We start from the raw sequence: 139865 nt of genomic DNA, 5'->3' as shown, positions 1-139865 counted from the left end.
ATGAACTTGGTTCAAATCTCTGCTCTGGGAGACTTTAGGCAAATTAATCTCTCTGCACCTCCATTTTCCCAGTGGTAAAATGGGGCTAATAATAGTATCCAACACAGAGGGATTTTGTGAGCATTAAATGAGTTAAATGATGGAGGGGATTAGAAGAATGCCTAGCATACAGGAGGCCCTATTTGTGTTTTTCCTTCTTTCCTTTATTTTTGCATGGGGGCGGGGGGACACTCTGCCTGTGGGATCTTAGTTTCCTCACCAGGGATTGAACCCAGGCCCTCGGCAGTGAAAGCACAGAGTCCTAACCACTAGACCGCCAGGGAATTCCCCTGTGCTTTATCATTCTTTATCAAACATATCCCAAATCTCCTTCTCTCTATCTCTGTTGTGATAACACTGGTCCAAGATACCGTCATTGCCCACTGGGAGTCCTATTTTCACTCCTGTTTCTAACCCACTCACACACAGCAGCCAGGGTGATACTTCAAAACAGCACATCAATCTGTGTTACTCCTCTGCTTAAAATGTACCTCTGACTGCTCACCCATGGCATTTAGAATGAAGTCCCAGATCATTATTCCTGGATTACTAAGTCCCTCACCATCTGGTCTTCCTCTCTACCTCATTTCCTCATCTACTACGTCCCAGAGTCATGGACCTTTCCCTTCCTTAACATGCCAAGCACACTCCTGTGTTGGGTCTTTGCCCAGCTGTTTCCTCTGCCCAGGTGATTGTTTCTCCCAGTCTGTGCACGGCTAGATTCTTCTCGTCCCTGAGTTCTCATCTGAGGCCTCCCACATCCCCAGTGTCACGAGGCCTTTGCTCACGAATTTCGTTCATGCCAATTTCAGTTCTCTGAGCATCCTCACTACCCTGTTTGCTTTGTTTGCATCTGTTCTACTCTGCATTCCCCCCCGCCCCCCCCCCCCCCCCCCCGGACAGAGACTGAGACTAGGATTTGGGTGCTGATGGCTTATTTGGAAGATGTGGCCAAAAAGCAGCAGTGAAAACGCAGGGACAGTGAGACAGGGAGGATGCAAGGTCAGTGTATGTTTACAGCCTCACTACCAGGGAATTCGATCCCTGGTGGGAAACTAAGGTCCCACAAGCAGGGTGGCAAAAAAAAAAAAAAAGAAGAAGAAGAAGAAATATAGGAAAGAAAGAAAAGAATGGAAAGTACAGATAGGGCCTTCTGGATGCTAGGCATTATCCTAACCTCCTCCAGGATAAGTTGACTTGCTTAATGTTCACAAAATCCCTCTGTGTTGGATACTATTATTAGCCCCATTTTAAGCACAGAGAACACCTCATAGGGTTGTCTGTCCTGCTATATATAGGGGCTACGAATTCAACTGCTGGCTCTGATGGCTGTTTCACCGAAGGCTGCCTCTGAGGCTTTAATTCCCTGACTTCTAGGCTCTGCTTGCTTTTGGGCCAAGCTAGTTTCAGCTGCAAGGCTGTATTGGAGAAGGCGCTGGGCTTCCCTGGTAGCTCAAATGGTAAAGAATCTGCACGCAATTAGGAGACCCGGGTTTGATCCCCGGGTTGGGAAGATTCCCTGGATGAAGGGGATGGGAATCCACTTCAGTATTCTTGCCTAGAGAATCCCATGGACAGAGGAGCCTGGTGGGCTACCATCCAGAGGGTTGCAAAGAGTCGGACACGATTAAGCAACTGACATCAGAGGCAAGTCAGCACAGGTCTATCTAAACTCAAAGTGAGGCTGAAAGCCTTCACTATAGGCTCAGGTGTCTGCTGCCTGACTTGTCTCCCCACTAGAGTGTAAACTTCTAGTGAGAAAAGACTGTTCTTTCTGCTCACTGCTATTTTCCGAGAGCCCAGCATGGTGCCTGGCAGATAGCAGGTATCAATAAATACTAGTTGAAGGAATTTAATCCCTTCATCAATCCAAGCATATGTGTTGCTGTTATCCTCATTTTTCAATGAGAAAATTAAAACTCAGTCTTGCTTACTTGTGGTTGCAGCTGTGGTACAACTGGAATTATCAATCCAAGCACTCTGACTTTAGACCCCAAAGCTGAGAACTACAAGAACTTCCTTCATCAGCAGCTACAATTACTGAGAAAGATCATTAGACTTGGTCATCACATTTAGTTTCGGCAGTATAAAGGTTTTAGGTACTTTTTAGAGATTGTCTTGCTTCTATGGCATAACGGCTTTCATGTGGTATTAGGGTGTGATTTAGAGAATGAATAAGAATAAAAAATGCAAATGATTCAAAGGCCTTGGAGAGCAAGATAAATACTTGGAGTTGGCCTGGTTTGATATAAGAACAACTGGGGAAGATCTCCCACAAACTGGAGGGCACGTGCTCCATTTAGAGGAAGCTCCAGTGGTGGCCCACAGCTGGTGTCTAATAGCAGGGGTCAGTGAACCTTTTTTGCAAAGGGCCTGGTAGTAAATAGGTTTAGGGAGCCGTATAATCTCTGTGGCAGTTACTCATCTCTGCTTTGTAGCAAGAAAGTAGCCACTGATTATTTGTAAGCAAATGGGTGTGGCTGTATTCCAATAAGACAACATCCTTTACAAAAACAGATGATGGGTGATGGGCGGTAGTCTACTGACCCCTGCCTTAAAGGAATGTAGTCCAAATCTGATTTTCCAACAGAAGATGGAAATTGTGACTTTATGTGAAATTTCCCAGTTCTGAAAATATCATATAGACTGCCAGTTTGCACTCACCACATACAGTGGCTTCTCATATTTTCTGTTCAGGAAGTAAGGCATAAATATCAATAGCCATAATGCAAGTGGCCTGTGAAAGACACTGTCGTTCAAAGAGAAAATTCTCTCTGAACTGGGAAGCAGTTACTAAAGCCTTTATGAGAAGGCGGTGCATAGCTGGAGTTAAAAGTTAGGTAATATTTTTCCACGTAAAATTTACAGTGTGGGAGCACTGTAAAGGCAAAGGTAACGGTATGAACAGAAATATTTGGGGAACCACAAATATTCATTTTGACAGAGAGCAGAGGTCGATAAGGCTGGGAGAACAGGAAAGGAGATCAAAGGCTTGCTTGGAGTCTGGTAACGAACCTTGAGCAGGGTGTTCAGAGCTTCCGAAGGTCCCTGTTGATAGCGATGCCACTTAAAGACCGCACCATGAGGGGACTTCCCCGGCGGTTCAGTGGTTAGGAATCCTCTTTGCAATGCAGGGCATGTGGGTTCAACCCCTGGTTGGGGAACAAAGATACCACATGCCACAGGGCGACTAAGTCCTCACACTGCAACTACTGAGCCCATCACCACAACGAAAGAGTCCGCATGCTGCAAGTAAGACCCAAAACAGCTATAAATAAACAAATAAAAGATCAGACCATGGAGGGGTCGCAAGTGGGGTTGAATGTTTGTATACCCCACCCTCAATTCATACATTGAATTTCTAATCCCCAATGTGATGTTTGTAGGTAGGGCCTTTGGAAAGCAATGGGGTTTAAATAATGTCAGAGAGGTGGAGCCCTTACGATGGGATTGGTGCCCTTATGGGGGACCAGAGCTTTCTCTCTCTGCCATGTGAGGATACAGCAAGAAAGAGGCCATCTGTAACTAGACATAGGCTTCTCCCCAAGAACCAGACCACGCTGGCACCCTGATCCTGGACTTCCAGACTCCAAAACTGTGAGAAGTAAATGTCTGTTGTCTAAGTCACCCAGGCTATGGTAATTTGTCATAGCAGCCTGGGGTAAGACAGAGAGTATTGTAATTGGCAATGACAGCTTCTTGAAACGTGAGCTCAGAGGCCAATTTCCAGTTCTAGAACTAGAATCAGAGAATGCCAGAGCTGGGAGGAAGCTCCGAGGTCTAATCAGGTCTGCCCCCCACTGCCAGGCAGAGACTCTGTGATCTGACAGATGCCACAGGCTTGCAGGCGGCAGGAAGGGCCTGCACTCTGGCTTCCCAGGTGCGGTTGGAAGAATATACTCTCAGGAAGGAAAGACAGGTTTGACTATATGTATCATAAAAATCTAACATAAAATTTAAGACAGCAGGAAAAACATTTGCCACAAATTTAACAGTCTTGCTAGTTTTAATATATAACTAGCAGGCTCCCGTACTCTTGCCTGGAAAATCCCATGGACAGAGGAGCCTGGAAGGCTGCAGTCCATGGGGTCACTAAGAGTCGGGGACAACTGAGCAACTTCACTTTCACTTTTCACTTTGATGCACTGGAGAAGGAAATGGCAACCCACTCCAGTGTTCTTGCCTGGAGAATCCCAGGGGCTTCGGAGCTGGCTGCCGTCTGTGGGGTCGCACAGAGTTGGACACAACTCAAGCGACTAGGTGGTGGCGGCAGCACTTCCTTTAGCTAAACTATAACATGCCAACACAAAGATGGATAAAGGACAGTTTGTAGAAGAAACACAAATAATCACATTTTAAAACTCCAGTCTCACTGGAGAGCAAAGAAATGTGAACTGAAACACTATATTCAAATTCATAGTCAGTTTGGAGAAAATTTTAACATACTTTCTCTTAAAAAAATTTTTTTTTAAATGATAATTTAGTCTTGGTGGGTCCAGGGAAGTAGGTACTTTCTAACATTGTATTGAAAACAGAAATGTGTTTTGGTAGAACGTTGCTAGAGGCCCATTTATAATCTTTAGAAGGCATAAAACTGTCATACTCTTTATCACAGCAATCTCACTTCTAGAAGTAAATCCTCAAGATAGAATTGGAAAAGCATGAAGACAGTATGTCTTTAGGATTTTATTTATATTGTACACACACACACACACACACACACACACACGAAAAAAAAAAACCAACCCCTACAGTGTGTTACCAATACTCTTAGTCATATTTTAAATTATCCAAAAATAAAAAACTAATTAAATAAATCATTTGGCGATATGCTAGAATATTATGCAGCCATTACTATTTTATTTTTGGCTGTGCTAGGCAGCTTGCAGAGTCTTAGTTCCCCAACAATGGACTGAACCTGAGCCACGGCAGTGAAAGCTCAAAATCTTAAACCTCTGCCACCAAAGAAGCCCCTGAAAATATTTTTGAAAGATATTTTTAAGATATCTCATAAAAATACTCATGAGATAATTTGGGGCTTAGAAGTAGCAGGATGCAAAACTGCATTCAGGTGATTACAACTTCATCAGTTCAGTTCAGTTCAGTCACTCAGTCGCGTCAGACTCTTTGCTACCCCATGAATCGCAACACGCCAGGCCTGCCTGTCCATCACCAACTCCTGGAGTTCACTCAGATTCACGTCCATGGAGTCAGTGATGCCATCCAGCCATCTCATCCTCGGTCATCCCCTTCTCCTCCTGCCCCCAATCCCTCCCAGCATCAAAGTCTTCTCCAATGAGTCAACTCTTCTCATGAGGTGGCCAAAGTACTGGAGCTTCAGCTTTAGCATCATTCCTTCCAAAGAAATCCCAGGGCTGATCTCCTTCAGAATGGACTGGTTGGATCTTCTTGCAGTCCAAGGGACTCTCAAGAGTCTTCTCCAACACCACAGTTCAAAAGCAGCAATTCTTCAGCGCTCAGCCTTCTTCACAGTCCAACTCTCACATCCATACATGACTACTGGAAAAACCATAGCCTTGACTAGACGGACCTTAGTCGGCAAAGTAATGTCTCTGCTTTTGAATATGCTATCTAGGTTGGTCATAACTTTTCTTCCAAGGAGTAAGCGTCTTTTAATTTCATGGCTGCAGTCACAATCTGCAGTGATTTTGGAGCCCAAAAAAATAATGCCTGACACTGTTTCCACTGTTTCCCCATCTATTTCCCATGAAGTGATGGGACCAGATGCCATGATCTTCGTTTTCTGAATGTTGAGCTTTAAGCCAACTTTTTCACTCTTCTCTTTCACTTTCATCAAGAGGCTTTTTAGTTCCTCCTCACTTTCTGCCATAAGGGTGGTGTCATCTGCATATCTGAGGTGATTGATATTTCTCCTGGCAATCTTGATTCCAGCTTGTGTTTCTTCCAGTCCAGCGTTTCTCATGATGTCCTCTGCATAGAAGTTAAACAAGCAGGGTGACAATATACAGCCTTGACGTACTCCTTTTCCTATTTGGAACCAGTCTGTTGTTCCATGTCCAGTTCTAACTGTTGCTTCCTGACCTGCATACAGATTTCTCAAGAGGCAGGTCAGGTGGTCTGGTATTCCCATCTCTTTCAGTATTTTCCACAGTTTATTGTGATCCACACAGTCAAAGGCTTTGGCATAGTCAATAAAGCAGAAATAGATGTTTTTCTGGAACTCTCTTGCTTTTTCAATGATCCAGCGGATGTTGACAATTTGATCTCTGGTTCTTCTGCCTTTTCTAAAACCAGTTTGAACATCAGGAAGTTCATGGTTTCATGTATTGCTAAAGCCTGGCTTGGAGAATTTTGAGCATTACTTTACTAGAGTGTGAGATGAGTGCAATTGTGCAGTAGTTTGAGTATTCTTTGGCATTGCCTTTCTTTGGGATTGGAATGAAAACTGACCTTTCCAGTCCTGTGGCCAACTGCTGAGTTTTCCAAATTTGCTGGCATATTGAGTGCAGCACTTTCACAGCATGGTTCACACTTAGTGCCATCTACATACCAGGCATATAACTCTATAAAGGAAGTATTCCTTATTATCCCATTCTACAAATGAGGAATCTGGGGTTAAGTAGCTTGCCTCAGATCATCAGCTAGAAAGAAGCAAGGTCAGGACAGTAGCACTGACATATACACTGCTGCTGCTGCTGCTGCTAAGTCACTTCAGTCGTGACCGACTCTGTGCGACCCCATTGACGGCAGCCCACCAGGCTCCCCCGTCCCTGGGATTCTCCAGGCAAGAACGCTGCAGTGGGTTGCCATTTCCTTCTCCAATGCATGAAAGTGAAAAGTGAAAGTGAAGTCGCTCAGTCGTGTCTGACTCTTAGCGACCCCATGGACTGCAGCCCACCAGGTTCCTCCGTCCACAGGATTCTCCAGGCAAGAGGACTGGAGTGGGGTGCCATTGCCGTCTCCAACATATACACTACCATGTGTAAAATAAGTAGCTAGTGGGAAGCTGCTAAATAGCACAGGGAGCTTATCTCCACGCCCTGTGATGACTTAGAGGCTGGGATGCGGGAGGAGTGGGAAGGAGGCCCAACAGGGAGGGAATATATGTATGTATATTTACAGCTGATTCAGATGGTTATACAGCAGAAACCGATACAACATTGTAAAGCAATTATCCTCCAATTAAAATTTTAAAAATTAATTAATTTTTTAAAAAAGATTGCAGTCTGGGCAGTCTCACTCAGGACTCTGAATCATGGAGCTTGCAGGAGGCAGAGAGGCCAGGGTAGGGGAGGGCAAGACGTCAAAAATATCCTGGGTGATGGGATTAACGTCTCAGGAAATGAGAACTTCCACCTTCAGACACTCAGAACTAAAACCTTGATTTCATCTTCATTCCCCTCTTTCACACCCCACATCTGGTCCATCAGCAGATCCTATCAGCTCTAACTTCCAAACATGCCCAGAGTCTGGCTCCTTCTCACCTCTCCCATCGCCTCCACCCTGAGCCTCGGACCTGGTTGCTCTTACCCCCACCATCTATGTCCGCAGCCCAGGACACCATCACACTGATATCATACAGTCGCCTAGTGGTAGTGGGGCCGTGGGGTTGTTCAGGATCTTAAACATATTTTAAACATGCTTTAATACTGTTTCAAGCAGAGTGATACCTGTGTAACTTAAAAATGTCAAAACAGAAGATTGCCCAGCACTTTCCCCCACCCTTGGCCTCAGGGTCCCCAGCTGAGCAACTGCCGCCCTAATTCTTGGCTCTTTGAGCCTGGGTCTCTGAGCACTTGCAAGCTTCGGGAGCCCCTCAGGGAAGGAGACCTCGTGGTGTCCTGCGGCCCAAGGAAGGCAGTGCCGGCCGCTTGCGGTCAGGACTCTCTCCGCTTGAGGGTGCCAGGGGCAGGCCCCAGCAGGCTTGTCTGGTTGCTTTTACTGTCCAGTCTCAGTTTCCTTCCTGTTCATTGTCTGGCAGAGGAGGGGTGTCTGGCAGGCTCAGGGGCTTTTAAGTTAATGACGGCTTTAATTTCCTCCTGGAGTCTGGTCAGTTCTTAGGGTCTTGTTCCATTGTTCCCCAAAGACTCCTAGTCAGGCTGGAATGCTCCTTATCACACACCTAGTCCAGAGTTCACAAACTGGGGCTGATTGTGAGTGCGGCCTCAAGCATTAAAAAAAACAAAAAAAGGAGAAAAGGTAGATATGCACATCATTTAAAAATGGATGTTTAAGTTCGAAATACGTGGGAATTTGTTTAAAGTGTCGCAAATATTAATTTCTCACTTAAATGCTTTCTTCTCTGCAATCGCCCTCTGTGTTTTTTTTTTTTTTCAGTCTGACTTTACTGAGCATTTTGATGGCTAAGTTGAAGATTTCTCTTGGTAAATGTCACATTGCACTTGAAAATATATTTGGGTTATTTTCAAATATTTTTGATATTGATTTCTAACATAATTCCACAGTGATAAGAGCATGGACTCCGTATGATTTCAATAACTTTAGACCATGAAATTTTTGCACTTTGTTTTATGTCCCTGGATATGTTCCAGTGTCTCCTAGTTTACAGTCTGTGGGAACTTGAGTGTAGAATTTGTATCCTACTGTTGTCTGAGAAGTGTATAAATCTTAATTATGCTGAATTGATTCACAGTGCTTTTCAGGCTTACTATATCCTTCTACTTCTCTGTGTATTCATTCTGATAATTTTTGAATGTTTGATATTGAAACTCCAACTACAAATCTTAATTTATCTGCCTAAAAGAATAATTATAATATATAGTGGACGTACATGTAGTTCTGTATTTTCCAAGTCTCCTGTAAATGTGTTGTCATACTTTCATAATCTAAAAAAACAAGAAAGGAAAGGAAAAAAAGCTCGTATTTTAAGTCAGAAGATGTCTTGGTTTCTTTGAAAAATCTAGCCACTGGCGATAATGGAGCTGGAGCAATCAGAGCAGCACAGAGGGGCCTCACTCCGGATGTGCCGTCAGCGGTCTGACTCACCTCAGTCCTCAGCACCCTGGTTGTCCCTGGTGGCATGGCTGTTGACCTTCAAACTTGGGCTGCTGTTTTCCTCACAGAGAAGAATACTTCTCCACCCCTCCATCTCTTTCAGAATGAGGAGTCAGGGTGGGGGAGTTACACAGGAGGGCTGGGAGCTTTCTTCCACCCGACAAGATTCTCTCATGTTGATCCCCTTGGGTTTGTGCCCCCCTAGCCCCTGCCAGGATCTAATCCCATCCTCTCCTTTGATTGCCCTCCTTTGACAGAAGGAGAAACTGAGCCCTGTGGAAGAAGTGTTGCTTATCAAGTCCCTACAGTGAGCTTGCACAGCGCTTGCTTCAGGCTCTAAAGTGCAGTGCCCTAGGAAGGCTCTGGCATGTTTTGTTATGAGTGACGCCGTTAGAGAGCACTTTGTACTTCCACTCACCTTTCTTTTTTCTTTTTTTTTTAATTGTCTTTAAAAATTCATTCATTTGACTGTGCCAGGTCTTAGCTGCAGCATGCAAGATCTTCAGATGCGGCATCCAAACTCAGTTGCGGCATCCAAACTCTTATTTGCTGCATGTGAGGACTATTTCCCTGACCAGGGATTGAACCTGGGACCCCTGCATTGGAAGGGTGGAGTCTTAGCCATTGGACCACCAGAGAAGTCCCTCACCCCCCTCCTTTTCATCATCACAACAGTCTTTTAAGGAAACAGAGTTCCTCCATTCTAAAACCAAAGAGCGTAAGTGTCTGGAGTCACACAACTTTCTGAGTCTCATTTAAAAACTGGGGGTAATGACTCACCAAGCTGAAGTCTGAGCCAGGTGATTCCTTCAGACCCTATTAGCTCTGCTAGCTACATGCCCCTCATTTATCTGTTAGTTCAGGGAACCTGTATTGACCCCCTCCTTTACATAAGGCACTGTGCTTTTCCTCAAGGAGCCTAAATGGTGTAAGGGTAAATACTGAGGGTGAGAAGAAGGGGAAATTTTTGCCCCAACAATTGCCTATAGAGGGGGATGGGTGAGTTCAGTTTAAGCATTGTAAGGTCTAAGACTATCTTTGGAAGGAGCATAAATGGGTGTCTTACTCCGCTTAGGCTACTATGACAAAATACCACAGACTGGGTCACTTATGAACAACAGGAGGGCTCACCTGGTGGTCCAGTGGTTGAGACTCTGCACTCCCAATGCAGCAGCCCAGGGCTCCATCCCTGGTCCCAGAACTTGGTCCCACACAGTGCAACTAAATACCCTGCATTCCACAACAAAGATCGAAGTTTCTGTGTGCAGCCGTTAAGACCCAGTGCAGTCAAACAAACAAATAAACAACAGGAATTTATTTCTCAGAAGTTCAGGAGGCTGGGAACACAAAGACCAACATGCCAGCATGGCCATGTTCTGGGGCAAGCCCTCCTCCTGGCTCACTGCCAGCACTCTCTCATCGTGTCTTCCACGCAGTTGAAGGGGCCATGGATCTCTCTGGGGTCTCTTTCATAACACACTACCCTCAAGACCTACATGTATCCCAAAGGCTCCAGCTCCTAACAGCATCGCCTTGGAATGTTAGGATTTCAACATATGAGTTTGGGAGGTGGGGGGAGGGGTGGACACATACATTTAGACCATAGCAGTGGGTTTCCCCTTAGGTAGAGGTCAGAGGACCAGAGTTGGGGAACTAAGATGCCCGAACGCTACCTGGCAGACCAAAAATTTTTTAAAGAAAAAAATTAATTTAAATATTACTGTGAGTTTTATCATGTATCTTTATATTGTGCATTGTCACTTTTGCTGCAAAAATGAGAATTTAACTAATATGCAGGATCCCTGAAATTACACAATTCATATTTCACAGTTTGTATGTACATATGTATTTAGCTTACATAATAGCTGTGGAAATGGTGCACATGAATAACACCAACTTTTTTTTTCAGATGCCAGCAGGTTTAATAGTGGCCCCCAAAGGTATGCCCAAGTTGTAACCCCTAGAACCTGCAAAGATGGCCTTATTTGGAAAAACAATCTTTGTACATGTAATTGTGGGTTTTGAGATGAGATCAACCTGGATTAAGGTGAGCCCTTGTTTGTTTGTGCTCATCTGCTCAGTTGTGTCTGGTTCTTTGCGACCCCATGGACTGTAGCCTGCCACACTCCTCTGTCCATAGACTTTTCCAGGCAACAGTACTGGAGTGGGTTGCCATTTCCTACTCCATAACACCAACTTTTTACGTCACTTCTATTTTGTTTTTGTTTCAATAATCTACCAGTTTTTATGAACAAAAAATACTGATGCATATTAAAAGGTATTTTTGTCTGTCACTTAAATGTCCCCACTTTCTGGATGGGAAGTTGTCTTCTCCACGGATTTGACTGCCTGTTTCTCCCTGGGGCCCCAGCTATCAGGGTGAACGTGCTCTGTCAGAACAGGGCAGGAGCTGCCTGTGAGCAGGAAACCCTTGTGGCCCCCATCTGCAGCTCTCATCAGCGTTTTCACAGAGTAGAAATTGCTTTTGTCCTCTGCCTGAGAAGGCCACCAGTGAGATTAAAATATCTGCAGCAAAGTAGATGTCAATGCAGGCTCCTTACATGAGGAAGGCTAATCTTCATCTTGGAGCCCAACACTCTGCCTATAGTTCTCCGTTTAGGACAGAGTTGTTCTCGGATTCACTTTCTGGCCTTTAAGGACCCAGCTCTCCAGCGGTGCAGGTCTGCACCTGGGCAGTGTGACGCGGGAAGGACAGAGAAAGGAGACAGCTCTAGGGGAGTGTATGGAGGTGGGGCCTCAGGCCATCCACAGTCAGAGGAGGAAGGAAGGGAGCTGGTGAGCTCAGGGCCTTCCACGTCCTGCCTCTGAGGCCAGGTGAAGTACTGGGCCCGCAGGGGCCAGCTGAGGGCGCTCACTCTCGTGCCAGGGCCAGGGCGAGTTCAGCGCGTGCGGCTGAGTAGGGTTACCAACCACCGCCCCAAAAGTTGGGCGGGCCACAAGCAACGCCCAGCACCAGGCCCTTCCCCTACAAAGAGAACCACCAGCTGGCCAACAAGACTGTAGTGGGCTGACCCAAGCCTTCAACAGTGGGCACGAGATTTCCCTAAAATAAATATTAGTTCCAGCTCATCAGCCGTTGGCTATCTGTGCAGGGCATGAGTTGGGGGAGCTCAAACTCGTTAAGCAGCCCCCTTCAGACAGCCAGACCCAGCTCAGAGCCTCAAGGCAAAGGGGTCTAGAGCCACTCCAGACGCTTCCAGAGTTGCTGCTGGTAGGAAGGGAGGCCCAGGAGAGTCCTGGGCCTGAGGGCACCTGTGTGGCCACGACTGTGACTGCTGGCCACACGTCGAATCCCCAGCTGAGGGCAGGCGGGCCCTCGTGGAGGCAGAGCCTTGTCCGCTCCTGGGCCGGGGGCCGGTGGACACCAAGGAGCTCTATCTGGTACCATCTCAGGAGGTCAGGGCTCGTTCTCTTTCTACCCTGCCCTGGTCGCCCACCCTCTGCTGCGCCTCCGCTCGGCCACTTTGTTTCTTACCACCCTCACCCCCACACAGGGCTGCCTGGAGGTGAGGAACCGGTGACTGAAGGACTTTTGCTTTTTAATGAAAACTATATAATTTAAAGCGTACAACATGTGTTTTGATATACACATACATCGAACCTAGGTCTCATGCATTGCAGGTAGATTCCTTACCCTCTGATCTACCAGGGAAGCCTTACCTATACACAGTGAAATGATTACTACAGCTGAGCTAATTAACGTATCCATCACCCCCATCAGAATATATAGTTACCTAAGGTTTTGTTTTTGTTTGTTTTGGTGGTGAAAGCACCTGAGATCCCCTCTCTTAGCAAATTTCCAGTATACAGTGCGGTTTTTGTTTGTTTGTTTTTGGACATGCCTTATGTGGGATCCTAGTTCCCTGATGAGGGATGGAACCCACACCCTCTGCCTTGGAAGGATGGATTCTGGTCTACTGGACCACCTGGGAAATTCCTACAATGCAATTTTATTGACGATAGCCACTGTGCTGTACATTAGATCCTCATAACTTATCCGTCTTACAGAACTGTAACTTTATACCCTTTGAACAATAGCTTCCCAATTTCCTTAGCTCCCACTCCTGGTAACCACTGTTCTATTGCTTCTATGAATTCAGTCTTTTTAGCTTCCATGTGTAAGTGATACAGCACTTGTCTTTCTGTGTTTGGCTTATTTCACTTAGCATAATGCCTTCCAGGTTCATCCATATTGTTAAACATGACAAGATTCCCTTCAGTTTTGTGGTTGAATAATATGCCATTGTGTAAATATACTACAATTTCTTTATCCATTCGTCCATCAGTGGGCACTTAGTTTGTTTCCATGCTTTGCTGTTGTGAATACTGCTGCAGTGGACTTCTTGAGATGTGCACATCTTATCAACACTCTCTACCTCTGGCTCACTCACGAGTAGGGAAGCTGCTGCTGCTGCTAGGTCGCTTCAGTTGTGTCCGACTCTGTGTGACCGCATAGAAGGCAGCCCAGCAGGCTCCCCTGTCCCTAGGATTCTCCAGGCAAGAACACTGGAGTGGGTTGCCATTTCCTTCTCCGATGCATGAAAGTGAAAAGTGAAAGTGAAGTTGCCCAGTCGTGTCTAACTCTTAGTGACCCCATGGACTGTAGCCTACCAGGCTCCTCCGACCACGGGATTTTCCAGGCAAGAGTACTAGAGTGGGGTGTCATTGCCTTCTCTGAAGTAGGGAAGAGAGGAAAGGAAAAGGAATGATGGGTTGCGCCATTTTTTCCTTTCCTTCTTTGTCATAATATGTAGTTGCTTAATACAAGTAAGCAACACCAGTAAGAAACACTGGGATAGGCTTCTCTGGTTGTTCATATTTCTCAGAACGCTACTGCCTTCTGTTGTGGGCTGAATTGTGCCCCCACCAAAGTATGTTACTTTTTATTTGGACATAGGGTTGTTCTAGTTATAGTTAGTTAAGATGAGATCACAGTAGTGGGGTGAGCCCTTAATCTAGTTGAATGACTAGTGTTCTATAAGAACGCTATGAAGGTGAAGGCAGATGAAGAAGCAGCAGCTGGAAGCCACGTCACCATGGGCTGACAGCCACCACCAGAAACTGGAAGAGGCAAGGAAGTATTCTACCCAGAGCCTCCAACGGAGCATAGCCCCATTGATACCTTGATTTCAGACTTCTGTTGTTGTTCAGTTGTTCCGTTGTGTCAGACTCTGCAACACCGTGGCAACTTCTAGGCTCCAGAATTGTGAGAGAGTACAGGTCTGTTGTTTTAAACCACACGGTTTGTGGTATTTTGTTAATAGCAGCCTTTGGGAAGCTGTCACACCTTCTTTTTGCATTTAAAGCAAGTCTAGTTCAAGTGGAAAGTATAGCGTCTCAGGGTGGTCAGTTCTTCCCGCGCTGTGACTTGCAGGTATAGATGTAACACATCTACCTTCTACTTCTTTGGATTTCACTGAACTCCTGTGCCTTGTCGGTCCGCTGGAATTCCATGCTCCCAAGGCAGCAAGGAATAGCAGACACCTATGGCACAAAGTTCCTTTGTTCACATACGTGCTCCTCTGTCCTGGACTTCGTTTACAAGACACAGGTTCAAAGATAAAACTCGCTAAGAATTTCAAGGTGTGACAGTAGAACATAAAAAGCACAAGGCCCTTCTGAGCTTCAGCCTGTGCAGCTGCATAAGCCACACACCCAGGAATTGACCCAATGAGAGGGAAATTTACTTTTTCTTATCTTTTGTGCCTTCTAGATGCCATGCTACCTTTTTAATTGAAAAGAGTAGTATGGGCCTGCTTTATAAATATCCTCGATTTTCAAGTTTTGTTCGCAAAATGGTCCTTTTAAAAATTCATCCTGCTGGGGTCTCAGACCTAATCTGTAGAGTTTTAAGTCAAGAATTTCTAATCGAGGATCATAAAGGATTTGGTCAATGTTCTTTTGACTCTGTAGAGCACAGAACTAGAGAGATTTTAAAGGGTTGGACCGGTTTTTGGTTAAAGACCAAAGTGGTAAACAAGGCTTATGTCTCAAAGTTTATAGCCCAGATGTCTTCCTTCTGTCCCTATAAACTGAGCCAGGCTTCGTGCTTTTGGTCCTAAATGGAGCAATGCAAACCATTAAGACACTAAGGAAATAAGGGGCGGGGGGAGGGGGGTGGATAAATTTGGAGATTGGGATTTACATACACACATTATTATGTATAAAATAGATAACTAATAAGAATTTACTGTAAAGCATAGGAAACTCTACTCACTACTCTGTAATGGCCTATATGGGAAAAGAATCTAAAAAAAGAATGTATATGTATAACTAATTCACTTTGGTATATGCCTGAAACTAACACAACATTGTAAATCAACTATACTCCAATAAAAATTTTAGAACAAACAAACAAACAGACAAAGGCTCTATGGAAATACTACTCAAAGTCTAGCCTCAGCTTAGGACCTGCAAAGCTGTGTGCCTGAAGAATTTGTATCATGGACCCCCCTGCCACCCAGGATATTTACTGTAATGTGATTATGGCAGCAAGACTGGAGACAATGTAAGTGTCCAGCAGAAGAAGAGTGGGTCCATATATCATGGTGGATGGATCTATACTATGCGACTATGGGGTAACCGTGGAGCTTCCCTGATGGCTCAGTGGTAAAGAATTCTCCTGCAATGCAGGAGATGGGGGTTCGATCCCTGGGTTGGAAAGATCTCATGGAGAAAGAAATGACAACCCCCGCTAGTATCCTTGCCTGAAGAATTCCATGGACAGAGGAGCCTGGTTCAGTACAAAGCGTCACAAAGAGCCAGACATGACTGATCTACTGAGTACACAGGCTAACTGTGCAGCTCTATGGGCACTGCCACGGGACAACCAAGAGGGAAAAACAAGATGCAGAACGGTGTGTTCCATACGCTGCCATTCATGTAAAGGGGAAAGGCATGGGTATTCATGTTGGTAAGTGTGTGGATGACTTCTGGAAGGAAACATCAGGCGCTGCTTATCCTTGGGGAGGAGATCAAAGCCTGGGAGCAGGATGAGAACACATCCTTTTCACCATAAATATTTATTTATAATGTGAGAGCTTGTATCCTATGAGGGGGAAAAAGACAAAGGAAAGTTAAAGTGACCAGCTGAAAATAAAAAGTGAAAAGTTGATAATATTAGATTGATTTGTCCTCTGAGGAAGATTGAAAAGATCAGAGAAAAAAAAATTATTTTCTCATTTTATACATGGGAAAGTTTTAGATAGGTAGGATGGTCTTGCTCTAAATCTTTGGTTCCCATCCTGTGAGTTTCAGAGATTGGAAGTGGAAAGGCAGTAATTGGTTCATAGTTCATATTTAATAAAATTGTAGGTTTTGAATGAATGAATGAATACTCCTTGGCTTATTTACTTCTCATAATGCAGTGAGTGGGAGAAATAACTCCAGTTGCATTTTTCCTCTGTCATCTACCATAGGAAGCCTCTTCTGCTAAGGGCACCGACATCATTTCTACCTGTGGACAGGACTCACTACCAAAACCATGAGTGCAACATGTTTTTATCTTTCAGAGACACAGGGAAAATGAGAGACTCCTGAGAATTATATACAAAAGACTGAAGAATATGAATGATGTTTAGTATCCTCTTAAAATAGCCCTGGAAGAAAAGATCAAAGTCTCTGCATCTCGCTCACCTATTGGGACTCTGGATAACTGAGAACCTGAAGTTAGGAAGAGAGAACTCCAAATCAATGAACAATAAAGACCTGACCTCCTTTGGTGTACCCTGAGAAAGAAATAATACTGCTATGAAAAAGATAAAACCAAATCAGAAACAAAACAACCCTGTGAATTGTTATTCAATGGAAGGCCACTCTGTAAATATATCAAGTGATTTTTTAAAAATAGCATTCATTATTTTCTTCTGATTGTGAAAGTAATGCATGTTTCTTAAAGAAAATTTAGAAAACTCAGATGTACTAGAATAAAAACTAAATTAAAATTTCCCATAATATTACCACTCTGATTACACAGGATAATGTTTTAAAAATGCTTGTTCCTTGGAAGAAAAGCTATGACCAACCTAGGCAGCATATTAAAAAGCAAAGACATTACTTTGCCGATAAAGGTTCCTCTAGTCAAGGCTATGATTTTTCCAGTAGTCATGTATGGATGTGAGAGTTGGACTATAAAGAAAGCTGAGCACATAAGAATTGATGCTTTTGAACTGTGGTGTTAGAGAAGACTCTTGAGAGTCCCTTGGACAGCAAGGAGATCCAACCAGTCCATCCTAAAGGAAATCAACCCTGAACATTCATTGGAAGGACTGATGCTGAAGCTGAAACTCCAATACTTTTGCCATCTGATATAAAGTACTGACTCATTGGAAAAGACTCAGATGCTGGGAAAGGTTGAAGGCAGGAGGAGAAGGGGACAACAGAGGATGAGATGGTTGGATGTCATCGCCTACTCCATGGATATGAGTTTGAGTAAGCTCTGGGAGTTGGTGATGGACAGGGAAGCCTGGCGTGCTACAGTCCTTGGGGTCACAAAGAGTCGGACATGACTGAGCGACTGAACTGAACTGACTGAATGTTTTTATGGACATTTTTTTTTTTGAATGTGTGTATGTGAGCATAATGTATAATTGGGATCATAATCTAATCTGCTTTTTCACTTAATATCTTGTGAACATTTCCTCAGATAATTATTTATTCTCTTAAAAAATGTTGAGCCAAATTAATATTTAACCAGTTCCTGTTCACTATAATGGAAAAGATTTGTGATGAAACTCCCTGTAAAGAAATCTTTGTACTCATATGCTTATTTTTTAGAGTGAATTTCCAGAAGTGGAATAGTTGGATCCGGTGATACTTTTTTAAGGCGGTTTGTTTTTTTTTAGTTTGAGGAAGTTTATTGTTATATTTTTACAATAATAGATGAGGCACAACTGTCTCCTGCTTTTCCAGCATCTCAATATAAAAGACAATAATCGAGTGTATCAGTGAAAGTAAAAAAAAAAAAAACAAAAAAAAACGCAAAGCCTAAGGTTTTGGAGAGAAAAGTGACAACAATCTATGTGCAGAAAGGGTGTAAATGGTTTTACCTGAGCCTTGCAAATATCGATCTTTGTCTCTGATGAAGACTTGAGGGCCGGGCACCTTCCAGGAATAAGATGCCCGCTCAGCTCACCACGAAGTGGAGGAAGCCCTGCCGCAGGGGAGAATGTGGGTCAGTTTTGTGGGCCATGCAGGGCTCAGGCCCTTGGGCTGTGTCCTCGGCTTCCCAGTCAGCTTAGAACTTCGTCTGAATACAATTATATTGTCTATCAGAAGACGGTGTTAATTTTCATTCCCACCAACACTGTATTTGTCAATCCTGTATATTGTGCTTTAAAAAATTCTTGTCAGAGATACACCCCGTTTCTAACGTCTTGGCTAGTGAGTATGAGCATTTAAAAAAAGCTTTTTAAAAAATGATAATTGTCCATCTGAATTTCCTCTTTCATGCATGCCTGTTCATCCATTCCTGCATCTCAGGTGCTAGTGTTTTACATAGTGATTTACAAGAGGTCTATATGGTAAGATCAACCATGTCACATTTGTTACCAACATTCTCTCCGGTTTACCATTTGCCTTTTTGGTGATATTTGATGGCTGAGTGCTGAGTGCTAAGCCACTTCAGTGTGTCCATCTGTGTGATCCCATGGACGCAGGCTCCTCTGTCCTTGGGATTCTTTGGGTTTATTTACTCAAATCTATATATACTCATCCTGGCCTTTTGTTTCTTCCTGTGCCTTAACCTCTAGACCTTCTCGTCTGAAATAAATCACCTACGTTTTCTTTCTTAATTTCTTAGTGGTCTGGCCTACGTCACACATTTAAACCTAAGTCAGCCAGCCCACACTGACTGGAAACATCTCACTGTCTAGGGAACCTAAGTACAGCAATCAGTCCTCCAGGTGAGCTAAAGCTGGCTCACCCTACCCTAAAAAATAGGACCTCGTCAATCATGCCCTGTTTCCTCCTTCTTCTAACACTCTACATAACTATCTCTTTTAAAATTTCTAATTAGAGGATAATTACTTTACAATATTGTAATGGTTTTTGGTATATATCAATATGAATCGGCCATGGGTATATACATATGTCCCCTCCCTCTTGAACTCCCCTCCCACCTCCTTCCCCATCCCTCCCCTCTAGGTTATCACAGAGCACCAGCTTTGGGTTCGCTGCCAATCACCTCAAGGTGTTTGAGTCAGACACCAAAATCCCACCGGCTATCTACTTTATATATGGTAATATATATGTTTCAATGCTATCCTCTCAAATTTTCCATCTGGTGCTCTCCATCCCCCTCTGTGTCTGTTCTTTTGTCTGTGTCTCCTTCGCTGCCCAGCAAGTAGGATCATTAGCATTAACTTTTTAGATTCCATTATTATGCATATAAAATTCACTTTTGCCCAAAATTCCTTGGGAAGAATGTTCCACTGTTTCTAAGGCACTGTACTCTCCCAATCCATGAATTATTTTCCCTTAAATAAATAACATCAAACCATCACTAAATTGTTTTAATTTTATCATTTTTGACAGGTTCTTATTTTTAGTTTGATAATGGTTTAAATAAATCCCTAATTTACTTTTTTCCCTCAAATTAACTAATTTCCCCTGGCCAGTTTATTGAAGAATTTATCCTTTTCCCCTTAAAAGTGAAATGCCACATTTATCATAGTTAGTTTCTAAGTATGTGGAATATATTTCTAAACTTTCGATTAATCCACTGACACCTACCCATTCTTGTGTCAACACCACACTGTTTGAATCATAGATCTGCGATATGTTTTAAGATTTGGCAATATATAGCTCTATCCCTCATTTTTAAAAGATAAAAATCTTAGCTTTACTCATTGATATTCTTCCATTTAAGTGTTAGAAAAAGAAGTGTTGTCATCCCTCCCCCACCCCCCATCTACCCACAATTGTTAGAATTTTATTTAAAAAGTTAATTTGTGCAAAGTTGGTATTTTCACCTTTTTCTATTTCCTCAAACTTTTCTTATTCTGCTCAACCTTTATAATTTCTTTATTAAGAGCCTGTATTTATTAACGCTTATTCATTGTTATTTTTCACTTTTACAAGGTGGTTTTTTTTTTAACATTAAAACTTCTCTTTAAGCACCTATTGAAGCTTATCAAAGCTGATTTAAAAATTTCTTTCCAGCTGGGTACCTGCCTGTAGGAAACTAGTCAGAAACCAAAGCCTCCTTTGTAGCAGCTAGTTATTGAGTGTTTGTTTTATACTTGGCATGGGGATTATCCCTTTATACGAATTATCTTATTTAACGATGCAGTATCTCCAGCAGATTGGTGTAGTTTTTATTCCCAATTTTCACATGAGGGTGGGTTCCCAGAGAGTCTGAGGAACATGGCAAAAGTCATCCAGTCGGTAGCTGGAATTGAAACGGGTGACTCTCCAAAAGTATCACAAAAAGCAATCAATTTGTTGTTCCATCAGAGGGGCTGGTTCAAGGGAGTGTCTTTCCGAAAACAAATTAAAACTAAATTAAAAAGACAGTGCTTCCATCCACCTGACCCTCCAGAAACACTGGTTTTCTCCCAATGTAACGAGTAGATCTATACTTTGCAGGAGCACAAAACAAAATCCGTTGATTTACTGAGCCTCCTTCAGAAACAAGGACTCTTGGATAATCAAGAGCGGGTTTGGGGGGCTTCCGTGGGAATTTTACATTTAGACAGCCATCTCCGCATTTCAGGACTAGTTAAAAAGAAAAAACAGGTGGAACCGACTAAAGGTAGGTAAGAACAGCGCACGCGAGAGACAGAACTTTCTGGGGGCATCCTGCCCGCGTCCTTCACGAGCGGCGCGCGCAGGTGGCGCCGCGGTCCCAGCGCTACCCGCGTGAGCACACGGGTGTCCAGGAGACCACCGGGAGTCCCCGCGAAGGTGAGAGGAAGCTTTCCACCCAGGCGGGGGTGGAGTGCGGACTGGAAAAACAGCCAGCTCTGGCGAAAGAAAGACTCCAATTCCCAGCCCCCAGCCCCGCGGGGTGCGGGGGCCGGCGGCGCATGCGCGAGGCCCGGCCCCCAATTCCCCCAGCGAAGGAGGGAGGCCCCCGGCGGCCCGGAGGCTGCGAGCCGCGGCGGGACCCGAGCGCAAGCAGGGGCGCGGCGGCGGCACGGGCGAGCAGGGCTAAGGAGGCGGCCGTCGAGAGCTTGGAGCGCCCCGCGCCAAGGCCCCCTTTGCTTGCAGGCACCCGAGGGCACAGCCGGCTCGGCCCTGGGAAGAGCCCGGCGCCCGCAGCCCCCCACCTCCGGAGAGGGATGCGTGAGTTTCGCCCCGGCTGGAGGGCAGGATATGGGAGCAGGACAAAGGCTGGGCGGCGGGGGAGGAGTTGGGGACGACGAGCCGGTGGCGGCTGCCGGAGCCCCGGCCTCTGGAAAGCTAGCGGAGTCTGCAACTTTCTGTGCAACTTTTGCAAAAAGGAAGATAAAATTTCTGCAAGTTGTTGCAGAGCTTCAGGTCGCCTCAGGTCCCACGAGTAAAGGGGAGGGGACGGTGCAGCCTTCTTGGGATAGGAGGCGACCGTCCTCCGCTGAGTGGTGCAGAAGGGGGCGCCCGGCAGAGGCCCGAGCCGAGGACAAGAGAGGATGGGGATGCCGGGGTAGGAGCTGGGGGGCGCGCTTCGGGCTCTGAAGTTGCCTGTGTCCATTCAGGGTGTGCCCTCAAAACCCGGTAGCCTCGGAGAGCGGCGCTGCAGACGCGATGATGGATGAGCCGTGGTGGGAAGGGCGCGTCGCCTCGGACGTCCACTGCACCCTGCGCGAGAAGGTCAGTCCCTCCCCGTCCTTGTCACTCGCAGGACTGGGTATGTAAAGTCCCTTTCGCTCTTGACTCCATATCCTCGGGTCGCCCTGCGTCGGAGCTAGGAACTCCCGGTGCCTTTCTTTCCTTCTGCCCTTAGCCTCCTCCGGGGACAGTCGCGGGAAGAAGGGGAATGAGAAACGGGACTGGAGAGCTTAAATTGGTTTTTCTGCATAGGAGCCCAGAGTTCTTAGACAACTAAACTGTACTGCTTAAGGTGGTATTTCCCATAGTATTGTCACCCGAGATTATTTTAAAGGATACATGAACGGACTTAAAAAAAAAAAAGTTATCGTGTATTGACTGTGCAATTTAAAAACATGTATCTAGCAAGCTCTGTGTAGAATAAATGATGCTGATTTTCCATTTATTGTAACGATATAGCAGTTCCTTTAAATATGTTTCTTTAAGTAAAAGTAGTAACATGATATAAAGAACAGTTAGGTTAATACTAGACTAAGACATATGTAGTTATGCCCCACCCCCAAAATATCTAGGATGGAACTGAATAAGATTTTAGAAACACTAGTCTAAAGGAGAGGCTACAGAACTAGGAGAATGGGGAGAAAACCAGCGCTCCCCTGCCAGTGTGCCTCCACTGGCAGAAGATGGGGACAGCTGAAATATGATCTCTGCTCTCCCCCACCCCTTAAAGGGAGAAGTGCTGATAGGCTCTGGGAAGGTGGCGGACTGCAGGTGGGTTAGAGGTATGGCCTGTGTGTCTTGTCTCCTGCCCCTGAGCTGAGACTGGGAAGGGTGGTTTGGGGAACAGATGTGTAATGAAAGGTGTGTATGGAGAAGGCAATGGCACCTCACTCCAAAACTCTTGCCCGGAAAATCCCATGGATGGAGGAGCCTGGTAGGCTGCAGTCCATGGGGTCGCAAAGAGTCGGACATGACTGAGCGACTTCACTTTCACTTTTCACTTTCATGCATTGGAGAAGGAGGTGGCAACCCACTCCAGTGTTCTTGCCTAGAGAATCCCAGGGACAGAGGAGCCTGGTAGGAGGCCGTCTACGGGGCTGCACAGAGTTGGATGTGACTGAAGCGACTTAGCAGCAGCAGCAGCATTGGTTTCCTAGGGCTGCTGGACAAGCTACCACAAACCTGGGGCCTTAATAAAAATGTGCTCTCTGACAGTTCTGGAGGCTGGAAGTCCGCAATTAAGGTGTTAGCAGGGCCACATTGCTCCTTGGCTTTCCTTGGCTGGTAGACGCATCGCTCTGCCTCTGCCTCTTGTCACATGGTGTTCTGTCGGTATGTCTGTCTGTGCCTCTGTTTTCTCACCTTATAAGGACACCAGTCGTTGGAATGGGGGCTGCTTGACCTCATCTTAATTTAATTAATTACATCAGAAAAGACCCTATTTCCAAATAAAGCCATTCTGAGGTTCTGGGTAGACATGAATTTTGGGGGGACGCTATCCAACCCAGTACAGCGAGGGGGAGGTCTCCTTAGTGAGTCCCTGGGTCCCTGCATAGACAGGTCTCACATCCAGTGCATTTGCACCCAATGTCTGTGGAGTTCTGCCTAAAAAGTCATTAGCTATTCAGAGTTTTTTCCTCATGAGGGGGTAGCTGTATTCCAGTCCAATTATCTTATCTTTTTTCCTGTACCTAGTAGTCCATCTCTGTTTTGCATTGCTTGTCAGGCTGCGGCTTTCCTCTGCTTCCCTTGGTTTTTCTCCCCAGAACAGTACGGCCCAAGGTGCAAGCATAGCAAGGCATATGGAAAAGAAATCCAGATCTTGGTGGTTCAGGTAACATGCAGGCAGTGGGAGTGGTAGACCAGGTAATAAGGTCTTGGTCCTTTTCTGGAGGTGGTGGCTAGATGAATTAGTGAGGCCTGCCGTAAAAACGGGGCTTGCTTGTTCTTTGCAGGTGCCAGTGGTTGTCAGCTCTGCTGGTAGCTTAGGGGAATGGCTTTGACCTCATTGGTTCCTTTCTGGCAGGAAGGATTTCTGAGAGCAGTATAAACTCAACCAGCTCAGTTACCTGAGAATCCTCGACCTTTTGTATATAAATAAGAATGTTCTCATCGCTCCTTCAGCCACTCAAAGGAGCAGGGCAGGCAGTTCCCCATTAATTGTACCTCACCCATGTCATGTTAGTTCACTGTTGGCCTGCCTGCCTTGAGGGAGGATGGGTTTGTCCAGGTCTTACGTGTTAGAGGTTGAAAACTCACTTGAGTTAGTGCTCAGAGCCACCTGTGACTTGAAACTGGTCTTATTAGTTCCTTTTTCTTTTTAATTGACATATAGGTAATTTACGATGTTGTGTCAATTTCTAGTGTACAGCAAACTGATTCAGCTATGCATATATATATACACACACACACACACACATATTGTTTCATATTCTTTTCCATTATAAGATATTAAATATAGTTTCCTGTGCTATAAACAGTGGGACTTTACTGTTTATCCATTCTCTATATAATAGTTTGCATATGCTAATCCCAAACTGTTGGTTTATCCCTCTCCTCCCCCTTCTCCCTTTAGTAACCATAACTTTGTTTTCCAAGTTTGTGAGTCTATTTCTGTTTTGTAAGTAAATTCACCTGTATCATATTTTGGATTCCACATGTAAGTGATATCATATGGTGTTTGTCTTTTCCTTTCTGATGTAACTTCACTTGATATGGTAATCTCTAGATTCATCCGTGTTGCTGCAAATGGCATTATTTGATTCTTTTTACGGCTGAGTGGTATTCCATTGTATATATATCACATCTTCATTCATTTGTTGATGGACATTTAGGTTGCTTCTGTGTCTTGGCTATTGTAAATAGTGTTGCTATAAACATTGGGTTGTGAATGGCGTTTCAAATTTGTGTTTTTTTTCTGGGTATAAACCCAGGAGTGGGATTGCTGGATCATATGGCGCCTCAATTTTTGTTTTTTTGAGGAATTTCCATACTGTTTTCCATAGTAGCTGTACCGATTTATATTCCTACCAACTGTTAAGGAGGATTCCCTCTTCTCTACACTATTTCCAGGATTTTTATTGTTTGTAGACATTTTAATGATGGCCATTCTGAGTAGTATGAGGTGATACCTCAATGTAGTTTTGACTTTCAGTTCTCTAAAAATCACTGATATTGAGCATTTTTTCATGTAACTAATGGTCATCTGTCTGTTTTCTTTGGAGAAATGTCTGTTTAGGTCTTCTGCCCAATTTTTGATTGGGTTGTTTGTTTTTTTGTTATTGAGTTGTATAAGCTGTTTGTATATTTTGGAAATTGAGCCCTGTAGGTCACATCATCTGTGAATATTAAAGTACTCTTTTAGCATCCTACCTGGCCCTTCTGCTTCTGTTGAAGCAGACTTAGAGCTCCTCCTCATTTAACTACTTTTCTGGTGGGGCCTCCTCCCCCCAGTACAAGGGAGTCAGGATTCTTCCCCATCACACCTGTGGCCTTGAACTTCTTCACTGAACATGAGAGAGGAGCAGATCATCCCCACCAGGCTGGTGGTGACAGTGAGGCTGTTGGTGATGTTTTTCAGGCATATGGCCCAGGAATCTTCGGATTAGACTGACTCCCACTTTTTTTTCTTTTTTTTTTGCCAAAAGATGCATCCAGCCATTTTAAATGAGCAGGTTCTGGGTACATATGATGGAATTAGGGCAGGGGATGGCTCTCAGCTTGAGGCCCAACTTCATGGTCCTTCAAGCCTCTCTCCCCTCCCCAAAGTGTCCTGGCCCCAACTTCATGCTTCCCTCATGGTCCTGTTACCTGTGTCCTTCTCACCAGACTGTGAGCCTCTCACAGGCGTGCAGCGTGCTGTGTGATATCTCAGCTTTACCAGACCAGCGTGCGGTATGGAGGGAAGACAAGGGGTGTCCGCTGCTTCACCTGTTGCAGGCACAGCCATCGGGGAGCACAGAGGCGAAGGACCAGGCTCAGGTGGACTTCCTGGGGCACTCGAACGGTGGTGCAGGAGTGCTTCCCAGGAGCCCTCTGTCGGGTCTCCCTGGCCTGGCGGGGCCTGTCCACGTGAGTGGCTGCAGTGCTGGCCGTGGTGCCAGGGACAGGATCAGGTGAAGGCCGCCTCCTGGCCTCCTATAGCCTAGACAGTAGATAGTCTCCTTCTCTTCTGGGATGATGTGGGGGTGGGAGTGGGAAGGAGAGGAATAGAGGAGGGAGTAGGAAAAGAACTCCCCACAACGACAGACCTACTGCCCTGGACCAAAGTCCTGCATTGGGATTGTAGGAAAAGAGCTACAGGTTTAGCCCGAATAATAGAAACCTAGATCATTCCTCCCAAACTTCTGCTGGGAGGTTCCATTTTCCTCCCTGAATTTTGTTTTTGGACGAGCAGTACAGTAGATAGAACTCACTCTGGTCTCCTTTTGACTTACGTCCATTTTACACATAATCATCATTCCAGATAGCAGGAAGTGCTTATGTTAGTAAAACAGAATGTTTAAGAGCTCTCATCACTGTGATTTAAGGCTTCTTGGGTATGTGGAAGACTTTCTGAATATGGGGATTTCAGAGGATTACTTGGGGAAGAAGTACCCCCACCCTCCCGAAGCCACGTCGACAGCGCTGGTAGCTTTCTCTTCCAGGACTCTAGGAGCCTGTGTGCCAGAGGCCTACTCCTCCTCCAGCCCCTTCTTCCTCCATCAGGCATTCACCTTCTCCCAGGATCAGAGTCACGTGGTACCGTTGGGGTCTTCTCCATAACCCCAGATTTGAGATCTTCAGAGCAAGCAGCCATGGAATGTATATTCCCTAAAACAGCCAGTTTTCTCTTCCCAGCCAGTTTTCCTGAAGCTGGCTTTCTTGTACACTTAAAGGCCTTTAACTGTGTGAGACTGTGTTCTTTGAACCAGTGGAGTGTTAAAGGACATTTTTACTGATCTGTGACTAAATTTACACAGAGAAATTCTGAAACACCAACAGAAATGATGTTTAGTGATGATAATGTTAATGGCTACTGTTTCTTGAGCACTTCCTATGTTTCAGACAGTGTGCCAAGCGCGCCCCTGTATATTATCTCACTTACACCTCATATTTGCCCCGGTTCTGGGACTGACCCTGTAGATGGAAACTATAAGACAGAGTGTGTCAGTAACTGTCGTGAGATCAAAACCCTGCTTGTATCACAGCCTGAACATTAATTTGTTTGGGAGAAAACCACCCATTTCAACCAAAAATAGAAGTACAGCACCAGGAATAATCAAGGCTCTGCCCTCCATGACACTGTAGACTCTGTATCTTAGTTTGTGGTCCGATGGCTCTCCAAGGGCTAGGTTCTCCCTAAACCATCCTGAAAAACCTGGGCATTGGGAATTGCTGACTCCCAGGGCAGGGCCTCGCTTATCTGGTCCTGGTGGGTCCCCTGCCACACTTGTGCATGGGGCTTCTCACCTTGAAGTGATCTGGCTTCCGCTGTTGCCTGCCCCCGGGGTGCACCTGGGGGGCTGCTCCTATTTCTCCCGGCCCAGAAAAGGATGAGATGCCTCGGGATCTTCCTCTTCCTGGAACTCTGACAGCTGCATGTGGTAGGGTCTCACCCCAGCTCTGTTCTTCACCTGGATTAAAACCACACTGTCTTCTAGTGACCCCTAAAGTGGGTACATTCTTTTATTTTTCTTTTCCAACATCAGTAGTCCCTCTTCTCACTCTTTCCCTTACATTCCTTGAATGTCCCCACTGCAGAGCTGAACATCTGTCTCCTTATAGAAGGTGTTGACCCAGGTTACCTCTTACTTGGTTTTTCTATTCTCTTCCCCTCGTTTTTGGGTTTCTGCACCCCCAGGGAGCAGTTCTTCCTAAATCATGAGGCACACCCAGGTCCACCCATGAGAAAATGTTCCACATACTGGGATGTGTCTGGCCAGCTTAGTTCCAGGAATGTGTCACCCAGGCCTTTCAACCCCAAATGCTGGCTGGGACAAGCCCTTGGGGACTGACAGGGGCGCCTTGTGGCAGTGGTCTTCAAGTGGGAGGACAGCCAGCCCAGAGGTAAGGGTGAAGCTTTTAGCGGAAGTGGAAGTCTCTGGCGTGCATCCTCCAGAGCTGCTGCAGGCTGCCCTGGAGGTGTGTGCAAACAGAGGATGGAAGGTGGATTTAGAAGTGGCGTTCAGAGGCAGGAGGAGATGGCCTTCAAAGTGGCATCTGGCTTGCAGACTCACTGACTCCTCTGCCTTACCTGTATTCTCTAGGAAGCTGGGAACAAAACTGAACCAGAACTTGGCATTTTCTCCCTAGTCCTGGCAGCCTTAGACTGTGGAAGCCCCCAGTGTGCCCTCAACACTCAGCTGAGACTAGATCTTTGCACGTTATCCATAATCTGTGGAAGAAGCAGATTATCTCGAAGGCTCCGTTTCATCTGTAAACCAGGAGAGTGATTCCTGCTCCCTGCCTCCCAGGTATCCTGGGAGAAAATGGGTATGGGTATCCTCCTTCCGTCTCCCGGGCCTCTGGGTTGTGGAGTGGGGAAGGGTCTTGGCAGGCATCCTAGTTGGCTGGGGAGGTCTGTGCTCCCTAAGTGAAGGGAGGACAGTTAAGACTTTGGGTTGGCTCTGTGCCCTTGCCCTTGACTTGTTCTTTGTCTTCCTAAACCACACAGCCCCTTGGGTAAAGGGAGTGCAGCCAGCAATTCTCTCTGAGAGAACGTGCCAGAAAGAGGTGACATTGTTGGTCTGCTATTTCTTTCTTTTCTTTCTTTCTTTTCTTTTGGCCATGCTACGAAACTTGCAGGATCTTAGTTCCCTGACCAGGGATTGAACCCATGCTCCTGCAGTGGAAGCACTGGGTCCTCACCACTGGGTGGCCAGGGATTTCCCTTCATTTAAAAAAAAAAAATTATTGAACACACAAAGTACGTTTTTTGTTTCTCTAGGAAACTACGAAAATAAATACAAGCAAACAGAAGAAAGTAATACTCCCCCCACAATCCCACTCCTCGGAGAAATCTGTTGACATTTTAGTGTCGGTCCTTCTGTCCTTGTGTGTGTGTGTCATCGCATTTTTATAGAGCTTTTACTTAGTGAAGATGGAAAATACCTTTTCTTAAAACACTGTTGATTTCATAATATATCATGCACACACATTTCCATATCATTCTTCTTCACCCAATCCTGATTATTGGACTTTTGCAAGAAATTTGAAACAATTCCTTGTGTTTATTTAGAATAGACAATATAAGAACATGAAAGAAAGGAAAAAACACATATGAAAGGTTGGATGGTGAAGAGGCTCTAGTTCCTTCCCTGAAAGGTATCACTGACTCCAGTTTCTCCTGAATCTTTCCAGAGTTACCCTGTGTGTGAACAAGCCATGTGTGTGTGTTCTGACCCAAGTGGTAGTAGAATTTATACACTTCCCTGTACCATTTGATTTTTTAGATGTTTACATTTTAATAATTTAAATATCTTTATGAAACCACCACCAACAGAAGCTCCATGACCAGAAGGGAATTTTTTTGGTCTTTTCTGCTCACTGTAAGAATAAAGGTATAGTGTAGATACTCAATATATTTGTGTTGAATGAAATGTTTCTTTTTGGCCATTTTTTATCCAAATGTATACATTTATTTTATATGAATGTTGTCATAGTGTATTACAGTATGTTATAGTTTCATAACAGTTTTTTTGTTAGCTGTATATACTAAATAACTTTATAAGTTAACTATTGGTGAACAGGTATCATGCATAGTGTTTTATGGTATGGATATACCATGATTGGATTAACTCGTTTCTTTGTTGAATACGTAAATGGAGCTGCTTATTCATTTTTTTAAGCTGAAGTTAATTTATATATGATACAACACACAGATCTTTAAGTGGTTATGCACTTTTGAGTATACAGCAAGTTTTGACAAATGTGTATACATGTAGCAACCACCATTGTCAAGAGATGAAACATTGCCATCAACCTAGAAAGTTCCCAGGTTCCTTTTCTCAGTCACTCACCCCATCTTGCTCCCAGCACCAGGCAGTCACTGAGCTGTTTTTTGTCTGTGTGGATTAGTTTATCTTTTCCAGAGTGGAAATGGAGTTACATGTGTATGCTCTTTTCTGTCTGTCTTTTTAAACTTAGTTTTTTAACACTTTTGAGATTCACCTGTGTTGTGTCTATTAGGAGTTTGTTTCTTTTTTATTGCTGAGTAATATTCCACTGCATGTATATTAGATAATTTGTCCATCCCCCTCTTGATGGCCTTTTGGGTCATTTCTCTTGTTCCATTTGATTTTATACAACACTGCAGTGCTGATCCCATTCTGCTGTCTATGAGTGTGCTCATGAGAATAAATGCCTAGAATGGAATTGCTTGTCACAGGGTATGATTTTAAGAACTTTGTATTTCATCAGTTAATAAATTCTCAAAAGTTGCACCAGCTTTCACTCGAACCAGTGGTGTGGGAGGGTGTCTGCTTCCCAGTAACTTTGCCAACCCTGGTATTAGCCTTTTCTAGAAGTCCAGTGACTTCCCTGGTGGTCCAGTAGTTAAGAATCTGCCTTGCAATGCAGGGGATGTGGGTTCAATCCCTGGTTGGGGAATTAAGATCCTACATACCTGGAGTAACAAACCCACACACCAGAACTACTGAGCCTGCGAGCCAAACTTCAGCGAAGAGCCCACATGCTGCAACTAAGACAAATAAAATAAATGGTAAAAAAAGAAAAAGTCTGTTCTGTTTTAATAGGTCAAAATGGTGTCTCTTGTCTGTGTTTAAAAAGAATCAGGAACTCTGAATAGGAAAAGTACTACAAGCTACAAAGGAAGGGGTAGAGAACTCTAAACACTTTCCAGGATCCGGGGAGGCCCATCTGCAGCAGAGAACCATCCTGAGACTCACGTCATGCTGGGGGAGGCCTGCTCACCTGGAACTCAGGCCACAGAACTCTCCAACACTCCCTGAGCCCCGCCACCGCAGTGTGTACTTCCCTCCATCCTCACATGGCAGTTACTTGGAAACTGAATCCTGAGGCTGAATTTGAATTGTCCTGAGGCACTGGCCCCTTTGTAGGTCACTGGAGCAGATGGTACCAGAGCCTGGACGTTCTCTTGGTAGGGACATCCCTGCTGGTAGCACCAGCTACTTACTGAGTCGACAAGTGATCATCTGGTGACTTGAGTGGCTGGGGTGGGATGACAGGGAAGGGTAGGGAGGATCGTAAGAACAGCAAGAAGCATCAGGAATTGGATTGATTGAATTATTGTAAGGAAAAGTTGTAGAAAGCCTCAGTGCCATCAGAGAGGAATTGCTTTCACTCTGGTTCATCCTTGCACTAAAATAGGTGGACTTATTAGATGTGACGAGGTACATAACTTTATACTTAATAACAATTGATTTTTCTGATCATTGTAAAAGTGATCGAATGACTTAATAGGTCTGACTCTGGAGTGAACTTGTCCTTAATTTTTTATTATAGAAATTTTAAAAGATACACAAAAGTAGAGAGAATAGTGGAGTGAATCCCCGTGTACTCTCCACCTAGCTTCAGTACCTGCTGCTGCTTCTCCAGACAGCATGTCATTTCACCCATAAATATCTACTGAGAGATAAAGGCCATTTTAAAAAAACTTAATAACTATGCCAGTCTTACAAAACTCACTATCATTTATTAATAGTCTTCTATGGCTCAGTTCCATGCATTGGAGAAGGAAATGGCAACCCACTCCAGCATTCTTGCCTGGAGGATCCCAGGGACAGAGGAGCCTGGTAGGCTGCAGTCCATGGAGTCGCTAAGAGTTGGACACAACTGAGCGACTTCACTTTCACTTTTTACTTTCATGCATTGGAGAAGGAAATGGCAACCCACTCCAGTGTTCTTGCCTGGAGAATCCCAGGGACGGGGGAGCCTGGTGGGCTGCCGTCTGTGAGGTCGCACAGAGTCGGACACGACTGAAGTGACTCAGTAGCAGCAGCAGCATGTCTCAGTTCATGTTCAGTTCTCCCAGCTGTCTCATAAATGGCTTTTATAGTTGTTTTGTTCCAATTATGATCTAGATAAGGTCCATGCATTACATTTTTCTTAATTGGATGACAGGTTCTTTAAATTCTGTAGTGCTATAAAAGTTTCAGAAGTTTCACATACCTGATTTAATATAATCCTGAAATAACACTTTAAAAAAATACGCCTTCTCCTATATTGTCCCTCCTCTTTTCCTCTCTCCGTTGGTAACCAGTAGTTTGTTGTTTATATCTGTGAGTCTGCTTCTTTTTGGTTACATTCACTAGTTACATTTTTTAGATTCCACAGATAAGTGATATCATACAATATTTGCCTTTCTCTGACTTAATTTCACTTAGCATCTGTCAATGTTGCTGCAAATGGCAAAATTTCCTTTTTAGGGCTGAGTAGTATTCCGTTGTATATATGTACACACCACATCTTCTTTATCCATTTAGCTTTTGAAGGACAGTTAGGTTGCTTCCATACTTTGGTAGTTGTAAATAATGTGGCTTTGAACACTGGAGTATGTGTATCTTTTCGAATCTGTGTCTCTGGTTTTTTCGGCTATCTGCCCAGGAGTGGAATTGCTTGGTCATATGGTAGTTCCATTTTAATATTTTGGAAAATCTCTATACTGTTTTCCACAGTGTCTGTACCAGTTTGCATTCCCACAAGTAGTGTAGGAGGGTTCTCTTGCCAACATTTGTTATTTGTATTCTTTTTTTTTCCCCCTTTTGGTTGTGCTGGGTCTTTGTTCTTGCGAATGGGCTTTCTCTAGTTGCGGCAATCGGGGGGGCTATTTTTCGTCGCAGTGGCTTCTATTGTTTTGAAGCACCAGCTTTAGGCAATCAGGTACTAGGGCTCACAGGCTTCAGTAGTTGCAGCACGTGGTTTTGTTAGCTGTGGTTCTCAGGGCTTTAGAGGAGGGGCTCAGTAGTTTGGAACGCTGGCTTAGTTGCTCTGTGGCACGTGGAATCTTCCCAAACCAGGGATCAAACCCTTGTCTCCTGCATTGGCAGGTGGATTCTTATCCACTGTACCCCCAAGGAAGTCCATTACTTGTGTTCTTTTTGATGATGGCCATTCTATAGATGTCAGGTGATATCTCGTGGTTTTCATTTGCATTTCCCTGATGATTATTGATGTTGAGCATCTTTTCATATGCCTGTTGGCCATCTGCATTCCCTTTTAGAAAAATATTTGTTTAGTTCTACCCGTTTTAAAATCCAGTTGTTTGTTTTTTTGATTTGTATTTGATCTGTTGAATTGTATCAGTCATATCATTGCAGATAACTTCTACTATTCGGTAGGTTTTTAAAAATTATTCTTAAGCCTTTCATTCTATAATGGTCTCCTTGCCTCCCATTGCCTTAAAAAATTATTTTTCATGCCATTGAATTTTGGCTAAAGCAGGTCATATGTCCTGAAGGACACCCCATATTCTTGATTTGACCTATTACTTCCTCCTGGTGTCCTTAATTTCACTGTTAAGTTTGGCTTGTATACTTCCCTATTCTGTGGGACTAGGACATGCTGTAACCTTCTTGTTCTCTAGCTGTCAATCAAACATCACTTCCTCAGAAGAACCTTCCCTAGCTGCCATACAAGGTCAGTGTGGGCTGCTGCTGTGTTCTTAGACAACCCTTGATTATTCCTTCAGCACTCAGCACAATTTGTAATTGTATACTTATTAATGGAATTACTCCGTTTGGATCTCCCTGGATGGCAGGCTGGGACTGTAACTCCCCAGTTCTGAGCAGAGCAGCTGCTGCATATGAGCAGCTCCCCGCCCCCCATTGCTATGTGCTCATCACGGACGCCTGGTCTGGGGTCTGTGCCTTATAGTCCACACCTCACCTTCCTGGACCTCACTGCCTAGTGGGGTAGGTAGCATGGCTGCCAGTAACTCCGTCTGCTGGGAGAGTAACAGCCTCCAAGGACTTCAGCACTTGGCCATTAAGTGGAAGAGCTGGGACCTTAAAACCTCGAGATCTGCTGTCCGGAATCTGACTTTCAACAAGCAGAGTTGCATGCAGCCTTGAAGGCAGTGATGTGTAACAGGAACTTCCCCTGGCGGCGGGGCAACACCCGGGCACCCACACAGGGAGGTGAGAAGACGGAGGCTAGTGGTACAGAGCTGTTGGCTCTGAGTGGAAATCTCTCATGGGTCTCTTGTGTTAACTTTCTGTTTTGAAATAATTTCAAACTTAGCAGAGTTGCCAGCACAGTACATGGTTGTAAACACTTTAACACATTTGCCTTATCATCACCTTTTTCTTTCTTTAGGCATTTTTTTCCTCTCCTGGATCAAGATGCAGACCAAGATGCAGATGCAATGCCCTGTTATCCCCTTAACATTTCAGGGTTTCTTTTGCATGGTTACTTTTTAAAAAAAAAATTTATTTGGCTGCGCTGGGTCATAGTTTCACCCTGCAGGATCTTTAGTTGTGGCATGTGGGATCTGGTTCCCCGATCAGGGTCAAACCTTGGCTCTCAGCATTGGGAGCTTGGAGTCTTAGCTATTAAACACCCATAGAAGTCCTTACAATGGTTTCTTTTAATATGGGCCATAAATTCTGGGGGAATTTTGGTCAAACCACTAGCAGCACCTTCCCAGCTAGGAATCCTCTCTGGAAGCCTGTTTTGGGTGAAAGGGATACAGCAGTCAGATCAGGAGGAAGGGTGGCCTGGCTCTGAGTCTGGGAAGGCAAATTTTGGCTCATTTCCTTGGACTGTCCCATGCCTTGTTGGCCAACCACTTCTTCATCAGGCAGTGCAGTGGTTTTTCCAGTAGTCATGTATGGATGTGAGAGCTGGACCATAAAGAAGGCTGAGCACCGAGGAATTGATGCTTTTGAACTGTGGTGTTGGAGAAGACTCTTGAGAGTTCCTTGGACTGCAAGGAAATCAAACCAGTCCATCCTAAAGGAAATCAACCCTCAGTGTTTATTGGAAGGACTGATGCTGAAGCTGAAACTCTAGTACTTTGGCCACGTGATGTGAAGAACTGATTCATTTGAAAAGACCCTGATGCTGGGAAAGATTGAAGGCAGGAGGAGAAGGGGACAACAGAGGATGAGATTGTTGGATGGCATCACTGATTCAGTGGGCATGAATTTGAGGAAGCTCTGGGAGATGGTGATGGACAGGAAAGCCTGGTGTGTTTCAGTCCATGGGGTCACAAAACCTCGTGTGTCACCTGCAGACACCGAGAAGCTGTACAGAAGATATCACAGCCCCTGGCCTCACTCCTGGGGGGTTATTCTTAGTACAACTGAGGATAATCATCTCAGACCACTCTGGCCATTGTATTTGTCAAAGTTAGCTAAACTCTTCCCCATTAATGGGTGCTTGTTGTGTGCCTGACTTATGTTACCTCCCATTATCTAAATCCTCTGCTCTTGCTGCTAAGTCACTTCAGTCATGTCTAACTCTTTGTGATCCCATGGACAGAGGAACCTGGTGGACAGTGTCCATTCTCTAGGCAAGAATACTGGAGTGGGTTGCCATGCCCCCCTCCAGGAGATCTTCCCGATCCAGGGATTGAACCTGCGTCTCTTAAGTCTCCTGCATTGGCAGGCAGATTCTTTATTGCTAGTGCCATCTGGGAATCCCCTAAGTCCTCTAGTAGGTACTAAATTATCTTCATTTTACCCCCACTTTACAGATGAGACAGATGCTAAAGTTTACAGAGTTAAATAACTTATCCAAGGTCATGCATCAGGTAGATGAAAGAGCCAAAATTTGAACCCAGGCAGACTGGCTCCAAAGTGCACACTCTTAACCACTATACCCATGATGACATCCCATTGCCTAGGGAAATATGAAAAGCTTCCAAAAGGTGAGACATAGAGGAATGTCATCTACTAGGGCCCAGGGCTGCAGCATATGGTAATCATGCATTGGTGGTCTGCCTGGGGCAGTCTGATGAGTAGGGGGCGGGCAGGTGAACCAGGAGTATCGGCTCTGGGATATGGGTCTCAGTAGACATTTACACTTATCCTGAGACATAGAAAACTCTGAGGAATGGGGGCTGGATCACTGGAAAATATCCTTGGCCTTGAAGACCTAGGTGTTGGCAGTGTTCTAAAGAGATGGCCTCTGAACCAGGGCAGGAAGTGGGAAGACTTGAGAGTATTAGGCAATAGGATCATAGGAACCAGTTAACAAACAGAGTGAAAGACTTAATGTTTCTTACTTGTTGGAACAAAGTGATTTTCCATTGCTGAGGAATTGGCCTTTTTCATGGTGAAGATTGTTGTTGGAATGCTCCTTCCAGCAATTGCTAGTTTCTGTGTAATTTTTCAAGACTCCCACTGCCCTCTAAATTAAGGGAGTAGGTGTTTATCGGGTACCACATGCCAGACATTGTTGAATGTTTGATGCACATTATCTCATTTAATTGTTAATGTTGCTTAATTTGGGAAAGGAGTACTTCAAGGCTGTATATTGTCACTCTGCTGATTTAACTTATACGCAGTGTACAGCATGCGAAATTCTGGGCTGGATGAAGCACAAGCTGGAATCAAGATCGCTGGGAGAAATATCAGTAATCTCAGACATGCAGATGACACCACTCTTAGGGCAGAAAGTGAAGAAGTAAAGAGCCTTTTGATGAAAGTGAAAGAGGAGAGTGAAAAAGCTGGCTTATAAATCAGCATTCAGAAAACTAAGATCATGGCATCCAGTCCCATCACTTCATGGCAAATAGATGGGGAAACAATGGAAACAGTGACAGACTTTACTTTTGGGGGCTCCAAAATCACTGCAGGTGGTGACTGCAGCCATGAAATTAAAAGACGCTTGCTCCTTGGAATAAAAGCTATGACCAACCTAGACAGCATATTAAAAAGCAGAGACATTACTTTGCCAACAAAGGTCCATCTAGTCAAAGCTATGGTTTTTCCAGTTGTCATGTATGGATGTGAGAGTTGGACTATAAAGAAAGTTGATCACCAAAGAATTGATGCTTTTGAACTGTGGTGTTGGAGAACACTCTTGAGAGTCTCTTGGACTGTGAAGAGATCAAACCAGTCAATCCTAAAGGAAATTAACCCTGAATATTCATTGGAAGGACTGATGGTGAATCTGAAACTCCAGTACTTTGGCCACCTGATGTGAAGAACTGTCTCATTTGAAAAGACCCTGATGCTGGGAAAGATTGAAGGCAGGAGGAGAAGCGGGCAACAGAGGATGAGATGGTTGAATGGCATCACCGACTCGATGAACGTGAGTTTGAGTGAACTCCAGGAGTTGGTGATGGACAGGGAAGCCTGGTGTGCTGCAGTCCAAGAGGTCGCAAAGAGTCGGACACAGCTGAGTGACTGAAAAGAACTGAAATGCCCTGACCAAGTGGAGTTAGTTGTTGCATGCTGGTCCACCTTCATTCTTTCATTCAGCACATGTCTTTTAGCAGCTGATCACATGCCAGCACTGCTAGCCACTGGGGATATAAGTGGTGAGCAAATAAAATTCTCCACCTTCATGGAGCTTACAGCTGAGCATCAGGCTCACATGAAGTGCCTGTAAAGTGCAGAGAGATGCCCAGCTCCATCCCAGGAGGACTGAGTCAGCAAGACAGGAAATGGGGAGTATAGTAGATTCCTAGGGCTGCCTCAAACTGGGTGGCTTACAATAGCAGAAGTGTATTCCCTTGTAGTTCTGGAGGCCAGAAGTCTTGAAATCAGGGTGTTTACAGCATGGTGCTCCCTCCAGAGGCTTGAAGGGAGGATCTCCAACATATGGTGGTTGCTGGCCATGCTTGACATTCCTTGGCGTGTAGCTTTATCAGTCTGGTCTCTGCCTCCATCCTCACCCGGCCCTCTTCCTGTGTTTGTCTTTGCTTGGTCTTCCCTCTGTGTGTCTGTGTGTCTCTAGTCTTCCCTTTGTGTGTCTGCGTGTCTCTGTTTTCTCTTCCTATAAGGACACCAGTCATTGGATTAGGGCCCACTCTAATCCACTATGACCTCATTTTATCTTGATTGCCTCTGTAAAGACACTATTTCCAAATAAGGTCACGTTCTAGGGTTCTGGCGGATGTGAGTCTGGCGGAGATGCCATCCAACTCAGTACCAGGGGGCAGCCTCCATGTTTCAGTAGATCCCCAGATTCCAGTGCCTGTGATCAACTGGCCACAGGTGCAGGAGCCCAGGTCAGCAGGGGACTGGAATCCCAGCTGGAGCAGCTGGGGCTTAGTGGTGGTGGTTACCACTACCACTACCGACCCATTTCTGGCTGCACAGTAGGGTCAGGATGCCCAGGAGAATGCATCAAGAGGAATCTGGAAATGAGGGCAGGTAGCTGAAAGTGTGGAGTGAAAGCCGCAGCTTAGGAGTGGTGACCCAGGGGAGAAGGACAAGAGTTGTGAGGGTTGGGCCTATTGCAAGGAACCAGCGTGGAAGGGGGCACACCATGACCCATGTCCCTAGGTGGCAGAGGGTGTGGAAGAATGAGGGGCACCTCCAGTACAGAAGGTGTGGGACAGGGTCGTATCAGGAAGCTGTTAAGAACTCAGGGGGGTGCTGGCATTTTATGGGGGGGCGGGGAGGCGGTGTAAGGGTGTCACCTGTGATTGGAAGCCGGGGTGGTGGGTGCTCAGACTTGCCTTTGTGCCCTGAAGGGCAGTAGCTCTGTCTCCTGGGAATGAGGAAGTGTGTTTGGAGCTAGCCCTCCTATGATTTGCAGAGTTCAGGGGGTCCCCACAAGAGGTGGGGTGGCTCAGGGTGACCTCTCTTTGCTGGAAGGAAGCTGCAGGCCAGACATCAGCAGGAGAGGATGTGACCAGCCTTGTTGGCTTCATGTACTGCAGGCCACCCTCTCGAGGATGTTGAAATAATGTTCCCGCAGAGAAGTTGATTCTTTACGGAAAATGCCTCCTCGGGCTCTATGAAGCAATCGGCTTGCGAGGGGAGGGAAGGGGTGGGTGATCCTCCGGCTTTGCAGGGCCTCCCAGGTCTGTGGCCTGTCCTCCTGAGGCCTCTGAAGAATCAGCCCACCCCTCCCCTTTCTTTCTCCCTTTCCATTTGCAAGTCTCTACTTCCTGTTGGTCACCTTGGTTACCCATGGTGTTTCTTCACCGTCTTGCTGCTCTTTGTTCTCAGGCGGACTCAAGCCCTGGAGCTGTTTCCCAAGCAGCTGGCCCGGTGCCTGGAGGCCCAGCCTCCCTAGAGAGGCAGCAGTTGGCAGCAGGGAGTAAGAGCTTGGTGGGAGGCACATGGGAGGAGACCCCGAGTGGGTTTCTTTCAGTGGCTGGTGTGGGAGGGCAGCTCGGCCCTGCTCTGCACCTTGGCCTGTTTATGCAGCAGTTGTCACACTCAAAGCTGTGTCCCACCCCAGGCCCAGCCAGCTCCTCTGATGTCCACGCCAGGATTTGCCACTGACCTGCAGTGTGGCCTGGGCCATTGCACTTCTGAGCCTCAGTCTCCTGGGTTCTGCTAGTGTTAGTGGCAGTTCCCCTGCCTGGGCCCACCTCAAGACAGGGAGTGTTGAGAGAGCCTGAATTGGGTTAAGTTGTTGGGGGGCATCTCTGTGTAGAGAAGCAATGTCAGAAGGGCATGTAACGAGACTTGTATGGACTCACAGTTATCTCCCAGTGCGGGATCACTGGTAATTTAATGTTCTTAGTACTTATCATATTTTCTAAAATTTGTATAGTGGTGCTGCTGCTGCTAAGTTGCTTCAGTAGTGTCCAACTCTTAGCAACCCCATGGACTGCAGCCCACCAGGCTCCTCCGTCCATGAGATTTTCCAGGCAAGAGTACTGGAGTGGGGTGCCATTGCCTTTATTTTATGAACGATTTCGTATAACATTATTTTGGAAGGAAAACACAAGCCTAAATTATCCCATGGAGGCCCCAAAACATAGTGTTAAGCACACAGAGTCAGAAAGCCCAGACTCAGATATGTCCTTCATTACCTCGATGTCCTTCAGCAGGTTACTTAGCTTCTCTGAGCCATCCTGGGCTGGAACACGAGGACACCAATGATCCCCATCTCGTGGGCCTGTTGGAGGATAAGAGGACAAAATGCATGAGATTTAGTGTCTGGCTAATGACATATAAGCTTTCAAATTATGTGATATATGATATATATATATATGATATATATATATATGAAATGCGAGGTTATATAAAACTATTCATCATAAGGAGCAAGTCCAGATTCTCATGGAGACCAGAGGGGAGATGTAATCCAGGAGAGAGAGAAAGCTCTGTCCTTGCCTTGGGGTAGTATGTACCTCAGTCTATCCAGTAACAACAGAGAATCAAGGAGGAACCCAGGTCTGTGTTTATGGAGGACAGGATGCTGCCAGTTATATATATAAATATATTTGTGTGAGATGGGCTTCCCTGGTGGCTCAGCAGTAACGAATGTGCCTGCAATGCAGGAGTTGTGGGAGACACAGGTTTGATCCCTGGGTTGGGAAGACCCCCTGGAGGAGGGCATGGCAACCCACTCCAGTATTCTTGCCTGGAGAATCCCCCCCATAGACAGTGATCTACAGTTCATAGGGTTGCAAAGAGTCGGACACAACTGAGGTGACTGAGCACGCGTTCACAGCACAGGCGTGAGATGGGCCAGGGTGGGCGCGGGTTAATCTGGGGCCCAGTCCCTGGACCCCTCAAGGCAGGGCACCCAGCACCTGGCTGCCTGGGGCTTCTGTGGCCGGCGTCTTTGACCTCTTGTGCCCGTTCCTAGGCTCCTTAATACCACTGCCATGTGGAAGTTCTTAGCAGGGGCCATTCTGCAGGTGGAAGCTGTGGTTTTCCATCTCGGCAAACTTTTCAGTTAGTCTCTAAATTTAGAGTTATCAGATTACTAGGCAGTGTGCCAGGGATTTTCACCAGAGTCTTGCATTGCAGATGTGCTGGGGTCTCAGCTGCCAGCACCATAAATCACCGAAAAGGCTGGGTGGGGGTGATAGTGGTCAATGGGTAAATTTAACTCAGAATTTCACAAAACTGTGAGTTTTTTCTGAACACATATTTCTGGGCCTCTAATGGGCTAATATATGATGCTTTTTAGGAAGGAACAATGTAGTCCTGGGCTTCCCTGGTGGCTCAGAGGTAAGACTCTGTCTGTAGTGCAGGAGACTTTCAGGAAGACACCACTTTGATCCCTGGGTCAGGAAGATCCCCTGGTGTAGGAAATGGCAACCCACTCCAGTATTCTTGCCTGAAGAATCCCATAGACAGAGGAGCCTGCGGGGGTGGGGGGGGGGTGGTACACGACAGTGCATGGTATCACAAAGAGTTGGACACAACTGAGTGCCTGAGCGTGTACACAGAATGTGGTATGCAGTGTTCCCCAAACTAGTGGCCCACAGAATCCTCTTCAGGGGCTGGGTTGTCATGGGACACATGTCAGCAAGCAGTATCTTTGGAATGACCAAGTATGGAGGGTATGATTTAGGTTCTTAAAGCTTCCAGTCCTCTGTAAACACTGACCTCCTTCCTCCTTGGTTACCCTACCCTCTTTGCTGTTGGGTAGACTGAGGGACATGCCACTGAGAGGCAAGGACAACATTCCCTTTCCCCTGGAATTCAGCATCATCCCCAACCCCCACCCCTACACTGCCAGGCTTTGAGTAGTTTGAATTGCCCAGCTAGATGAATAGTTTTATTCAACATAAATCAGGAGCAACTCGTTTTTTCCTGCCTTTTCATTTCAAGTATTTACCGTTCCCAAAATATGGAGATTAGAAGAATTGAGTATCTCTTTTGTGTCAGGCATTGGTGTCCTGGAGCTGAACAAGACAAACCCAGCCCCTGTCCTCATTATGTCTGCTGTCAGGGATGAAGAAGGACAGTGGATTGATGGATGGAGAGATGGATAGAAAGTCCTGGATGCCCCTGAGTTCTGACAGGGGCATTCCCTGGGGACACTCTCTTCAGAAGTGACCTTTAAGTTGAGATCGGCAGGAAGAGTGGGTTAAGAGGCAATTAGAAAGTAACACAGCGCAAGACACCATGGGGTCAAATGAAGACTTCCTTTCCTCCCATCGTGAGAAACCAGGGTGACTGGCTGAACTTTCACAGTGCATGTGACCTTCAGAGCCCTCTGAGGTTAGCCTCAAAATGTGAGCAGAGCCTGTGTATGAGGAGCACACTCTGAATTTCCTGCCCATCTGTCCTGCAGCAGTGACAGGCTGGGGTCCCCACCCAGCTCTCCTGGCTGTGGGCTCCAGGTCTATCAGCCTGCCCTTGGAGCTGGCCTTGCTCCTGTTCCCAGTCACATCTGAGCACAGTGCAGGTAGGCAGGGTTTGCACCTCTGCCAAGGTCAGTGCCTCTGTGCTGGGGGTGAGGGAGAGGTCTGGACGCCTGCACTCCAGGCGGCCTTGCCTTCTCTGTGTGTAACTTGGTTTGGGGCTTCATGTAGGTCATGATTCACTTGTCCCTGGTCTTTCGTGGAGCCCTGCCCCTCTCAGGCAGTCCTCTTTCTGCTTTGTAAGCCTCTGGAAGAGCCTCTGGGCAGGAGGAGAGTGTTTCTAAAGGACTCCAGCCTGTCTTGACACCCATCACCTTCCTCTCCTCCAGGATGGCACTTCTGGAGCTTCTCACCCTGGGACTGTCCCCCAACCATCTTGGTTACCCCCAGGGAAGGGTACAGGACAAGGTAAGGGAGATCTGGGAGAGGAGGGCAGAGAAGGCTCCAGGTGGAGGGAAGTTCCCCCAGTTGGTGTTGATTGGGTTGTACCTGTGTTCATCACAGAACACTCCATTCATCCATGAATACATTCACCCCCTCATTCACCAGATGTTCATTTGCCCTTAGCTGTACCAGATCCAGATCAGTCCCTGGCTCGGGAAGATCCCCTGGAGGAGAGCATGGCAACCATTCCACTATTCTTGCCTGCGAAATTCCATGGACAGAGGAGCCTCGTGGGCTACAGTCCATGGGGTCGCAAAAGAATCGGACACGACTTAGCGACTAAACAATAACAACTGACATAGCAAAAGCAGTTTTTTTGTGTTTTTTTTAAAGGTGGAGTCCCACCTGCCCACCCTCCCCAACCCCATCACAACCATCTGTCTTTGTGCCCCCACCTGCTCAAACTGGGCAATCAACCTTCTGGGAGGGCAAATAAAAAGCTCTCCCGTCTGGCTCAGGTGATAAAGGTCTAGGAAGGGAGAGTTTCAGGAAGCCTCTGCCCCGCCCCTTCTCAGTGTGGCTTTTGTGCTGGCCACACTGATGCTGCCCCTGGCCCCGTCATGAGCAGGGTCACCCTGCCTGGCCAGTTCCTGCCCCGTTTTCGCCCTTGCCAGCAGCTGCCTGCCTGCCTGCCAAGTGCCTGCCTAATCCAGGAGCGCTTTCTGAGCCGCCCCTCGCTGGCTGCTCTTTTGTTCCTGGAATTCAGGCGGCTCAGCAGAGGGGCTGGCTTCGTGCACCCAGCTGCTTCGAGCTGCCTTAGGTCAAGAGTGCTCTGGGAGGAATGCGATCCTTAGAGCAAAGCCCTTGTAATGGATGCCTTCCCCACCCCCCACCCCAACCCTCCCTGGCGCCCCTCCACCCCCCACTCACAATTGGGTTAGGGGAATAATTGGCCAGACTCTCAACTAAACAGGGTAGGCATGCTGGCGTCCTGGTTTGTTGTTCATTTCCCAAAGAATCGCCCTGCTCTGAGGTGCTGAGCAGAAGTGAAGGCTCAGAGTGCTAATTTCCTTTGGCTCTCAGTCTCTGCAGAGCATGTGGAGGCAGGCAGCTTTCTCTGCACCGCCACCCCCCTCTCCCGACCCCAGCCCAGCTATAAACCCTCAGGTGGAATGCCTTCTTCAGCAGTACAAATCAGGATCCTTTGAGAGCCCGACCGAGGCAAATAAGCTCAACTTATCTGAAGGTTGATTGCCCAGTTTGAGGGAAAGGCAGGCCTAAGTGCTGTTAAGTGCCACACGCTTTGCATTATGACAGTGTGACCTCCTTTTCAGGTGAGGACACCAGGGTTCAGAATTCACATGTCCAGGGTTAGTAAACAGTAGAGGTGAGATTCCACCCCAGAACTGCCTAATGTTGCACTCCGTGCCAGGCTGTTCCCCTAAATGTGGAGGAGGGTATTTGGAACAGGGAGGGATGTCCTTGTGTTCATTCTTATTTTTTAACTGACTTTGTGTTTTCAGGCAGTTTTAGGTTCAGAGCATATTGAACAGGAGGTACAGAGATTTCCCGTGTACCCTGCCTCCCCTCCATATCCACAGCCTCCTCCACTAGCAACAACCCCCACCAGAAGGGTCCATTTGTTAACAAGTCAGTGAACCTACAAATCCTCACCTGAATTCCAGAAACGAAAGGAGCAGCCAGTGAGGGGCGGCTCAGGAAGCGCTCCTGTAGTGGACCTACATAAACACATTACTTCGAGACCACAGTTTACACTGGGGTTCACTCTTGGTGGTGTACGTTCTGTGAGTTTGGACAAATGTGGAATGACATGTATCCTCCATTGTAGTACCATACCCAGTAGTTTAACTGCCCTGAAATTCCTCCGTGCTCCCCCTGTTCATCTCTCCCCCACCCAGCCTCTGGCATCCACTGATCTTTATTTACTTTCTCCATAGTTTTTCCTGGTCCAGACTGTCATATAGTTGGAATCACAGTATGTAGGCTTTTCAGATTGCCTTCTTTCACTTAGCAACATGCATGTACGTTTCCTCCTTGCCTTCTTGATGGATGCTCATTCCTTTTTTTAACTTATGCAGAGATTTTTTTGAGCACCTGCCCCTGTGCTAGGCTCTGGGCAGTTGGTATTGGCAGGGGGGGATGTGGCTCCTGCTCTTTGCAGCTAGAGTTTAGCAGGAAGAGACACGTGAATAAGTAAATATCTGGTCTTGAAGAACAGCGTGCTAACAAGGGACACCTGATTTAGAATGGTGAGGGATCAGAGAAAGCGTCTCTTTGTAAGTGACGATTAGACCTGTCTGAGGGATGAGCAGAAGTCGAGCTGGGGAGCATCACAGACAGCTGTTCTCCTTCCTAAAAGCCTGCACACCCTTGAGAACAGCCTTTTCCATGAAGCCCTACCTGCTGACTCCTTCTTGAGCTATTATTGCCTGTTCCAAAGGTCCATAGCTGTTTTATGTACCGATGGCTTCCTCAGAGAATCTGCTCAAGCCAATGGGCTCTTTCTGCAGGAGGGTGTGCAGAGGAAAGACATACAGCATCTGGCTTTGAGCTTTTCCTACACAAGGGAAAATGCAGAGGATGGGAGTGTAGCTCTGTCGGGCTGAGCTACAATCAGAGAGCAGTCAGGACGTTGCATATCTGACTTCTTGTGTTTGGAGCCTTTGAACCGCCTGGATGAGGGCAGTGCAACCCGGGCCAAAGGTCACTTCGCTAATTTCCGGCAGCTGTTGCCTATGGAACACTAAATATCTGAGATTGTTGTTGCTTCTTGTCAAGAGCCTTAGAACCCTCTGCTTAAAGGAAATACCCAAGTAGGCTGCAAGCTTGTGGGGGCTGCTGGAGGGTGGGGAGGGGATCCTGGTGATGAGAGGGCTGCAGCCGCAAATTGGCTGCTGCTACCAGTTGTCTGGCTATAAGCCAGGGCAAGACCGACTGAGAGTTCTTCCCTGCAAGGCCATTCTGCTCTAAACCCCTTACTGTCATTGCCCTGCTCCAAACCCTTTACTGGCTCCCGTTGCCCACAGGGCAGGCGGGATATCTTACATGTTAAATCCCTTCAGTCGTGTCCAACTCTTGCGACCCCATAGATTGTAGCCTGCCAGGCTCCTCTGTCCATAGGATTTTCTAGGCAAGAATACTGGAGTGGGTTGCTGTGCCCTCCTCCAAGGGATCTTCCCAATCCAGGGATTGAACCTGTGTCTCTTACGTCTCCTGCATTGGCAGGTGGGTTCTTTACCATCTTAGCAGGACATATAGACTGAGACCCCGTCCACCCTTGCAACCTACTTCGTTCAAGCATACTTTCCCTCTCTGGCTGTTCCGAGGGCTCCAGCTTCCCCAGATGGGACACCAGTGTGGCCTTGCAGGTGCTGTGTTTCCAGCTGAACTTCCTTTTCCCCTTCATCTTCAACAGGTTAGTTCCTAGGTGTCCTTCCAGAATTTGACTAGACAGGTCTCCTTGAGGTTCCCACTGACTTGCTACTCTACACAAGTGGCCACACCTTCCTCTGGGCCCTGGGCAGTCAGTACTCACCACTGCAGTCCCTCCCTTCCTCTCTCCCTCCCTTCCTTCACTCCTTCACCATTTAATTCCAGGCATCTGACCATGTTCTTGTCACACCAGGGCAGAGGCAGACCCAGACTTGCACCCTCAAGGAGCTTGAAGTCCCATGGTGGTAGCATGAATCCATCAAACAATGAAGATGAAAAATACCCAAAGAAGTCAAATCCTTTCCTTAAAGAAGTGAAGATTTTGTCCATGATTATAAAAGTCTACACATAATAAATTCTGGAGAGGATGTGGAGAGAAGGGAACCCTTCAACTCTGTTTTGTTGTTTGGTTGCTAAGTCTTTGCAGCTGTATGAACTGTAGCCCACGAGGCTCCTCTGTCCATGGGAGTTCCCAGTCATGAAAACTGGAGTAGGTTGACATTTCCTTCTCCGGGGGTATCTTCCCGACCCAAGGATTGAACCCACATCTCCTGCATTGCAGGTAAATTCTTTACCACTGAACCACCAGGGAATGGAATGTAAATTGGTGCAACCACTGTGGAAAACAGTATGGACATTCCCTAAAAAAACTAAAAGAAAATCTGTGATAACATCCAGCAACCCCATTCCTGGGCATATATTCAGAGAAGATGAAAGTTCTATCTCTAAAAGATACAAGCACACCGATGTTCATAGCAGCACAATAGCCAAGACTTGGGAGCAACCTAAATGTGCATTAGCAGATGCATGGATAAAGAAGATGTGGTACATATCTACAGCAGATTGTTATTTAGCCATAAAAAAGAATGAAATAATGCCATTTGCCGCATCATGGATAGACAGACCTAGAGAGTATCATTATCATGTGACTTACTAAATGAAGTAAGTCAGAGAGAGAAAGACAAATATGTGTTATCACTTATATGTGGAATCTAAAAATAATGCAAATGAATTTATTTATAAAACAGAAACAGACTCACACATAAAAAATAAACTTTGTTACCAAAGGGGAAAGGAGGGGTGGATAAATTAGGAATATGGGATTAACAGATGCATATAAAATAGATGAAGATTTACTGTATAGCACAGGGAACTGTATTCAATATCTTGTAATAACCTATATTGGAAAAGAATCTGAAAAAATATATATGTTAACTGAATTACTTTAATGTAACCTGAAATTAACAAAATATTGTGAATCAACTATACTTCAATTAAAAATTGTTTATTAGAAAAGATTTTCTCCATGATTTAAAAAAAAAAATAAAAGGTTGAGGAAAAGGATACATTAAAATCCTTCTAGTCTCAGATCTAATATTTCTTGTTAGTTAAGCCCTGGGGCTATAGGACTTCGTCACACTTGGTTTCTCCATGTGTAATGTTAGGGACAGGAAATAGTTGATCAGACGTTGGGCACCTTCCGTGATCACAGCTTTAGGGCTACTGAGAGAGTGGTGTTGTGGCTTCAGGTTCTGGGGGAATAAGTCAGAGAAGAGATCCTAGCATGAAATCTCTACCAGGCTTCGCTTTCAGAGGGCAGATCTCCCCTCCCTCAGGGAAGACAAGCAGCTTTTTCAGCGTCCACAGCTTTCCTCTGCAGTGCTGATCCTGCTTTGGAATTCTGCAGTTGCCTTACTCTTTGATGGTCATCTCTTTCCAACAGGGCCATAAACTCCATTAGAGTGGGTGATGTGTCTGTTATTTTTTTTTTTAATATAACAGCTTCATTGAGATATCATTCACATACCGTAAAATTCACCCTTTTGAAGTCACATTCAGTTGCTTTTTAGTGTATTCACAGAGATGTGCAACCATCGACACTAAGAACATTTTAATCATTCCTAAAAGAACCCTCGTATCCATTAGCAGGTTCCTCCTGCCGTTAACCTTCCCACCTGCCCCCAGCTTCCAGCATTCGCTGATCTAACTTCTGTTTGTATGGATTTGTTACCAGAAGGGGGGCCCAAGAGTGGGCTCTTGTCTAACACTCGGAAGCGAATCGTCTGAGAAGACGCATGTCCTTACAAAGCAAAAGACTATTGGAAGGGGCGCCCAGGCAGAGAACAGTGGGATGAGGGAACCCTGGAGGGGGTTCCCTCCTCCTGGGCAGAGGGTTCCTCTGCCTCGTGGTGCACAGTCTCAGTTTTTATGGTAATGGGATTAGCTTACCAGGTTGTCTATGGCCAGTCATCTTGCTTGTGCCCACTTTTGGTCTGACTAGGGTCCTTCCTGATGGCGCCAGATTCTCTCTGCCAAGGGAGGATTTCTGGGAGGTTGGCCGGACATATTATGGGTTGGTGACTCCTCTCTCCTTTTGGCCCCTCCCAGATTTTCCTGGTTAGTTTTCAGTGGCAGCACCGTGTTCCTTATGGGGATCTCTGACCTCCTGTTGTGAGACAGCTCATGCAAGTGGTTATTACCATGCCTGACCCAGGCAGACAGTTTTGGTCAACAGTTCCCTAACAGATTTTCCTGTGCTGCACATTTCATACAAAGAGAGTCCTATGATATGTGGCCTTTTATGACTGGATCTTTTTCACTTAACATAATGTTCTCAAGGTTCATCCAAGTTCTAACACATACCAGTATTTCATTCCTTTTTGTGGAATAATAATATTCTATGGGATGGGTATACCGTATATTTCCATTCATCAGTTGGTGGACATGTGGGTTGTTTTCATTTGGGGGCTATTATGAATAATGCTGCTATGAACTTTCCAGTTCAAGTGTTTGTGTGGTCATCTGTTTCCATTTCTCCTGAGTGTACACCAAGGATTGGAATTCCTAGGTCATGCGGTAACTCTTACATTTTGAGGAGCTGCCAAATCATCTTCCACAGTGGCTGCACCATTTCTGTTTAACACCAGCAGTGTCTGAGGGTTCCAATTTGTTCAAATTTGTTCACATTCTCACCAGCATGTGTTTATTTTCTGTTTCTGTTTTTATAATAGCCATTCTAGTAGGTGTGAAGTGGCATCTGATTGTGGTTTTGATTTGCATTTTCCTAAAATAATGTTGAGCATCTTTTCATGTGCTTATTGGCGATTTCTATACCTTCTTTGAAGAAATATCTGTTCAATCATTTGCCCATTTTTAAATTGGGTTGTTTGTCTTTTTATTGAAGATTTGTAAGAGTTCTTTGTATGTTCTGAATTAGAGTCTCTTACTGATCTGTGATTTCCAAATATTTTCTCCCATCCCGTGGGTTATCTTTACATTTTCTTGATGGTGTCTTTTGAAAGTTTTAAAATTTGAAGGCTAACTTATGCAGTTTTTTCTTTTTTTTTATTCCTTCTGTTTTGGATGTCATATCAAAGAAACCACTGCCTAACCTAATCATAAAGATTTGTTCCTTTTTTTTTTTTTTTTTTAAGAGTTTCACAGTTTTAATCTTACATTCATGTCTGTGTCTGTCTCATTCCTGATTATACCCCCTCTGCCTAGAATAATGCCTGGTATACAAAAGGTACTTGATACTTACTGAGTGAAATGAATGAATTGATATCTCTTAAATGAGTGAATGAACAGCTATCACCTTGTCCCAAAGCTGTTGCTACTCACAGCCCGAGGGTTAAGAGAGGGTGTTAGGCAGGGGAGGGTCACCAGTTTGTTTTAATCTCATCCCCCAGTTGACCTGCCCTTAGTGAGCTCTCACAGTTCCTTTTCTGCAGCTTCTTCTTTACGTTTTTCCTGGATTTTTGCTTCTTTTTTTGTTTCCCTTTTTGACAAAATGTTGCTAAGACATTTCCTAAGTAAACTGTGTCTGATCTGCTTGGTTAAATGTATGGTAGAGGTATAAGAAAATTTTTTCATTCATCAAAATCTTGGGTGACATAGTTTTCTTGTTGCATTTACTTGTGTTTGACTGATAAATTCAGATGACACAGTAGTCTATAAATTATGAAGGAAAAGTCACCTCCTCAGGGTGTTATGCCCAAGTCTCGAAATCTCCCAGTGACCACCAGGGAGCCGATGTCCAATGCAAAAGCAAGAGTTTTATTACCAAGCTCCAACTGGGGCTCCCACCATTACCCACGCAGTGGCTATAGGGAGGAGCCCCGAACTCTGGGTTACATTGCTTATATAGGGTATTCTAGCGCAAAAAATTCGAAAAATGGGAGTTTCCGGGTTGGGAGATGTCTAATTGGTTACCTTCTGTGGAAGGGTTAGGTGTTGGGTTCTGATTGGTTTTCATTTCCCGGACTGGCTACGGGTTCTAATTGGTTCCCATTTCCTGGGCTTAATTCGAATTTCCCTGGCAGGTCATAAGTCCTGAACATAAAGTCAGGAGATCCTGATCTGGGATCTAATTGGCTCGCAGGTGGTGGGGTGAGGTCAGGGGATTTCCAAAGACTCTTTCCTCAGAACTCTAAAATGGAGTCTTCTTTAACAAAATGGGGTGGCTTAGGTTCTTCAAGGGGACATATGATGGCTGGAACTTACTTTTAGAAAAAGTGTGTATATAGAGAAGGAAAAGGTGAGTAACAACTAATGAGTCTGGGCGAAGGCTGTTTGGAGCTCTCTGTACTCTAGTTTCCATTAGGCTGGGCCAGGTCTGAGCCGTAGCACTCAGGGTCTCTGATCTTCATTGTGTCCTGCAGGATGTTGTAGTTGTGGCATACAAGATCCTTAGTTGTGGCATATGAACTCTTAGTTGTGGTGTGTGGGATCTAGTTCCCCGGGATCAATCCCAGGGATTGAACCCGGCCCCCCTGCATTGGGAGTATGGAGTCTTAACCACTGGACCACCAGGGAAGTCCTTATGCTCAGAATTAACAACCTTTCTTACACTGAATTTTTTTCAAAACAGTGTTTCTCACAATCCCACCCATAGAGGAAATTAAGCCGAGGACCCTGAGAGGTTACTGGCTTCTTGGTGCTTTATATCCATTTTTCATTTAATCCTCAGCTGTTGGAAAGGAAGCCAAGGTGAAGGTGGGCTGACCAAGGTCATACAACCTGGTTGAGTGGAAAAACCTGAATTTGGACTTGGGACTCCAACTTAAGTCCTCTTATGTGTTTTATGGCCTTGTGCATCTCAGGCAGTCGACCTTTTGCTGGGAATGATCAGGCTGCTTCCCTTGCCTCTGTCTTCACGTTCTTGACACTTCACATGCTCAGCAAGGGCGGGAGGGGCATGGTCCAAGAGTTTCTAGAATAGAGCGAAGGCCATCTGGGGCCTGAAGGAAAGCAAAGAGGGAATGGAGGGAATTGATGCTCCCTGAGGCTCCCGGGAGGCAGCCCTGACCCCCTCTTCTGCCCTACGTGTTCCAGGAGCTGAAGCTGCCTACCTTCCGAGCCCACTCCCCGCTCCTGAAGAGCCGCCGGTTCTTAGTTGACATCTTGACCCTGCTGAGCAGCCGCTGCCAGCTCTGCCCCGCTGCCCGGCACCTGGCTGTCTACCTGCTGGATCACTTCCTGGATCGCTATGACATCACCACCTCCAAGCAGCTCTACGCCGTGGCGGTCTCCTGCCTCCTGCTCGCAAGTACGTGGACCCTGCTTCCTTCCCTGCGCTGTGCCCTCCTGCTCCATGAGCCCACATGCTCCCGAATTGTTCTAGGTTTCCAGGTCTTTGTGCATCTTCTGTATTCATCCTTAGCTGAATGTGAAGAAGAGAAGTTGCTCAGTCGTGTCTGACTGTTTGTGATCCCATGGAATGGAGCCTGCCAGGCTCCTCCATCCATGGGATTTCCCAGGCCAGAATACTAGAGTGGGTTGCCATTTCCTTCTCCAGGAGATCTTCCCGATGTAGGGATCAAACATGGGTCTCCCGCACTGCAGGGAGACTCTTTACCGTCTGAGCTACCAGGGAAGCCCTAGCTGAATGCAAGCTATAGTAATAATACTCAACATGTTCTTTAGCATCTAAAATGTACCAGGCTATAAGGCATAAGGATTTTAGCAACTTGATCTTAAAAGAATCTACATAATGACTCTAGAAGACAGATCTTTGAATACCTGCATTTCACCAAAGCACAGAGAGGTTAAGAAATTTGCCTGGGTCTATAGCAGATAGGATTTGAGCCCAGAAATGCACAATGCCAGAATCTGTGTCTTAACCCCATGTTACCTCCTTTCTGATACAGGGCCTCTGAATGTGCTAGGTGGGTGGCTGGGGAACTCTAGCAACCACTGTCCTTAGACGTGTTTAGAAATGTGACTGCTTGTGTGGGGCCCAAGCAGGACCTTCATATACTTGTCAGGCCTGGGCACAGGCCTCTTTGAATGAGGCCTCACTAAAACACAGCATGGCTTTGACCATCTGTCTGTCTGCCTGGGTAGGAAATGAACATGCTCCTGGTCTGGTCCAAACACAATCTGCCATACCATGCTGCCACTTTAAAATCGCCCCCTGGTTTGCCAACAATCTTAAAAGGACCAGCCGTCAGGGTCCTGCCTCTCTGACCTCATGCTTTTCTCCTCTTCCATCCCTGGGTTCCAGCCAGTCCCTCTGTTCCCCTGTCACAGAGCTTTGCATATGCTGTTCCTTCTGCCCAGAGCCTCCATTCTCTTCCCCCGCCCATCTGGTCTTGGTTAGACAGCACTTGGGGCCTGCGCTTGCATCCCCAAGAAAGACTCCACCACTGCCTGCAGAGTGAGTGGTGCGTATGTAAGGTGTCTCTGATGTACAGTTCCACGGTGTCGTGGATTTTTAATTAAAACCCACCTCCCCCACTAAGCAGGCTTCCCTGATGGCTCAGCTGTAAAGAATTCGCCTGCAGTGCAGGAGACGCAGGAGATTCCAGAGATGCTGGTTCAATTCCTGGGTCGGGAAGAGCCCCTGGAGAAGGGAATGGCTACCTACTCCAACATTCTTGCCTGGAGAATCCCATGGACAGAGGAACCTGCAGGCTACAATCCATGGGGTCACAGTCCAACCTGCAGGCCACAGTCCAAGAGTCAGACAGGACTGAGTGACTGAGCAGCACACTCCCACTAAGCAGTGAGTTTCAGAGGGGAAAGGAGCACATAGGAAGGCCTCAGAATATAGTATTTGTGGACTAAAGGAAATGAGTGGAGCCAAGGGTTCCCTTAGAGTGGGGCGCCCACACTTCTCCAAGTTGCCCTTAATGCAGAAGAGCAGATACCCCAAAGTGACCAGCTGCAGTCACATTTCCTTGCCATCTAATCAGATTTTGCCTTCGTCGCTACATTATGTTATTGTCCTATTTTGTTACAGGGGGCCCTTCCCCATTCTTTGACTTCCACTGATGCTTCAAGAAGACCATGCCCGTTTTCTCCAGTGGCTTTGTCTGTCCCTGGCACACTGCTGCGAACCCTTCATCACCATCACCCAGTTCCAAAGACATGGCATTAGAGTTTTTAGCATTCTGCCTTGGTTTCCACCCTGCCACCTGCCGTTATCTATAATCCCTGTGCCAGCTTTGGGTTTACAGCCTTCCGGATTTGTGATTTTCTCTACCTTGGACCAGCTGGCTTTCCCTTGTGATATAAGGCAGCCTGGCTTGCTGGGAGACTGGCCTGCTTGCTACTTCAAAGTCCCAAGTCAGCACGCAGCTCTCTTTGGTCTTGGGAGGAGCTGGGGGCTGGCGAGACATCCCTGTCAGTGGAAGGCAGGACACGCGTCGCATTTCGGGCGGGGCCTCGGGGAGTCTGCGCCGTGGCCTCTGGCTTGCTGCTGTCTGTGATCTGTGGTCTGCATCGAGGCCCCTGGGGCGGGAGACTTGGATTTCCATGGGTCCCCCGAGGCTCCGGCGTCTGTCTGGGGAGCTGGGGCGGGAGGTGTGCGCTGGGGACTTCTTTGTTCAGTGGCTGCCATGGCAGAGGGAGGGGGCCTTTCAGACAGAGAGGCAGAGCCCCCGACACACCCACACGTCTGAGGGCAGCAGCCAGCCTCAAGTGGCAGGAATGGATTTTTCAGGACACCTGCCATATGCTCAGGGGCCCCAGGCAAGAAAAGTTTCCATGACAGCCTGAAATCCTATTCATTCCTCCTTCGCCTCTCCCCAGGCCAACTGTCAGCCACAAGGGAGGTCACCTTGCTCAGGAGGTTCTGAGTTCTGCTAATTTCCTAGCAAATAATTAATTCCCAGATAAGAAGGATGACGGTTCTTGGGTTTTTGCAGCTGCTTCCAGGTGAGGGTCTTGCATAGATGGAACCCCCTCACCCACATGCACTTTCTCTGCTCCCATAAAACAGGAGCCGGTCAAGGACCCATGTCTCCAGATTGTGGAAAGAGGAAGAAAAGCAAGAGTTTGTGGGCTGGTGCATGGCGGACCAGTGGCAGAACCACCCTTTGCCTCTCTGTGATCAAGTTTTATTTATTTATTTTTCATCCCCTGCATTGCTAAGTAGATTCTTAACCCCTGGACCACCAGGGAAGTCCTTGTGTGACCAAGTTAACTTCATTTCCTTCCTTAACAGAAGAGAGACTTCTGTTGTTGTTCAGATGCTAAGTCGTGTCCGACTCTTTTGTGACCCCATAGACTGTAGCCCACCAGTCTCCTTTGTCCATGGGATTTCCCAGGCAAGAATACTGGAGTGGGGTGCCACTTCCTCCTTCAGGGGATCTTCCCAACGCAGGGATCAAACTCATGTCTCCTGCATTGGCAGGCAGATACTTTACCACTGAGCCACTAGGATAGCCTGGAGAGACTCCTTCTGTAAGTATAATCTAGATATAAGTGAGTGAAGTCGCTCAATTGTGTCCGACTCATTGCGACCCTGTGGGCTGTAGCCCACCAGGCTTCTCTGTCCATGGGATTCTCCAGGCAAGAATACTGGAGTGGGTTGCCATTTCCTTCTCCAGGGGATCTTCCCAACCCAGGGATTGAACCCCTCTCCTGCATTGCAGGCAGATGCTTTATCCTCTGAGCCACTAGGGAAGCCCCAGTCTAGATATAATCTAGATATAAGTGTGCCATAAATCGAATAGAGCCACTGTCTTCTGTGGTCTCACGTCTTATACAGCACCCCTCCCCAGCTGTCTTTTGGTTGTTGTTTAATTAAAAGGGCAATTTGACAACACAGAAACCCCACCACTTGCAGGTGAGTTGGCTCTGATGGTGCCACGTAATCATTGTCCTGATGGGGTGGCTGCATTGTTTACTGGTCCCTTTCTACACACCCAGCCCTGTGCCAGCCACTTCATATGCATATCACTTGGAAGCCTCGCAACCAGCCCGTGTAGTCATCCGCCCATTCTGTAGGTTCAGAGAGGCCCAGAGTCACACAGTTTGGAATTTTGCTTTGTTTTTTAAAATTGAGGTAGAATTCAAATCACAACGTAGAATCTACTGTTTTAACCACAGTGAAGTGTGCGGTCCCATGGCACTCAGTTCACATGCCACTGTTGTATAGCCATCAGCTCTTTCTAGTTCCAGAACATGTCCATCACTCTGGAAGGTGCCCATGTACCCCATTAAGCAGTCAGTTCCCATTCCTGCCTGTCCCCAGCCCCTGGCAACCACCAGTCTGTTTTGTGTCTCTATGGAGTTGCCTATTCTGGATATTGCATATGGAAAGGGATCATATAATATGTGACCTTTTTATGTCTGGTTTCTTTTAAGGTTCATCCATGTTGTAGTATGTGTCAGTACTTCAGTGCCTCATTCCTTGTTATGGCTGTATGGATACATACAGCCTTTTATGGATGGACTACAATTTGTCTATCCATTCACATGTTGATGGACATTGGGGTGGTTTTCACGTTTTGGCTGCTAGGATTAGTGCTGCTGTAAACATTTGAGCACCAATTTTGTTAGAACATTTATTTTCAGTTCTTTTGGGTATCAACATTGGAGTGGAATTGCTGCCCATATGTGGTTATTCTGTGCTAAGCTTTTTGAAGGAAACTTGGAGTTTCGCCTTTGCCTCGTTATTGCCATTCAGGGATAAATGTGTGCTGAGTCCTTATCCCCAGGATATGGACCGGGGAAGGAGAGAAAGGAGAGAGGGAGGGAAAGAAACCCAGAAAGGCAAGAGGCATGACCAGTGGCATGTAGCTAGGATGGCAAGGCCTTAAATGTAGTATAAGATCTTACGATGATGATATAAAAAGTATGAGATGCAGTAAGTCCCCGACATACGAACAAGTTCTGTTTTAAGTGTGCATTCGTAAGTCCAACTTGTTCGTAAGTCCAACAAAGTTAGCCTAGGTACCTGACTAACACAATCTGCTGTGTAGTACTCTACTGTGATAAGTTTGTAATACATTTCATACAAATAACACATAAAAACAAAAGCAAAAAATAAAACGTTTTTAATCTTGCAGTACAGTACCTTGAAAAGTACAGTACTACAGTACAATAGCCGGCATGCAGGGGCTGGTATCGATTGAACAGGCAAGAATTACTGACAGGAGGAGAGAGAGGAGGCGGGAGATGGCAGAGCTGAAGGACTAGGAGACAGAGAGCAAGCCCCAGTTTCACTCATGCCTGACATTGACACATTTGCATCTTTGAATGTTTGCAACTTGAAGGTTCATATGTAGGAGACTTACTATATATATATATATATATATATATATATATATGTGTGTGTGTGTGTGTGTGTGTGTGTATATATATATATTTTTTTTTTTTTACTGTATGTTTTTATTGTTAAAAAGAATCCAAAAGGAACAGAAGCACCTAGCGTAAAAAAATTAGTTTCTCCCCAAATCCATAGTCCCATTCCCAAAGTTTGGGGTGTATCATTCCAGATCTAGATGTACTTATGTATCTTCATAATTGAGAAAATAAACCTATTTTCATTTCTCGGAGTGGGGGAGGGAATGAATCATAGGTTAACAGCTGTATAAACTGCCCAGTAAACAAAATTGCCAGATTTCCTCCCTTCCTCCTTTTATCATTCTTTTTTTTTCATTCTTTCTTTCCAGCTAATCCCAATTGCATTATACTTTCTCTTTGCAAGCTTCTGTTTTCTTTCATTGTGACTTTCGGACCCCCGACCGCTCCTTGGGAAAACAAGGTTTCTGAGTGCTGAATTGTTGGTGAGCTGCATCCTGCCCCTGAATTCTGATTTGTGAAAAGCTGTGGGAGCTCAGGGAGATGAGTCCATGTGTTTCTTGGGATAAAATTCTGACTTCCATTTTTTTGTAGCTGAGCCTGAGTCCAGTGCTGGCCTTCATCTCAGCCCTCATCCTTCTCCCCAGGAGAGGGAGGCATCAAGCAGGAGGGTGATCCCATGGTCTCTGCAAGGAAAGGACCCCTCTCTGTCCTTGGGTCCTCCTGCAGGGCAGGCTCCCTTAGCTGGGCCTGAGTCAGTCCTGCTATTCTGCGCTGTAGTAGTTCTATCTCCCTCTGGTAGAGTTTTAAAATTAGCAGTGGTATACTCACTTGTAATAAAATTCAAAGAATAAAATAATCTGTTGCCCATCCCACTCTCCAAAATCACTGCAGATGGTGACTGCAGCTATGAAATTAAAAGACGTTTGCTCCTTGGAAGAAAAGTTATGACCAACCTAGACAGCATATTAAAAAGCAGAGACATTACTTTGCCAACAAAGGTTCATCTAGTCAAGGCTATGGTTTTTCCAGTAGTCGTATATGGATGTGAGAGTTGAACTATAAAGAAAGCTGAGCACATAAGAATTGATGCTTTTGAACTGTGGTGTTGGGGAAGACTCTTGAGAGTCCCTTGGACTGCAAGGAGATCCAACCAGTTCATCCTAAAGGAAATCAGTCCTAAATATTCATTGGAAGGACTGATGCCGAAGCTGAAACTCCAATATTTTGGCCACCTGATGCGAAGAGCTGAGTTGTTTGAAAAGACTCTGATATTGGGAAAGATTGAGGGCAGGAGGAGAAGGGGACGACAGAGGATGAGATGGCTGGATGGCATCACCGACTCAATGGATGTGAGTTTGAGTGAACTCCCGGAGTTGGTGATGGACAGGGAGGCCTGGCGTGCTGTGGTTCATGGGGTCACAGAGTCGGACATGACTGAGCAACTGAACTGAACAGAACTGTAGCAGGCCCATCTCCCTCTGGTAGAGTTTTAAAATTAGCAGTGGTACACTCACTTGTAATGAGATTCAAAGAATAAAATAAAAAATCTGATGCCCATCCCACTCTCCAGAGACAACTCATGGGAACAGTTTCTTATATCTTTGCCCAAAATCGATCGAATGTATTTTCTAGGAATATTCTGTGTGTATACAAACATACAGTCAGTCAGCTTTCATGAGCCAAGATTCCATACTTGCAAATTCACCTGTTCACTGGAATTTATTTGTAACTCCCAAACCAGTACTTCTAGAAATTTGGGGGGCAGCTCTGTGCTTTCTCATTTCGGCTCTCATACTAATAGCGAGTGTCAGCTGGCCTTTTCTGCTCTGTTTAGTGTCATGTTTTCTGATTTTTCTGCTTGTTGGTGATTTTGCTGTGTGACATGAGCCCCCACCATCATGTTGAACTACAGTATTCTGTTCTTGCTTTTAGGAAGGCTGTGCTGTGTGTTAGGTAAGCTTTGTTCAGGCAGAAGGTATAGTGCTGTTAGTTGTGAGTTCAGTGATCAAAAATCAATGATATATTAAACAAAAATACACAGAAAAGGTTACGTAGCGGGTTTTTTGGCCCCACTGGGTCTTTGTTGCTGCACTCAGGTTTTCTCTAGCTTCTGTGGGTGGGCTTCTTGTTGCCATGGTTTCTCTTTTGGAGCTTGGGCTCTAGGCACATGGGCTCAGGAGTTGTGGCACGTGGACATAGCTGCTCCGCGCCATGTGGCATCTTCTTGGACCAGGGACTGATTCTTAACCACAGAACCACTAGGGAAGTCCAAAAAGAAGCTTATGTGTTGGTTGATTGTGATCAGACTCACAGGAACCTAACCCTGTATCTTCCCTCTAGGAGCATGGTTCTGTGTTCACCGGATCAGTGTGCACCATGAATAATCAGAATCAGTTAGATCTGCACAAGTGGGTTAACACCAAAGGTGCTTTCTTTGTGGTTCGTTAGGGAACATCTTTCCCGTCCGTCTTTGTGGAGGCACCTTACTCTTTATACTGAGTGCAGAATTCTCCATGTTATAAACACTGACATCTATAGAATGATTTCTCTGTCAATGGATATTTACACTGTCATCCTTTTTTTTTTACACTGCTTTACACAATGTGACAACAACTGTCCTTTCCCTTGCATCTTTGCACACTGAAGTATGTCTGTGGGATAGATGCCCAGAGATGGGATGGTTTTGGTCAGAGGTGTGTGCATTTAAGATTTTGGTATGTTGCACTGAAACCAACAGCTGAGGATCCTTTTTTTCTTCAGTTGAACTTAGTGTGCAGGAGCCTTTGGAGCCACACTTCTCCACCATCAGAAGGAGAGCCACGTCCCTCCCCCATCCTGGCCCCTCATCAGTCTGCTAGGGCTTCCCAGCGGGGAGTGCATTTGCATCCCGCCTTTCTGCCTTGTCCTGTCCAGGACGCCCAGGTAAGAAATGAGTTCCCACAACAACTGCTTTTAAGGCTTCTTAAGCCGGACATCAATAGCCTCATCTCTTAGTGAAGGTACCAAAAGAAGCACTGCCTCTGGGCCTCCGCAGATTCCAGAAGAGGCCTGTCTTTCTCTCAGTAAACTGTCTTCCTCTCTCTCTCACCCCTGTATCCTTCCCCTCCCCTTCCCCTGCTTTGATTACTTAGCTGCTGAGAAGCAGCTTCTTTGCCAGCGGAGTGGGGGGATGGGTCGCTTCCTCTGAAATTTTGAGGTTTCGGAAACTTGAAAGCAGCCTAATCCCTCCTATGTCCCTGCTCGACAGGGATGAAGGAAGATGCCCCAGCTCGCCCTAAAGCCGGGGATTCTTGGGACCCCACTGGGGCACCAGTCACAGGCTGCTTGTGTGCCGGCATGCTCAGTCGTGTCGGAGCAACTTTTGCAACCCTTTGGACTGTAGTCCTTAAAGCTTCTCTGTCCATGGGGTTTCCCAGGCAAGAATACTGGAGTGAGTTGCCATTTCATCCTCCAGAGGATCTTCCCAACCCAGGGATCGAACCTGCATCTCCTGTGTCTCAGTAGATGTAAGTGGGGGCAGTTTTTCCAGGTAGCCTTGTTCAGGGTGTGCCTCAAAACAGTGTGAGACTTGCTTATAGAATTAGACTCAAATCTGCAAGGAAACTTGGCTGTCCCTGTTCAGGAAATAATTCAGTGCTCCCTGCCTCTCATGCAAGAGTGGTCGGCCCCGTGTTTCCTTCCGGCCATGGTTTCACATTTCAGAAGTCAGGATGGGTCTCACTTTTGATGCATGCACTTGATATGATCAGCGTGTGTTACTTCCTCCAGAAAGCTGCTGCAGTGTCCGTGGTGCGTATTCTAATCCGTAGTATTTCAGCAGTGCCCACACAGCACAAGACAGGCTAGAAACAGTGGTCTGTCACGTGAGGGCCACGCCAAGCAGCTCCAGTGTTACTGTACAGTGAATGAGGACGTGGTGATTTTCCATTTCCTGTTCCTGTTTCTGCAGACTGGCAGGCTTAGAACTGTTTGAGGGGAGGGATTCTGTGTGAAGTGCCCATCAGACAGCTGACTGGGCTGGTCACAGAAATTATGCCATTTGCCCTAGCAAGTCTAGTACCCAGACCTGTTTGGCTAAGGCCTGCTGTTCTGGTCTCAGAGGTTTTTTGAGGGGACGGGGAAACTTGAGCTGCGTGAGTTGATCTATCATGCGGTGTTTAAGAGCCCTTGACCCCACGTAAGTAAAATAGTCACAAAAAACCTGTATTCCGCCTTTGCTGTATGCCAGATGCAGTGGTCAACCTCAAGGAGACGGTTGTGGTAGAATGGTAGAGTTCACCTGGAAGACTCAGCGGCACATAGCGGGGCACAAAGCAGATCAAGCCGGCATCCTAAGAAAGCAGGCGTCAAGCCAGGCATGACCAGCAAGTCCTGGGCACACGCCAAGAACAAGCCAGTCACCCTGCTGCGAAGATCCGAGTGTCCTTACTGTTAGGAGAACACTTTGGCTCACACCATGACTAGGATATCGACATTGGGCACTCTCTCTGCTCCTCATGCTTTTTGCGGTTTGGCTGCTGGAATCTAGGCATCTTTATTTTCTTATCTACAGTACCTTGAACCCACTGAGCAGTGAATGCTCAGTGTCTTACAGTTCTTTCTCTGCTCTCACAGCCAGAATTGCATTATAAGCATCCTCCTGCTAATGCTGAAAGCTTAGAGGGCAGAGTTCAGAGTCCTTCATCATTGGGCCACCAGTTCCTCACACCCAGAGGCTGTCCTCCAGGTTAGAGCCCTTCCGTGCTTTGCCAAGGAGACTTGGGCTCTGCGTGGTGGGGGGTCCACACCTCTGGTCATACCGTTCTGCCCTCCTTGAGGCACCCACCAATGTCTGCATTGGTTACAGTGGGACCAGCAAGGCAGCTTTCGGTTCTTTTCTTTTTTCCTCTCTCTTCAGTATAATTTCCAGGCTTCCCTGGTGCCTCAGTGGTAAAGAATCCACCTGCCCATGCAGGAGATGTGGGTTTGAACCCTGGTCTGGAAAGATGCCACGGAGCAGCTAAGCCCATGCACCCCAACTACTGAGCCCACATTCTGCACATACTGAAGCCCTCGCGCGCCCTAGAGCCTGTACTCTGCAACAAGGGAAGGCACCTCGGTGAGAAGCCTGCACACTGCACATGGGGAGGAGCTCTCAAGGCAGCAAAGACCCAGCACAGCCAAGGAAAAAGAGAAATAGAATTATTTTTTAAAAAGAAAAGTATGATTTCCATTTTACTGTCTTTTCAGAGAACAGTATTTCTTCAGTCTTTAAGGACTCATCTCCTTTCATGGGCTTCAGTGGAGGTCGTGGAGCAGCACCTGCAGTCTAAATCAGGGTGCTGCTGTTCAGGGTGGCACTTTCTGAGAATGCTGCCTGGTTGACTACTTTGCTGTGAATGGTACGGTTCATGCAATAGTGTTGTTTCACATACAGCTTGGGAAGCACAGAGGCGTCGAAAACACTTGCTTCAGAATTGTCGTCCCTGATGGCTGCGGCCTCTACAATGTTCCGAATGACAGATTTTTTAAAAAAGAAAAAATATTTATTTTTGGCTGCACTGAGTCTTTGCTGCTGCACATGGGCTTTCTCTAGTTGCAGCGAGCAGGGGCTGCTAGCTTCTCATTGCGGTGGCTTCTCCTGTTGCGGACCATGGGCTTTAGGGTGTGGCCTTCAGTAGTTGTGGCGTGGGCTTAGTTGCCCTGAGGCATGTGGGATCCTCCTGGACCAGGGGGTGGCAGGGACCAATGTCCCGTGCATTGGGAGGCGGATTCTTAACCACTGGACCTCAAGGGAAGTCTGAACGACAAACTTTTTAATGCCTTATCCTTGGGCAAGCATTGGGCATAGTTGGTGCTGTGAACAGGCTGCACGTGACCACGGCTTTTTTTCTGTAGGATCATTGTTCCTTCTTTTCTTGGTGATCTTGGAAACGAGGCGAGAGAGAAGGTTTGCTTTAAAACTCCTTTCAGACCCAAAAGAAATGTGCCAGCCTAGCCTTCCCTGGGAGGTCAGATGAGATTAATCTTTTTCTTTTTTTGGCAGATCTTAATTCCCAGACCAGGGATTGAACCTGGGCCCTCAGAAGTGAGAGCGTGGAATCCTAATCAGTGGACTGCCAGGAAATTCCCCCGAAATGAGACTGTATTATTTGTGTTTGTCTAGATTTTCAAGATGGTCTTCAGTGGGCATGCCTCGCCCCTCCCTACATCCTCGTCTTGACCAAGGGCAGATCCATGTTTAGGAACCTTCTCTGGCACTTAGTCTGCTGGTTCTGGCTTCGAGGGTCCCAACAGTGGCGTCTCGATTTCCGAGAAGTTGAAACTGTTTTTCCTCAGTGGCAGAATGATATTTGTTCCTTGTAGAAAATTAGAAAATAGAAAGCTACTTTAAAAAAGCAGTAGCTACAATAAAAGCTACTTGAAAACCTGCTGCGCTTTTTCCTACAGTCAGAATTTGGGGATGGAGGGCAGATCCTGGCTTCAGTGATCGTGGGATGGTTAAGATTTATTGTTTATAGGCCAGGTGGTGTTTTGAACTCTTTGTATGGATTTGCTTATTTAATCTTCAAAACCATCCTGTGAAGTAGGCACTGTTATTTCCTCCAGTTGACAGAGGAGGAAACTGAGACCCAGGGGTTGGGTAACTTTCCAATTGGGTGAGCAGCCCGGATGGGGACCCAGGTGGCCCCGAGTCCTTGCTTTCGGCCACTGCACAACAGCAGCCTTTGTCACCGAGCAGGTCATTCTCTTCTTGGCCATAGCAGGAAGACTCAAACCAGCAACCAGAGAGGTTGCTGGGAGATGCCTGGCTCCTGTGCTTTCTGAGTCTGCTGAGCCGTGTTTCAGCTGACCTGGATGGAAGCTTCAGCCCCAGGGACCAGGCCTCATGATTGGAAGCGGCTCCCCTTCTGACCTTGAGAGAGGCGGCCAAGGTTGCTGCCTTGCTCCTCCTCCCGCCACCTCCTCCTCTTCTTCCTCCTCATTTTCCTCCCCCTCCCCCTTCTCCCTTCTCCAAGCAGAGAAGTTGGAATAACAAAGGATCCAGAACTCCTGACATCCACGCCTTCAGCTCAGAAGAGAACTTGTCAGCTTTTCTGTGGCTGGCAGCCCAGTCAGGCCTGGTCCGGAGCTGCCCAAGTCAGCTGGCAGGGGCATTCTGCAAAGCAGTGGCCTTCATTACAGGGGAGAACTCCCTTCCTCTGCACAAAGCAGTGCTTGACCCTGGCCCCAGAAACCAGCTATGTATATGACAGGGGGCCACATTGCATGGCCCTGCTTTTACACTCAGTGAAATTATTTGAGTCCCTTTTAAAGAGGAGCACAAAAGAGCCCAGGCTTTGCTGTGGTCAGCGAGTGAAGTCATCCCACCAGTTTGCTCCATCCTGAGACAGGGAAGCCCTCACGGCCAGAAGGGAAGCCGGTGTGTGACCCAGCTGGCCAGATGCCACCTCTGACTCGGAGGCATTTTTACAATTTCCTCCTGGAGAAAACAACTACCCGCAGCCTCACCTCCAGTCCAGAGTTGAACTCCGGAATTGAGCCAGCCTGTCAGAAATGTGCTTTGAGTCATTCATTCGTTATTTATTGAGCTCTGCTCTGTTCTGGACCCTGAAGATGCAGTCATAACAGAACAGCCTGCTGTGAGGAGGGGAACGGGGAGGCTCTGAAAGGCAGGGTGAGCCCAAGGACCTGATCGTCTCGGGCCCCACCATCTCCCAGGCTCAGCGCGTAGTAGGTGTGTGTGTGTGAAAGGAATCTTGAATTGCAGGGATCATGGACATTCCTTAAGGGCCTTTCTTTGTGTCCTGAGGAAGGCAGGGAGCTCAACCATGGAAGAACCCCACTTTACCTCCCCACTGGGTCTCCCAGATGCCCCAGTTTGGCTGGGATCACAGGCTTGTTTCTGCAGGACATTTCCTAACCTCTAGATCCCTGGAGGGGCTGGGGTTCTTGGATGCGGTGCATCTGGGGTAGGTCTTCAAGGACAGACTGGGGGTGTAGGATGCTCCCCACTTCCCACCTACAATGGTCTTTATAGGTTCTTCCCTTCACTGAAGACTGCCACCGAAGCACTCTTTTTTTCTTTAAAGATCTAATTTTTTAAAAAAATATTTATTTATTTGGCCATGCTGAGTCTTAGTTGTGGCATGTGGAATCTTTATTTGTGGCCTGCGGGGTCTAACCTGAACAGGGATCAAACCTAGGCCCCCTACATGGGGAGTGCAGAGTCTTAGCCACTGGACCACCAGGAAAGTCCCCGAAGTACTGTCTTACAGCAGGAGGGTTTTCTTGCTCTGTCCCTGGCTTTCTCTCTCTCCCACCTGAAATCTGGTCCTCAGGTGAAGCTGTCACTGCACCTGTGGCTGACTGCACGGTTGGCTCTGAAGCGAGCAGATGTTTATAAAGCAGTGCACATTCCAGGGTTTGTTGAGCTCTGGGCCCTTCTGAGCATGCTGAGCCCTTGTGCCATCCTCACGAGCATTTTGTCTCCTCCTGTCACTCCTGTTGCTCATGCCCTGAGGTTGAGACTCGCCCCCAGCCACGCAGGCGGTGATTGAGCCCCCAGAGAGCCTGGGTGGCCCTGCGCGCAGTGCTGGCTCTGGCTTCTCCATCAGATTGCTCAGACTGTCGCCCCTGGTTCCTTGGAAAGACACTTGTCTGCTGCATATGAGCATGGCCCGTTTGGGGATGAATAGGAAGCAACCTTCTGGCCTCAGTAACTAAAAAAAAAAATTTCTTTTTTTAATGAAAAGCTGGTTGGGTGGAGAGGAATCTGTCTTTTTTTAAAAATTTTCTTTTTATTGAAGTATAGTTGATTTACCATGTTGTGTTAATTCCTGCATTGCAGCAGTGATTCCCTTATACACACATTATTTTCTTAATGTATCCTTTTCCATTATGGCTTATCATAGAATGTTGAATATAGTTCCCTGTGCTATACGGTAGGATGTTATTTATCTATTTCATATATAAACGCTTACATCTGCTCGCCCCACCCTCCCAGTGTATCCCTCCCCTATCGCCCTCCCCCTTGGCAGTTACGTCTGTTCTCTGTGTCCCTGATGCTGTTTGTCTCATAGATCGGCTCATTTGTGTCATACTTTGGATTCCACATATAAGTGATACCACAGGGTATTTGTTTTTCCCTTTCTGACTGACTTAGTAGCTAATCTCCAGGTCCATCCAGGTTGCTGCAAATGGCATTGTTTCAGTCTTCTTTGTGCCTGAGTAGTATTCCGTAGGATACATGCTCTGCATCTTGCTCATCTGTTGATGAGCGTTTGGATTGTTTCCATGTCTTAGCTGTGAGTAATGTGATGTGACTATAATATCTTGTTGAATTATGATTTTGCCTGGATATATGCCTAGGAATGGGATTGCTGGATCGTATGATGATTCTGTTCTTAATTTTCTGAGGAATCTCCACACTGTTTTCCGCCGTGGCTGCACCAACTTACATTCCCACCAGCAGTGTAGGAGGTTTCCTTTTTTCCCCACATCCTCTAGGGGAGGCTATTCTTTATTGCAGAAAGTCTGCTTTGGAAGAAAAAACTAAGTCTCTTTGATCATACACATCTTTAGTGGAAAGGCTCTGGGATTAAATTGCTAAATGGCGTAAAGAGGAGGATTGACAGAGGTGAGTATTTGTGGACAACAGGGTGGTTAGATGGGGAGGTTGCAGCTGGCCTGACACCCATGTTCATGGGAATTCCTGCGCCCAGATAAATATACTCTCGGAGACTTTCTGGAATTGCAAGGATCTTTGTGACTGTATCTGAGATTTCTTGCTTGTGGAATAGAAAACTCTAGACTTTGGAACCATTTCTGTATTCATTTTAAAAAGAACTGCTTAAGTATTAAATTTGTGCTGGCTGCTGTGCTAAGTGAAGGGCATCTACAATGTTACAAAGACAGATGTGTTCCCATCCTCATGGAATAAGGAGCTAGCCAGACTGCATTTTGCTCTTGCTCTTCACAACTGGGTGATTGGGCAACTCACTTAACCTTTCTGAGCTTCTCATTCCATGTGGAAAACACTCCCAACCTCTGGGGTTGTTCCCAGAATGAACTGAGTTTGCTTGTCAGTTCCTGAGGCTGCGCCTCCCTGGGGGCTGCCTGCATTGTTTGATGCCTGCTGTGCAGTGCTGGAGCCTGGGAGACAGAGGGGAGCCCAGAGTGAACCACGTGCCCTCTGGGGCTCACATCCTGGTGTGTGGATTCTCTGCCTTTTGCCAACTAGCTAGACTAGGAAAGTCCCTCCCCTGTGAGGAGGACCCATCCGGGAAAGGCCTTGGACCCCACACTGCCCTTGACTTCCCAGGCTCTGGGAACCTTGAAATTACCAGCAGAAGGGTGGAATTCAAGATCACCGTCTAGGGCAAGGAGGCTGGAGCCACTCTGGCATTCTCTCTGGGGGTCTGGTACAGCCCGGCCGGTGGGATCAGTGGGCTGAGGGAGCCTTTGGTTGGACTTACTTTCACCCCTTTTTCAGAGCCTGTAACAAAATGTTTGTAGTATTGACTGCCAACGCTAGTTCATCTCTACTTAACTAACAGGACTTTAGAAGAACATCCCAGGTCCAAGGTGCAAAGAATAAATACCATGTTCAGCAAATAATAGCAGCAGCTGCTACCATTTATGGAGCGATTGCTTTACCCCGGGTCCTTTGCCAATCGTATTGCCTTCTGTCTCCTTGAGCCTTCCCAACCATCCTTTCGGGTGTAGGTTTCCATGTGATTGCCCAGAATCGTGTGAATCATAACAGCAGTGAGGATGGAGAACTAGCACCTGAGCCTGAACTTGAAATCCTTGGTGGGGGTGGGGGTGACGGTTCGAGAGGAGGCATTCTTGACTGTTTCCATTAAGGACCCCCCTCCCCCAGAATCTGGGTTTCCCCTGGTAGCAGGATGCTCAGCCCTCATTAAATATCTTGCTCAAAAACAAAAAGCAAACAAAAAAAATCCTGTTCTTCCTGAAGGCCACCTGTCTCCCCTCCCTTAAAAGAAGAATCTAAGGAAGAATTTGCATCAGAAAGGTCTTTCTGCCTGGCCCAGCCTGGGGACTAAAGGGCCGGAGTACTTTCTCTCCCAGCCATTGGGGAAAAGCCCTTTCCAGCAGGACTTTCTCTTTCCTCTTGGGTCTTCACCTCCTCTACCGCCCAGCACCTTCTATAGTCATGTCAGAAGATGTTAGGTTCACTGGAGGACCAGGCAGTCACCAGAGTGGCTCTTTACCCTCTGACCTGCTTACCACCCTTCCCTTTATCATCGGCTGCACACAGAGTAGGGCCGAGGGCTGCTGGAAGAAGGAGTAGCCATGGGGTCTCAATCCCTGATCGAGAACATTTTGTTTCTCAGTCTCAGATGAAAAGCGGGGCGGTGGGTGTGGGGGGAGACTTTAAAATAGGAGAGTGGCCTTTCTTGAGAAAGAGCAGCTTTGCCTGTTTTAAAAGGCATTGCACTTCTTTAGCAAAGAAGAATTGTTTTCATAGCTGTTGCATTAAAACCTGGTCTCTGTAGCCAGGAGGCCTTGGCCTCATGTCTGAGCCTAGGTTTAACTCCTGAATGAGCAGCAGGTAATCCTAAATGAATCTCTTAAGTGTGTGTCTTGCCAGGGATGTAGGATTCTTGCAGGAATTAACTGGAATCTGTCTAGTAGAGAGTGGGCAGCGCTGAGCTCGGGCATGAGAAACAGTCAACTTTTTATTAAAAGGCCAGCTTTTTAAGAAAAACTCCCATTCTGTGCTTATTTACCTTTTTGTTTAAGGATTTTTCTTTTCTTTTTTTTTTCCTCTTTTGGCTCTGTGGCATGCGGGATCTTAGTTTTCCAACCAGATATTGAACCTGAACCTCTTGAAATAGAAGCACAGAGTCTTAATCACTGACCCACTAGGGAAGTTGCAAGACTTCTTCTAAAGACAGTGTAAATGTGGATGATCATTAAAGGTTCATAATGCGTTCATCGGGTTTCATTATAACATTTTCTCTGTGGGTTGTTTTTTTTTAATATTTAAAATTTTCTGAAATTAAGAGTTTGAGGGGTTTTTTAAGCAATTAAAAATATTGCTTCTCTTGGTCCTACTTCAGAAAAGTCAGTATTCTATTTGATATGCTCTATTTCTGCTTTATTGACTATGCCAAAGCCTTTGACTGTGTGGATCACAATAAACTGTGGACAATTCTGAAAGAGATGGGAATACCAGACCACATGACCTGCCTCTTGAGAAACCTATACACAGGTCAGGAAGCAACAGTTAGAACTGGACATGGAACAACAGACTGGTTCCAGATAGGAAAAGGAGTACATCAAGGCTGTATATTGTCACCTTGCTCGTTTAACTTCTATGCAGAGTACATCATGAGAAACGCTGGGCTGGAAGAAACACAAGCTGGAATCAAGATTGCCAGGAGAAATATCAGTAACCTCAGATATGCAGATGACACCACCCTTATGGCAGAAAGTGAAGAGGAACTAAAAAGCCTCTTGATGAAAGTGAAAGAGGAGAGTGAAAAAGTTGGCTTAAAGCTCAACATTCAGAAAACAAAGATAATGGCATCTGGTCCCATCACTTCATGGGAAATAGATGGGGAAACAGTGGAAACAGTGTCAGACTTTATTTTCTTGGGCTCCAAAATCACTGCAGATGGTGACTGCAGCCATGAAATTAAAAGACGCTTACTCCTTAGAAGGAAAGTTATGACCAACCTAGATAGCATATTCAAAAGCAGAGACATTACTTTGCCAACAAAGGTCTATCTAGTCAAGGCTATAGTTTTTCCAGTGGTCATCTATGGATGTGAGAGTTGGACTGTGAAGAAGGCTGAACGCCGAAGAATTGATGCTTTTGAAGTGTGGTGTTGGAGAAGACTCTTGAGAGTCCCTTGGACTGCAAGGAGATCCAACCAGTCCATGGTAAAGGAGGTCAGCCCTGGGTGTTCTTAGGAAGGAATGATGCTAAAGCTGAAACTCCAGTACTTTGGCCACCTCATGAGAAGAGTTGACTCATTGGAAAAGACTCTGATGCTGGGAGGGATTGGGGGCAGGAGGAAAAGGGGACAACCGAGGATGAGATGGCTGGATGGCATCACCGACTCGATGGATGTGAGTTTGAGTGAACTCCAGGAGTTGGTGATGGACAGGGAGTCCTGGCGTGCTGCAATTCATGGGGTCGCGAAGAGTCGGACATGACTGAGCAACTGAACTGAACTGAACTGAAGGCTTGATTGTCAGGACAGTAGGTAGAATAAGAAAGAGCTAATCTTTAGTCAGTTCGAAGAGACAAAGTAGAAAGGCAGTTATCAGGGGCTGGGAGAAGGGAACAGAGAGTTGTTAAGTGGGTACAGAGTTTCTGTTTTTGCAAAATGAAGAGTTCTGGAGATTGGTTACACAATAGTGTGAATGTACTTAATGCCGCTGATCAGTACAATTAAAAGGGTTAAAGTGGTACATTTTATGTTATGTGCATTTTACTACAATTTTTAAAAATACCATTTTTTAAAAAAGGAAAAGCTATTGTGTGGATATCCTTTCCAAGGCTTGCTGGCTTGCAGTGTCTGGCCACCGTGGTGGAGACTGTTTAGGCCACTTGGTGGACAGATGTCATCAGTCTACTGACTGTGACCTTCCAAGAGTGGCTCAGGCTGTCTTTGAACCAGCCCCTGGGAGTGTGGGAGCAGTCAGCCAGCTGATGCACAGAACATCCTCAAAGGTGGTGTTTGCGTGTTTCACCATCACCACTAACATTGGGCTCATGTGCGTGCCACTGGCCTCCCAGATTCAGGGTGAGTGCTTTGATAGCCTTAGGATTTCTTTTTATAATTTTGTTTATTTATTTTTGGCTGTGTGGGGTCTTCCTTGTCTCGAGGGCTCTTCTGTAGTTTCAGCAGGTGGGGGCTACTCCAGCTGCGGTGCATGGGCTCCACATCTTGGTGCATGGGCCCCTCATTGTGGTGCATGGGCTCCGCATCGTGGTGCATGGGCTCCGCATCGTGGTGCATGGCTCCGCATCGCGGCGCATGGGCCCCGCATCACGGCGCATGGGCCCCGCATCGTGGTCATGGGCCCCGCATCGCAGTGCATGGCTCCGCATCGCGGCACATGGGCCCTGCATCGCGGCGCATGGGCTCCGCATCGCGGCGCATGGGCCCCGCATCGCGGCGCATGGGCCCCGCATCGTGGTCATGGGCCCCGCATCGTGGTGCATGGGCTCTGCATCATGGTGCATGGGCTCCGCATTGTGGTGCCTTCTCTTGTGGTGGAGCAGCGGCTCTAGGGTGCATGGACTTAGTTGCTGGCGGCTCTCCGGCTCTAGAGCACAGGCTCAGTAGTTGTGGCTCACGGGCTTAGTTGCTCTTTGGCATGTGGGATCTTGCCAGACCAGGGATTGAACCCATGTCTTCTGTGTTGGCAGGTGGATTCTTTACCTCTGAGCCACCAGGGAAGCTTAGGATTTTTTTTTTTTTTTAACCTTAGTATGTTGATAGTACTCCTACTGTTCAAAATTGGAACAGTGTGAAAAGAAAAATGTAGGTGAAATGGTAGATGAAATGTAGATGAAATACTGATTAAATTCTTTTTTTTCAACCCCAGTATAACAATTTATTTAGGAAAGGATCATCCATGGATGCTAAACCATTGAGTTAAAGGTTGTTGGGAAACAGGGTATTCACTTTATCTTGAGGTGTCATCTCACAGATGACTTATTAATTTCACAGGAGAGTGGTGCCTTTAAAACAGAGAGATCTGGTTTCAGCTCCTTAACCAAGTGATCAAACGTAGCATCGCTATTGCTGGGACAAACTGACCTTGTATAATTCCTGAGGAGACCCAGTAGGACCAAAGCATCGCCTCTGTAGTCTTGTTGACCAAACTGTTTGATAATGAGGAAACAATCAGGGAAGTCCAGGATATGGGTCACTGTACCAGACAGCTGGCCCAGATTCATCCAGAGTCGGTGTCATGAAAAACAAAGAGTGGGGCCAAAGAGATGTAATAGACACCATGTGTAGCCTTGTTGGATCTGGATCCAAAAAACAAAGGTTATAAAGGCATTTTCAGGACCCTTGGGGAAAGCCAGATATGGATTGAATGTTAGAAACTGTCATTGCATTACTGTTGATGTTCTTGGAATTGTGACTGGCATTGTAATATAGGAAAATGACCTCAGGGATGGATGCTGAAGTAACGAGGGGTGGCATGTCATATCTGCAACTTAATTAAAATAGTCCAGCAAAACCAATATTTATATACTACACACACACACACACAGAATTTGTGGCTCTGTGTCAGCAATTGGTGACTCTGGGGAGGGGTCATCTGGGTTCATTGTTCTGTTCTTTCATCTCTTCTGTGGATTTGAAAATTTTCCTAATAAAAGTACATCAAACAAGTTGGAGGCAAATTGTGTGGCTCTTGCCTGACTTGGAAAGACTCAGACTTCTGTCCCCCACTCCTCCAGGGGACCTGCCTGAAGACTCCTGGCATTTGTTGTCTGTGCCCTTTGTCAGTCAGGAGCAAGCAGCTGGGTGGCGGTGCTTAGTGCTGGCAGGCTGGGAACAAAGGGCTGCCTGGCCCCCAGACCTGGGAAGAAGGATGCCCTGCATATGCAGTGTCAGAAACTCATAAAATCTTTGCTGGCTGTGAAATGTGTTGTTCTAATAGCATGGGCTGTGAGGTCGCTCCTAGGTATGGACTTGAGTGCTTGCAGGCCCTTTTCCTCTAAGTCCCTGGGGCTCTGAACAGAACCTACCTGGGGGCATCCGGCATGTGTCCAGCACAAAGCCCAGTGCCCAGCCCAGCATGGGGCTCCATCCATCTCTGTGCTGGGTATGCCTTAGAGGACTTTGCATACTGCACAGCCATGCTTTCTCCACGTGGGGCATATTCCTAGAGAGGAAATGAACAACTTGTGGATTTCAGTGCTTTTAGGTCCAGGGTCAACTTGAGGATTCAGACCCAGCTCTGCCCTGCTCTGGCCTGCAGTGCAGTGAGTCCCCAGGAAGCTTCCCCTGTGTGGGGAGCAGAGGGAGCCGGAGAATCAGATTCCTCAGTAACTGCTGGCCTTTCCATTTCAGGGTGATTCTTTGGGTCCTGGTAGCTCTGGGAAAGGCACAACTCTGAGAAGTTTGAAAGCAACAAGGGCAGGGAGGAACTAATCTGATTGAGTACATCTGCCTGTTGGGATATGGACCCTCAGAGGCTAGTGCCACTCTGAGAAGGCCAGGGAAGGGTGGGCAAAGTAAACTGGACCTTGGGACTTCCCTGGTGGTTCAGTGCTTAAGACTCTGTACTTCCAATGCAGGGGACGCAGGTTCGACCCTTGGTAGGAGAAATAAGATCCCACATGCTGCAAGGTGAGGCCAAAAAAAAAAAAAAAAGGTTAATTGGGGCTCGGTCAACCCCAGGGTGAAATTGCTGGAAAGGCCCTGGGAGGTTCATTCTGCACCCTTCTCCACCCCTTCACTCTCTACCCCTCCTCCACTCTGCACTGTGGCATCGATTATTCACTCATGTGTTCATTCTAGCAGCGGTTTTTGAGTGCCTACTATATTCCAGTGCTGAAGATACAGAGATGAATAAGATGCCCTTCCTTGCCTTAGGTAGCCCAGCATCAGAGACAATTAAAGTCAAGTGTGGCAAAGGCTCTGATAGGGGCAGGATAAGGTGCTTTAGGAACCCAGTCTGCTGACTGAGGAGTTGGATAAGGCTTCACAGAGTACGACATTGAACTAATCTAAAGGGATGGGTTGGATGAGAGATTCTTCTACTTCCACAGAACTGCGGGAAGTACAGTGTGCCAGAGCAGGGGTTCTCAAACTTGAGTGTGCCGAAGAGCCACCTGGAGGGCTTGCTAGGATGCAAATTGCTAGGCCCCACCTTGAGTCTCATACAGTAGGTCTGAGTGGGGCTGAAGGATTCACCTCTCTAACAGGTTCCTAGGTGATGTTGAGGCTTGTGGTTCTCAAATGTGATATGCTGCTTCTCAGCTTCATTAAATAACCTCAGCCTCATCTATAGAAGGAAAAGGCAATGGCAACCCACTCCAGTACTCTCGTCTGGAAAATCGCATGGACGGAGGAGCCTGGTAGGCTGCAGTCCATGGGATCACACAGAGTCGGACACGACTGAAGTGACTTAGCAGCAGCAGCAGCCTGTTGGGATAGATGGCTGACTGCCAGCAGAGCCATGGAAGGGTCTCAGTGCCACTAGGGCATGATTGATATTTCTGCCAGAGCTGTGACCTTCACCTTCACCTTCTGTTCTGGGAAGAAAAGAGCTCTAGCTATTGAGTGTCTGTGAACAGCATTGACTCAAGTGAGCCCAAGGTTCAGGGAAACCTTAATAAGTTGGCAAAAAAAGTTTTTTTCTTAAGTTGCCAAAAGAATATGTGAATCATTGGAGAAAAAAATTAGGGAGTACAGATAATCAGAGAGCATCAGAGAACAATTCATACGGCCTGCAATTCAACTAGGGCTTCACTGGTGGCTCAGACAGTAAAGAATGTGCCTACAGTGCAGGAGACACAGGAGATGTGGGTTCGATCCCTGGGTGGGGTGGGGCAGATCTCCTGGAGGAGGGCATGGCAACCCACTTAAATATTCTTGCCTGGAGAATCCCATGGACAGAGGAGCCTGGCGGGCTACATCCCTTAGGGTCACAAAGAGTTGGATATGACCGAAGCAACAAGCACAGTTCAACTATCCAGAGAGAACCATTCATTCTCTCAACAAATAGGCATGGGACGTCTACTGTGTGCCAGGGACTGTGCTGGGACCTCGGGCACAGCTGAGAACGTGTGGGATGTGGTTCCTATTCTGCGGCTCACACTTGTTGATGGTTTGGTTGCTAAGTCGTGTTTGACTCTTTTGCGACCCCACTGATTATAGCCTTCCAGGCTTCTCTGTCCATGGTATTCTCCAGGCAAGAATACTGACGTGGGTTGCCATTTCCTTCTCCAGGGGATCTTCCCAACCCAGGGATCGAACCCACATCACCTGCATGGACAGGCAGATTCTTAACCACTGAGCCACCAGGGAAGCTCTCATACTTGTTAGTGACCTGTTAATGGCCAGTTGCTGGCCACTGACAGTAGATTTGAAATTTAAAAATCTTGTGTGTGAGAGGTGCCTTGATGACACCCAGTGGCCTCTGATCAAAGCTCTGGAGGACATGTGATAAGGTGGGTGAGGGCATGAGCACACCCCGCTGGAGGAGGGGTCACGTTTCAGGTGTGGTTGGATCCAGTGTTTAGGGAGGGCGTGGGGCCGTGAGGCTGCGGAACGTCGCAAGGCCTGATCAGCAGGCAGCACCCTCTCCCCGGATTTCATCATACAAAGGCCTCTTCCACCTGGGGAAGGGGCAGCACTGTCCTCACCTTTTCCTGTCCGAGTTGCCCTGGTACAAGGGAAGGTGTGTGCTCTGGAGGCAGGGCTGTGCCTGGCAGGCTGGGAAGGAGATGAGTCTGGGCTGCACTGGTCCCTCCTCCGAGGCAAAGACCAGAACTGCATGTCATCGTCTCTGCCCATCCGGTGGGCTGGCTGTTGCCTGGCTCCCTGAGAAGATGCAGGCCTCCCAGAGTCGGTGTTTCATTTCTCAGTGACGTCTTCTGAGGCCTTGGTGAGGAGTGTGTTGTCTCTGGTGCAGGGCTGCCTGCCTGAAGTGATTACTTCCTTATCTCTTGGCGAGCAAGAGTGTCGGCTGAGAACTGGGTCACGGGGCGCTGGCAGTTGTGCACAGGTATGTGGACTCTTTGTTGGCTCTTCCCGCTGTCGGAACAGATGTGTGCTCCAAGCTCAACTAGGTCGCCCATTGCCTTTTCCGACACCTGCTCCAGCAGCTGTTCTGCACACAGCGAGGCTGGACTTGGAGGCCAGCGTGATGGGACTGAGGTCAGGCCTTGGGTACACTGTCTGATGTGGGTGTCAGGCAGCACGTGGGGACTGTGGTCAGGGAAGGCTTCCGAAGGGGAGTGGCTTTGAGGTGGAGGACAGGGTGAGCTTGGTGGAATGACAGGACGATGGGAAAAGGTGCTTCGGGCAGAGGGGCTGCGCTAACCAAGGCTCGTCAGCAAGGAGGGCACAGTGCCTTCAGAAAACTTCAGTGGCCAAGGCCACAGTCCGGTGTGAGTGGTTTCCCTGAGCATTGGTGTGAAGGCTAGGAGTCCCCAGCAGTTTCTCCTGTAGAGCTGCCTCCAGCTCAGGCTGCCTGTGGGGCTTCTACCATGGATGACTGCCCAGCGCCATTACTATGGAAATCCTCCATTCCCTTGACCCTGAGCAGGATAACCCAAGGTTTGTGTTTTATTTTTGTTTGTATCTAGCTCCATTTGGATGTATTTCATGCAGTTTATTTCCAGGATCTTCCAGTATGTAATCATGACCTCAGTGAGGCAGCAGTGAGCAGTGGTGTGAGGTAGGATCTTAATTTCCTACCCAAGAATTGAACCCAGGTAGCCTGGATGAAAACCAGCAATCCCAGCCACCAGACCAATCAGGGTTACAGGCTAGAAGCTATTTTTCTGTGGATCTTTGCCCCCAGTGAAAAATGCATTTATCATAGAGACAAGAACTGTAAATGCAGGTACAGAGTTTATCATTAGAGACCGTGTAACAGGTGGGAGAGCACACAGAGAAGCAGTTTGTTAAGACAGAAGCAAGGCAGAGATGCACGCCCAGAGAGAAAGGTTGTGGATATCCCCCTTAGTGAGGAGGAATGCAGTAAAGAGGTGGGTAAGTCATTTGTATAGGTCAGTTCTTACAGGTCTTTATTTACCTTTAGCCAATTATCTGGTTTCTTTTTCCACATCTGACCTACCCTGGGACCCTCTCTTGGATGTGCGCACACCCCTCAACCAAGATAGATTTTGAAGTGAAGTCTTCTGGGAGGATCAAGACTCATTATGGTCCAGCATTATTCCCTGACTTTTGGCTCACAAGGAGCCTTTCTGTGCATGTGTAGTGTCTATCCAAAAAAGTGGGGAGCAGAAATTCCTTAATCCTTGACTCAAGCAGGATTTTGTCCCTCATTGTCCTTGCCATGACTATTACCTTAAGGTGTTTACGAGAGGCAAAGGCTGGCTGTTTCCCCTGTTTCTATTGTTACTTCCATTTTGGAGGGCAAATAGGAGGCTGATTGTAAATGCCTTAACTGGAGCCCACCTATCTCTTATCTCAGGAAATGCAAGCGGGAGACTGGTTAGAAGTGTCCAGTCTGAAGCCCACTTCTTCCTGCCCCAAGAAATGCAAATAGGAAGCCAGTTGTAAATGTCTAACCTAGAGCCTGTTTATCTCTGGACTCGGCTATTACTTCTTTTTAAAAAAAATTTTTTTTTAATTATTTAATTTATGACTGTGCTGGGTTTTCATTGCTGTGTGAGAACTTTCTCTAGTTGTGATGGGAGGGCTTTTCACTGTGGTGGCTTCTCTTGTTGCAAAGCATGGGCTCTAGGGTGGCGAGGCTTCAGTACTGTGGTGTATGGGCTTAGTTGCCTCTGAGCATCTTAGTTCCTAGACCAGGAATCAAACCCATGTCCTCCGCACTGGCAGGCAGATTCTTAACTACTGGACCACCAGGGAAGTCCCTTTCCAAGCTTTGTGACAGGTCAGTCTGTGGGATCTCACATCTTTTTGTCACTGTGCACTGGTATGAGTATATTCCAGTTATCTGTTCCTGCAAACAACCCCAAAACTTAGTGATTTAAAACAACAGCAGTGTGCACTGCACAGTGGTTCTGTGTTGGTTTCACTTTGGCTCATTCATACAGTTGCTGGAGAATCCACTGGCCTGGAAGGTCCAGAGTGGCCTCATTCTCATGTATGAGAATCAGTGCTGGATGTTGCCTGGGCACGTCTGTTCTCATCCTTGTGGTTTCTTTGACTCCAGGAGGCTAAATGTGCTTCCTTACATGGAGGTCTGGGAATGACACTCCAGGTAGGGCCAAGTTGAATCTGTAAGGTCTCTCGACATTCCTGGTCGTCGAGTGGTTAAGAATCCACTTTGCAATGCAGGAGACGCGGGTTCGATCTCTGGTTGGGGAACTAAGATCCCACATACTTTGGAGTAACTAAGACTGCAAACCACAACTAGAGAGTCCATGTGCTGCAATGAAAGGTCCGCCATGGTACAGTGAAGATCTCGTGTGCCACAACTAAGACTCAATACAGCCAAAATAAAATAATAATTTTTTAAAAGGTTGTAAGGCCTCTTAAAGCATTGTCTTGGAAGTTACATGACACCATGTTTTCCAGTTTCATTGAGATGCATTTGGCATAATGTATTGATTTAAGTTGTACAACATAATGGTTTGATGTATGCATATATTGTGAAATCACAATTAGTTAACATTCATAATCTCACATAGAATTTTTTTCTTTTAAGATGAGAACTTTTAAGATCTACTGTCTTAGCAACTTTCAAATATACAATATGGTTAACTAGTCACTACACCCTATGTTACATCCCCAGGACTTAATTTATCTTATAACTAGAAGTTGGTACCTTCTGATCCCATTCCCCACCCCGCTTCTGGCAAACACCAATCTGTTATCTGTATCTGGGTTCAATTTTTTAAAGATTCTGCATGTAACAAATACTGTAACACAGTGCTGGGAGCTCAGCCCTTAGCATAGTAGCCATTGCTGTGCAGCATCACTCTGCACACCGTTACCAGGCAGTGGGTCCTGCTCAGTCATTGGTAGGTGCTTCAGTGGGCCCCGCCCACTGGCAACCAACTGTCAAAGAAGAACCGTTAGTGGTCCTTCTCTGCCATTGGACAGCGGGGCAGTGGGCCCCGCCCACAAGCAACAACAGTTAGTGAGGGGATTCAGACAACTGTAAAGTGGTGGTCCTGAGGTGCAGAGTGAGCTAAGAGGCGGATCACGGCCTTCTCCCCTAGGCCCCCCAACTCACCCAGCCCTGGGCCAGCGGGTGAACTAGGGGCCCAGAGAACAGACTGGGGACTGTGTCCTGCAGGGCACCAGAGCCCTTGCCAAGGCCACTCACTAGCCTTGGCCCAGACATTAAGGCAGCTGTGAACCTCTCCTCAGTCCCTGTCTGTGACCTAACAGCAGTGGCTGTCTGCCTGGCTCACAGTTTTCAGGACCTGCCCCCGCCGTATGGGCAGCTTGAGGAGCGTGAGGGCCAGTTGGGTCCTGAGTGCCTGGCTCCCTCGGCGATGACAGCTGGACAGGATATTGGGATGTGGCCCTGAGGAAGCTGCCAGCTGAGCTCTGCCTCCTCTCAGCCAGAACCTGGGCCTCGGAGAGTGAAGGTCCCAGAACCTAGGACCTGGCCCTTTCGTGTCAGAACAGGGAATAACATTGATTTGGTGGAGCTTTATAGGAACATCATTACCTGACCTCAAGAACAAAGGCTCTGACACAAGTAACCATGTCCCTCCCTCATCTTTTTACTTTTAAAATGGCTTTGCTGAAAGCTTTCAGTAACTTTGGGGTTCTTAAGGCATGGGTCACTCATCTCCTTTCATGTCGCTGTAATAAACCTTTCTCTGTTCCAAATTCCAGTGTTTTAGTATTGTTTGGCCTTACTGTGTCGGGCACACGAACTTGGTGATCTTCGGTAACAATATCTTATAGTAGTTGTCTGTCTCTCTCATTACTCACCTCAAGGTCCATCCATGTTGTCCCAAATGGCAGGATTTTCTTCTTTTCATGGCTGAATAATATCACTTTAAGCTCCAGGAGATAGTGAAGGACAGGGAAGCCTGGCGTGCTGCAGTCCATGGGGTCGCAAAGAGTCGGACATGACAACAACAAACATGTTTTTGTTCAGTTGCTCAGTCATGTCCGACTCTTTGCGACCCCATGGACTGCAGCACGCCAGGCTTCCCTGTCCTTCACCATCTCCCAGAGCTTGCTCAGACTCATGTCCATTGAGTTGATGATGCCGTCCAACCATCCTCGGTTCCCCCCTCTTCTCCTCCTGCCTTCAGTCTTTCTTGGCATCAGGGTCTTTTCCAGTGAGTCGGCTCTTCACTTCAGGCAGCCAAATATTGGAGTTTCAGCTTCAGCACCAGTCCTTCCAGTGAATACTCAGGGTTGATTTCTCTTAGGATTGGACTGGTTTGATCTCTTTGCAGTCCAAGGGACTCTCAAGTGTCTTCTCCAGCACGACAGTTTGAAAGCATCAATTCTTTGGCACTCAGCCTTCTTTATGATCCAGTTCTCAGATTCGTACACGACTGCTGGGAAAACCATAGCTTTGACTATACAGACCTTTGTGGGCAAAGTGATGTCTCTCCTTTTCAATATGCTGTACAGGTTGGTCGTAGCTTTCCTTCCAGGGAGGAAGTGTCTTTTAAATTCATGGATGCAGTCACCATCCATAGTAATTTTGGAGCCCAAGGAAATAAAGTCTGTCACTGTTTCCACTTTTCCCCCTTCTGTTTGCCATGAAATGATGGGACCCATTGTATATAAATAACTGTTTTCTTTATTCATTATCTGTCAGTGGATACTTAGGCTTTCTTGGCTCTTGTGAATCATGCTTCAGTGAACATGGTGTTTAGATACCTCTTCAAGATAAAATGCACCTTGGCTTTCATCCCTTTTCTGTCTTCTCCTACTTATAGATCTTCCCCAGGCTCACCTCCCAAGCAAACTGTTTTAAGGAAATCCAAACTCAGAAACCTTTGACAGAGTTAAAGCTCAGTATTGAAGATACTGGGGAGCCACTGAAGGGCTCTTCCACATCTGCAACAACAGGCCAGATTTACAAGGTCCCCGTGACTGTGGCCCCCTGACCAGTCGTGATGTTGAATTAGTACAGACCAGACAGGAGGGCCCAGGCCCTTGCTGCTATTGCTAACTGCTGTTGAACATCTTCTGTGATCCACGCGCTGGTCTGTACATTTGGTGTGTGTTATCTCATTGAATCTAACAAAAGCTTTAGGAGGTATAATTTCCATTTTACATAGAGAACTGAGGCACAGAGAGGATAAGACATGTTTCCATGATCACACAGCTGGAAGTGATGGTGTGGGGATTCGAGCTCAAATGTGATAGATCTGTAATCTGTGCCTTTGGGCTTGCTCTTCTCCTTGCCAGCACCATCGGGTACTATAAAGAGGGCCTTTACAGCAAGTGCTATCTCACATAATCTCTGCTTGTCCCTTAGGTAAGTTCGAGGATCGGGAAGACCACGTCCCCAAGCTGGAGCAGATAAACAGCACCAGGATCCTGAGCAGCCAAAACTTCTCCCTCACCAGGAAGGAGCTGCTGAGTACAGAGCTGCTGCTGCTGGAGGCCTTTGGCTGGAACCTCTGCCTGCCTACGCCTGCCCACTTCCTCGACTACTACCTCTTAGCCTCCGTCAGCCAGAAGGACCACCACTGCCACAGCTGGCCCACCACCTGCCCCCGCAAGACCAAAGAGTGCCTCAAGGAGTATGCCCACTACTTCCTAGAGGTCACCCTGCAAGGTGGGGCCAATTTCAAGGCCTGTCCACGCTTCCCCACCCACATAGGAGCCAGAGTCAGGGGCCAGTGCACCCACATCACCAGATCACCCCCACTTTGCAGGGATAGGCAGAGAAAGATTTGCAGGGGTAAGCAGAGACAGAGTGAGTTAGCAATAATGTGTAAAAGACTAGTAGCTTGTGTGCAGGCAGCCTGTAGTCTGTCTGTTTTCTGATCACCTGCCTGGTAGTTTTTAACTCACTTGGAACACTGCAAATGATCTGAGTAGCCCAGAGTCACAGGTAGGTCATTCTGAAAGAGTATCGTACAGGTAGGATGGGGAAGAGGGTTTTGTTTCCATCTGCTGTAGCAATACACTTTTACCATTTGGAGACGTTTGCTTAAAGTGTCTTAAGATCTGAGTATTAAGATCTAGGTATTAGGTACAACACTAGGTCAGAAATACTGTTGATTTAACCACCTGAAAACCCACTCCAAGCCAAAATGGTTATGAGTAACAATATCAACAATTGTGATATTAAGCAGTAAGTGAACACTTACTGTACACCAGGCAGTGCTCTGCATGTCTTGTTTCATTTGAACCTCACAGCAACTTCACATGAAGATCACTTATGCTACTCTCATTTTACAAATCAGTTTCCTTAATTGACGCTCAAGATGTGAAGTAACTTATCCTAAGGTTATTGCTAGGATTTGAAGCTGGGGAGTCTGACTCTTGACTGTGCTTATAACCATACCACCCTGCCTAATTCATACTTTAAGAGGCAAATGTTGAAATCATTGAAAGTCATGAACAGTTTAAGACAGGAAAGTAATGTGCAGATAAGCAACTATTCTTCATGAGAATTGTGGGAATTCGAGCAGTTTGCCTTTGCACATATTAGTACCAGCTTTGCCGGGTTGCCAAATATCTTAGTAGGACATTAAGATTTTTCATATTATTTCAGTGTTTACTTATCCCAAAACATCACACTGTACATCATAAATATATGGTATTTGTCAGTTGTTTGTCAATAAATCTGGGGTGGGGTGAGGGGAAGATTACTGAGTAAATTTATGAATATCAAATTCTTAACATTCATTTGTTTGTTCCTTCTTCAGCAGATTTTCAGTGAGTTCCTGCTGTGGGCCAGGCTTCGTTACTAAATAGCCTTTAGTCAGCACCCCAAACAGAAGTCTTTGAAATGGTGTGTGTTCACCACTGTCTTTCAAAGGAAGGACAGATGTTTAGTGTTTCTCCTTGTAGCATCAGCAAGTCCCTTGCAGGCCCTGGAAGCCAGGGATGTATTTTGACAATCGCTGCTCTAGGCTGACATCAGAAATTGCAGGCCTTGAGCTGAGGTGCTTTAAGAATGAAAATTCATGCTATTTTAATTTTTCATGTAGACCCTCTGCACTGCGTGTATGGTGAACAACCTTGGGCCTAATCGGTTGTCTCCCAGTTCCCAGGGAGCACAAGGCAGAGCTCCAAGGCCAGGCTTCTGATGGTGACTCTCTGTGATTTTCTTCCAGATCATATTTTCTATAAATTCCAGCCTTCCGTGGTGGCTGCAGCCTGCGTTGGGGCCTCTAGGATTTGCCTTCAGCTTTCTCCCTATTGGACCAGAGACCTGCAGAGGATCTCAAACTACTCCCTGGAACATCTCAGCACGTGCATCGAAATCCTGCTGGTGTAAGCTCCTCTCCTGATCCTTTTGTGTTTCTGAAATAGCCAAGTTCCACTTGCTCGTAAGGCCCACCTCAGGTGATTTCCTGCAGTTAGACGCTTATGGTGTCGTGGTGGCTCACAGAAAGTGAACCACCATGACTCCTGATAGAATTCAGATTTGGGGAGTTGGTCCTTCCTATTTTGGGTAGCTTTGGGTTTGCAGTTGTCAGGTCAAGAGTGCAGGAGAAGAGGGGCTCACTGCACATTTTTCTGAGTGTCTGGCCTCTTTGACCCAATGTATCAGTCAGTCTTCTAGGTGATCACATGGAGAGACCCTCATTATGAGCTGCTTTTCTCAGACGTGGTCACAAAGTGAACTCTTAGCCTGCTCAGCCCAGAGTGGCTTCACTTAAGAGACCATAGCCTAGGAATCTTGTGGAGGAAATGTTCAGTGTTTCAGAGAGGATGCTTAAAGACACAGCACCCTAAAACTGATATTGGAGGCCAAAGAGTAGTGACTGCAGGGAGGAGGACAAAGAGGACAGAAAGCTCTCAGCTGGCTGCACTTGGTCTCTCTTGCATCCAACGGCTGGCAGCATCTCCTGTGTGCTGGTCCCGCTCACTTCAGAGCCACGCCTCTGAAGAGCCATCTCTCACCCTCCTGGTACAGCTGCCTTTGTCTCAATCCTCTGAAATCAGTCATGCTCCCTAGCCCTGATTTTAAAATCTCTGCCTTTTGAAAGCTGGAGAATATGGTCTGACCTGAATGAGGACAAGTGTCCCAGATACTTAGCCACCAGCCCTGCCTCTTCTCCAAGGCTCTGGGGTAGCCCCCTGCTCAGACCTGCCACAGCTTCACTTATTTCTTTCTTACCAAAACCTCTAATTGTTTTCCCAAAACAAATTTATTATGGGAAGCTTTTCCCTGTTTTTGAGATGGAAAAAAACCTGTTCTATCCTGCTTTTCAGATGGAGACAGTTAGGCCCCTGGGGACAACCTGTTTGAAATCTGCTAAGTCTCATAACTCCATCTCAGCCGGGAATGGAGCTGACCAAAAGTGTCTTGAAGGCAGAAGGGGTGCTCACCTAAGCACCAGCAGGCAGTTCCTGTGCCCTGTGTGAGGATGCAGTGATGAGCAAAAGCAGACAGGCCCTCCCTCTCGGAGCTTAAACTCCACACTAGGGGCCACGTAGTGCCCTGAAAGTTATCGTCTGCAGTGTTGACCGCCAAGTGGGGGCAGTGCAGAGGGTCTGCATGAACAGCTAGGTTAGTCTTGCAGGTTGCTGGGCTTTTGTGGAAAGCAGGTCCAAACTGAGATCTGGGGCCTGGGTTTAGTCGGAGATCAGCCGAGGCAGTGAGCACAAGCCAGGAGGGGCCAGCAGCACATGGGTCGCATCCCACGCAGCAAGGCAGGTGACTGGCGCTGCGGCCTCTGGCCTCCCACGTCTCACCCGGTCCTTTCCTTTCAGAGCTTATGACAACGTCCTCAAGGATGCCGTTGCTGTCAAGAGCCAGGCCTTGGCAATGGTGCCCGGCTCACCCACCCAGGTGCTGTTCCAGCCATCCGCCTACCCGGGCCTCAGCCAGCCGTCAGCGACGGCGCTGGCCCAATTCCAGGCCCCCGTGCAGGACCTGTGCTTGGCCTATCGGGACTCGCTGCAAGCCCACCGCTCGGGGACCCTGCTCTCAGGGGGCACCAGCTCATCCCTCCACGCCCTGTACCCCACCCTCCAGCCCCTGGACGTGTGTCCTGTGCCGCTGCCCGCGTCCTTCAGCATGCAGATGGCAATCGCAGCCGAGCCCAGGCACTGCCTCGCCGCCACCTATGGGAGCAGTTACTTCAGTGGGGGTCATGCATTCCCCGCAGGCTGTTTTGATAGATAGGGCACCTTTAGCCACCCAGGGAGGCCTTGGAGACCCGGGCAGAGGAAGAGGATGCTGACCAGGGGAGCCTAGCCCAGCGAGGCACCTGGGAGGGGCCATCCCCACAGAGAGCCTCAGGGCCCTTGAACAGAGCGCGTCTGTGGTCTTTTTAAATAAAACTGACCCGGAGCAAAACAAGTAATGACATACCTCACCCGAGAGCATTCCTCTGGAAAAATGTCTTCCACTTGTGGTTAGGGTGCAGGAGGGTGGCTCAGTGGCCCCCTCTGGAGAGGGGCCCAGCGGGTTGAGGAAGACTTGGGAAGAGGCCAGGAGGCTGGAGACTGGATGCAGACCTGCAGTGCACGAGCACCTCCAGGTTTTAACATCAAAGACGCCTTTATTCTTTGCTGATGGCAGCTACAACATTGAAAAGGGGGTGGCCTGACATGCTCTCAGGAACCCCAGTAGATGCCATCTGGCTCCATCCACAGGGGCCTGGGTATGCGTCTGCCTCCCGAGACACAGTGAGCAGCTGTCTTGATTTGTTGTGGAACCTAAAACCTTCTTCAGCCTTTTAGATGTTTCACGTGTTGCTGCTTCCCAAAGTGACCTAGCTTTCTGTTCAGTAAGATGTCTTGTTTACATGCTATATCAGGGATTTTGTGATACTTGAAAATTGCTTTGGAGAAAAACATTGGTGATTGCTACACTGCTACACTGTCCCATGCTTGAGCTGTAGGTTTTAACCCAGCTTGGGATGGACCCCTGATTAACCACAGAGCTCCCTTTTGCAAAAATGTATGGTTGGGGAGAACCACTTTCCAAGCTCTCGGTTCCAGAAGATTCCACATCTTGGATGCTCTGTTCATCTGTAGAACTTCGATAACCACCCAGAGAAAAAAGACTGTTGAAAAGTAGACAAAGATTTAACACCAGCAACCCCCACCTCCCTCCCTCCACCGCATGCTTCTAGTGCATGAGGTTAAACCCAGCCTTGGCCTTGCATTTGGCTCAGAGCAAAGGATCATAATGTGGAATGTATGCCTGACGCCAGCTGGATTTGGGGGCGTGTGGGGTCTGTGACACCACTGACAGCCACCGATGGATTGGATCAAAAGCCGGTATTTGGGTCTCTGCAGTGAGAGGGCTCTCAGGAAGACTCTTGGAACCATGTGCAATATGTTTTTATTTTGACTCACGGCTTGTGCTCAGTGTATTTTCTTTTTTGGTTGGTTTGGGGTCAGTGGTCACATTGTTCATCCCGTGGGACCGGGAGGTGCAAAGAACCATGGAAGCGTATTTTGGTTTGTTTCCTAAAGAAGAACCCATTTTGGTTTTCTTGACTTGGTTGCCAGTCTAGGAGACTGGCAGAGGGACTGCCGGAAGTCAGATCCGAAGGTGGTTCTCGGAGCTGATGGGAGCCTCAGCACGGAAGCTGAGTGAAAGAAGAGCCTGGACGCCGGCACGGAGGGGTCACATTGTCACACTAGCATAGGAAAGTGCACGTTCGTTTGTTTTCTCTTTTTCCTTGCCAGCCTCCTTCTATTTATGTGCAACTGGTTTGGATTCCGAGTTACTGTGTCTGTCTTTTCTGGGTCTGGCCATTTGTGAGGGTCCCACCCCAAATAGAGCCTCACAGCCAGCCCAGCCCAGAGAAAAAGTGGTCCTGCAATAAATACATCACCTATTTGTGGCCTCTCTGGGTTCTCTTCCTGGCCTTCTCTCAGCTAGCCCTCCCTCTCTCTTCCTCGTCAGCCCCGGGGATTCACACTGGTACCCAGAGGTTGTCGGGGAGGAGTGGGTGACTGCAAGAAGAGCTCCTGCCCTCTGAGCTGGGGCTACGCCTCCCTGGGGCCTGGGCTGAGCTGCAGAAGTCAGTCCAGCACCACCACCGAATAGGCAGGGCTCTATAGAAAAACAGAGCCCATTGTATATATAGTGAGAGTGATTTATTCTAAGAAAATTGGCCAAACATTGTGAATGCCTGCATTGGGGTCAGAGCTAAGGTTCCACTTCCTCATGCCCTCTAGATTAAAAATCCATCTCTCCAAAGCCATCTGTTCTGTCATCTGAACACTCCTCTCTGCTGCTGCTGCTGCTAAGTCGCTTTAGTCGTGTCCAACTCTGTGTGACCCCATAGAAGGCAGCCCACCAGGCTCCCCCGTCCCTGGGATTCTCCAGGCAAGAACACTGCAGTGGGTTACCATTTCCTTCTCCAGTGCATGAAAGTGAAAAGTGAAAGTGAAGTCGCTCAGTCGTGTCCGACTCTTAGCAACCTCATGGACTGCAGCCCACCAGGCTCCTCTGCCCATGGGATTTTCCAGGCAATAATAGTACTGGAGTGGGTTGCCATTGCCTTCTCTGACACTCCTCTCTACTAACCCCTTAATCAGTGATTCTCAGCAGGGCTCATTTTTGCCCTCCATGGGATTTTGGCAACGTCTGGTGGTCACAGTTGGGAGAGGGGCATGGTTGGTATTTAGCAGGTAGAATCCAGGATGCTGTTAAACGTCCTGCAATGCACAGGACAGTCCCCACAGTGAAAAATGGACTGGCTCCAAATGACAACAGTGCTGTGGTTGAAAAACTTTAACCCACAGAACACCTTCCAATGAGGTCTCTATCATCCCCCAGGTCCCTTTCATTACCCCTTTAATTTTCATCATAGCTGTTAAATCACCTGGAATCATCTTGTTTACTGAGTTTGATGGCTGTGCCCTAAACCACCTCCAGCCAATAAAATATATAGATACTTGTAGATAGTAGTGCTCATCACCCAACTGGCGTTTATTATTTGCTTAGTAAAGCACTGTGCTAAGGAATTCGTTCATATTTCCTATATAATCGTCCTCATAAGCCTCCAAAGTAGGAACTATTATCAGCTGTTATCTTACAGACCAGAAAAACGGGCACAGAGGAGTTCTTTGCCTAAGGTCAGGTGAAGGAAGGAGCCAGAATTCAAGCTCAGGCAGCCAGGAGCTGCCCTGCCACCCTGAGGTGCCTCAGGGGTTTTGGATGAGTGCAAGGCTCCCGCGGGCCATCCCGCTCACCTGCTGGAGAAGACATAACAGAGTAATGGATACGGGTTTGTAAAAGGGTTACCAGGCATTGGTGCTCCTGATTGACAGGGTCCCAGGGGGTTCTTAGAGCATGCTCAGTAGCAGACAGAAATGGTTTTGCACAGCTGCCGCAGGCTAATATGATTTACAGCTCCATCTGCCTGCCTCCAACAGGCTCTTGACCTGGGAGGGGATCCTCCAGCCTCATCTGTGAAGGTGAAGATCTGAGATCCTGCTTGGGGCATTCCCCGAGCATCCCCTGGCAGGGACCCTACCTTTGGGCTGGTTCTGGCAATAGCTGGCACTGAGTTCCAGTGAAAGAATCTTAGCAGCCTCATTAATCTCATTCTCTGTTCCTTAGGGAAGCCGCTTGTGACAAATTTGAGCAGAAAGGTCATAGCGCTTAGCAGGAGTGTCAAATCCAAAGGCCCATCAGGATCAGGCAGGTAACAGTGAGTAGATCAGCTGGATGACTGAGACAGTGTGAGATGGTGGGGACTGTTGAAGCCTGTGTTCCCCTGTAAGGGATACGGCTGGCTTTTGTTCATCACTGACTAACTATAGCCTTTCAGGGATGTAAGGTGTATATTGCCACAACTTCAAATTTTCAGAGAACCTGAAAGTCTACACTTTCTAGGAAATCTAATTATTTGTAATTTTAAAAGCTACCAAAAAAATTGTAATGCAATAGAAGACCAATGAAACACATTGGTGGTTAGGGAGATTCTTAGCCTAAAAACTTACAATTTCTGGTGTGTAGACAAGAACATTGGACCTAAGAGGTGGAAGATCTGAGTTTGCCTGCCTTTAGCTAGGTGACCTTGAGAAGAGCTTCCTCTCTCCTCTGAACTTCTGTCTCATCATCTGTAAAGGTGGGAACATTGTCAGGCTGGGCTGCATTTTAGATTTATGATAAGAAAGCATGGAATATATGGAATCATTATCCAACAGTCCATCCTTTGAGGACTCAAAAGTGGACCACTCCTTTCTGAGGGGTGCTGCTGCTCAGATGAGCCCCAGAGCTTCACCTCCCTCCAGCCCAGCTCTGTCTTTTAAGGGAGAGGAACAGTGGTCAGCCTTCTGCTGGCCCATCTCCAATGAGTATTTCAGGTTCTGCCCTTGCCAGAGCCACAGCAGACAGCATATACTAGAAGTCAGAATTTCTGCTACCCCCTGGCTGTGCAGACATGGCAGGTCAGTCCCCTTTTCTGGATCTCAGTTTTTTCATCTGTGAAATAGGAGGATTGGGACTGGAATGATCTGCAAGGTCACACCTGGCTGGACAGCACTTTAGAAGAATTACAGCTTCCTGGTCTTCATACCTAAAGTGTCCCATTCTGTAGGTCTGCATTTGGGCCTGGGCTGCCCTTTTAATATGCCCCCGAGGAAATGTGTATGCATGTCTGGATTTGGTCTTCTTGTTCTAGAAGCTCTGACCCTGTGTATGCCCATTCTACCAGTCAAACCACCCATAAGGATCCTCCTGTTCAGTGAGCATTTACTGTGTTCCAGGCCCTGTACATGACACTTTCCTCATGCTCTCTTACCCCCTGCTCCTCTTTTGTTCTCTCAACATCATGACCTAGCATTATCTACAATCACAGTTTTTCAGGTGATACTGAGGTTCAGAGGCCCAAGGTCTCACCACAGGCAATGGTGAACTGTTTTGCACTTAGATGTGCTGGACTGAGGAGCTACGTGGCCTCTGAGTTGACCCCCCCAATCCCCCAGAGAACACATCCACACCCACCCCAAGGCCCAATCACTCCGGATTTCACCGGTCAACCACCTGTCCCGCCCCCAGCATACGTGCACACCCAGGGGTCCCTGGGACCACAGGTGCGTGGTAGAGCGCCACCTAGTGGTGGTCTTTAAGGCTACTTTGAGAAGCTCCTGTTAACAGCAAGTGAGCTTGGTGGGAGGGAAGTGGTTGGTAGCGATGGCTCCCAAGGGTCAGGGTAAAGGAGCACCTTCAACCGTGCAGCAGAATGGGGATGCACATCTAACTTTCATGGATTTTCACCCGTGAAACGCCTCTACCACCCAAGAAGGGAAGGCTTTATTAGCTGTTTTACACACGGACAAGATAAAACGCTGAGAAACACCGCAGCACGCCCGCATGTCTCACGCGTGAGTGGAGGAGACACTCCTGGCGCTTTCATCGCACTGGCTTGAGAATGGTGGTGCTGATGATGGAGGGGATGGTGGCCATTTCACAGTGGCTAGTTACTTCGTAGCGTGACAGCTCTTCCTAGGTAAGTGCAGTTTTGATCCCCACCGACAGGTGAGGAATCTGAGGCTCAGAGAAATGGATGCACTTACCCCAGGCGACACAGCTTCTAGGTGGCAGAAGAGAGATTTGAACCCTCGCAATGTGACTCCGGAGTCAGAGCTCTTAACCTGTGTCCATTCTTCTGGGTGAGGAAACTTCTTTTCCAAGATGCCGGTGAAATGGATACCTCACCCCATCTCACCTTACTCCACTTACTCCCATAAAGTGGAATTAGAACCTGAAGCCTCCATCAGCCGGTGATGCCCAGCCCCACATTTCTCTCAGGAGACTTGCTCAGCTATGTGACCTTAGATAAATCTCTTCACCTCTCTGAGCCTTGGTTTTCATATCTGAAATACAGAATTTAAACTAGTTGAGCTCTGAGGTTCTGTTCTCTGAGTCTGTGACTCTATAACACTGGCTGCAGTGTTTGAATTTGTTCTTGAGTCGGTTACCAAAACAAAAACAATCTCTCTCCTCCAACTCTTCCTTTCTCTTCTACTCTTTCTCTTATCCCTTCTCTTTCTCTCAGTTTTCCACCTAGTTGTATTTAACTCTTATTTAGAGACTTATTATCCAAGCTCATTATGAGTAATTATTCAGTCTGAACAGAAAACAGGAACAGCGCTAGTTTAATTTAATGCTTTTCTAGTTCACTTAATTAGCAATAAGTCTTGGCAAAATGCTGGAATTCACAGGGTCCTGACTTGGTGGGTGGGTAGGGGAGGCTGAGTGCTGTTCTTGGAAAGAAACAAGTTTCAGGGCACACTGTGGGAGGAGGCAAGGGCTGAGCTGCCAGTGAGCTGGGCTGTGCCATCTGTCCAGGCTGAGGCAGGCTCCTGAGAGTGAAAGACTGTAGATTACACAGGCTGCAAGTACCTGAGGTCAGGTATAGCATAGCGCTTATTAAGCACCTGTTGTATGCCAGACTCTCTAGTAACCACTAACCTGTTTCTGTATCTATCTATGAGTTTGTTTTATTTTGAAATCATGTGGACCACCAGAAAAGTCTTTCTCCATCTGACTTAATATAATACCTTCAGGCTCTAGGGCTTCCCTTGTGGCTCAGCTGGTAAAGAATCTACCTGTAATGCGGGAAACCTGGGCTGGGAAGATCCCCTGGAAAAGGGAAAGGCTACCCACTCCAGTGTTCTGGCCTGGAGAATTCCATGGACTGCATAGTCCATGGGGTCGCAAAGAGTGGGACACAACTGAGCCACTTTCACTCCACTTCAGGCTCCATCGATGTCGTTGCAAATGGCAGGATTTAATTTTTTTTTATGGCTGAATAGTATTCCTGTGCGTGCGTGCGTGTGTGTGTGTGTGAGAAACATCTTTATCCATTCATCCACTGATGGACACTTAGATAATTCAGTTCTTAAGGAGGGTGCATTCTTCTCTTGTCATGGAGTCCTGCAGGCATTTTGATGAGGGAAGGAGAGAGTTTCCTGTTTGGTGCTACTGGCTATTGTACGGCTCTTTCCCTTTTCACAGAGGGAGGCCTAAGGCTCACAGCTTTGACAACAGAATCCAGCTCAAAGTCAATATTGTTCAGCTTTGACTTTTTTAAATAGTTTAAATCTATTTATGGAAAATGATGATGGCTTTCCATGTATGAAAGTGATATAAAGTTTCCTTTGTAGTAAAAACAAAAGAATTGTCCTGGAGAAAAGTATGGGGTGAAAAAGAAGTCAGGGTGAAGCACTGTTCTGGCGGTCCACTGGTTAAGACTCCGCACTTCCACAGCAGGGGGCACAGGTTTGATCCCCAGAGCTGAGGATCCTGTGTGCAGTGTGGCATAGCCATTAAACAAAAGGGAGAACAACTCAGGGTGGCACCGAGGGAAGACGAGAATGAAAAAATCCCATTCGAGGTCAGGGATGATCTATCCAAGGGGCAGGCAGACCCCTCTCCTCCTCTCCATGCCCTGAACAGACACCGCGATCAGGCAGGGACATTTGCTCAGTCCAGGTGCGGCCTTGGAATCCTCCCTGATGCAGAGGTCCAGGCACCTACCTGAGGGTCAGAGTGACCTTTATGATCACCTTTCCCATCCCACTGCAGCCTCTCCAAGTTCCTCCCTGGCCCCCCATCCAAGCCCTGCTAGTTCAATCCATGACGTTTCAGTTCCTGCCTGGCACACCCATAACCCCTTTGTCATCTCATGACTCCCATTTCTCCTCAGTCCCTCATTGGTCCTCCTGGCCCTCTCTTGTACCAGTGGGTAAACTGAGGCCCAAAGGAAGGACTCCGCAGTGAATGAGCAGAGACCCCAGCCATGCTGAAGCACTGCTCCTGGCTGGTGCATCCATCCCAGCGTCTGCGCAGCCTCGGCGCCCAGCAGCAGCGAGTCCTGCCAGGGAATCACCAGTCCTGCCCCTCTGCTTCTGATACACTTTCTTGTGGCCCATCTGAGAGTCAGTGTGTCACCCCTCCAGGGGGACATTTGTCTCTTGAGAAAGAGTGATCTCTCCACCCTGAGTGTGGGTGGCAGGTAGCGGCAGGGACCACAGAGATGTGCCCACCATGCCTCTCGAGCACCATCTGTGCCCTTTCTCTGGGGCCAGGGGTCTTAGGTCCACACCTGTCCACACCCCAAGTCTCTGTGGTGACATGGGGCCCACAGGGACCTCAGGGCCAAGGTGTGGCCTGCACAGCCATCTGCAGGGGTTTCCCATCTCCACCAGCCAGAACTGCCCCAAGACACTAGAGAACAAAGAGAGGTTCTGGAACGAGCAGAAAGTCTTGTTAGGCCAGCTTTATTGATACGGCTTTATGGCCCCTGCGGAGCCCTACCCGCCAACTCAGGCCAGCTCAGGCCACCTTCTTGCTCACGCGCTCGTAGGTCACGCCTCCAAGGGTGGAGACCTGGAAGAAACAGCAGGAACAGAGGGAGTCAGTGCAGGGAGCCCAAGGTGACCATGGGGCCTAGGGAAGGTAGACTGGCCTCTAGTCCCAGCCCTGATGGGAGTGAGCCCATGCACCGCTTCTCTGGGCCTCTGGTTCCCAGTTTGTTGCAAGGCTCACTCTGTTCACTTTTATGTGGCCAAAGTGCTAACATGTTGGCACGATGTGACTTTCCTTGGGATAACCTTCCACTCATCCATCCATTTCATTTCACCCGTGCCAGTCACATTCCCCCCAACACTGAGCTTGCCCCATTGTACAGATGAGAAAGCTAAAGGTTAGAGAAGTCAATCACCCCTCTAAGGAGGAGGGCCACGCTCACCCTGTATACCATTTAGCATTTATGGGGCCCCTGTGCTCAGTGATGAGGACATACAGTCTCTGCCCTTAGGAAGTGTAAGGTTTTGTGGAAAAGGCTGGAAAGAGGATGCTGTTCAGCAGAGGCCCACTGTGTGCGGCACCCTGGGCTCAGGGCCAAGACACGCTGTCATTGATGTGCTCATTGCATCAGTTGGTCCTGATGCCCAGCAGAGGAGAGCTGCTTTCTTGTGGGAGGGGACAGGTGGCAAATGGAATTTTGTGGAAGCAGTTTAGCCCAAGGACAGCAGTACAGTGATGTGTGATTTTCATATGGGGTGGATGGAGGATGGAGCGGAGGGGGAGGCCAGGGCTCTGTCTAGAGGAGGAGTGATGAGAGAAGGGGTGCTGGTGGTGGGTGGAGGTGGGAAGAGGGATGCTCACAAAATGCATCCCTGTGGGTGGAGAAGGAGGAAGGTGTCCAGGATAATTCTGGGTCTCCAGAGATGGGAGGACATAGCAACCAAGACAGCTTCTCTCTGCTACCTAGTCTGTCCATGTGCATATGTGTGTGTGCATTCTTGTGCCTGTGTGCGTGTGTGTGTGTAACAGCCATGAGCTCTGGGCACTGCTCACGCTGTACAAGCTCCATAGTCAGGTGCCCCCCCCAGGAATTAGGAAACACTTGTTTCTTTTGGGAAGATGAGTTCTCCTGTCGGGCACAAGTGTGCTTCATTCTGCCCTGGATTCTCCTTGTACCCCTCACAGGCTCTGCCCTGGGTTCTTCCTGCACCCCTCACAGGCTGGGGAGCTCTGCTTCTGGGAGTCAGTGTCCTCTAGCTTTCACCAGATTCTCCAAGAAGTCAATTTCTGTCCAAAAAACAATGCTCGTGCCTGTGCTTAGTTGCTCAGTTGTGTCTGACTCTACGACTCCATGAACTATAACCCGTGTGGCTCCTTTGTCCATGGGATTCTCCAGACAAGAATACTGGAGTGGATTGCCATTTCCTTTTCTCAGGGGGTCTTCCCAACTCAGGGATGAAACCCTCATCAGCTGCATTGGCAGGAGGATTCTTTACTGCTGAGCCACTGGAGAAGCCTGTGCCATATATATATATGCGTGTATATGTGGGTATACACATGTGCACACAGACATATTTTAAAACACTATAGTTTTTTTCTAACTGAAATGAAGGGAGGGAAAGAAGACCCATGGCCTGGGAAGAGCAGGCAGAGTTTAGAAACCAGCCAATTTCATCTGCCTCCCCCACAGACTAGCTGTGTGGCCTTGGGCAAGTTGCCTATGTCTCTGAGCCTCTAAGGCTTCTCTGTAAAATGGGAGTAATGTGAGGGCATTGGGCCTCCGGAGCCATGTGCTGCTTTTCTCTAGACTGGACTTGGGTGAGGAAACAAGGAAACGGGGAAGAGATTGCAAGATAGAGAGGAATGAGGGTGGCAGACCCTGCCTCCGTCAGTACGTCCTCCTGGAGAGGCTTGGGGAGGACAGCCCCGACCTCCCCTGGGGGGGACTCTAGCCCAAGACATAGGCTCACAAGGAGGAAATGACTGACATGTAGAAGCATCTTCCTTTTTCTCGTCACCTCACATCCATTTCCTTCACCTAGGGAAACTCTGGAGCCCCCAGGGGAAGAGTTGGATGGGGGATGGAGCACCTCCAACCTGTGTTTACTGAGAACCCGCCTGCCACTGCAGGAGACACAGGAGACGAGGGTTCAATCCCTGGGTCAGGATGATCCCCTGGAGGAGGAAACGGCCTGTGGGAGGGGTCAGTCCACAGGTGTGAGTTGGCCCCGCTAACATTTTTTTTTAAATCTTTTAATTAGTTGCCAATATTGGCTAGTCTGGAAATTTCACTTTAAGTACCAATTTCCAGCTTCTCTTGAAACACCAGAAAATACAGCATTCAGGGCCTGAAGTCCCTCATGGAAGTGAGGGAGTGGCAGCTGTGTTTGCAGGGCCCACCAGGACTCCCTGCTTCATTTATACTCTGGGAAGTCCAGACTTGTGCCCCTGAGGTGGCTGAGTGCGGGCACTGGAGTCTGGCGCCTAACACCAAATTCCTGCTCTGTCAAGAAAGCTCTGTGCCCTCTGGCCAATCTCTTAGTCACCCTGTGCCTCAGTCTCCTCACCTGCCAAATGGGGATAAAAATCCTTACCTAACAGCGTGATTGTGAAGGTCAGATGAAGTCCTGTGCATCCAGCGATCAGCACAGAGCCCATGCCTCTAAAGCCAGCTTCCCAGAGGCCCGCCTCTCAGGGCAGAACATCCTCTATTTTATGTGGGAACCAGCAGGACACTTACCTCCACCAGCTTGCCATCCACAATCTCTGCAGTGTGGTGGTAGTTGGCGGAGTCCACGACCACCTTCCCACCCTCCATCTTCACGGTGACCTGAAAGGGAAGCAAAGGGCAGCCTGAGCTGCAGAGCCCCCACAAATGCAGACCAGCCCTCGGGGGAATGGACCTGCCTCCAGCCCCAGCAGCCCCCTCTAGGAATTAATGTGTCCTATATAGACTTGTGATGCTGCAGCCCATGGGATCGCAAGGAGCTGGACACGACTGAGCAACGGGACACCACCACCAACAAAGACATGTGATTACATACATCCAAAGACACAGATAATCTGTGCAAGTCACTGGACCTTCCTGTGCCTCAGTTTTCTCATCTCAGTGATGGGGATAGTACTTGTACCTACTCCATGGGGTTAGTGTGAAGATTAAATGATTTACTGTCATATATGTGGGCTTCCCAGGTGGTTCAGTGAGGAAGCAAAGACTCTGCCTGCCAATTCAGAAGGGGAGGGTTCGATCCTGAGGTCAGGAAGATTCCCTAGAAAAGTCAGACGTTTCTGAACAGTCACACATGATATGTGTATGGTGCTTAGAGCAGCGCCTGGCTCCCTGCTGAGCACTCCTTGTTAGCTGCAGAATCTGTTAACGATCATCATTATTAAGTGATGCTGATGTCATCCAAGAGCGTTCATTGCAGCCTTGTTTGTAACAGTGAACAACCTAAGTGTTCAACTTACGTTATCCGCCAGTCAATAGTTTAAATATCTATTAATGAGGGGATGCTGACTAGCATTTCCATACTGTTGGACACTATACTACCATTAAGAAAAGAATAAGGCAAGTTATTATGTGTTGAAACTGAAAGATACCGTGAGAAGTTGTTAAATTTTTAAAATACCCAAGTGGCAGAATATCAATATTATGACTGCTTATCCTCCTCCCCTGGCAATCTGAGGAGCAGAGTACTTGGTCAGGGTTGGGGGCTACAGAGGGGACATGGGCTGGGTGGAAGACCTGAGGGGCCATTCTGGGTAGGAAGGGGATAAACAGCCAACTTTCGCTTCTTTGCTACCCATGATTGCCGTTTCGAACCCAGATGAGTCTAGTTCTAGGGCCTGGGCAAGATTAATCTCTAGGTCACACTACAGGCAGCATAAAAATGTGTTTATGCTCTCTGGAACCAGACTGCCTGAGTGTGCAGGCCCAGCCTTGCTGTGGGATCCAGGCAGCTATTTAATCACATGACTCAGCCCAAATCCCCCATCTGTAAAGTGGGGCAGTAGTTATAGCGACCTCACGGGCTTACCTGCATTAAGATGTGGGACAGATCCAGCTAGTGTCCGGGATATATGTGTGAAGGATTCGGCAGATGGGAACAATTTTTATCATCATTATTGTGTCCATTATTGATGTATCATTAAAAACCAAGAATGGCTAAATTGCCAAGTAACTCAAGCTCTTAATGCTGTAGACTAGACTTGAGAAGAAGGGCATCCCCGGTGGTGCTAGTGGTAAAGAACCCACCTGCCAATGCAGGAGACACAGGAGACCTGGATTTGATCCCTTGGTCAGAAGATCCCCTGGAGGAGGGCATTGCAACCCACTCCAGTGTTCTTGCCTGGAGTATCCCATGGACAGAGGAGCCTGGCAATCTACAGTCCATAGGGTCATAAAAGTGTTGGATGCGACTGAAGCAACTTAGCACTCACACACAGACTTGAGAAGAAGCCTCAGCTTAGGGAGCAGCCCCAGGGGACTTGGTGGGAGCCAAGAAGTCAGCCAGAGGCCTGGGGAAGGAGGGCGGGGTAGCTAGCAGTCTCTCACCTTGAACTTCTTGTTTCCCACGGTCTCCATCTCGGTCTCCTTGCCAATGGTGAAATTGTTGGAAATGGAGTGGCCCCCAGGGTAGTGCTGGGACCAGATGAAGTTCTGCCCGTCCTGCTGTATCTCCGAGATGACCTTGAAATTGCGGCCCTTTTCAATCGTGTCGCTGGAGAGCCCTGGGCCCGGGAACACAGAGTGACTGTGTAAGAGCTGCCTACAACCTGTGGCTTTGGGCATGAGCTTGCTTCACCCATGGCAGGTTAGTTTGACAGTCAAGAGCACAAGCCCCAGTTCTGTCATGAGCCATGTTGCTTGGGCAAGTTACTATCTCTCCAAGGCTCAGAGTTTTCATCCACAAACTGAGAATAATAAGGCCCATTTCACAGGACTGTTGCAGGGATTAAATGACAGTGATTATGCCTGGTAAAACTCCTGGCATGGAGTTGACAATAATAGCTGCTCTTCTATACTATACTAGAAATTTATTACCGTACTACTAGAAAGTAGTATGCTAGAAATTTCCCAAGCTTACAAAGTCCTAAAATGAATGAGACCTGCAAGGCTGTCTTCTAATGCTCTTGTTTTACAGATACGGATCCCTGAAACTAGACTGTTGTAGGTAAAGCCAGGTCCCTGTTCCTTCAGGGCCAGTCCCAGTACTTGACTCAGAAGGGCTCTTTCCTCCCCATGGCCCCAGGCCCCTGCTCTTGGGGCCCCTCCGGCTGTCCTCTGAATCTAGACCGCTGCAATGCCTCACACTTGGCTGACACACCAAGATTTCTGCAGGATTCTCAAGTCCGCTGTCTCTCTGGTTCCTCCCAACCAGTGTTACAAATCGAGCTGTCAGAAGAGTGAGGTGTTTGATCTCCAGCCATGGTGCCTAGCACTGTAAGAGGCCCTTGTTTGCTGAATGACGGCATGAACGAGTAGCTTGTCAACCCTGGTATCTATGTTCCCACCCCTTTGTCACCTCTCCCCAGGCAGGATGTGGTGACATCACTCGTCATCTTATCCTTGGCTCCTGGGGGGGTCTCATGACTTCTGGCACTGATGCGTAACTGTGAGCCGTTCTTGCTGAAATGCCCCATCAGTAACATTAGGTTCGCCCATGCATATAGCAAGCATTCAATAAATGTTTGAATGAATAAGCCAATCAACTCTCCATCTCACCCATTACTAGATTTGTGACCTTGCACTAGTCACTCAGCTTCTCTGACCCTCATGGATTTTGGGTTCCCTGTGCAAAGCTGGCTGTGACGCCCAACCCCAGGAAGGTGCTCTCGGGAGCTCACTCACCCAGGCGCTTCATGAAGTCATCATAGTTCTTCTCACTCTCAATCTCGTACTTGCCAGTGAAGGCCATGCTGCTGAAGAGCTGGAGCCTCAGGAGCAAAGGATGAGAAGGAGGAGCTGTGGTGCTGAGGGGCCTGGTGCCTCAGCTTATAAACCCTCCTGGATGCTGAGGCTCAGCCCCAAAGTCACCCCACTTCTTCCCACCCATGAAGAGGAAGCACTTACAATTTTATGATGTGGGCAGGACGTGGAGGAGCAAAAACCCTGAGGTTATTCACCCTGGGGACTTCCTGGCTGGAATCCCATTACCATTGGCAAGGCTAGGGATGGCTCTGCTGCAGGGTTTGAGTGATCATCCATCTCTGCCCAGCCCTCCTCCATCCATCCATCCATGTCCTCCCTCCATCCATGCTCCTAGCATCCCTCCTTTACTCAGTCACCCCCACGTTCATTGACCAGAGTGTGTCGGGTACCTCAGTGTGTGGCCAGCACTGAGGAAACAGTGAGACATACCCCCTTCCCCAAAACGCTTCCAGTCTGGTCCAGCGTCAAAACACACCTGCAAAGAATCCTCATGCAAGCAGGATGGGATATGTCCTGAGACACACAGATCTGGGGAAGAAGCAGTGGGGTCCAGCTGGCTGGTGTAGCTTTGCATAGCAAGTGGCATTTAATACAGGTCTTGAAAGAATTTGGATGTTTAGAGCAGTGGTAAGGTTGGAAGAGGCAGATAACATTGTAAGTTGAGGGAACGATGTGCTGAAGGTGGGTAGAGCCACCAAGAAAGGCAACAGTGAGTTTCTAGCAAAGAACACTTGCAGAAGCACAGGCGTGAGATGGGTGTAGATGGTGTGATCATCTGTACCCGTGGAGTGTAGCCCACAAGCCAGGGAGCCAATTGGAGGAGGCAGTGCCAGTTGCCTTAGAGACCAGTTATGTGCCGGGCATGGGCTGGGAGTGTGGCAAATTTCAGTCTGTTCCAACTAAGCAACCGGGAGGGCCAGGCATCCGGCCCCAACTTCCTGTCCCTGTTCTTCTGTGGTTGTGCTGGATCTCCATTGTAAGGCACAGCTTCTCTAGTTGTGGCACACAGGTTTAGTTGCCCCACAGCATGCAGGATCTTAGTTCCCCAACCAGGGATCAAACCCATGTCCCCTGCATTGGAAGGCAGATTCTTAACCACTGGACCACCAGGGAAGTCCCCTTGTCTCTGTTCTGACTCTGATACCACTTCACACTCAAGGACTCCATCTCCTCGTGATAACTCCTGCCCAGCCTGTCTCATGGGACTGCTCTCTGGATCAAATAGATTGGCCATGCAAAGTATGAAGCACTTACAAAGGCTCTCATGTTTATTATTATTAAGGAAAGTTTTGCATCTGTCTCCTTTTTTAGAGTCCCTTAGAATCAGTGGCAACCCACTCCAGTATTCTTGCCTGGAAAATCCCATGGACGGAGAAGCCTGGTAGGCTGCAGTCCATGGTGTCGCTAAGAGTCAGACACGACTGAGTGACTTCACTTTCACTTTTCACTTTCATGCATTGGAGAAGGAAATGGCAACCCACTCCAGTCTTCTTGCCTGGAGAATCCCAGGGACGGGGGAGCCTGGTGGGCTGCCATCTATGGGGTCGCACAGAGTTGGACATGACTGACGCGACTTAGCAGCAGAATCCACATCATTTATATGCAAAGCAGAATTCACCACAGTTGCATTTACATGGTGACTATGGCTATTACTGGAAGGACTGATGCTAAAGCTGAAACTCCAGTACTTTGGCCACCTCATGTGAAGAGTTGACTCATTGGAAAAGACTCTGATGCTGGGAGGGATTGGGGGCAGGAGGAGAAGGGGACGACAGAGGATGAGATGGCTGGATGGCATCACCGAATCAATGGACATGAGTTTGGGTGAACTCCTGGAGTTGGTGATGGACAGGGAGGTTGCAAAGAGTCGGACACGACTGAGTGACTGAACTGACGGCTATTATAGGGCTTCCCAGGTGGCTCAGTGGTAAAGAATCCAACTGCCAATGCAGGACACAGGAAATGCGTTGATGACATAATAATGACAGTAATAGCTAACACTTACTGAGTGCTTACCATTCACTGGGCATGATGCTGAGTGTTCTACATGGATTCTCTCATTTAATCTTCCAAACAACTCTATGAAGTAAATACCGTTATTGTCCCCATTTTTTCAAGGAGGAAACCAGGAAACCAAGGTTCAGAGAAGTTAAGTATCCCACTCAAAGTCACAGAGAACCTGTGTATAATTCATATTTACTACCAAGACAATTTTCAGCATCATTTAATGACATTTCCAAAAACCTTCCATAATCCCATTGCTTTTTCTTTCTCTTATCTCTTTCTCTCTTCTCTCATCCTTGCTTTCTCTCTCACCGATTCTAACAGATATGTAATAGGCATAGTCACCATGTAAATGCAATATTCCATTCTCTTTTTCGTTGCTCAGTATTGGTTTGTAAATACAGTCCCATGTTTCTGTAAAACTGCAATATATATATATATAGATATATCTATAAATATATACATTATATATATATTTATAGATATATGTTTGGCTGTGCTAGGTCTTAGTTGCAGCATTCAGAATCTTTAGTTGTGGCATGAGGGATCTAGTTCGCTGCTGCTGCTGCTGCTAAGTCACTTCAGTCGTGTCCGACTCTGTGCGACCCCATAGACGGCCGCCCATCAGGCTCCCCCATCCCTGGGATTCTCCAGGCAAGAACACTGGAGCGGGTTGCCATTTCCTTCTCCAATGCATGAAAGTGAAAAGTGAAAGTGAAGTCACTCAGTTGTGTCCGACTCTTAGCTACCCCAGGGACTGCAGCCCACCAGGCTCCTCTGCCCATGAGATTTTCCAGGCAAGAGTACTGGAGTAGGGTGCCATTGCCTTCTCCGTCTAGTTCACTGACCAGAGATCAAACCCGGGCATAGAGTCTTAGCTGCTGAACCACCAGGGAAGTCACAAAACTGCCATGTTTACTGTTAGAAACAGCTGTACAATGTTTGCAGTTGGAATTTTAGGGGGTTCTCATTTAAAGGGGTACCCATTTAAATGAGAGGCCACAGTGAGCTTGTTTACATGTATTTTCTTGCATTAAAGGATTACCAAGTTATGGGATCTGGAACATTCTTACAACTATTAATATGTGTTGCCACATTGGGACTGAATTGGGTTAGCCCCTGATTGCCCAGTTGCTGATAGCTAAAGACACTGTTTTCCCTTGCCTTTTCCCCCACCTAGCAGTATATCATAGAGATTAATGGATCTTATTTCTTTATGGAAACTGAAACTACCCCATTCATTATTTAAAGGCACTTTCCAAACAGAGAAATCCACTGGTCTAGGCGTAGGAAGCCAATAAGAGCATTTGCCATCTCCCTGGAAAGCTTGGAGGAAAGTAATTCCACAGCAGTATTTGGGATGTAGGTTAGATGTAAGATGGTTAAGCTAGAGAGGTTTAGGGGATGGGATATGGTCCCCTCAAATCCCCTGGGGTCTCTAGGAAGTATGCCCTTTTACCTTTGTGCCTTGGCCTGCCTGGAATGACTGCTCACCTTCCACCTGTCTTTCCAAATTTGAATTGTCTTCCCAACTCCTTCTCCAGGGAGCCTTCTTCGATTACTCCAACCTATAGATAAATCAGTTACAGGAATCTGCCTGGTGTGTACCAGCTGCTTGTAATGGCTCGTGGGGAAACGTGGGCTTTAGAGTCACAATATTAACCGAGACTTCAGACAGAATCTTTATTCATTCAGAAAACACTATCTGAGTGCCTACTGTGCACTAGACCCTGGAACTACCGAGTATCTGTCCTCAAGTCTTGTGAGAGACCCAGCCTAGTACACAGGCAGTTGCAACATGGTGTGATAAATGAGATAAAGTCGGTTACATCGGGGTGTTTTGAAAAACAGAGGCATCACTCTTGTCACCTCTTAAGGGTCAGGGAAGGCTGGTGTGAGGAAAATTGGCAAATAAACCATTAGTAAGTGAGAAGTAGAAGCTTGAGTCTGGCGCCTTAGACCACTCGGCCATCCTGACAAGTTAGAATAAAAATACCTGTTTTCTGGGACTTCCCTGGTGATCCAGTGGTTAAGACTCTGAGCTTTGAATGCAGGGGCCTTGGGTTCGATCCCTCATCAGGGAATTAGATCCTTCATGCTGCAACTAAAATCCTACACGCGGCCACAAAGATCCCAGGTGCTGCAACTGAGACCCAGTGCAGCCAAATAAATAAAACAAAAACAGACCTGTCTTCCAGAGACTAAATGAGGATTAAATGAGAGTATATAAATAAAGGGCTTAGCACAGGATCTAGCATTTGTAGGTGTTCATTGAATGATACTGTTACTTCTGTGTGTGTGTGTGTGTGTGTGTGCACGCGCGTGCTTAGAGGCTCAGTTATGTCTGACTCTTCGCAACCCCGTGGACCATAGCCCACCAGGCTCTGTGTCCATGGGATTCTCCAGGCAAGAATATTGGAGTAGGTTGCCATTCCCTTCTCCTGGGGATCTTCCCAACTCAGGGATTGAACCCAAGTCTCCTGCACTGCAGGCAGATTCTTTACCACTGAGCCACAAGGGATGCCCACTATTTATTGTAGCATTAGTTTGACTCTTCACAAAATGTGTCTTTTATCTCCCAATCATTATAATCCCTTTAAGGAAAGAGCCTGCATTTCCTACTTGTTTATGGTTGTGTACCTAGTAAGCACTGGGACATCTCTGATTTTGTTTTATTGGTTCAGAGCAGTCTGGAATAGGCTGTGAGACTGTTTTCCAAGTGTGGTCTTAATCATACACTGCTAAGGGTGCAGGAGAGGAGGGCTTGTGAAAAATGGAAGCCTCTGGGCCCTGCCCCGCAGCAGTTCTGATTTGGGCAGCCTGGTGGGGCCCAGGAATCCCCAGTAGTTGTGCTGTAGTTATTACCCCGAGAAGCTCCAGGCCAGGGTTTGTGGGCAGCGGCTGGCAGATGGACCAGATGGGTTCACCAGACCCCGACTTCACTCTTTTTCCCATGGACTTCCTTGTGGATGGTCTGAACCGTTTTCTCCTCAGTAGCTCATCCAAAGCCAGCAGCACAGACAGGATGGGAAGGGCAGGGGTGTGGGAAGGGACAGGCTTGGCACCGGGACACCTGACTCAGCTGTGTTCCTCTTAACTGGAATCCCTGTCCATTTGACCCTCCAGCCTTCCACCCACCCACACACTCTCTCTCTCTCTCCCTCTTCAACTGAGGTTCACCTATTTGTTCAGACACTCATTGAGAACCTTCCAAGAGGAGTAAATGAACTCAAACTGCTTCCGTGTCACAGTGAGGTTTTATGGGGCAATTGAACCCCTAGAGCAGCTATTCCCCATAGAGATAAAGAATGGCCCCAAGGTTAGTCCCCCCTGGGCCACCCCAACTTCCCACCTGGACTCTGGCTCCTGCGTCAAACCAGCCACCATTATTTCTGAGAATAACTAGTGAAGGAAGTAGCAAATGCAGGTGCTTGAGTCCACAGTTGGAACATGAGCCCTTGACCTCCCCCTAACCTCCTCACCCCAGGACTCTCCAGGGCCGTGTATGAAGTGAGTGATCCATCAGAATTATAGATTCCCTGATCAGCCACCCATCCCCTTCCTCTTCTTTCCTCAACCAAGAATCTGAAATGCTAACTAGGGTTAATCCTGGAGTACCCAGGCTGAATGGGACCTCTGATGGCAATTTATTCCACGACAGTTCTCCTAGCTCTGCTCTCAATGGTCAGAGAATAAGAGGTTAAGCTTTCTCTTGGAAAATCCAGTTTACACTTGGTTTATCCACAAGTAGAACTTAGAAATTTAAAATTAGAAGAGATGGAGGCTCTGAGGTCAGGCTCCCTAGGTTTAAGTCCCAGCTCTGCTGCTTGCTGGTTAAGTTAGCTATCTTCCTGTGTCTCAGTTCTCTCATCTGCAAAATGGAGATAATAATTTCTTCTAACTTAAAGGGTTGCTATGAGTGTTAAATGAGTTAATTTTCATAAAGCAATTTTTTCAGAGCCTGGCACAGTATATAAGAGCGTGTTAAATAAACGTTGCTCGGGCAGGCTGGCTATGCAGCCTCAGCATCACTGTGTCTGGTCACCAGCTTTGCAGTGACAATTATGTCCATCATCGTTAAGCATCCAGTGCCCCCGAGTTCAGCCCTCATTCTTGCCTTTTCTCTAAGCACTTATTTCCTTGGTGATCTCATCTAGTCCATGGGTTTATGATTAGTTTTAATGCTGAACTTTTAGCTGGTTTGTTACTGTTGTTGTTTTAATTTTGGCTGTGCTGGGTCTTTGTGCAGCGCATGGATTTCTCTTGTGGTGCAAAGGCTCTAGAATGTGCAGGCTCAGTAGTTGCAGCATGTGGGATCTCTAGTTGCCCACAGCATGTGGGATTTTAGTTCTGTGACCAGTTTTATAACCCATGTCCTTTGCGTTGAAGGGCAATTCTTAACCACTGGATCACTAAGGGAAGTCCCCAGTTTATTGGCTTGAAATATCATCTGTATGCCAATGACTCCCAGATATTTTCCCCATCTGAGACCTCCTCTCTGAATTTACATTCAACTGCCCACCTAACAGCTCCACCTCATGTATTGTGCCATCTCAGACTGGCAGGTCCAAAACTCGTATTTTTATGCCCTCAACAAAGCCAACTCCTCCTCATCTCCAATAATGGGGAATCCTAGCAGCCAGCATCTGCTGTGCACCTGCAGTATGCTAAATGCTTTGCATAAATTATTACTCAAATTTTCCCAACCAGTCTATTGGGTAGGCCTTGATATTATCCCTACTACATAAATAAGGAAACAGGCTCAGAAATGTCACAGTTAGTTGACTGAGAAAGCAGTTTTACTTCAGGTCTTGCTGCTGTGACCTCTAACTAAATACAGCAGTTGAATTTGGATGCAGCCTCCAGAACTAGGCAGGCTCTTGGAGACCGTGATTCTTCCTATGGTACTTAGCAGGTGATCCCTAAATGCCAGACACTGGTGCTAAGGACTTGACACATGGCATCTCGTTTAATCCCTGCAACAAACTTCTGAGAAATCTGACCTTATCCCTATTTACAGAAAAGAAATCCTAGGCTTAGAAAGGTTAGGTGCCTTGTTCAGAGTCACACAGTTTGTTGTTGACCAAGATTGGGTGTGAACTCATTTTTTCTTTTTTACCTGAAGTGATATTTGCCACCACTATGGCTCTCTGATGAAAAGCAGAATGCCAGTCTGTGGCTCTAACACCAGAGTTATAACCCACACAGTCATTCATTCAGAATACATTTACTGAGCACCTGGGTGTGTTAGGGAAGGAAGATACACAGCAGAAGAGAAAACAGTCCCCACTCCATCGAATGAACCTCCTAGCCTCAAGCTCATTTCCTTTCCCCAGGTTCATCTCCTACTCTTAGCCTCATTTCCTTACCTATCCAGCCCATGGGTGCTTCACTTATTTATTTATTTGGTTGCACTGGGTCTTTGTTGTGGCACATGAGACGTTCATTGTTTCACGTGGAATCTTTCGTTGCAGTACACAGACTTTCTAGTTGCAGCACGCAGGCTCAGTAGTTGCCACTCGTAGACTTAGTTTCTCCATGGTGTGTGGGATCTTAGTTACTGGACTGGAGATTGAACCTACATCCCTGCACTGCAAGGCAGATTCTTAGCCACTGGACCACCAGGGAAATCCCAGATGCTTTACTTCTTTTGCTAGGACTCTCAATGTCCTTTGGCCACCCTGGCTTCCCAGGTCCCATCTTTGGACTCCCCCAAAAAATTGTCTTTCCACTTCCCCTCACTAGACTGCTGTCTACAACCAGAAGAAAACACTCAACTGAAGGTGGGGAGGAGTGCACCACCACTGCAGATTCATGGTCGGCTCTCAGCCAAGTTTTGAACAGCTCAGTGGTATTTCCCCTCATCAGTGGTGGTTCCCAACGCCATTATCTATGCCAGCTACACTTATCAAGTCTTCTACATCACTCCCACTGCCTGCCTGCCAGCCCCATCCCCTGCTATCACTTTAATGACCTTAAATTAATGCATCATATGGATATACTGGGGGATTTCCTGGTGGTTCAGTGATTAAGAATCCACCTGGCCAAGCATGAGATGCAGGTTTGATCCCAGGGCTGGGAAGATCCCCTGGAGAAGGAAATGGCAACCCACTCCAGTATTTCTTGCCTGGGAATTCTTCATGGACAGAGGAGCCTGGTGGGCTACAGTCCATGGGGTTATGAAGAGTCAGACATGACTGAGCAACTAACATTTTCACTTCACTCCCTGACCAAGGATTGAAGCCAGGCCTCCTGCATTGGGAGCATGAATTCTTAGCCACTGAGCCACCAGAGAAGTCCCCCACCCTCCCTTCTTATAGTCCTCCACTGGAGACTCAAATTCCCAGCTCAACCAATTACTGGCTATATCAACAGGTCACTTAACCTTTGTGTTTGGGACTCCTTGTGGGCAGAATGGGGCTAACAATTAAACCTGACTCCTAGAGACATGGGGAGGACTGGATAACTCAACACATGAAGGTATGTAGGAAGGAGCATAAGACCTAGCAAATACTTAATAGATGCTACCTAATTTAAAGGACTATTTTTTAGTGGTCATTTTGACTTTTCACCTTGTGATCCTCTTTTCCTTAAATGATACTGAATCATATTAATGAATACTATTAATATAAGAGAATGTAAAAATTCTCCTGAAAATAGAAAAAGATTAAAAATAGCTTTTAAAACAGCCAGTCAATTCAGCAAGTATCATTAAAGCAGGCAAAGTCTCAAGGTGCTATAGTGTTATTTATGTTATGATTTCCAAGTCTTAATTGGAAATTCAATTTATAGCAAATGACCTAGAAGCCTCTTGAGTCAAGTGGAATCATACACAGAAATACATAGCTGTTAAAAATACCATGACATTTTATCACAGTGGTAGGTTTGTGTTGGGCTTCCCAGGTGACGCTAGTGGTAAAGAATCCGTGTGCCAGTGTAGGAGACGTAAGAGTCGTGGGTTCAACCCCTAGGTTGGAAAGATCCCTTGGAGAAGTGGATGGCAATCCACTGCAGGCAAATATCCTTGCCTGGAGAATCCCATGGACTGAGGAGCCTGGTGGGCTACAGTCCATATGGTCACAAAGAGTTGGACACGACTGAACTGACTTAGCATGCATAGGTTTGTATTTGTGTGTATTTTTGTCTTTAAATTGCACACAATACTGTAAATAATTTATTACGGAACCAGTATGTAGACACCCTGGGCTTCCCAGGTGGTTTAGTGCTAAAGAATCTGCCTGCTGATGCAGGAGACACAGCAAACTCAGGTTTGATCCCTGAGCTGGGAAGATTCCCTCAAGGAGAAAATGGCAACCCACTCTAGTATTCTTGCCTGAGAAATCCCATGGACAGAGGAGCCTGGCAGGCCACAATCCATGTGGTCACAGAGTCGGACATGACTGAGCAACTGAGCAAGCACGCTTAAAAAAAAAGTACCAGGAGACAAAGTTCTGTTGGCCTAACTCGGTTGTATTCAACTCCTGGGGATGGGTGGAGGGTCTTGACTGACAGTCCCATGAAGACCCACGTGCAGCAGGGGTAGAGGCAGCCCTTCCAGGAACAGGTAAGGCCTCATACAGAGGAAGGGGAAGTGCATGCTGGGCAGGCAAGAACCCTGAATCCTCTTTATAATTTCTCAGCACCCCAGAGCCACCTCGCCATGTCTGCCTGTCTGACCCTTGCTGGGGCCATAGCCAGCAAGGAGGAGGAAGCAAGGAGGATAGACCCAACAACACCCAAACAACCTGCCCTCCAAACTTAGAACCAAAGCAGCCTGTGACCCTTGAAAAATATTGCTTCAGGCCAAAGTCAGGTGCCGAAAGGTCTTCATACAGTTCCTATGCAGTTATTCATTGCCCCGTCTCCTGCCGCTGGCTATCCATGATTAATACCTGTGGCAGCTATAGGAATCATTCCTAATGAATTTCTAATGAACTCATTTGGTGCTAATGCGGTATGTAATTCCACGGAACACTCATTATAATTTAGCCTTATTAAGTCTCTGGTAATTGGGAACTACTATTGCTCTAAGCTCATAAGCAGGAGAAAAGTAATTACCCAAAGCAGGCAGTTAAATTATGGAGAGGACTGAACACTCAGAGAAGGCCAGGAAGTGGCCGCTTCTATTTTTTTCTCCTTGGGTTGTACTGCCCTACAGTGGGGATCCAGCTGTGTGGGTCTTTGAGCAAAGACATGAATGTCCTTCCTGAGTTTATGTTCTGTATGTAATGTCAGAGCTGAGCAGGCTGCAGTCTGTGTGGTAGGATTTTTAAAGACCATCCAAGGTGGTTCTCATGCCCAGTCACTATATCGTGTCTGACTCTTTGTGACCTGGTGGGCTGTAGCTCACCAGGCTCCTCTGTCCATGGGATTTCCCAAGCAGGAATACTGGAGTGGGCTGCCATTTCCTCCTCTGGGGGATCATCCTGACCCAGGGATCAAACCCATGTCTCCTGTATTGGCTGGCAGGTTCTTCACTGCTGAGCCACTAGGGAAGCCCCATCCAAAGGTGACCCTGCCCCACATGGCCTACAGCTTGAGTTTGAATTTTCATCATAGGGATGGATTCCTTTACATTAGAGGCCCTGTTGCAGGTTGACAGGTGACCTACGGCACCCGTCAAGAGTTCACAAAGCCATCACAGATAGGTTATCTCATCTGATCATCACAGTATCCCAGTTATCGTCATTATACTTCTGACAGATAAGAGACTGAGGTTCACAGAGGTGAGGCAACTTGCCCAAGGTTGCTGAGTGCCAGAGCTGGGAACAGAACCCATGTCTCCTCACCTCCAGGTGACTTAGCTCTCTAGGTCACCCCTCATTTACTGCCTGGCATGCATTTCCTGCACATACGACTCAGGTTGCCACCTCAGTGGCATCAGACAATCCTTGAGGTGGCAGCTGTGTCTATGACCTTCTTTGCCTATTTGTCTGGCCTTGGTTCAGATCATGGCTGCAAGACTCTGGCAATAAGGGTTAGGTCAGGGCTTTGAGGACACCTGGAAAAGTCTATCATCCACAAGTTGATTCATGTTCCCTTTCCCCACTTCTCCCTGAAATTCTCTCTTTATTCTTCCTTTCTAACAACCAGCTTTATACTTTTGGCTAAAACGTAGATAAACTCCTTTAAAATATATATTATTTGTATTTATTTATTTGGCTAAGCGGGGTCTTAGTTGAGGCACATAGATGCTCAATCTTTGTTTTGGCATGTGAGACCTTTTAGTCGTGGCACGTGGGATCTTCAGTTGCAGCATCTAAACTCTTAGTTGTGGAGTGTGGGATTTGGTTCCCTGACCAAGAATCGAACCCAGGCCCACTGCACTAGGGGGAATGAGGGAAGCACAGAGTCTTAGCCACTGGACCACCAGGGAAGTCCCTAAATTCTTTTTTTAGTTTGACTTCATTTTCTCCTGATGTTAAAAGTAAATTATGGTTTTTGCATAAAATTTCAAAAAATGCAGAAAAGCCTAAAAACTAGAAAGATCATTTGTAATCCCATCACTCAGATATGACAGTTGTTTGCTAGTTGGTGTATATACCCATCCAGACATTATTATGATATGCACACAAATATACGTACCAACATTTTACCCAAAATAGGATTGTATCATGCATTTTATTTTAGAACTTGTGTTTTATTAAACTTTGGAAATATGAAATTTCTGAAAGATGAGTTTACATTATCAGATGATAATAAAAACTAATTTAACAAAAATATCCTTGGTAGCTCGTCTGGATTATAGGAAGATACAAAAGAAGGGGGAATTGAGAGAATAAAGTCCAAATAACCTCATATGCAAGCCAGAAAGGAAATTTGCTTATTGCTACCTTATCTCCCAAAACATCTGGTTTATCAGTTTGATGTAGGAGTTTGGCATGAGAAGACCAGTGAGTGGAGGGTGAAGGCCTAAGTGCAGAGTTGCTTGGCACTGGGAGTCAGGGTTATTGAACAGGATTGTGGAGTTTAGAGATAAAGCCAGGGGCCTGATGTGGCCCTTGCCCCCTCCCCAGCCCCATTTTCTGCCGTGCCCTGACTATGCTGCAAGCCCACGGTCACTGGAGCCCCACACACTCATGATGCTGTTTTGCACCACAGTGCCTTTGCATGTATTCCTCTTTAACTGGAATGCCCATTGCCATAAATGGTGAAAGTCTACTTTCATGCAGTGTCAATCGTTTGCCCACAGAGAAAGCCAAAAGAGGCCCTTGGAGGGCAAGCTAGCTTGGGCTTCCTCACAACACAGGTTTTTGCGTTAGTGTAGAAGAAGGTGCTGGGCAGCTGTGGGGGAGGTTTTCTTTCCCCCTCAGGGTAGACACAAGCTTCTCACAGCCTGCCATGGTGCTGTGTTGAGCTGTCTCCATGACCATGGTGCTGCCATGCATGTCTAGGTCACACTGGTATTGACTTCCCACCTCCTGCGCCATGTTCTGGTCTGCAAGTCCCTCATTCCTATTTCCAGAACTTTCTGTCAGTCCCACGTGAGGTGCTGCTGGCCTCTGCCAGTGGCTTCTCACTGCAGCCAGGGAGCCCCTCAGAGCTCTATGTTTGTTGTTGCTATTCAGACATGGGCAGGAATCACTAAATTCATGTTGACATTAATATGGCCAGTGTGTGCGTCTGTGCTTCTCTGTACAAAAATGCACATTGCTCAGGCGCATTTATATCTGCGGTACTCTACAATGAAACTGCATGCATGTCCTGAGAAAATATGTGTAGGTGCCCCTGTATCTGCGTGTGCAGGATATATACTTCCTTTGTGTGTAGGTGTGTATCTCGGGGTATACATGTGGAGTATTAGTATGTGCTGGTGTTTCCGTGCAAAGCAGAGTGCACATGTGCTCAGCTGTGACTTTCTGAGCATGACCCTGGATCTGTTTGTATATAGTTATGTGAGAGTGTTTATTTACTGAAGGGAGGGTAGATATTAGTTGGATGCCTTAGACTTCAAGCAAAAACAAGCAAACAACCCTTCCCAAACAATAAATAAGCTTTTATCTCACGTGACTGGAATTCCAAAGGTGGGGAAGGAGGACTCTCAAGCTGACTGATCGCTTTGATCAATAATGTCTTTAAGGGCCTGTTGACAAAGCTGCATACATGCATGCTTAGTCGCTCAGTTGTGTCTGACTTTTTGCGACCCCATGGACTGTCACCCACCAGGCTCCTCTGTCCATGGGATTCTCCAGGCAAGAATATTGGAGTGAGTTGCCATTTTCTTCTCCAAGTGATCTTCCCAACCCAGCGATCAAACCCAGGTCTCTTGCATTGGCAGCTGGATTCTTTACCATCTGAGCCACCAAGGAAACCCCTATAATCAAAGCTATGGTTTTTCCCATAGTCATGTATGGATGTAAGATTTGGATCATAAAGAAGGTTGAGCACCAAAGAACTGATGCTTTCAAATTGTGGTGCTGGAGAAGACTCTTGATAGTCCCTTGGATAGCAAGATCAAACCAGTCAATCCTAAAGAAAATCAACCCTGAAAATTCATTGGAAGGACCGATGCTGAAGCTGAAGCTCCAATACTTTGGCCACCTGATGCAAAGGACTGACTCACTAGAAGAGACCCTGATGCGAGGAAAGATTGAAGGCATGAGGAGAAGGGGGCGACAGAGGATAAGATAGTTGGATGGCATTACCAACACAGTGGACATGAGTTTGAGCAGATTCCAAGAAATAGTGAAGGACAGGGAAGCCTGGTGTCTATGAGATTACAGAGTTAGACACAACTTAGCGGCTGAACAACAACCATCTCTCCTCTTGGCTTAATTCTGCATTCTCATGGTCACAAAATGACTGTAGCATTTCCATATCCCACACTCAGATATTAAGAATCCAGTGACTGGGAATTCCTTGGTGGTCCAGTGGTTGGGAGTCCACACTTCCCCTGCAGGTAATATGGGTTTGACCCTGACTGGGGAAACAGGATCCTGTATGCCTCATGGCACAGCGAAAAAAAAAAAAATCCAGTGTTTCTGGGGTGACTTTCTCTAGAGAGGAAGTTTTCCCAGAAGCTCAAGCCTGCCTCCCCCCATGTCTCACCGGGTAGAACTAAACATGGCCAAAGCTAAGCTTGTCTGTTGAGGGGATGAGACCACCAAGTTTGGTTTAGACTTATCAGGATCCCTCTCCTGGAACTGAGGATGGAAACTGCCTTTCAAAGCCCACAGCTGCTTGGTAGGGTGGTAGTCAGCTGACAGTTCAGTCAGGAAGGAAGACAAGCAGGAATGGGAGTTGGATAGACAGTCAACAGTGTCTAGTACCTTTGTACTAGACACACAGTGTCTAACTCTTTGTAATCTCATGGACACCAGGCTTCCCTGTCCTTTACTATTTCTTGGAATCTGCTCAAACTCATGTCCACTGTGTTGGTAATGCCATCCCACTATCTTATCCTCTGTCGCCCCCTTCTCCTCATGCCTTCAATCTTTCCTCGCATCAGGGTCTCAGGAGTTCTCTGGGGGTCGAATAGGTTTCTAGGCTTTCACTGCCATGGCCCGGGTTCAATCCCTGGTCAGAGAATCCTCCTAAATGCACGCTGCTGTGCTGTGCTCAGTTGAGTCCAACTCTTTGTGACCCCATGAACTGTGGCCCACCAGGCTCCTCTGAACATGGAATTTTCCAGGCGAGAATACTGGAGTAGGTTGCCATTCCCTTCTCCAGCAAGCTGCATGGCACAGCAGAAAAAAAAAAAAAAAAAAAAAGATGTTTAGCACAAAGATATGTGCATGTATGCAGGTATGCCTTTTCAGAAGTGTACATGAGTTTTTGTATATGTGGACATAAGTGAGTATGTGTTGCATATGGCTGTTTTGATAACCTATTGTTGCATAACAAACTGTTCCAAAATATAATGGCTTAAACCAGCAAAGTTTTATTTATTATTTCCCATCATTCTGTGGATCAAAATTTGTGCAGGGTATGGCTGGATGGTCATTTCCCCCAAATGGCATCGTCAGGGGTCACTCACAAAAATATGTTCCTCTACTAAGTGGGCTGAGCTGGAAGGTCTACGTTTGTGTGTCTGACATGTGAATGCCCCTCAGCATGGCTTCTCTCTCTTTTATGACTAGCGCGGGCTTCCTTACAGCATGGTGGTCTCAGGATGTTTGCACTTCTTACACAGCTGCTGACTTCCAGCAAGGAGGAAGTAAAACTGTCAGTCCTCATAAAGCCTGGATTCAGAAATCTCAGAATGCTACTTCTTCCACAGATATCCAAGAGGAAAGGAATAGAAGTTACCTTTGGATAGGTGGGGCAGCATGCAAGGCAGAGAAGAAAAGCAGTAATGGGAGCCATCCTTAAAGACGTTCCGCCACAGCAGGAGTACGTCCCGAACATGAAGGTGGGTGTATCTGATCATGTGCACTTCTGCCTGTGTGTGTATGTCTTAAGGAATGTGGCTATGTGCAGGGCAGTGTGTATATGTGTGCATGCGTGTCAGTTTACCCGCACACACCTGTTTATGTGCATATATGTACATGTAGGTGCACACGTAGGTACACAAGTCTGTGTAGAGAAAAGTGCATATACACACAAGGAATACTGGAGTACACAATTGCATACCTTGTGTAATGTGTATGTGCATGCGGGTGCAAGCGTCCACTTGAGCCAGGGGCTCGCGTGTGGGCACACAAAAAGAGGGAGAGTCAGCAGGGTTGACCTGCCCGAGCTGTGGCTTTCCTGGGTACACACGCTGAGACTGCAAATCCTGGCCAAGGTAACAGTTGAATCATCACTGGGATCTTGCCCTTGACTGGGAGGCCTTGGGCCCTGAGCCAGGAAGAAGACTCAGGCCTTATCAAAAACTGAAACCACACTACCGGCAGGGGAGGAGGGGACCCACCACATTTTTTGATTCCCTGAGAACTTGCGGTTTTCTACCTGGGACACCACCATTCTCCTACAGCCAATGGGCAGGCTTAGCTGCCATATGGCTTCCCTCCATGATCCCCACCTTAGCCCCACCCAAGGGGCTGTAAACTTCAGGTCAAAATTTCAGAGAGAGCAGGAAGTGGAGCTCAAGGCTGCTGGCCGGGTGCCTCCTACCCTGGTGGGCCCTGAGCCCTGGGCTTCTCTTCCACTCCACAGCACATTTCCCAGTAAGGAAAATATGGCGGGGTCAGGAAGGAGGGAAGCCTGCAACTTCCCTATGGAATTTCACCCCATTTCTACAGGGAACTCTGAAGCAAGGACTCTGTGGGTCTTTTCTATAGAGGAGGGAAACGATGCTTGGAAAGGGAGAGAAATTTCCCCTCTCATAGCCCTTATAAAGAGCAGAGGTGGGATTTGAATTCCAGACGGCCTCATTCCAGAGCTCGCACTCTGTCAAACAGGAACACAGATGTCGAAACATCTTTTTTGTTTAATATTTATTAATTTATTTATTCAGCTGCACCAAGTCTTAGTTTCAGCACTTGGGATCATTAGTTGCTGCATGCAAACTCTTAGTTGCAACTTGTGGGATCTAGTTCTTCGACCAGGGATTGAACCCAGGCTCACTGCATTGGTAGTGTGTAGTCTTAGCCACTGGACCACCAGGGAAGCCCTTGTCTGAACATCTTGAAGGAGATAAATATCTGTTCAACATGCAAAACATGAAAGCACAGTTCAGGCTCAATGGGAGCCCCAAGTGTTCAGCTGGAATTATTTTTTCACTGCCCGCAGATCATCTCTCAACATTGATTAAAGCCACTCACAGGCTATGGGCTTCTCTCATAGTTCAGTTGGTAAAGAATCTGCCTGCAATGCAGGAGACCCTGGTTCGATTCCTGGACTGGGAAGTCCTCTGGAGAAGGGATAGGCTACCTTACCCACTCCAGTATTGTTGGGGTTCCCTTGTGGCTCAACTGGTAAAGAATCCACCTGCAGTGCAGGAGACCTGGGTTCGATGCCAGGGTTGGGAAGATCCCCTAGAGAAGGGAAAGGCTGCCCACTCCAGTACTCTGGCCTGGAGAATTCAGAGTCGGACATGACTGAGTGACTTTCACTTTCACTTTTCTCACAGGCTACTTGTTGCTATGAGGGTAAGGTTCAAAGCCAGAGTCCTTACTGCAGCTTACAAACCCTTAGATGGTCCAGCCGCTGCCACCACCCTCCTCTTCTTTGCTTCGGCCACACAGGTCTTCTCTTTATTCCATATATATATATATAATATATAATATATAATATATAATATATATATATATAATGCCCCTCTCTGCCTCAGGCCTTTTCACCTGCTTCTGCTCTAAGCATGTTACTTCCTCTCCTAAGGAAACGTTCCTTTTGTTTAGGCATGATGATGGTGTTGTGATTTTTGTTGTTGTTGGTTAGTCACTAGCTATGACTGACTCTTTTGCAATCCCATGGACTGTAGCCCACCAGGCTCCTCTGTCCATGAGATTTTCCAGGCAAGAATACTGGAATGGGTTGCCATTTCCTTCTCCAGGGGATCAGGGATTCAACCCATGTCTCCTGCATTGGCAGGTGGATTCTTTACCACTGAGATATTTTTCTTTTTAAAGAGTCCTTATCTTTTGAAAGTGAAAGTGTTAGCCACTCAGTTGTGTCTGACTCTTTGCAACTCCATGGACTGTTGCCCACCAGGCTCCTCTGTCCATGGAATTCTCCAGGCAAGTATACTGGGGTGGGTTGCCATGCCCTTCTCCAGGGAATCTTCCCAACCTGGGAACTGAACCCAGGTCTCCCACACTGCATGCAGATTTTTCATCCTTATCTTTTAGAGATACATAATGAAGTATTTGGTTTTCCCTGGTAGCTCAGCTGATAAAGAATCTGCCTGCAATGCAGGAGACCCCTGTTCAGTTCCTGGGTCAGGAAGATCCCCTGGAGAAGGGACAGGCTACCCACTCCAGTATTCTTGGGCTTCCTTGGTGGCTCAGACGGTAAAGAATCTGCCTGCAATGTGGAAGACCTGGGTTCAATCCCTGGGTTGGGAAGATCCCCTGGAGGAGGCATGGCAACCCACTCCAGTATTCTTGCCTGGAGAATCCCCATGGACAGAGGAGCCTGGTGAGCTGCAGTACATATAGTCCCAAAGAGTCAGACACAACTGAGCGACTAAGCACAGCACAGCACAACGAAGTATTTAAAGATGAAATAATAAGCCACCTGGGATTTGCTTCAAAATAATTGGGTGGGGGTGAAGTGGGGGAGTGGGTGGTGCAGAAGCAAAACAAGATTAACCACGTTGCTCATCGTGGGAGCTGGGTGATGGCTGCATGGGGTTCACGATAATAGTTTCTATATGTTCGTACATTTGTTAGTTCTTTCAAAAGAAAGCATAAGATCTTGTCCAAGAATAAAAGGCATGGGGCGGGGGGAAGTCACTTCCTCAGAAAAGCCTTTCCAACCCTGGAGGCTAGGTGAGGCCCATTTTCTGTGCGGCCACATCACCTCTGTCACGGCACTCATACTAATTGCAACGACTCTGTTGGGTAGTTGTGGGTTCATAATATCTCTCTCCCCCATAGACAGCAGAAAGTAGAGTTATGTCTGCCTAAATCCTTCTTCTGTCCCAGAGCACATTTGGTGAATAGATCAACGACAAGTGAGTGAATGAATGAGTTCAGAGACAGCTCACCATCTGGGCTGGTCCAGAGAAGGCAGTTCCCTGAAGAGAGGGAGGAGGAAGTGGAGAAAGGAGGGAAGAAGAGGAGGATGGAGAAGGAATCCCAGATGAGTTCTCTCCAACCCAAATATATTACATTATATCATGTCCTATCATATTATGTTGTATTATATAATTTTTCTTTGGTCACCATTTTCTTTCATTAAAGAGAGTTCTAGAATTAAGCTTCAAAATAGATAATATATTCACATGTTTCAGTATTCAAGAGAAACAAAAAGGGCCACAAAGAAAATCTCCCTTGGGAATTCCCTTGCAGTCTGGTGGTTAGGACTCCGCAGCTTTCACTGCCAAGGGCTTGGGTTCAGGGAACTAAGAACCCATAAGCAACCAGAGGTGACCCCTGCCCATCAGAGGAAGGGCTGCAACCCGAGTTAGAGGATTCTGGGCCCAGGTCTGCCACCTTCGCTTGACAGGGGGCCTTACGTAGGCCACTTTCACAATGATAATAGCTCTCTCCAGAAACTGAAAGTAGTAGTCTCTCAGTCGTATGGACTCTGCAACCCCATGGACTGTAGCCCATCAGGCTCCTCTGTCCACGGGATTCTCCAGGCAAGAATACTGGAGTGGGTAGCTGTTTCCTTCTCCAGGACATCTTCTCATCCAGGGATTGAACCCAGGTCTCCCACGTTGCAGAAAGATTCTTTATGGTGTGAGCCACCAGGGAAGCTCCAGGCACAGCGATAAACATGTTGCTTGTGTAACTTCCCACATCCCTAAGAGGGTGGAACGTTTGCAGCCTGAGCTCAGAGAGATTAGGGAACCAACTCAAGGCGGCCCAGGTCTTAAGTGACAGAGTCAAGATAGACATCCAGTCTTGGCGGTCCAGCAGTTAAGATTCTGCACTTCTACTGCAGAGGCTTGGGCTGGATCTCTGGTTGGGAGCTAAGACCTCACGAGCTATCAGGACAAAAAAGAAGAATTCCAAGTTTAAGATTTTGTTTCACTGCCTTAGATTCACCTTCAGTGAGGTGAAGCAGAGAGACCCCGACAAGCCTTTCCATCTCAGAAAGTCACGTGACCTGTGACTGCACAGTGAGGGGCTCAGAGAGAAACTGGCTGCAGGTAGCAGGTGGGGATGTGGAGTTCTCTCCATGGAGAAGGCCATGTACAGCCCCCACTTCTTATAGGAAGACGTGAAAGGGAACGAGAGGGAGAAGGAAAGGGAGTTGGGGAGAGAGAGAGAGGCCCCCGCAGGTGGGACAGGCAGCAGAACCCAGCCCCGCTGCCTCTGGCGGCCGCTGCAAGAAGATGCGGTGACCTGGAGCGCCCTCTGGTGGCGCACTCCGCAGGATGTCCTGGGCAGGCGGAGCCCAGGGGAGGAAGGGCGACCCCTTTTCCCCACCAGGATCATCTCTGGGCGCAGGCGGGCACTACGCCCAGGATTGTCCTTCCGTGTGGAGGGAAGCCAGCTTAATAATAGTAACACTTCTGCTGCTGCTGCTGCTGCTGCTAAGTCGCTTCAGTCGTGCCCGACTCTGTGCCACCCCATAGACTGCAGCCCCCCAGGCTCCCCCAACCCTGGGATTCTTCAGGCAAGAAGACTGGAGTGGGTTGCCATTTCCTTCTCCAATGCATGAAAGTGAAAAGTGAAAGTGAAGTCGCTCAGTCGTGTCCGACTCTTCGTAACACTGAGGCACTCTCAAAAAGAGCGCCCCTGAGACTGCTGAAAGAAGGGAAAGGATTCTTGAAGCCGTGGAGTCATCATTACAGTCTTTCTATGTGTAACTCCCCAAGTGTCCCCCTCCACTGTGACCAGGGACATCTTGCATTTGCCTCTGATGACATCTTCACCCATTCACAGGGCTGCTGAACGCCTCCTGCCCCATCTCTCTAGGCTGAGCCGGCCCTGCCTGTGAGCCTCACTGAGCCCAAGGCCTCAAAGCCTGTGATGAGGCACAGAGCTGTCAACTACAAACTGGCACTTATCAAGAGCACTGCCAATGACTGAGCAGCAGAGGCATTTGCCACCTGCCTCCATGGAGACTGAGCCCCAGGCTGCTGTAGCTGTTGACCTTCAGCAATGCCTGAGAGAGTTCAGGGTGGACTGAGGCACTCTGCTCCAGGGAATCTGGTGGCACCGGTCTTTAGATAGTTGGATGTTTTTAGGAACAGATTTTATGCCCTCAATCTTTGCATCTTCTCATATCTAGAGAAGCACTAAATCCCTTAATGGTGACGTCAGACCCTCATGACTATCCAAAACCCTTTTGTAAAATGATTGCTTCATGGTATTGAGCTCCCCCTTCACCAAAACCTTATATATTGAATTTCCCCCACTGCTGCTTTTGAGCAGGCTCTCAGAGGTATCTGAGATGCTGCTTCCTGGGCCGCAGTCCTCATTTTGCCCCCAATAACCCTTAACTCACAACTCTCAAGTTGTACATCTTTTTAAGTCGGCAGAGTCATAGCAAGGACAGGGGCTCTTGAGACCATCAAACTGTTCATTCTTTTGTTTATTCAGTAAGTGTGTATGGAGCCCCTGCTATGTGCCAGCCACATGGGCCCTGTGGATGTAGGAATTAATGACAGACAAGGAATTGAGATTCCAGGCAAGGCGAGGCAGACAACAAAGCAGGTAAGCCGTGTGGCCCAAAAGTGAAAGGCGAAGTCGCTCAGTCGTGTCTGACTCTCTGTGATCCCATGGACTAGAGCCTACCAGGTTCCTCCATCCGTGGGATTTTCCAGGCAAGAATACTGGAGTGGGTTGCCATTCCCTTCTCCAGGAGAAGGTGTGGTCCAAAGTGCCTTGAAAAATATGCGATGAAAGGAAGTGCCCACGTTTGAGGAAATGTTTTAAGGTGAGGAGGGAAGGGAAGGCCTGTCTGGCGAGGCATGCTGAGGACACAGGACTGGGGAGAGCAGGGAGCGGAACGTCAGGTAAAAGCTGGGGGCTGAGGACCACATCTGCCTGAATGTGCACCAGGGGCTTGGATGTTTGGCTTTGATTCTGGAGTCCAAGGAAGTCACTGGAGGGCTGTGAGCGAGGATGGCATGATCTGAATTGCAATTTTAATAATAGGTCATTCCATTTGCTTCGAGAACAAATGATAGGAAGGGTGAGAGCGGAAGCAGGGGGGCAGCTAGGAGAGGACTCCAGGTCTCCAGATACACGGGGGTGGCTGCTGACCAGAGCGGGGCGGAGTCCGATTCTGAGGAATCTGAGAGGCCAGATGGAAAAGAGCAGCTGGTGGGCCGCAGGTGGAGGGGGTGAGACCAGGCGGTGCCTCCCCCTCCGCACTCCTTCCAGCCTGAGGATAGGGCCACTGAGTCATCTGCTGGGCTCACTTAGAAGAGGGGCAAAGGACCCTAGACTCTATTGCCATAAGCCCCCAGGGATGTGGCTCAGAGTATTCAGCCGCTGGGGACCTGGAGGCCAGAGAGGCTTCCAGCCTCACAGAGCTCTTTCCCCCTCTCATTCTCATATCCATCACTGTCTCCTTTCTTTGCCTCCTTTCTTTCTCCCTCTCTCCCTTCCCTCTCCAGCTCTTACACACACACACACACACACACGCACGCACGCACGCACGCACGCACGCACGCATGCACGCAGTTTACTTCAGCCTTATCAGAAGGAAGCCTCCTGCAGAGACAAAGGGTCTCCTGAGACTGAGCAAGAGGAGCTGACAGTGGAGTTTTGCAAGGAGTGGGGTGCGGGCTTTGTGGCCTTTCACATCACCTCCTGTTCTTGCTGCCTCAACGCCACCCTCTCGGCTGCTGCGGCATTTCCCCGGAGACCCATGATTCTGAGCTGTATGCAACTGTGTCTCCTTGGGTAATGTGGCAATACCTGTAAACATTTTTGGTTATCATAAGTTGAGAGGGGATGCCACCAGCCCCTAGTGGGTGGGAGCCAGGAATGCTGCTAAATACCCTTCAAGGCTCAGGATGGCCCCCACAACAAAAGAATGATCTTGCCCCAAATGTCAACAGTGCTGAGCCTGAGAGGGACTATCACGCCGTCATCACGCTGTCAATTTACCAGGCGTTTGCCCTGTGACCATACTGCGCCTGTGTTATCTCTTTCAGCCTCTCATTACAGTGGAAGGTAGGAAGCCACTGAGGCTGGGACCAAGGGAATGTGGCCATGAGTGGGAGACAGGAGATGACTAGAGCTGGGCTAGATGGCACGTTGTCCTGTGTGCTGGGTAAGGTTTGGGATCTTATTCCAAGTCAACTAGGAGAGCTCCCAATGTTTTACTCAGCATTTTCAAAAGATCACAGTAGCCCTAAAGCAGCTCTTCTCCTTCCCTCAGATGATAGGTTCCGGATATATTTTCGAGGATGAATCAAAACAACTTGCCAACGTGGACGTGGGGGAAGGGACAGGAGGAAACCCAGCCGGGGCTTAGGCCTGGAGCCTATTTAACCAGTTACATGGAAGCTGTTCTCAGTCAAAAGGGCTCGGTTTAGGGCTTAGCCAGGCCCAGACTTCAGTCCTCAACCTCTTCAAGCCTCAGTCTTCTCTTCTGAAAAAATGGGAGCAAAATGACAGATGCACATAGTGGGAATTAATTCTTTTCCTTTGACCAGAGAGATTCTAAATGTCTAGAAAAATAAGTGTTCTGTTTGAGATCACATTGCTAAGCTAAGCAACTCTAAGTTTTATCAAACAGAAGAACAAGGAAACAAGGAAAGGGGTTCTGATCTCACATCCAGTTCAGATCTGGGCTCTGAGTCTCAGCCTCCTCACTCGTAAAGTGGGAATATGTCACCTTGTTAACCCCAAACTGGGTTCACCTCTTGGTGGATGCTGAGCCAAAAGACACAACCAAGCCCCAAAAAGGGAGAAGGAAGGATTAATACTGGATCATAGGAGCTTCCCAAGTGGCTCAGTGGTAAAGAATCTGCTTGCCAATGCAGGAGATGCAGGTTCAATCCCTGGGTCAGGAAGATCCCCTGTAGGAGGAAATAGCAAACCACTCCAGTATTCTTTCCTGAGAAATCCCATGGACAAAGGAGCCTGGCAGGCTACAGTCCATGGAGTCTCAGAATCAGACACAACTAAACAAGTAGATGATAACAATGAGAACACTGGGGATTTTTCCCAAAGCAGTGTTTCCCAACAGCAAAATTGGGTAAGTTTTAAGCTAAGTTCAGTTCAGTCACTCAGTCATGTCTGACTCTTTGCAACCCCATGGATTGTAGCATGTCAGGCTTTCCTGTCCATCACCAACTCCCAGAGCTTGTTCAAACTCATGTCCATTGAGTCAGTGATGCCATCCAACCATCTCATCCTCTGTCATCCCCTTCTCCTCCCGCCCTCAATCTTTCCCAGCATCAGGGTCTTTTCCAATGAGTACGCTGTTCACATCAGGTGGCCAAAGTATTGGAGCTTCAGCTTCAGGTTCAGTCCTTCTAATGAATATTCAGGACTGATTTCCTTTAGGATGGACTGGTTAGATCTCCTTGCAGTCCAAGGGACTCTCAAGAGTCTTCTCCAGCACCACAGTTCAAAAGCATCAATTTTTCAGTGCTCAGCTTTCTTTATAGTCCAACTCTCACATCCATACATGACTACTGGAAAAACCCTAACCTTGACTAGACGGACCTTTGTCAACAAAGTAATGTCTCTGCTTTTTAATATGCTGTCTAGGTTGGTCATAGCTTTTCTTTCAAGGAGCAAGCATCTTTCAATTTCTTGGCTGCAGTCACCATCTACACTGATTCTGGAGCCCAATCTGTCACTGTTTCCATTGTTTCCCCATCTATTTGCTACGAAGTGATGGGACTGGATGCCGTGATCTTAGCTTTTTGAATGTTGAGCTTTAAGCCAGCTTTTTCACTCTCCTCTTTCACTTTCATCAAGAGGCTCGTTAGTTCCTCTTCACTTTGTGCGATAAGGGTGATGTCATCTGCATATCTAAGGTTATTGATATTTCTCCCAGCAATCTTGATTCCAGCTTGTGCTTCATCCAGCCTGGCATTTCTCATGATTTACTTTGCATATACGTTAAATAAGCAGGGTGACAATATACAGCCTTGACATACACCTTTCCCAATTTGGAACCAGTCCATTTTTCCATGTCCAGTTCTAACTGTTGCTTCTTCACTTGCATGCAGATTTCTCAGGAGGCAGATAAGGTGGTCTGATATTCCCATCTCTCAAAGAATTTTCCACAGTTTGTTGTGATGCACACAGTCAAAGGTTTTAGTGAAGTCAGTGAAGCAGAAGTAGATGTTTAAGCTAAGGGTACATTCATATTCATGAAGGGTCCAGGCTTTAGTTGATTGAAGGCAGGAGTGTCTACATCATCATTCCCTCCTCCACCTGGGTGGGGGCCTTGGTTCCTGCAGTACTCAGAGACATAATCAGATTGTTGTGTATATCCCTTAAGGAGGGCCTAGGGCTGTTTCCTCACTGAACCATTATTTCCTGACTGCTTTTCCTTTGTTCTTTCATTCCCTCCCGTCCCTTCTTCAGTGAGTTCAGTCTCAGCCATGTCTGACTCTTTGTGACCCCACGGACTGCAGCACGCCAGGCTTCCCTGTCCATCACCAACTCCCGGAGCTTACTCAAGCTCATATCCATCGAGTCAGTGATGCCATGTCCCTTCCTAAGATCATTAATTACTGAAACCCATTCAAGGGCAAGCTTTGTGCCTCAGCCTTAGATTACAAAATAACTTAGGCCAAAAAATGGTTCTCTTTTGTCAAGAAAGCCATGCCTGGTTCTCCTTCTCTGGGACCCCTTACCCTATCTGCCTACATTTTCTATCTCTAAGCCTGAGATGATTGAATGAGATTTGCATGTGAGCAGCTAATCCAGTGGGCTTAGCAGGTAATGCTAATGGTAAAGAACCAGGCTTCCAATGCAGAAGACATGAGACGGGGGTTCCATCCCTGGGCCGGGAAGACCACCTGGAGTGGCAACCCACTCCAGCATTCTTGCCTGGGAAATCCCATGGACAGAGGAGCCTGGCTGGCTATAGTTCATAGGGTTGCAAAAAGTCGGACACTACTGAAGCGACTTAGCATGCAAACCGCTAACACAGTGCCTGTCACATAATAAGCACTCAGGGAATGGGGGGGAGTGTGGGACCCCACAAGACACCATCCTGACTTCTAAGCCACCATCTTCTACTGCGGACACGAACCAGCTGCAACACAGAGAATGACATCAATTTTGTGGTAGCTTCATTTGTGGTCTGGCTTCATCCACAACCAGGCTGAAGTTTGTCAAGGATTTGTAGATGGGAAAACAGCTTCAGAAAAGTGAAGGAGTCAGCCCCAAACCCCACATTACAAAGCCTGGGCTGTAAACCAGGGGTTACAAACTGATTTAGTGCAGCCTGCTAGGCTAGGAATGCTTTCTGCGTTTTTTAAATGAAAGAAACGATATATCTAAAAACAGCAATATTGTCTTGATGCCCGAGAATTTTAAAAAATTGAAATCAGCTGCCATGAACAAAGTCTTGTGGGAACACAGTGCCGCTCATTAACTCCCCATCCTCCAGGGCTGCGTTTGCTGCCAAGGGCAGAGTTGAATAGTTGTGACAGAGAACTCATGGACTAGAAAGCCTAAACTTTTTATCATCTGGTCCTTCTTAGAAAAAGTGTGCACGGACCTCTGCTGGGAAGCACAGCTGCACAGCAACAGTTCTGCCCCTAAGAATACAAAATGGACAAATAGCGTCTGAGATAACCCAGGATCCACCTGCAGGCCAAGGGGGAAAGAAGAGTTCCAAATCAGAAGGTATGTCCTTGCAGGAACTGCTCCAACCCGGAGGAGCTGAGTCCAGCTCAACTCCTTTTAGCTGAGAGAAATTCTCCTTGGAGAATTTGAGTCCAGAGTCCTCTTTTTAACGTGAAAACTTAGATCCTAGAGGCAACCTGTCCAAGGCTAACAGCCAGGTTGGCGACTGCCTCCCTCAGGGTAGAAAGGCGTGGACCAGCGCCTGGGTTAGGGGGCGCCTCGGCCCCTGGGGCCTCAATTGGGCCGGAGCGGGCCTGCAGCGGCGGAGGGCGTGGGGGTGTCTGTGGAGGCCTCTCCCAGGCAGGAAAGGGGAGGCCCCTGCGATTCGGTCTCCGCTGCCCGCTCCGCCTCCCCCCTCGGTCTCTGCTCTCCGCTCGGTGCCTCCGGCGGCTTCGGCCCCCACCCGGCTGCAGCCCAGCTCCAAGGCGAGTCCTGCGCTCTGCTTGCTGTGGCCTACCAGGGCCAGAAGATTGGCCCAGGCTTTCCAACTTCGCCCAGGCTTTCCCGCGCACCCCCTGATCTGGCAAAGCACGGAAGACACGCCCAGCTCCTTTCAGCTCCGAAAGCAGCATTTGATCCGCGCCGGGCTGGGGAGCTCCTGGCTGATAAGGGATCAGTTGGAGCTGCCCGAGGGCAGCCGTGGGGTGCACAGTGGCTCCAGCCGCCTGGCTGGAATCCGAGACCCGCCCCAGCCTGTTTCCCTCCGGGGTGAAATGGGAGAGCCGCCCCGGAGGAATTCAGAAGCTCCTTCCTCTGGCTGCCTGGAGAAACAGTAGAAGTAGTAGTAAACATTTATTAAAGGTGTGGATCAGAATATGTCTAATTGCCAAACTCTTAGATCCCTCGCCACCACAAACCCGAGCTTTCCACCGCGTCCGTCCTCCATCCCCTGGACCCTGGTTCCCACAAGCCCCACCCCCTCCCCGCACAGCTCCTAATCTGACCCAGGGTCCCCGCTTCTGCGACCACCCTGCCATGGTGCTGTCACGAGCCCACAGCCCTCATCAGAAAACTGCTGGGTTTTCAGCCTCTTCTCTGCACCTTCCTTTCCCCTTTTTGGCCTGAAATCTGCCCTCCCGGTGCCCCCCCCCCTCACCTAACACCCCTACCTGGGACCCTCAGGGGGAGCTGTTCATTTTCTCGCCTACCCCTGTAGATGAGTCTATAGGGTAGAGGCTTGCTTGCTCCTTGTGGAACTTTGCCACCCACTTCTCCCCTCTGTCCACGCTGCTTCCTGTGGACTAATTACTGCCAGTCTGGACTGCCCACAACCCTTCTTGTTATTCTTTCCTACAGGCTTCTCCTGGGCAACTCTCATTGGTCAGATATTGCCTTTAATCCTGGAAACTGGATTTGCCTTTTGGTGGGTGTCAGTGGAAAGATACAACCAAACCAAAGATCGGAGAGAGGAAAGCTTTATCACTGGGCAGCAAGTAAGGAGAATCTTACTTACCAGGGATCTTTCCTAAGATAGTGTCTCCCTGAACAGCAAACTTGGGGAAGTTTTAAGCTAAGGGCAATGCATATTCATAAAGGGGTTCTAGGTGAAGAGGATTCATCACAGAATTGGGGCCATATTGGACAAAGTCCAAGAAGGAAATGGCAACCCACTCCAGTATTCTTGCCTGGGAAATCCCATGGAGAGGAGCCTGGTGGGCAACAGTCCATGGGGTCACAAAGAATCAGACACAGCTGAGCACACACTACTACTGCTAAGCTTTGTTTGATTAAAGTCATGTTGGTCAACATTATCATTCCATTCCTCACCAGGGTGGGGGCCTTAGTTCCTGCAGAACTCAAAGACATAATCAGATTGTTATGTCTATCCCTTGAGAAGGAACTGGGACTGTTTTGTCACTGATAACTATTGTTTACTGACTGTTTTTCTTTTGTTCCTGTATTCCCTCACTTCCCTTAAGATCACTAATTACTGAGACTTGTTCAAGGGCAAGTTTTGTGGCCAGGCTTAGATCACAAAATGGCTTAGGTCAAAAATGGCTTCTTGGGGATTCCCTTGCGGCTCGGTGGTTAGGACTCCAAGTTTCCACTGCCGGGGACCTGGGTTTGGTCTCTGGTCAGGGAATTAGGATCTCACGAGCCATGTAGTATAGCCAAGAAAAAAGAGGCTTCTTTTAAGTCAAGAAAGCCATGCCTGGTTCTCTTTCTCTGGTTCCCCCTACCCTATCTTCTAGTGTTCCTACAGTAACCTACATGGCCCATCTTAGTCTGTTAAGGCTGCAGTAAGCAAAGACTACAGACTGAGGGCTTATAAACAGCATGAATTGGGGTCTAGTGGTTAAGACTTGGAGCTGCCACTGCCGGGGTCACAGGTTCAATCCCTGGTCAGGGAATTAAGATTCCCACATGCTGAGCAGCAGAAAAAAAAAAAGAAAGACAGCGATCTCTCTGGAGCCTCCTTTATAAGGGCACTAATCCCATGAGGGGCTTCCCTGGTGGCTCAGACTGAATTAAAGAATCTGCCTGCAATGTGGGAGACTTGGGTTTGATCTCTGGGTCTGGAAGACTCCCTGGAGAAGGAAATGGTAACACACTGTGGTATTCTTTCCTGAGAAATCCCACGGACAGAGGAGCCTGGCAGGCTACAGTCCATGGAGTCGCAAAGAGCTGGACATGACTAAGTGACTTTCATTTGACTTCGCTTAAATCCCATGAAAGCCCTTCTGACTTAATTACCTCCTCTTTGGAGGTTAGGATTCTAACATTTGGATTGTGGGGGATGACAAACATTCAGACCATAGCCCCTTTCTGGCTGCTCACTCAACAACACTGGCCTTCTTCCCACCCCTTCCACAGGCTCCCTCCCAATGCAGGACTGTTGCACTGGTGGTTCTCACTTCCTGGGAAGCTCACTCTCTCACTTCCGATATTGGCTTGGTGTCACCTTCTCAGTGCCCAGAGGAGACACTTTTCATTTTATTATAAAGTCTCCTTAGGCACCAGAGCCAGCACTGTTGATGAGGGCAGGAGTTTGTGTTTTTATTGCCCTCTGATCTATACTGTGCACCTGGGACAGTGCCTAACGCACAGGAGGCACTTCAGTAGCATTTTCAGAATGTGCTGCGCTTAGTCACTCAGTCATGTCTGACTCTTTGTGACACCACGGACTGTACCTGCCAGGCTCCTCTGTCCATGGGGATTCTCCAGGCAAGAATACTGGAGTGGGGGAGCTTCCCAACCAGGAATCGAACCAGGGCCTCCCGCACTGCAGGCAGATTCTTTACCATCTGAGTCACCAGGGAAGCTCAGAATAAATAAAACCAAATTCCCCACAGCCTTTAGGGCCTTTGCCCTAGCAGTTCCATTCCCCCAGCTCTTTGCAATTGAAACATCAAGGTCCCTTCTCTGTGCTGCAGCCCCCACATTTTCCTGATAATGCTTATCATCACCTGATAAATTTATTGTGTGTGGACATGAGTTTGGGTGAACTCCGGGAGTTGGTGATGGACAGGGAGGCCTGGTGTGCTGAGATTCATGGGGTCGCAAACAGTCGGACACGACTGAGCGACTGAACTGAACTGAACTGAAGTACTAGCTAGATCAGGATTTCTCCACCACCACAGCACTGACACTTTGAGGTAGAAAATTCTTTGTTGTAGGGATTATCTTGTGTATTTTGGGATATTTAGTAGCATCCCTGGCCTCTCCCCACTGAGTGCCAATAATACTTCCCCACCAGTTGGGGGAGACACCCCAAAATGTCTCTCAGTTAGTTCAGTGGTTCAGTCGTGTCCGACTTTTTGTGACCCCATGAATCGCAGCACACCAGGCCTCCCTGTCCATCACCAACTCCTGGAGTTCACTCAGACTCATGTCCATCAAGTCAGTGATGCCATCCAGCCGTCTCATCCTCTGTCGTCCCCTTCTCCTCCTGCCCCCAATCCCTCCCAGCATCAGAGTCTTTTCCAATGAGTCAACTCTTCGCATGAGGTGGCCAAAGTACTGGAGTTTCAGCTTTAGCATCATTCCTTCCAAAGAAATCCCAGGGCTGATCTCCTTCAGAATGGACTGGTTGGATCTCCTTGCAGTTCAAGGGACTCTCAAGAGTCTTCTCCAACACCACAGTTCCAAAGCATCAATTCTTCGGCGCTCAGGCTTCTTCACAGTCCAACTCTCACATCCATACATGACTACTGGAAAAACCATAGCCTTGGCTAGACGGACCTTTGTTGGCAAAGTAATGTCTCTGCTTTTGAATATGCTATCTAGGTTGATCATAACTTTTCTTCCAAGGAGTAAGCATCTTTTAATTTCATGGCTGCAGTCACCATCTGCAGTGATTTTGGAGCCCCCTAAAATAAAGTCTGACACTGTTTCCACTGTTTCCCCATCTATTTCCCATGAAGTGATGGGACCTAGGTAATGACAAATGTTCACCAGAGGGCAAAGTCACCCCAACTGAGAACCATTGAATTAATTGAATGAATGGATGAATAAGTGAGTGAATGAATGAAAATTCTGAGGTCTACCTTGAGCTCTTTACTCCCTACATTAAAATGTGCTTTCGTGCAGAAAGATCCCCAGCTCCATTGAGAGAGAGGACAGAAAAGGCCTGGCCATTCCTTTCCTCCAAAACAATGTCCTAAAGCCTTACACCCATAAAGTGTCCTGCAACCATCCCCCACCTCCAATTCCCCACAGTTAATAAGGTTTATAGTTATTCAGTATCTAACAAAGATTTTACCTTCAAAGATGTGTGCATGTCTCCAGGGTGGAGATGAGGACTGAAAAGACACTATCCCCTCTATTACCCAACCCTTTCCAGGTTAACATTGCCATTACTATGCTTCTCCCCTGCTCTCCAACCCAGCCCTGAATATTGAAGAAGGAGGGAAAAGCTCCATGATTTATTTTCCCCTTTTTTTAAATTTAATTTTTATTTTATATTGGAGTGTAGTTGATTTACAATGTTGAATTAGTTTCATACATACAGCAAAGTGATTCAGTTATACATATGCATATATCCATTCTTTTTCAGATTATTTTCCCATGTAGATTATTACAGAATACTGAGTAGAGTTCCCTATGATATACAGGAGGTTCTTGTTTGTGCTCAGTGACTCAGTTGTGTCTGACCCTTTGTGACTCCATTGACTGGAGCCTGCCAGGCTCCTCTGTCCATGGGATTTCCCAGGCAAGAATACTGGAGTGGGCTGCCATTTCCTTCTCTGGGGATCTTCCTGACCCAGGGATCGAATGCACGTGTCCTATGTCTCCTCCATTGCAGGAGGATTCTTCGCCTGCTGAGCTATCAGGGAAACTGAGATTCTCAGTAACATATTTCCCTTTGCCTAATTTTTTTCCAGTCTTTAAAACTGTACAAATCATTCTTATCTCAAGAAAGTTTCAAAATAGAGATTCTTGTGAATTATTTTATGTATAGTGATGGGGTGATGGTGATTCAGTGGCCCACTCATGTCAGACTCTTTGCCACCCGATGGACTATAGTCCCCCAGGTTCCTCTGTCCATGGGATTCTCCAGACAAGAAGACTGGGGTGGGTTGCCATTTCCTCCCCCAATGTATAGTGGTATGTATATATTAATTCTAAACTCCTAATTTATCCCTCCCTCCAGCCTTTCCCCTTTGGTAACCATAAAGTTGTTTTCAAATTCTGTGAGTCTGTTTTTATTTTTTAAATAGTTCATTTGTATCATTTTTTTAGAGTTCACATATACATGATATTATATGATATATGTCTTTGTCTGACTTCACTTAGTATGATAATCTCTAGGTCCATTCATGTTGATGCAAATGGCATTATTTCATTCTTTTTTTATGGCAAGTTAATATTTCATCAAGATTGCTGGGAGAAATATCAATAACCTCAGATATGCAGATGACACCACCCTTATGGCAGAAAGTGAAGAGGAACTAAAAAGCCTCTTGATGAAAGTGAAAGAGAAGAGTGAAAAAGTTGGCTTAAAGCTCAACATTCAGAAAACGAAGATCGTGGCATCCGGTCCCATCACTTCATGGAAAATAGATGGGATGGTTTTTTCTGTGGTCATGTATGGATGTGAGAGTTGGACTGTGAAGAAGCCTGAGCGCCGAAGAATCGATGCTTTTGAACTGTGGTGTTGGAGAAGACTCTTGAGAGTCCCTTGAACTGCAAGGAGATCCAACCAGTCCATTCTGAAGGAGATCAGCCCTGGGATTTCTTTGGAAGGAATGATGCTAAAGCTGAAACTCCAGTACTTTGGCCACCTCATGTGAAGAGTTGACTCATTGGGAAAGACTCTGATGCTGGGAGGGATTGGGGGCAGGAGGAGAAGGAGACGACAGAGGATGAGATGGCTGGATGGCATCACTGACTTGATGGACATGAGTCTGAGTGAACTCCGGGGGTTGGTGATGGACAGGGAGGCCTGGTGCGCTGCGATTCATGGGGTCGCAAAGAGTCGGACATATATTTCATCATATGTATGTACTATACCTTCTTTTCTGTTGCTGTTTTTCTGGCTTGTGTGATCTTAGTTCCCCAATCAGGAATATGTTAATTCTAGTTTTAGTTTTTTAAGGAACCTGCATAGTCATTGTACCAGTCTACCCTCGCACCAACAGTGTAGGAGGGTTCTCTTTTCTACACACCGTCTCCAGCGTTTATTGTTTGTCGAGTTTTTGATGACAGCCCTTCTGACTGGTATGAAGTGATATCTCACTATAGTTTTCACTTGCATTTCTCTAATAATTAGTGATGTTGAGCATCTCTTTATGTGCTTTTTGGCCATCTATATGTGTTATTGGGAGGAATATCTAAGTCTTCTGCCCATTTTTGACTGGGTTGCTGTCGTTGTTTTATATTGAGCTACATGAGCTGCTTATATATTTTAAAGATTAATCCCTTATTAGTTGTTTCATTTGCAAATATTTTCTCCCATTCCTTAGGTTGTCTGTTCGTTTTGTTTATGGTTTCCTTTGCTGTGCAAAAGCTTTTACCTTTAAGTAGGTCCCATTTGTTTTTGTTTTTTTTTTATCTTTATTTTCATTACTCTAGGAAGTGGATCCAAAAAGACATTGCTCCGATTTGTGTCAATGAGTGCACTGCTGTTATGTTTTCCTCTAAGAGTTTTATAGTATCCTTTCTTACATTGAGGTCTTTAATAATTGATTTTGAGTTTATTTTTGTATGTATAATTTTATTTATTTATTTGTTTATTTTGGCTGGGCTGGGTCTTTGTTCCTGCGTGGACTTTTCTCTAGTTGCAGTAAGCAGGGGCTACTCTGTAGTTGAGGTGCTTGAGCTTCTCATTGCAGTGGCTTCTCTTTTTGCAGAGCACAGGCTCTAGGGTACTGGGGCTTCAGTATTGCAGCATCTGGACTCAGCAGTTGTAGTTTCCAGGCTCTGTAACACAGGCTCAAGAGTTGTGGCACATGGGCTTAGTTGCTCCACAGCATGTGGGATCTTCCCAGATCAGGGGATCGAACCTGTGTCTCCTGCACTGGCAGGTGGATTCTTTGCCACTGAACAACCAGGGAAACCCCCTATTTTTGTGTATGGTGTTATAGAATGTTCTGATTTCATTCTTTTACATGTAGCTGTCAAGATTTCCCAGCACTGATGATTGAAGAGACTGTCTTTTTCCCGTTGTGTATCCTTGCCTCCTTTGTCATAGATTAATTGACCATAGGTGCATGATTTTATTTCTAGACTTTCTATCCTGTTCCACTGATCTGTAATTCTGTTTTTGTGCCAATACCATTCTGTTTTGATGTCTGTAGCTTTGTAGTATAGTCTGGTGTCAGGGCCAACACTGACTATAGTCTGCTTTGCCTCTGGCACTGTTTTTCTTTCTCAGGATTGCTTTGGCTATTCAGAATTTTTGGTGTTTCCATACAAAATTTTAAAACATTTTGTTTTATTTCTGTGGAAATACCACTGGTATTTAGATAGGGATTGCTTTGAATCTATGGATTGCTTTAAGTAGCATACTCATTTTGACAATATTGATTCTCTTAACCCAAGAACATGGGATGCCATTTCAAATGTAGCTTGCCATTTGTGTCATCTTCAATTTATTCCATAAGCATCTTATAGTTTATAGAGTACCAGAGTACAGGTCTTTTGCCTCCTTAGGTAGGCTTATTCCTAGATATTTTATTCTTTTTGATGTGGTGGTAAACGAGATTATTTCCTCAATTTCTCTTTCCAATCTTTCATTGTTAATGTATAGAAACACAAAAGATTTCTGTGTATTAATTTTGTATCCTTCAACTTTACAGAATTCAGGGATGAGCTCTAGTAGTTTTCTGGTAGCATCTTTAGGATTTTCTACAGAGAGTGTCATGTCATCTGCAAAGACTGACAGTTTTGCTTCTTCTTTTCCAATCTGGATTCTTTTTATTTGTACTTTTTTCTTCTCTGATTGCCATGGCTAAGACTTCCAAAACTATATTGTGTAAAAGTGGCAAAAGTAGACATCCTTGTCTTGTTCCTGATCTTAGAGGAAGTGCTTTCAGTTCTTCACTGTTGAGAATGATGTTAGCTGTGGGTTTGTCATATATGGCCTTTATTATGTTGAGGCAGTTTCCCTCTATGTTCACTTTCTGGAGAGTTTTTATCATAAATGGGAGTTGAATTTTGTCAAAAGTTTTTCTACATCTATTGTGATGATCATATGGTTTTTCTTCTTCAGTTTGTTAATATGGTGTTTCACACTGAATGATTTGTGGATATTGAAAAGTCCTTGCATCCATGGGATAAATCCCACTAGATCATGGTGTATAAAAAAGGTCCATGACTCTTTCCAAATAACTTCTCGCAGACACAGCCCAAAGAATCATCCATTCATATATTGATTCCACTAACCTTTATTAAGCATCCTCATGGAGTAATGGAGGGAGATTAAAATAACAGGGGATGATTAAAGGAGAGAACTCAAGAGGAAGCAGATAATGAGGACAAGTGAGGGGGAGGGTGGTAGAGAGATTAAGATAACGGTTAAAAGTCTTCTCTGTGGAGTGAGTGAGTTGAATCGCCAGAGTTAACTGGATGGGTCTACTCCAATTTCAAGATCAGGCTAGATAGCACTAACATCCTACCCGCAATAACAGCATTGCTGTGTTGAGTGTTACATGGTTTCAGATGATGGAAAATCACAGGTCCTGGTGGAATGATCTAGATAACCAATAAAAAGCACGCAAAGAAAAAAAAGAAGCACCCCCACATACCCAGGACTATGTTAAATGCTTTCAACATTAACTATATACTTTATATCCTTTTAATCTTCTCAACTCTATGAGATTATGTTATTATTACCCATTTTACAGATGAGGAAACTGAGGCATGGGGTAAGGAAGTCTGGAGTCAATTCTCTGCAGAAATCGTAAGACCCATAGGCCTGAAATCCAGGCCAGTAAGTCCAGCCACACTTTATTTATTTATTTTAAATTTTATTTTATTTTATTTTTAAATTTTAAAATCTTTAATTCTTACATGCGTTCCCCAGCCACACTTTAGATAGAGCTCCTTGGGCTCTTACACTCAAAGGTCCAAGGAACTTGTCTCTCATCCTCCCAACCCCCACCCCCATTCTCTTGTCAGCCTAGTCAGAAACCAGACCTCTTCCCTGCCCCTCATTGCCATATCTAATCAATCACCCTAGTCTTCCTTATCTTTGGAAACTCCACCATATGCGCCTCATCTACCCTCAGCCCATCACATCCTTCTTCCAGAGTCTGGCTTTCTCAGTGCAGATCTTCATGGCACAGGTAATATTCAAAAGTGATCCCAAGAAAATGGGATAAAATCCTCCTTCCAGCCACTTCCTGAATCTCCAGTTCCACTGGCTCCTCCCAGAGATAAATCTCTGGCCCAACCCAGCTTTTGGTGGACTTTTATACCTCTGGACCACTGCATGGGCTGCTCCCAGCTCCTCTCTGCCTGGACAATGCTTATTTGACCTATAAGTCCCAGTTTGGCCTTCTCTGTCTGCTAGGACTAGGTCATCCCTACCCTAATGAAATTGCTGTCTGTCTTTCCTGTCCCTCAAGTAGAATGGAAACTGCACAAGTACCAGAATCCCATTGGTCTTGTAAGTAGGGGCCTGGCAGACACAGCAGGCCCTCAATATTACATTTGTTGTCAGAGTGGATGAAGATAAATAAGTAGAAGGATCAGCCTGCATGCCAAGCAGAGAGGTAGGCACATTCACACACTTGTCCTAGAGTGGGGGGTCTTCACACTCATGTGGTGGAGTAGCCTAGAGCCTTAACAATGGAGTGAGATCAATGGGTTTGCATCCTGATTCTGACAATATCTGTGTGTATGACATTAGGTGGGCTTCTTGGCCTCACTGTGCCTTGGGCTTTCCTTGTAAAATAAGAGGATATCTTCTTCAAGTGCTTAAAATAAAAAGCATGATCAAGTGAAGGGCTCTGCAGACAGTGTTTATCAAATGGTGGTTCTATCTATTTCTGCTGCTCAGCAAGACAGCATGATGACAAAGATGAGGACTTGTCAATCAGTGTGCGCGCATCTGAATACTGGTTCTTCCACCTATTAGCTCTGTGACTTGGGGCAGATGACTCAACCACTCTGAGCCTCAGTTTTGGGGTAAAAGTACCTACCTCCCAGGGTTGCTGTGAAAATAAGATAAATATGTACAGCAGTTAGCTTGGTGCTCCAATAACGGCTGGCTCTATGTTTCAGTAATTCCTGCAGCACACTTGAGTCTTGTATAATGGCCAGGAATCCTGGCTTCTCCATGAGTGACTCAGAGAAAAATTCCTCTTCTGCGCTGTTCAGTTTTCACATCTCTACAAAGGATCAGCTCAGCTGGCTCCCTCTGGCTCTGAAATGTCAGACTTCTGAGTCCTTCCTGGGCTTCTTCATTGCTGACACTACCTGACACCCTCTCCAAGGAAACTCACCTTCTAAGGAAAGAGGAAAGACCCCTTTCTGTCTCTCCAGCTCTGCTCCATTGGCCTTATCAAAGCCGGTTCACTCCATTACTCATCCCCTCTGGGGGTCTCTCTGCTTCCTGTTTCCAGTGGGTGCTAATGGGTTAATCAGAGGCACTAATGGAACCCACAGGAACTCAGTGTTAGCTGACTAATGGGTCGCCCCATCTGCCCTCCCTGTAACACAACGCCTTCACTCTGTAAAAGGCACTCAGAGATTTTCTGTTGGCTCCAATCTGCTGGCTTCTGACATCTTGAAAGGCCAAAGGCTGGAGAGGGAGGGAGGGAGGGAGGGATGGAGGGGGACTGGGGAAGTGGAGACAGGGAGGGAGAAGCTCTGTGTCAGCAGGCAGGACATCCGGGCTCCCATCCCAGCTCTGACACTGATCTGCTGGGTGAGCTAACACAAATCCATCCCCTTTTCTGGGCCTCAGTTTCCTCATTACCCATTTCCTGGGCAGGTTGGGCTGTAAAGACTTTACTGGAGCTGTAATAACATTCTGGAATGATCAAGTCCTGTCAGTTTTGCAGCGGAGGCGTAAATGTCCTTTCAGCCTCAGTCACTGTCCAAAAACTATAGAGGGCCTAGGATGCGCCAGCCTGAGGCTGGCGTAGAGTGAGGCACAGTCTTTCCCCCTGGGGGCTCTCGGGCTCTAGCCATCCTGCTATTGTTTCTCTGACACATGAGAAAGCGTAGGGAGGCCTCCGTGCTTACTGAGGATCCCACGTGTGCTAGCTGGGCAGAGGACTCGGGGAAAATACAGGTAGCTGCAGTCTTTCAGTCTTCTTGATTTTCCGATTATACCACATTCTCTTGTCTACTGGTCTTTGCACAAGTCAGACCCTCTGCCTGGACTAGCACTCCCTTCCCTGCTCTTTGCTTGTCTAACTCAAGTCATTTTTCAGGTCTCACCGTCATTCATTTGTTCACTCATTCATTCAACCTATACTCAGAGAGTTTACCAACGGCAGGGCCGTGCCAAGGGTTTGGGATCCAGAAGTAAGAAAGACACAGTCTGTTCCTGAGCCCATACAGATTCTTATAGGAGGAGATGGTCTTAACAAGTTAAGAAAGAAAAAATTTAAGTTGAGATGAACATATCAGGGGATAGAAACAGCCTGAGAAGTAGGCAGTCCTGGAAGAGGCATCTGTGTGTGCACAGCTCAGATGCAGGAAAGAAAACAGCTTTTTAGAAGAGTAGAAATGCAACGCAGGAGACCTGGGTTCAGTTCCTAGGTGGGGAAGATCCCCTAGAGAAGGAAATGGCAACCCACTCCAGTATTCTTGTCTGGAGAATCCCGTGCACAGAGAAGCCTGGTGGGCTACAGTCCATGGAGGTCGCAAGAGTCGGACACGACTTAGTGACTAGACCACCAGCGAGGTAAAGTGATATGCCCAAGTTCACACATCTAGGAAGTGATGGAGCCTGGATTCAAACCGCCGTGTCCCAGTGGTTTGATCACACTAGCAATTATCTTAGTTGCTACCAGCAAACTCTCAGGGCTGCATGAATGAATGAATGAGAATACAAATGATAAACACTTGAACTGAGAGGCATGGCTGAATGAGAACATTTCCAGCCCTAAGAAGCTCACCGTCTTCATCTCTGTTTTTGGAACAGAGAGAGAGCAGAGTGCTCTCACTGGCTGAGGGACTGCTGTGTGCCAGGTACTGTACCCAGTGGCCCTTGTGGTTATCTGCTCTGTCCAGAGTGGCTGCCATGTCAATCTGGGCTGCACGGGGAGCGGGGCTGAGGGGGGGGCCTCAGGGAGCACACTGGTAGCTGGGGGCTTTCCCTGGGCAGCTCAGCTGTCTTGTGAGAGCCCGGTCTCTGGCTGGCTGTCCTGCCAGCCAGAGCTCCCTAGCTCATCAATCACTCTGCTGCGCTCTGCCAGGCTGGATCTCAGAGGAAGACTAGTCAGCTGAAGATGGAATGGGCAGCAGGCTCAGGAGGGAATCGAAGATACTAGGGAGTGGGGGGTGGGGAGAGAGGTCCAAGGAGAGGGCTGAGGAGGGGATCGATCCCCTCTCCGCTAAGAAGGGTTGGTCACAGGAGGAGGGGGGCAGGGTTCCCATTGGAAAAGCAGCAGGGTGAGCAGGAGAGCTGGAGAAAATGGCTAGTGTGGGCGGAGGTGGTTTCCCATTGCAACGGAAATTCAGTCTCCCCTGGTGCCTTGGCTGCCTCCCTTGGCCCCACAGTGCAGACTGCGCTGGGGGAGGCGGGCAGCTCTGGGCAGCTGTTGACCGCAGGCTCAGCTGCCCTCCAGCACTGCTGGGGCTCCCTGTGGCCTGGTTTCCCAGCACCCCCTGCCTCCCCTCACCACCGCCGGAGAGGCTGGGCCGTCTCTGTCTTCACCACCCCTCTCCTTTCTCAGATCTGAGCCTCCTGGGATTGGAATTGCACTGTCTCCCCAGTGAGGCTCTGCTGAAAGTCAGGATGTCTGTGCAGAAGACTCCTTGGAGAACTTCTAGTCCAGAGAGGCAAACCCACAGGCTTCTGTCTTTGTTTTGCTTTTCAGTCTACTAAGTTAAAAAAAAAAAAAAAAAGACTAGTTGCTAACTTTAAAACAAAAATAGATTGTGCATAAAAATCTGATTTCTGGATTCTATTTTAAAAATCCAAGGATCTGGCTACTCTGAGCTGGCTTTCAGGAGCTGAGCCCACCATGCCCACTTTGGCCCTCTGTGTTACTGACCAGCCCCCTGTGGTCTGTGAGTTTCCAACCCTCACCTCTTCCCAACCCCTCACTGGAGAGGGTGAGGCCCATAGTGGGAAAGAATGAGAGCAGGGTCCCAGGAGGTGCAGTAGCCCTGAGACGTTAGAGGCCTCCTTGTTTCTTATCCCAGGGCTACATTTTTCTTTTAATGTTTATTTTTTTTTAAAGTATTCACTTGGCCCTGCTGGGTATTAGTTATGGCCGGCAGGATCTTTGGTTTCATTGTGGCATATGGGATATTGTGGCATGAGGGATCTAGTTCCCTGACCAGGGATTGAACTTGGGTCCCCTGCACTGCAAACGTGGAGTCTTAGCCACTAAACCACCAGAGAAGTCCCATAGGGCTTCTTTTCTTGAGATGTGATCTTGGACAAGTAACCAAAGAAACTCTCAGAGCTTCAGTTTTCTCACCTGTGAAATGGAGATACAGTGAACTTGTGAGGAATCATTGAGGTACTGCACATTTAACATTTAGCACCATCCCTGTGTGCTTACAAGGAGATGCTCTTAGTTTTGACTAGGTAATATGTGTGATGATATGTATGTTCAGTTAATAATCACATACACACAAAGAACTACCCCAAAACTCAGTGGCTTGAAACAGCAATGTGTTTTTGTCTGCTGTGGTTCTGTATGCCTATGTGCTTCATATAGGGGGTTCTCATCTGGGGTTTCTGGCATTGGTTTGGTCACATGGCAGCTAAGGGTGCAGTCATTTGAATGCTCCTCGGGGGACTGAACTTCCAAGACGGCTCTTTCCCATGGTCGCACATGCTGTTAGCTGAAGCCCAGGTGGCACTGGACCGCAGTGCCTATCCAGGGCCGATCCACGTGGCTTGGATTTCTCCTAGTATGGCGGCTGGGGTCTGAGAGAAAGTGTCCCAGATCTAACTGCAGGACCTTTTATGACCTAGTCTTCAAGGTCATAGTATCATGCCTGCCATTCTTCATCCTTCTAAGCAAATGCAAAACAGTTCTGATGGAACAGGACAGGACATGGACTCCACCTCTCAAAGAACTGGGGGGCCAAGTTTTAAAACCACCTCAACTCACATTTGTAAACTGAAAAACAAGTCCTCATTTCCCCAGGGCTGAATTACCCTTCCTCATGGCAACCACCACTAATTAATTCCCTGTGTATCTTTCCAGAGAGAAGATACAGGCACAGGCTTTTTTTTTTTTTTTTTTTTTCCATAAACAGATGTATAGTTTTACATATACAGACATCCCTACTGTCTACCCTGGTTATCCAAACACTATTCCAACTCAGGGACAAAATAGATTCATATAGCCTCTTGGATGAACTGTTTGTTAATGAACTCCTGCTATTTGCTATCTGAAAGGAAACACAGGAGTCAAAGATTCCAATAATGTAGGCTCCCTTGCATTGAATCCCTGCTATCTGAATTCGGAAACCAAATAGATCTGGATAGCAAGAGGTGCTTGTGTAAATATACATAGATATATGTGTAAATATAAATATGTAAATATATGTAAGAATATCCCCTGCTGCCCTGCCCCCTCAGTACAGTAGGCAC

The 139865-nt window shown here is 47.1% G+C and overlaps 2 protein-coding genes and 1 long non-coding RNA gene across 6 annotated transcripts; 2 read left to right on the top strand and 1 right to left on the bottom strand.

The window, feature by feature from the left end:
• The first annotated feature begins 20632 nt into the window (after positions 1 to 20632).
• CCNJL (cyclin J like) lies at positions 20633 to 86000 on the top strand. Of its 4 annotated transcripts, none has more exons than XM_069592536.1 (6): positions 20633 to 21342; positions 21732 to 21846; positions 51173 to 51386; positions 80489 to 80791; positions 82302 to 82461; positions 83908 to 86000. In XM_069592536.1, exons 2-6 carry the CDS (start codon positions 21781 to 21783, stop codon positions 84320 to 84322), a joined length of 1158 nt encoding a protein of 385 aa, XP_069448637.1. In that variant the 5' UTR covers positions 20633 to 21342; positions 21732 to 21780; the 3' UTR covers positions 84323 to 86000. The 4 variants fall into 4 exon arrangements, with proteins under 4 accessions (XP_069448637.1, XP_069448635.1, XP_069448638.1 ...); XM_069592534.1 differs by having other exon boundaries at positions 20881 to 21342; positions 21732 to 21883; XM_069592537.1 differs by lacking the exon at positions 20633 to 21342 and having other exon boundaries at positions 21397 to 21846.
• A 6378-nt stretch (positions 86001 to 92378) lies between these two features.
• FABP6 (fatty acid binding protein 6) lies at positions 92379 to 98389 on the bottom strand. The gene is made up of 4 exons (XM_069592532.1): positions 98274 to 98389; positions 96978 to 97153; positions 95163 to 95252; positions 92379 to 92503 (listed from the first exon to the last, which is right to left on the bottom strand). The coding sequence occupies exons 1-4, from the start codon at positions 98338 to 98340 to the stop codon at positions 92450 to 92452; spliced, it is 387 nt and encodes a 128-aa protein (XP_069448633.1). The 5' UTR covers positions 98341 to 98389; the 3' UTR covers positions 92379 to 92449.
• On the top strand, positions 94764 to 134068 carry LOC138441481 (uncharacterized). Its single transcript, XR_011257363.1, has 5 exons — positions 94764 to 97180; positions 113578 to 113709; positions 124546 to 124690; positions 125987 to 126123; positions 130494 to 134068. It is a non-coding gene; the product is annotated as an uncharacterized lncRNA (long non-coding RNA).
• The last annotated feature ends 5797 nt before the right edge of the window (positions 134069 to 139865 follow it).

Source organism: Ovis canadensis, chromosome 5, assembly GCF_042477335.2.
Source record: "Ovis canadensis isolate MfBH-ARS-UI-01 breed Bighorn chromosome 5, ARS-UI_OviCan_v2, whole genome shotgun sequence".
Lineage (NCBI taxonomy): Eukaryota > Metazoa > Chordata > Mammalia > Artiodactyla > Bovidae > Ovis > Ovis canadensis.
Note: the sequence above shows the minus strand (reverse complement) of the source record. Positions and strands in the feature narration are given on the sequence as shown.

Coding starts and splice junctions, on each gene's coding strand:
- CCNJL (XM_069592534.1), top strand. CDS start 21,788: ATGAGCCGTGGTGGGAAGGGCGCGTCGCCTCGGACGTCCACTGCACCC. Junction 21,884..51,172: donor CTTGTCACTCGCAGGACTGG/GTATGTAAAGTC, acceptor TACGTGTTCCAG/GAGCTGAAGCTGCCTACCTT. Junction 80,792..82,301: donor CCTAGAGGTCACCCTGCAAG/GTGGGGCCAATT, acceptor ATTTTCTTCCAG/ATCATATTTTCTATAAATTC.
- FABP6 (XM_069592532.1), bottom strand. CDS start 98,340: ATGGCCTTCACTGGCAAGTACGAGATTGAGAGTGAGAAGAACTATGAT. Junction 95,253..96,977: donor TGGGAAACAAGAAGTTCAAG/GTGAGAGACTGC, acceptor CTTCCCTTTCAG/GTCACCGTGAAGATGGAGGG. Junction 92,504..95,162: donor TGGATGGCAAGCTGGTGGAG/GTAAGTGTCCTG, acceptor TGTTTCTTCCAG/GTCTCCACCCTTGGAGGCGT.